Source organism: Oncorhynchus clarkii, chromosome 19 (genome assembly GCF_045791955.1).
Source record: "Oncorhynchus clarkii lewisi isolate Uvic-CL-2024 chromosome 19, UVic_Ocla_1.0, whole genome shotgun sequence".
Taxonomy (NCBI): Eukaryota; Metazoa; Chordata; class Actinopteri; order Salmoniformes; family Salmonidae; genus Oncorhynchus; species Oncorhynchus clarkii.
Genome location: NC_092165.1, coordinates 64263983 through 64408161, shown reverse-complemented (window position 1 = coordinate 64408161; position 144179 = coordinate 64263983). Strand labels below are relative to the sequence as shown.

At 45.5% G+C, this 144179-nt stretch overlaps 1 protein-coding gene across 1 annotated transcript; it reads right to left on the bottom strand.

The window, feature by feature from the left end:
- Nucleotides 1-23436: 23436 nt before the first annotated feature.
- On the bottom strand, nucleotides 23437-86795 carry LOC139374553 (GDNF family receptor alpha-4-like). Its single transcript, XM_071115546.1, has 9 exons — nucleotides 86756-86795; nucleotides 77156-77437; nucleotides 75074-75154; nucleotides 71287-71514; nucleotides 70242-70359; nucleotides 63132-63241; nucleotides 33231-33365; nucleotides 26250-26437; nucleotides 23437-23583 (listed from the first exon to the last, which is right to left on the bottom strand). The coding sequence occupies exons 1-9, from the start codon at nucleotides 86793-86795 to the stop codon at nucleotides 23437-23439; spliced, it is 1329 nt and encodes a 442-aa protein (XP_070971647.1).
- Nucleotides 86796-144179: the final 57384 nt, after the last annotated feature.

Here is a 144179-nt window from a genome sequence, read left to right as displayed (position 1 = left end):
AAAGGCGGTCAAAGGAGGAATAGGCTGGATTGTGTACTACGGGTGGGTGCTGCTATGGTGACCAGTGAGCTGAGATATTGCGGGGCTTTACCTAGCAAAGACTTAGCAAAGACTTATAGATGACCTGGAGCCAGTGGGTTTGGTGACGAGCATGAAGCGAGGGCCAACCAACGAGAACATACAGGTTGCAATGGTGGGTAGTGTATGGGGCTTTGCTGACAAAACGGATGGCACTGTGATAGACTGCATCCAGTTTGTTGAGTAGAGTGTTGGAGGCTATTTTATAGATGACATCACCGAAGTCAAGGATCAGTAGTATAGTCAGTTTTACGAGGGTATGTTTGGCAGCGTGAGTGAAGGATGCTTTGTTGCGAAATAGGAAGCCGATTCTAGATTTAATGTTGGATAGGAGATGCTTAAAGTGAGTCTGGAAGGAGAGTTTACAGTCTAACCAGACACCTAGGTATTTGTAATTGTCCACATATTCTAATTCAGAACCATCCAGAGTAGTGATGCTGGACGGGCAAGTAGGTGCGGGCAGCGATCGGTTGAAGAGCATGCATTTAGTTGTACTTGCATTTAAGAGCAGTTGTAGGCCATGGAAGGAAAGTTGTATGGCATTGAAGCTCGTCTGGAGGTTAGTTAACACAGTGTCCAACGACGGGCCAGAAGTATACAGAATGGTGTCATCTGCGTAGAGGTGGATCAGAGAATCACCAGCAGCAAGACCGACATCATTGATGTATACAGAGAATAGAGTCGGGCCGAGAATTGCACCCTGTGGCACCCCCATAGAGACTGCCAGAGGTCCGGACAACAGGCCCGCCGATTTCACACACTGAACTCTGTCAGAGAAGTAGTTGGTGAACCAGGCAAGGCAATCATTTGAGAAACCAAGGCTGTGGAGTCTACCTATAAGGATGTGGTGATTGACAGAGTCAAAAGCCTTGGCCAGGTCGATGAAGACGGCTGCACAGTATTGTCTTTTATCGATGGCGGTTATGATATCGTTTAGGACCTTGAGCGTGGCTGAGGTACACCCATGACCAGCTTGGAAACCAGATTGCATAGTGGAGAAAGTATGGTGGGATTCGAAATGGTCGGTGATCTGGTCGGGACAGTTAGCTAGCAACTTTGTAAGTTGATTTGTAACAAAAATTCATAGTATTTGCTTGTAAGTTGGCTGAAAATTCATTTCAAACCAGTAGTCATGACGATTTGGTTTAATTGTATCCATTTGAAGTTATATTTTGTTGGAGTTTACGTTATAGGGAATAGGCTGGCTTGATGGGTCCTCTATATTACATCACACCCGGAAAAAAAAATTCTGACATGACTTGGGCATTGTTGGGAATTCCGATGGGTGTTCTGTCGTAACTCCTGTAATAGAAAAGGGAGGGATATTTGCATTGGGACTTTTGATGAGTAAACTAGTGTAAATCATTACATCTTACATTACATTACATGTGGTTATGTTTATGCTAACTACCCTTTAAATAGTTAGCATAGTGGTGGTTAGAGTGTTGGGCCAGTAACCGAAAGGTTCCTAGATCGAATCCCCGAGCTGAGAAGATAAAACATCTGTCGTTCTGCCCCTGAACAAGGCAGTTAACCCACTGTTCCCCGGTAGGCCGTCATTGTAAATAAGAATGTGTTCTTAACTGACTTGCCTATTTAAATAAAGGTTAAATATATATTTTTTTTAAACACTTAAATGCAGCAACACATCCAGACAGAGCTGTTGGAGAGAACAGGCATCATGGACTATGTGTCTTACTAGTTTAGAACAGGACCTTATGGCTGTGCTTTATTCAATCCCAGATCTGTTTATGTTGTCTTGCCAGCTCCCTGTGGTCATTGACATGCCAAACAGATCTGTTTATGTTGTCTTGCCAGCTCCCTGTGGTCATTGACATGCCAAACAGATCTGTTTATGTTGTCTTGCCAGCTCCCTATGGTCATTGACATGCCAAACAGATCTGTTTATGTTGTCTTGCCAGCTCCCTGTGGTCATTGACATGCCAAACAGATCTGTTTATGTTGTCTTGCCAGCTCCCTATGGTCATTGACATGCCAAACAGATCTGTTTATGTTGTCTTGCCAGCTCCCTGTGGTCATTGGCATGCCAAACAGATATGTTTATGTTGTCTTGCCAGCTCCCTGTGGTCATTGACATGCCAAACAGATCTGTTTATGTTGTCTATGCCAGCTCCCTGTGGTCATTGACATGCCAAACAGATCTGTTTATGTTGTCTTGCCAGCTCCCTATGGTCATTGACATGCCAAACAGATCTGGGACCAGGCTAGTCCATGTTTTCTTCCCCTCTTGTGTTTCCTCTGTTGATGTCCTGACTCACTGACACTCCTGAAAACCCCAGTCAGATTGTATAGTTTTAACCGGAGCTACCAACCACATCCTTGTAGGTTAAAGCCACTGGGCTGTGCTGGTTCATTCCTGTACAGGCGCTGTTTTCCCCTCTGTTAATATCCAAAACACACCTCAATAACCCCAGCTCTCTGCCTCCCCTCTTAGCCTGTAAGTCCTCATGGAGCCAGTCAGGCGGTGTAGTTGATAGTTGTCTCCATGTCTCTCTCTCCTAACAGAGATATCACGTCTCTCTCTCCTAACAGAGATATCACGTCTCTCCTTCCTAACAGAGATATCACGTCTCTCTCTCCTAACAGAGATATCACGTCTCTCTCTCCTAACAGAGATATCACGTCTCTCTCTCCTTACAGAGATCTCCATGTCTCTCTCTCCTAACAGAGATATCACGTCACTCTCTCCTAACAGAGATATCATGTCTCTCTCTCCTAACAGAGATCTCCTGTCTCCTCCAGCCTCCTCTCCTCTGAGAGCCTGTAGCCTCCAGTCTCCTCTGAGAGCCTGTAGCCTCCAGTCTCCTGTGAGAGCCTGTAGCCTCCAGTCTCCTGTGAGAGCCTGTAGCCTCCAGTCTCCTGTGAGAGCCTGTAGCCTCCAGTCTCCTGTGAGAGCCTGTAGCCTCCAGTCTCCTGTGAGAGCCTGTAGCCTCCTCTCCTGTGAGAGCCTGTAGCCTCCTCTCCTGTGGGAGCCTGTAGCCTCCTCTCCTGTGAGAGCCTGTAGCCTCCTCTCCTGCGGGAGCCTGTAGCCTCCTCTCCTCTGAGAGCCTGTAGCCTCCTCTCCTGTGAGAGCCTGTAGCCTCCTCTCCTGTGAGAGCCTGTAGCCTCCAGTCTCCTAAATTGAAGATGCATTTCCCGTCATTTTCGCTCGCATTACTCTTCTCATTGTTTAGAATTCTTACGCATTTATGCCAAGGATTATGGGATCTTAGAATCCTCTTGTCCTAACCTGGGCATCTTCAACCTAGTATCTAACAACCTCCAACCCACCTGGCTTCTGAAGGACCTTCTGTGCGGCAATACATTGGTAGGGCTTGGGGAGGGATTTGACCCGTGGATTGTGAAGGCAGTGTAAACTTCCTCTCTTCTCCTCCCATATTCACAGCAGCAGCAGATCTCCCTCTATACCTCACTGGGACAGACAGGCTGGGGGACATTTCAATTTGATTACATTTAGTAATAATCACACAAAGGGGAAAATATTGTTCTCTGTAAATGAATGTAGGCCTATGGCAAGAGAAACTGCAACCTGTATCATGGGATGAGAGTCTCTGTGACCTGTAGACCTCTATCATGGGATGAGTGTCTCTGTGACCTGTAGACCTGTATTATGGGATGAGTGTCTCTGTGACCTGTAGACCTCTATTATGGGATGAGTTTCTCTGTGACCTGTAGACCTCTATCATGGGATGAGTGTCTCTGTGACCTGTAGACCTGTATTATGGGATGAGTGTCTCTGTGACCTGTAGACCTCTATTATGGGATGAGTTTCTCTGTAGACCTGTATTATGGGATGAGTGTCTCTGTGACCCGTAGACCTCTATCATGGGATGAGTGTCTCTGTGACCTGTAGACCTGTATTATGGGATGAGTGTCTGTGACCTGTAGACCTGTATTATGGGATGAGTGTCTCTGTGACCTGTAGACCTCTATTATGGGATGAGTGTCTCTGTGACCTGTAGACCTCTATCATGGGATGAGTGTCTCTGTGACCTGTAGACCTGTATTATGGGATGAGTGTCTCTGTGACCTGTAGACCTGTATTATGGGATGAGTGTCTCTGTGACCTGTAGACCTCTATCATGGGATGAGTGTCTCTGTGACCTGTAGACCTGTATTATGGGATGAGTGTCTCTGTGACCTGTAGACCTCTATTATGGGATGAGTGTCTCTGCAGCCTGTATTATGGGATGAGTGTCTGTGACCTGTAGACCTGTATTATGGGATGAGTGTCTCTGTGACCTGTAGACCTGTATTATGGGATGAGTGTCTCTGTGACCTGTAGACCTCTATTATGGGATGAGTGTCTCTGCAGCCTGTATTATGGGATGAGTGTCTGTGACCTGTAGACCTGTATTATGGGATGAGTGTCTCTGTGACCTGTAGACCTGTATTATGGGATGAGTGTCTCTGTGACCTGTAGACCTCTATCATGGGATGAGTGTCTCTGTGACCTGTAGACCTGTATTATGGGATGAGTGTCTCTGCAGCCTGTATTATGGGATGAGTGTCTCTGTGACCTGTAGACCTCTATTATGGGATGAGTGTCTCTGTGACCTCTATTATGGGATGAGTGTCTCTGTGACCTGTAGACCTCTATTATGGGATGAGTGTCTCTGTGACCTGTAGACCTCTATCATGGGATGAGTGTCTCTGTGACCTGTAGACCTCTATTATGGGATGAGTTTCTCTGTAGACCTGTATTATGGGATGAGTGTCTCTGTGACCCGTAGACTTCTATTATGGGATGAGTGTCTCTGTGACCTGTAGACCTCTATTATGGGATGAGTTTCTCTGTAGACCTGTATTATGGGATGAGTGTCTCTGTGACCCGTAGACTTCTATTATGGGATGAGTGTCTCTGTGACCTGTAGACCTCTATTATGGGATGAGTTTCTCTGTAGACCTGTATTATGGGATGAGTGTCTGTGACCTGTAGACCTCTATTATGGGATGAGTGTCTCTGTGACCTGTAGACCTGTATTATGGGATGAGTGTCTCTGTGACCTGTAGACTTCTATTATGGGATGAGTGTCTCTGTGACCTGTAGACTTCTATTATGGGATGAGTTTCTCTGTGACCTGTAGACCTCTATTATGGGTTGAATGTCTCTGTGAACTCTCTTATGGGATGAGTTTCTCTGTGACCTCTCTTATGGGATGAGTTTCTCTGTGTTCTCATACAGTAAATCCCTCTACAGATAGAGATGCAGGCAGGGGGTCCAATATTTTCAACCAGTCCCCTGTACCCTGTCCTCTACCTGAGGTGGCACCTGTACCCTGTACCCTGTCCTCTACCTGGGGTGGCAGGTAGAGGTGACAAAACCCCTGCTGCCCCTCCTATTCTGTCAACTCATGCTATCACACAACAGCCCCCTAGGAACTGGTCTACGTTAACAGAGATACACAACAACCCCCTAGGAACTGGTCTCCGTTAACAGAGGTACACAACAACCCCCTAGGAACATACATACCCTGGTATCCAACAAAGCCTCAAATTCCTCAGAGTTTTCTGTTTTATCTCTCCCTTTCTCCTCTCTCTCTTCCTCTCTTTGTAAATTGGCATTGTAGATACTTGAGGAAATAGTTTGTTAATATGTATAATTTAGCAGCAATGCTGTTTTTTTTTTTTAAATAATGACAAAGTATTGTGAATGATATATTTGTTGATTGGTTTTGAAAATCAAACTCCTGAGGCTCTTAAAGTACAGTAATGTAAGGCGGCACATGATGTTCAGCAGAACAAAAAGCTCCACTAGAAAAGTGATTAAACTATGTTGAAACTGAGGATTACTAGCTAAGTGATGATATTGTAATTACAAATGTAAATAAAATAATGACATGAATGTTTTATAATTAAATGGTAAAATTCACCTGTTGTTATCTATCTTTTACTGTTGTGTTAGAAACTAAAGCTGTGTTTTTAAGTGAGAACAGGTATTGATCTGAAGCCGGGGAAAAAAATAAGGAAATTCACATGAGCACCACCAATGCCTATTCCACCCATGCTTTACCGAGGTTTTTCCATCACACAACTTCGACCTACTACAGTAGCTATGTTGATATTGTACACCAAACTATGTGTAGGCAGGTTGCTTAGGAAAACAAACCTCAAACATCCTAATTCACACTCTTAGAGGAGGCTGCTTCCACACAATAATGTGATTTGTACCACATACAAGATGACGTATTGGATTCTCCACACACCACAGTAAGACATTATCCCATTACACAGCTTTTTTATTATTAAATAAACGCAAGCTTTGCAAGTCTTGACGGAGCTGTTTTGTCTCGTATAAATGTGGTGCAGGCCTGCCTTTTTAATTCCTTAAACCTGTATTTTAGCAAAACATCAGAATAACATGCTTTGTTGGTCAGTAGGTAAACAGCAGGTGGAGATGTGTTGGACAGCTCAGATAAAGCCTGTCTGCATTCCTGGTTTATGTAACCATTAGTTTATCTGTGGAATATTGACATAAACTCAGGACCGCTTGTGTTTTAAACGTGGTCCTGTTTAATCATGGCTATGCGGATCAATAGACAGTTCATGACCTCTGTGAAAATAATATGTAGCTTAAAGATGTGTGTTTGTACTAGTGTTTCTTTGCGCAATAATGATGGTGACGCAACAATAATACACATTTACAATAGGTCTATATCAACAAATACATACAGCCAAATAATCTACAGTGCATTCAGGAAGTATGCAGATCCATTGACTTTTAACACATTTTGTTTGTTAGGTTACAACCTAATTCTAAAATGGGTTAAATATTAGATTAAAAACAACATCACAACACCACATAATAACAAAGCGAAAAACAGGTTTAAGAATTTTTTGTAAATTTATTTAAAAAAAATAAACAGATACCTTATTTACATAGGTATTCAGACTCTTTGCTATGAGACTCTAAATTGAGTTCAGGTGCATCTTGTTTCCATTGATCATCCTTGAGATGTTTCTACAACTTGGTTCAGTCCACCACATAGTCCCGACACAAATCTAGGGTTGCTACCCAAGCCGGCTGGTCCGGTTGCCAGAGATGCGACCCAGTCGTCTTTCTGTTCTGTATCTATCTAGTCGTTCGTTCTAAATGTTCCATTGCCATACTGGCTGGCAGTTATTATCCCTTGCTAGCTAGCCAACTATGGCTAACTCACGGTCACGTCAAAAAGTGCAACCTGAATAACAATAGTAGCTGCATTTGTGTTTGTTTAAGCTGTTTTCTAGTGACATTTATTTGGATACATCCATGACAATAAGCTAATGAGGCGTAATTTCACCTGGCATAGGAAATGTGCTCTCTCGTCAGGACACTGTTGTTCAGAGGAGCGAGCCAACAACACAGCTAACACAATCACTTCAAACGGAAGCTGGAAAGACTTCAAACTAGTTTCACTTCGTTTGGTTTACCTGTTTTCTATTGATAGTTCTTTGTATATATACAAATGCTGCTGATTCATGATTTTGACTGGCGGAGAAACGCTGCCTGCCTGTCTGTCTTGTCCCGACTCCCGACACATTCATTACTACAGGACAGCTGGAGATCGAATTTGAATATTGAAACAATGTTACAAATGGCTGAGAGACAGACAGCAAGGTTTATACAAATCTCCACTGTTGAAAACTAATTGTTAGTCTAAAAGAAATGTGAGATAATGTCTAGATGCTTTTTATAGTGGAGACCAAGTTTATACATTCCCTGCCTGGGCTGATGAGATGGTGGATTGCACAGTCAGATGGAACAGAGTAAATAGGCATTTTAATGTCATAGATTTAGCCGGCGCTAACTTGTGGAATAGACACCGGCTGGAATGCGCTTTTAACCAATCAGCATTCAGGATTAGACCCACCCGTTGTATAATGAGCAGTGACTACTTTTTGATCATGTCTGTGGTTACATTTCATTCACTTTTCAACATGGTAAATCTCAGAGTAAAGTGTTGGTTACTTTTAAAACATATATGGTAGAGACGTGGTTTGGACAATTGTTTTTCTGACAGACTTTTCTATAAATCTTGAATGAATTAATAATTTTATGGGAAAAGTACCCAATTGTCATACTTGAGTAAAAGTAAAGATATCTTAATAGAAACTCAAGACTCAAGTGAAAGTCACCCACTAAAATACTACTTGAGTAAAAGTATTTGGTATTAAATATACTGAAGTATCAAAAGTAAACGTAATTGCTAAAATATACTTAAGTTTCAAAAGTAAAAGTATAAATAATTTCAAATTTAATTTACTGAGGGGGCACGCTCCAACACTCACATCATTTACAAATGAAGCATTTGTGTTTAGTGTGTCCTCCAGATCAGAAGTTTTCTTGATAAGTGCCTGAATTGGACCATTTTCCTTTCCTGCTAAACATTCAAAATGTAACGAGTACTTTTGGGTGTCAGGGAAAATGTATGGAGTAAAAAGTATATTATTTTCTGTAGGAATGTAGTGAAAGTAAAAGTTGTCAGAAATATAAATAGTAAAGTACAGATACCCCCCAAAACTACTTAAGTAGTACTTTAAAGTATTTTTACTTAAATACTTTACACCACTGCCCATGATGACTAAACAAATATATAGGTAGCTTTCCTCGCTTGTTGGTTAGTGACCTAGCTAACGTTAGCTCTCATATGACAGGTATAAAAAATAAAACCAAATACCTATATTTGCCTGTTAATTAGCTAGCTAGCTTTCAGATGACTGTTGTTAGCTAGCTACAGAGACTAACTGCTGGACTTTGTACAAGCATGCTAACGTTAGCTAGGTAATGTTAGCTAGCTAGCTACCTAGCTAATCAAAATATCTGCTTGCATTTATTCATTAACCTCAGTATAGATACCACCGTATCGCTAGCTATCTACAGTAGCCTAGGTTTGTTAGCATACACTTATTATGACTGGCAGCCAGGTGCAATCAGCTGTGTTGTTGCCCAGCAACACAGCACGGTCAGAAATACTACAAAAAGGAAGCACCTATGAGGATGCATCATAAAAGTAATAAAAACTGTTTAACCTACGAACCTAAAAATGTAAATCCATTTGTCACTTTATGGACGCTATAGTCTCATTTTAATCCGACATCTATAATTTGAGTTTGGTAGCCTGTTGGGAAAATTATGATTAAATGACTGAACAAATCATTTTAAATGGAACTGTAACTAAGTAAACTTATACTCTGTTTTATTATATCTGATTAACAATATGAGTTCATAAGAAGGGATTGTGTGACAGAGACAAGGAGTAATTAAAGTTAATGAACACCATTCCAACTAGGAAGAAAGAAATGGGTGTGGATTAAGTAAACAGATAATGTAGTTAACCTATGGTTGAACAGACGAAACTGAGCTCTGGGGTTTTTAGATAAGGAAGTGAGTGCATTCCTAGGTTTTCTGTTAATTAGAACTGAAAGCTAAGTGGTGATCGATAATGTTGGGAGGTCAAAAGTTAATTCAGTTATGTTGTGTGACCTGTGAGTGTGTTAGTAAGTTAGACTGAACTATTAACCTCACTTTGTCCCGGTCGAGAGGAGGGGATTCTGTTAAGCAATGAAATTACGTCATGTTATTGTATATAAACTGTTGCTCGTGGTAACGTGAGAGTGCGCTCCGAGAATAAATTCTGTTACCTATTATTGAAATGGCTGGTCTCAGTCTATTTTATGCAAACAAGAATCTTACAAATTCTCATGAACCTCCTCCCCCTCCGTAGCCCCGTCCTCCTCTCCCGCAGTAGCCACGTCCTCCTCCCCATCAGTAGCCCCGTCTCCCCCTCAGTAGCCCCGTCCTACTTCCCCTCAGTAGCCCCGTCCTACTCCCCCTCAGTAGCCCCGTCCTCCTCCCCCCTCAGTAGCCCCGTCCTCCTCCCCCCTCAGTAGCCCCGTCCTACTCCCCCTCAGTAGCCCCGTCCTCCTCCCCCCTCAGTAGCCCCGTCCTCCTCCCCCCTCAGTAGCCCCGTCCTCCTCCCCCCTCAGTAGCCCCTTCCTCCTCCCCCCTCAGTAGCCCTGTCCTCCTCCCCCCTCAGTAGCCCCGTCCTCCTCCCCTTCAGTACCCTCCCCCTCCTCCCCCCTCAGTACCCCCGTCCTCCTCCCCCCTTAGTAGCCCCATCCTCCTCCCCCTCAGTACCCTCGTCCTCCTCCCCCCTCAGTACCCTCGTCCTCCTTCCCCTCAGTACCCTCGTCCTCCTCCCCCCTCAGTACCCTCGTCCTCCTCCCCCCTCAGTAGCCCCGTCCTCCTCCCCCTCAGTACCCTCGTCCTCCTCCCCCCTCAGTAGCCCCGTCCTACTCCCACCTCAGTAGCCCCGTCCTACTCCCACCTCAGTAGCCCCGTCCTACTGCCACCTCAGTAGCCCCATCCTACTCCCACCTCAGTAGCCCCGTCTCCCACCTCAGTAGCCCCGTCCTCCTCCCCCTCAGTAGCCCCGTCTCCCACCTCAGTAGCCCCATTCTACTCCCCCTCAGTAGCCCCGTCTCCCCCTCAGTAGCCCCGTCCTCCTCCCCCCTCAGTAGCCCCGTCCTCCTCCCCCTCAGTAGCCCCGTCCTCCTCCCCCCTCAGTAGCCCCGTCCTCCTCCCCCTCAGTAGCCCCGTCCTCCTCCCCCTCAGTAGCCCCGTCCTCCTCCCCCCTCAGTAGCCCCGTCCTCCTCCCCCTCAGTAGCCCCGTCCTCCTCCCCCTTCAGTAGCCCCGTCCTCCTCCCGCCACACTGACTCGGTACCAGTACCCCCTGTATATATAGCCTTTCTGAGATTTCTGGCTCTCACAGACCTGTAACTTCTTCTTTAAGAGGCTCCTCTGTCCTCCACTCGTTACCTGTATTAATGGCACCTGTTTGAACTTGTTATCAGTATAAAAGACACCTGTCCACAACCTCAAACAGTCACACTTCTGCTGTCAAATGACACCAGAAACAAAATTGTAGACCTGCACCAGTCTGGGAAGACTGAATCTGCAATAGGTAAGCAGCTTGGTTTGAAGAAATCAACTGTGGGAGCAATTATTAGGAAATGGAAGACATACACGACCACTGATAATCTCCCTCGATCTGTGGCTCCACGCAAGATCTCACCCCGTGGGGTCAAAATGATCACAAGAACGGTGAGCAGAAATCCCAGAACCACACCGGGGGACCTAGTGAATGACCTGCAGAGAGCTGGGACCAAAGTAACAAAGCCTACCATCAATAACACACTACGCCGCCAGGGACTCAAATCCTGCAGTGCCAGACGTTGTCCCCTGCTTAAGCCAGTACATGTCCAGGCCCATCTGAAGTTTGCTAGAGAGCATTTGGATGATCCAGAAGAAGATTGGGAGAATGTCATATGGTCAGATGAAACCAAAATATAACTTTTTGGTAAAAACTCAACTTGTCGTGTTTGGAGGACAAAGAATGCTGAGTTCCATCCAAAGAACACCATACCTACTGTGAAGCATGGGGGTGGAAACATCATGCTTTGGGGCTGTTTTTCTGCAAAGGGACCAGAACGACTGATCCGTGTAAAGGAAAGAATGAATAGGGCCATGTATCTCAAGATTTTGAGTGAAAACCTCCTTCCATCAGCAAGGGCATTGAAGATGAAATGTGGCTGGGTCTTTCAGCATGACAATGATCCCAAACACACCGCCTGGGCAACGAAGGAGTGGCTTTGTAAGAAGCATTTCAATGTCCTGGAGTGGCCTAGCCAGTCTCCAGATCTCAACCCCATAGAAAATCTTTGGAGTCTTTGAAAGTCCCTGTTGCCCAGCAACAGCCCCAAAACACCACTACTCTAGAGGAGATCTGCATGGAGGAATGGGCCAAAATACCAGCAACAGTGTGTGAAAACCTTGTGAAGACTTACAGAAAACGTTTGATCTCTGCCATTGCCAACAAAGGGTATATAACAAAGTATTGAGATAAACTTTTGTTATTGACCAGATACTTATTTTCCACCATAATTTGCAAATAAATTCATTAAAAATCCTATAATGTGATTTTCTGGATTTTTTTTCTCACTTTGTCTGTCATAGTTGAAGTGTACCTATGATGAAAATTACAGGCCTCTGTCATCTTTTTAAGTGGGAGAACTTGCACAATTGGTGGCTGACTAAATACTTTTTTGCCCCACTGTATAGCCTCCACACTGACTCAGTACCGGTACCCCCTGTATATATAGCCTCTACACTGACTCAGTACCGGTACCCCCTGTATATATAGCCTCCACACTGACTCAGTACCGGTACCCCCTGTATATATAGCCTCCACACTGACTCAGTACCGGTACTCCCTGTATATATAGCCTCCACACTGACTCAGTACCGGTACTCCCTGTATATATAGCCTCCACACTGACTCGGTACCGGTACTCCCTGTAAATATAGCCTCCACACTGACTCAGTACCGGTACTCCCTGTATATATAGCCTCTACACTGACTCAGTACCGGTACTCCCTGTATATATAGCCTCCACACTGACTCAGTACCGGTACTCCCTGTATATATAGCCTCCACACTGACTCAGTACCGGTACTCCCTGTATATATAGCCTCTACACTGACTCAGTACCGGTACTCCCTGTATATATAGCCTCCACACTGACTCAGTACCGGTACTCCCTGTATATATAGCCTCCACACTGACTCGGTACCGGTACTCCCTGTATATATAGCCTCCACACTGACTCAGTACCGGTACTCCCTGTATATATAGCCTCCACACTGACTCAGTTCCGGTACTCCCTGTATATATAGCCTCCACACTGACTCAGTACCGGTACTCCCTGTATATATAGCCTCCACACTGACTCGGTACCGGTACTCCCTGTAAATATAGCCTCCACACTGACTCAGTACCGGTACTCCCTGTATATATAGCCTCCACACTGACTCAGTACCGGTACTCCCTGTATATATAGCCTCCACACTGACTCAGTACCGGTACTCCCTGTATATATAGCCTCCACACTGACTCAGTACCGGTACTCCCTGTATATATAGCCTCCACACTGACTCAGTACCGGTACTCCCTGTATATATAGCCTCCACACTGACTCAGTACCGGTACTCCCTGTATATATAGCCTCCACACTGACTCAGTACCGGTACTCCCTGTATATATAGCCTCCACACTGACTCAGTACCGGTACTCCCTGTATATATAGCCTCCACACTGACTCAGTACCGGTACTCCCTGTATATATAGCCTCCACACTGACTCAGTACCGGTACTCCCTGTATATAGCCTCCACATTGACTCAGTACCGGTACTCCCTGTATATATAGCCTCCACACTGACTCAGTACCGGTACTCCCTGTATATATAGCCTCCACACTGACTCAGTACCGGTACTCCCTGTATATATAGCCTCCACACTGACTCAGTACCGGTACTCCCTGTATATATAGCCTCCACACTGACTCAGTACCGGTACTCCCTGTATATATAGCCTCCACACTGACTCAGTACCGGTACTCCCTGTATATATAGCCTCCACACTGACTCAGTACCGGTACTCCCTGTATATATAGCCTCCACACTGACTCAGTACCGGTACTCCCTGTATATATAGCCTCCACACTGACTCAGTACCGGTACTCCCTGTATATATAGCCTCCACACTGACTCAGTACCGGTACTCCCTGTATATATAGCCTCCACACTGACTCAGTACCGGTACTCCCTGTATATATAGCCTCCACACTGACTCAGTACCGGTACTCCCTGTATATATAGCCTCCACACTGACTCAGTACCGGTACTCCCTGTATATATAGCCTCCACACTGACTCAGTACCGGTACTCCCTGTATATATAGCCTCCACACTGACTCAGTACCGGTACTCCCTGTATATATAGCCTTGTTATTGTTGTTTTATTGTGTTACTATAAATGTTTCTTTCTTTTTTTTTTTACTCTGCATTGATGGTTAAGGGCTTGTAGAGTAAGCATGTCATGGTAAGGTCTACACTTGTTGTATTCAGCGCATGTGACAAATGACATTTTATTTGATGATTTGACAAAGAGACATCGTCATCATGAAGCTAACAACCTAACTCCACCTGGGAGAAGCCGGCGTTCCAGAGAACAGGAACATAGTTGTCCAACTAACTTTGATAAACAGCAAGACACATCTCTTGATTTCCAGGTTGACTAAGAAAACTACATTTGTAGATTAGTTGTTGAGCCAATTTTAAGTCTATGGCCGAGAATCAATCTGGATCGCGGAACATCTGTCTCTCATCACTAGAGTCAATATTTAAAATGATATCATGGCTTTTTAAAGAAATCCTGTTCTGTCCCATGTGGGGCGGTAGGGTAGCCTAGCATTCAAACCCCTGAGCTGACAAGGTACAAATCTGTCGTTCCTCCCCTGAACAGGCAGTTAACAAACTGTTCCTAGGCCGTCATTGAAAATAAGAATTTGTTCTTAACTGACTTGCCTAGTTAAATAAAGGTAAATGTGGGTAGTAGTTCCCTGTGAAAGGTACACTATACAGTGCATTCGGAAAGTTTTCAGACCCCTTGACTTTTTCCACATTTTGTTACGTAACAGCCCTATTCTAAATGAATGTAATAATTTTTTTCCCTGCACCTTTGGCAGCGATTACAGACTTCTTGGGTATGACGCTACAAGCTTGGCACACCTGTGTTTCTCCCATTCTTATCTGTAGATCCTCTAAAGCTCTGTCAGGTTGGATGTGGAGCGTAACTGTACAGCTATGTTCAGGTTTCTCCAGAGATGTTCAATCGGGTTCAAGTCTGGGCTCTGGTTGGGCCACTCAAGGACATTCAGATTTGTCCCGAAGCCACTCCCGTTGTCTTGGCTGTGTGCTTAGAGTCGTTGTCCTGTCTGAGGTACTGAGCATTCTCGAGCAGGTTTCAATCAAGGATCTCTCTGCACTTTGACCCGTTCATCTTTCCCTCGATCCTGACTAGTCTCCCAGTCCCTGTCGCTGAAAAACATCCCCACAGCATGATGCTGCCACCAACATGCTTCACCGTGGGATGGTGCCAGGATTCGTCCAGATGTGAAGCTTGGCATTCAGGCTAAAGAGTTCAATCTTGGTTTCATCAGACCAGAGAATCTTGTTTCTCATGGTCTGAGAGTCTTTAGGTGCCTTTTGACAAACTCCAAGCGGGCTGTCATGTGCCTTTTACTGAGGTGTGGCTTCCGTCTGTCCACTCTACAATAAAGGCCTGATTGGTGGAGTGCTGCAGAGATGGTTGTCCTTCTGGAAGCTTCTCCCATCTCCACTGAGGAACTCTGGAGCTCTGTCAGAGTGACCATCAGGTTCTTGGTCACCTCCCGGACCAAGGCCCTTGTCCCCTGATTGCTCAGTTTGGCTCTAGGAAGAGTCTTGGTGGTTCCAAACTTCTTGCATTTAAGAATGATGAAGGCCACTGTGTTCTTGGGGACCTTCAATGCTGCAGACATGTTTTAGTACCCTTTCCCATATCTGTGCCTCGAAACAATCCTGTCTCCGAGCTTTATGGACAATTCCTTTGACCTCAAGGCTTGGTTTTTGCTCTGACATGCACTGTCAACTGTGGGACCTTATATAGACAGGTGTGTGCCTTTCCAAATCATGTCCAATCAATTGAATTTTTCTACAACCAAGTTGTAGAAACATCTCAAGAATGATCAACGGAAACAGGATGCACCTGAGTTCAATTTAGAATCTCATAGCAAAAGGTCTGAATAATTATGTAAATAAGGTATTTCTGTTTTAAATTATTTGTATACATTTGCAAACATTTCTAAAAACGTGTTTTCGCTTTGTCATTATGGGTTACTACGTATGTGTGGATTGATGAGGAATAATTATTATCCATTTTAGAATAAGGCTGTAAGAAAGTGTGGAAAAAGTCAAGGGGTCTGAATACTTTCCGAATTCACTGTATACACAAAAATGTGGCACCTTCATAGGATGCCACCTTTCCATCAAGTCAGTTCGTCAAATTTCCACCCTTCTTGAGCTGCCCCAGTCAAATGTCAGTGCTGTTATTGTGAAGGGGAAACGTCAACAACGGCTCAGCCGTTAAGTGGTAGGCCACACAAGCTCACATAATGGGACCGCCGAGTGCTGAAGCGCTTAAAAATCGTCTGTCCTCGGGAGCAACACTCACTACCGAGTTCCAAACTGCCTCTGGATGCAACAGCACAAGAACTGTTCGCCGGGAGCTTCATGAAATGGGTTTCCATGGCCGTGCAGCGGCACACAAGCCTAAGATCAGGCCTGTGAGTCAGGTCTAATCGCCCAACATCAGTCCCCGACCTCACTAATGCTCTTGTGGCTGAATGGAAGCAAGTCCCTGCAGCAATGTTCCAACATCTAGTGGAAAGCCTGCCCAGAAGAGTGGAGGCTGTTATAGCAGCGAAGAGGGGACCAACTCCATATTAAAGCCCATGATTTTGTAATGATGATGTTCGACAACCAGGTGTCCACATACTTTTGGTCATGTAGTGTCTGTTCTGTTTGTCCCATATGGTGAGTAGTTCCCTGTGAAAGGTAGGCTGATACGGAACATGTTAACTCTCAGGACGTGTCCCAATTAACTCTCTTCCCTCCTGAAGTCTGCACTTGTACACTTCCCTTCGTGGATTTTAAAGGAAAGGGACATATATATGGAAACTCCCTCTCAAGCCCAAGTCCAACCCGATGCTGTGTGGAGTAGTGAACGAGTGCACACTTCTGGAGGTACAAGAGATCATTGAGATGCAGCCCTCTGACTGTAGAAAGATATGCTGACACATGGAACATAGTGAGATCCATGCCATCTGTCTTGCCCCAGGATCTCCACAATGGTGTGGTGACGTCCAATTACATTAAAATAAATGTACTTCTCTCTTAACATCTTAAACATTTAATTTGAATATCTACATTATTGGGGAATCCCTCCCAGGTACAAGTCCAACCAGAGTTCCAAATGGCCCCCTATTCTCTATGTAGTGCACTACTTTTAGACCAGAGCCCTATTAGAGCCCTATGGGTCCAGGTCACAGTGCCCTATTAGAGCCCTATGGGTCCTGGTCACAGTGCCCTATTAGAGCCCTATGGGTCCTGGTCACAGTGCCCTATTAGAGCCCTATGGGTCCTGGTCACAGTGCCCTATTAGAGCCCTATGGGTCCTGGTCAACAAACCCGATTAGAGCCCTATGGGTCCTGGTCACAGTGCCCTATTAGAGCCCTATGGGTCCTGGTCACAGTGCCCTATTAGAGCCCTATGGGTCCTGGTCAAAGTGCCCTATTAGAGCCCTATGGGTCCTGGTCAATGTGCCCTATTAGAGCCCTATGGGTCCTGGTCACAGTGCCCTATTAGCCCTATGGCTCCTGGTCAAAGTGTCCTATTAGAGCCCTATGGGTCCTGGTCAAAGTGCCATATTAGAGCCCTATGGGTCCTGGTCACAGTGCCCTATTAGAGCCCTATGGGTCCTGGTCACAGTGCCCTATTAGAGCCCTATGGGTCCTGGTCAAAGTGCCATATTAGAGCCCTATGGGTCCTGGTCAATGTGCCCTATTAGAGCCCTATGGGTCCTGGTCAAAGTGCCCTATTAGAGCCCTATAGGTGATGGTATAGGGAATAGGGTGCTATTTGGTCGTTAACCTTCTTCTTCCTCCACTCGCCCTGTAATCGATGTCATGACAACAAAATGTTCTTCAGCAGATGTTTGTAACTTAAACATTACTAAACATTACCATACAATACCAAACAGTTTAGTAAAAGATTAACAGCATGGTGTAACCATTCTCATCCTATGTAGTTGTGCTCAGAGTGTCTGGTAACAAAGTGAACTATGACATAATTTAGTGTTGCTGGTAAAATAGTGAACTATGACATAATTTAGTGTTGCTGGTAATAAAGTGAACTATGACATAATTTAGTGTTGCTGGTAACAAAGTGAACTATGACGTAACTTAAGTAAAAGGGTAAGTTGCTTGAAGACGAAATTTAGTGTACTACTTTTGATGAGAGTCCTATGGGCCCTAGTCAAAAGTAGTGCACTACATAGGGAACAGGGTGACATTTGGGACGCAAGCTAATTCTCTGTTCTGATGTTGTGCTGCTGTGTCTATCAGGCCAGTTTGTATTGGAGAAGGTGGAGTCTTCAGAATGTTCACATTGATATATCAAATGACGCAGGAAAGTTCTGAATGTTCTGAGCCGTTAGAACTCGGTCGGCCCATTTGGACAGAGAGTGCATCTGATCTGAGTGATCCATAGAAAATAGAGGGAAAAAATACTGGTTTGTGAAGGGGGAGAGATGAGAGTGGTTTGTGAAGGAAGGAGGAGTGATGAGCGTGGTTTGTGAAGGAAGGAGGAGAGATGAGCGTGGTTTGTGAAGGAAGGAGGAGAGATGAGAGTGGTTTGTGAAAGGAGGAGGAGAGATGAGTGGTTTGTGAAAGGAGGAGGAGAGATGAGTGGTTTGTGAAGGGGGGACGAAGGGGGAGAGATGAGAGTGGTTTGTGAAAGGAGGAGGAGAGATGAGAGTGGTTTGTGAAGGGGGACAAAGGGGGAGAGATGAGAGTGGTTTGTGAAGGGGGACGAAGGAGGAGAGATAAGAGTGGTTTGTGAAAGAAGGAGGAGAGATGAGAGTGGTTTGTGAAGGGGGACGAAGGGGGAGAGATGAGAGTGGTTTGTGAAGGGGGACGAAGGGGGACAAAGGGGGAGAGATGAGTAGTTTGTGAAAGAAGGGGGAGAGATGAGTGGTTTGTGAAGGAAGGAGGAGAGATGAGAGTGGTTTGTGAAGGAAGGAGGAGAGATGAGAGTGGTTTGTGAAGGGGGGACGAAGGGAGAGAGATGAGACTGGTTTGTGAAGGAAGGAGGAGAGATAAGAGTGGTTTGTGAAGGAAGGGGGAGAGATGAGACTGGTTTGTGAAGGAAGGAGGAGAGATGAGAGTGGTTTGTGAAGGGGGGACGAAGGTGGAGAGATGAGAGTGGTTTGTGAAGGAAGGAGGAGAGATGAGAGTGGTTTGTGAAGGAAGAAGGAGAGATGAGAGTGGTTTGAAGGAAGGAGGAGAGATGAGTGGTTTGTGAAGGGGGGACGAAGGAGGAGAGATGAGAGTGGTTTGTGAAAGAAGGAGGAGAGATGAGTGGTTTGTGAAGGGGGGACGAAGGAGGAGAGATGAGAGTGGTTTGTGAAGGGGGGACGAAGGGAGAGAGATGAGAGTGGTTTGTGTAGGAAGGAGGAGAGATGAGAGTGGTTTGTGAAGGAAGGAGGAGAGATGAGTGGTTTGAAGGAAGGAGGAGAGATGAGTGGTTTGTGAAGGAAGGAGGAAAGATGGAGTGGTTTGTGAAGGAAGGAGGAGAGATGAGTGGTTTGTGAAGGAAGGAGGAGAGATGAGTGGTTTGTGAAGGAAGGAGGAGAGATGAGTGGTTTGTGAAGGAAGGAGGAGAGATGAGTGGTTTGTGAAAGGAGGAGGAGAGATGAGTGGTTTGTGAAGGAAGGAGGAGAGATGAGTGGTTTGTGAAGGAAGGAGGAGAGATGAGTGGTTTGTGAAGGAAGGAGGAGAGATGAGTGGTTTGTGAAAGGAGGAGGAGAGATGAGTGGTTTGTGAAGGAAGGAGGAGAGATGAGTGGTTTGTGAAGGAAGGAGGAGAGATGAGTGGTTTGTGAAGGAAGGAGGACAGATGAGTGGTTTATGAAGGAAGGAGGAGAGATGAGTGGTTTGTGAAGGAAGGAGGAGAGATGAGTGGTTTGTGAAGGAAGGAGGAGAGATGAGTGGTTTGTGAAGGAAGGAGGAGAGATGAGTGGTTTGTGAAGGAAGGAGGAGAGATGAGTGGTTTGTGAAGGAAGGAGGAGAGATGAGTGGTTTGTGAAGGAAGGAGGAGAGATGAGTGGTTTGTGAAGGAAGGAGGAGAGATGAGTGGTTTGTGAAGGAAGGAGGAGAGATGAGTGGTTTATGAAGGAGGGAGGAGAGACAGAACATACCTTCCTTTTCTTTACACATGTACAGTGCCTTCAGAAAGTATTCACACCCCTTGACTTATCCACATGTTGTTGTTACAGCCGGAATTCAAAATGGATGAAAGTTGTTTCACCGAAATACACACAATACCATACCATAATGAAACAATTTTTTTTTTACATTTTTGCAAATGTATTGATAATGAAATACAGAAATATCTTATTTACATACAGTGAGCTCCAGAAGTATTGAGGACAGTGACCATGTCTTGTTGTTGTTTTGCCTCTATACTCCAGAAGTATTGGGACAGTGACCATGTCTTGTTGTTGTTTTGCCTCTATACTCCAGAAGTATTGAGGACAGTGACCATGTCTTGTTGTTGTTTTGCGTCTATACTCCAGAAGTATTGGGACAGTGACCATGTCTTGTTGTTGTTTTGCCTCTATACTCCAGAAGTATTGGGACAGTGACCATGTCTTGTTGTTGTTTTGCCTCTATACTCCAGAAGTATTGGGACAGTGACCATGTCTTGTTGTTGTTTTGCCTCTATACTCCAGAAGTATTGGGACAGTGACCATGTCTTGTTGTTGTTTTGCCTCTATACTCCAGAAGTATTGGGACAGTGACCATGTCTTGTTGTTGTTTTGCCTCTATACTCCAGAAGTATTGGGACAGTGACCATGTCTTGTTGTTGTTTTGCCTCTATACTCCAGAAGTATTGGGACAGTGACCATGTCTTGTTGTTGTTTTGCCTCTATACTCCAGAAGTATTGGGACAGTGACCATGTCTTGTTGTTGTTTTGCCTCTATACTCCAGAAGTATTGGGACAGTGACCATGTCTTGTTGTTGTTTTGCCTCTATACTCCAGAAGTATTGGGACAGTGACCATGTCTTGTTGTTGTTTTGCCTCTATACTCCAGAAGTATTGGGACAGTGACCATGTCTTGTTGTTGTTTTGCCTCTATACTCCAGAAGTATTGGGACAGTGACCATGTCTTGTTGATGTTTTGCCTCTATACTCCAGCACTTTGAATTTGACCTGAGACCTGATACATGACTATTGGGTTAACATGTAGACTGTCAGCTTTAATTTGAGGGTATTTTCATCCATATTAGGTGAATCATTTAGAAATTACAGCACTTCCTGTACCTAATCCTCCCATTTTAGGGGACCAAAGGTAGATGAAGGGGAGGAGACAGGTTAAAGAAGGATTTTGAAGCCTTGCAACAATTGAGACATGGATTGTGTATGTGTGCCAATCAGAGGGTGACTTGGCAAGACAAAAGATGTGTGCCAGGTGCACCGGTTTGTGTCAAAAATTGCAACGCTGCTGGGTTTTTCACACTCAAGCATGGTCCACCACCGAAAGGACATCCAGCCAACTTGACACAACTGTGGGAAGCATTGGAGTCAACATGGGCCAGTATCCCTGTGGAACGCTTTCAACACCTTGTAGAGTCAACATGGACCAGCATCCCTGTGGAACGCTTTCAACACCTTGTAGAGTCAACATGGACCAGCATCCCTGTGGAACGCTTTCAACACCTTGTAGAGTCAACATGGACCAGCATCTCTGTTGGGAAGCATCGGAGTCCACATGGGCCAGCATCCCCGTGGAACGCTTTCAACACCTTGTATAGTCGACATGGACCAGCATCCCTGTGGAACGCTTTAGACACCTTGTAGAGTCCACATGGGCCAGCATCCCTGTGGAACGCTTTCAACACCTTGTATAGTCGACATGGACCAGCATCCCTGTGGAACGCTTTAGACACCCTGTAGAGTCAACATGGACCAGCATCCCTGTGGAACGCTTTCAATACCTTGTATAGTCGACATGGACCAGCATCCCTGTGGAACGCTTTATACACCTTGTAGAGTCGACATGGACCAGCATCCCTGTGGAACGCTTTCAACACCTTGTATAGTCGACATGGGCCAGCATCCCTGTGGAACGCTTTCAACACCTTGTATAGTCGACATGGACCAGCATCCCTGTGGAACGCTTTAGACACCTTGTAGAGTCCACATGGGCCAGCATCCCTGTGGAACGCTTTCAACACCTTGTATAGTCGACATGGACCAGTATCCCTGTGGAACGCTTTAGACACCTTGTAGAGTCCATGTCCCGATGAATTGAGGCTATTCTGAGGGGAAAAGAGGGTGCCACACAATTAGGAAGGTGTTTCTGAACACTTCTATATTAATGTGGATGCTACCATGGTTACGGATAGTCCTGAATGAATCGCGAATAATGATGAGTGAGACTCCATGTTGACTCCAGACGTACAAATATCATGATGTGATGAGGCATATATCTGGTAAAATGTATACCTTAGTTTAGAGTGTTGAACGTTTCCAAGAGCACAGTGGTCTCCATTGAAGCAATTCCTGTGAAAGTCCTTGAGTGGTCTCCATCATTGGGAAATGGAAAAAATATGGAGCTACCCAGACTGGAGTTGGCCGTCTGACCAAACTGAGTTCCCGTGGCAACCAGGCAAGAAGAGCCTTGGTCAGGGAGGTGACCAAGAACCCAATGACCACAGAGTTTTACAGTTCCTTGGCTGAGATGGGAGAACCTTCCAGAAGGATAACAGTCTCTACAGCATGTCACCAGTCTGGGCTTTATGGGAGAGTGGGTAGACAGAAGCCACTCCTGAGAAAAAGGCACATGACAGCACGCCTGGATGTTTGCAAAAAGGCACGTGAAAGACTCTGACATCATAAGGCAAAACATTGTGTGATCTGATGAGATAAAACATTTACACTTTGTCCTGAATGTAAAGCGCTATGTCTGGAGAAAACCAGGCACAGCTCATAACCCATCTAACACCCTCCCTACCACGAAGCATAGTGGTGGCAGCATCCTGCCATGGGGATGCTTTTCAGCGGCAGGGACTAGCAAACTGGTAAGATTAGAGGGAACAATGAATAGAGCCAAATATAGGCAATTCCTTGATGAGAACCTGCTTCAGAGCGCAAACGACCTTAGGACGTACATCTTCACCCCAGTCTAACAGGACAATGACCCCAAGCAAACAGCCAAAGAAATGCTGGAATTGCTTCAAACAAGAAGGTGAAAGTCCTTGAGTGGCCCAGCCAAAGCCCAGACTTGAATCCCATCAACAAAAATTAAGATTGCTGTTCACTGCCTCTTCCCATCTAACGTAACGGAGCTTGAGAAAATCTGCAGGGAAGAATGGTAGAAAATCACCAAATCCAGATGTATTCACTTTGTCATTATGGGGTATTGTGTCAAGATGGGTGAGAATAATTTTTTCAATTCAGGCTGTAACACAAAATGTGGTCGAAGAATATGCATACTTCCTGAAGGCATTGTACATACATCCTCTCTCTCTCTCTCTCTCTCTCTCTCTGTGTTTCTCTCTCTCTCTCTCTTCACCCCCAAGTTTCGATCAGTGTGTAGTGTAGTCTATGGAGCCCCAGGGCCAGGCCAGACTACTGGTAGCACAGCAGCAGGGAGAGACCCAGGGGAATGGTCCAGCCTAGGGCAGACAGGTAGAGGGGAGGGGCTCCATGGTCTAATAGCTCCGGCAGGGTTGAGTCTTCACCGTCATCACCCCACAGTCTATCCTTGTCATTCACCTGCATGGGGAGACACAAACTATGTTAGGAAGTAGCAGTTTAAACTGTATTTCAGTCACCTGGGGAAGAAGGGAATTGTTTGAACAAAAAGACAACACTACACCGCAAGTCTCCTGCACGTAATGCATTTACACAATAAGGATGGACTGAATTAGCGACTGCGATAGACTAGTGTCCTGTCCAGGAGGTGTCCTGTACATCAAGCTGTCTCTCCTGGTTCTCTCCTGTTACCTAATCATGGCTGTTAGAGCAGGTTCTCTCCTGTTACCTCGTCATGGCTGTTACAGCAGGTTCTCTCCTGTTATCTCATCATGGCTGTTACAGCAGGTTCTCTCCTGTTACCTCGTCATGGCTGTTACAGCAGGTTCTCTTCTGTTACCTCATCATGGCTGTTACAGCAGGTTCTCTCCTGTTACCTCGTCATGGCTGTTACAGCAGGTTCTCTCCTGTTACCTCATCATGGCTGTTACAGCAGGTTCTCTCCTGTTACCTCATCATGGCTGTTAGAGCAGGTTCTCTCCTGGTACCTCATCATGGCTGTTACAGCAGGTTCTCTCCTGTTACCTCATCATGGCTGTTAGAGCAGGTTCTCTCCTGGTACCTCATCATGGCTGTTACAGCAGGTTCTCTCCTGTTACCTCATCATGGATGTTACAGCAGGTTCTCTCCTGTTACCTCATCATGGCTGTTACAGCAGGTTCTCTCCTGTTACCTCATCATGGCTGTTAGAGCAGGTTCTCTCCTGTTACCTCATCATGGCTGTTAGAGCAGGTTCTCTCCTGTTACCTCATCATGGCTGTTACAGCAGGTTCTCTCCTGTTACCTCATCTCTCCTGTTACCTCATCATGGCTGTTAGAGCAGGTTCTCTCCTGTTACCTCATCATGGCTGTTACAGCGGGTTCTCTCCTGTTACCTCATCATGGCTGTTACAGCAGGTTCTCTCCTGTTACCTCATCATGGCTGTTAGAGCAGGTTCTCTCCTGGTACCTCATCATGGCTGTTACAGCAGGTTCTCTCCTGTTACCTCATCATGGCTGTTACAGCAGGTTCTCTCCTGTTACCTCATCTCTCCTGTTACCTCATCATGGCTTTTAGAGCAGGTTCTGTCCTGTTACCTCATCATGGCTGTTAGAGCAGGTTCTCTACTGTTACCTCATCATGGCTGTTACAGCGGGTTCGCTCCTGTTACCTCATCATGGCTGTTACAGCAGGTTCTCTCCTGTTACCTCATCATGGTTGTTACCTCATCATGGCTGTTATAGCAGGTTCTCTCCAGTTACCTCATCATGGCTGTTAGAGCAGGTTCTCTACCTGTTACCTCATCATGGCTGTTACAGCAGGTTCTCTCCTGTTACCTCATCATGGCTGTTAGAGCAGGCTCTCTCCTGTTACCTCATCATGGCTGTTAGAGCAGGTTCTCTACTGTTACCTCATCATGGCTGTTACAGCGGGTTCTCTCCTGTTACCTCATCATGGCTGTTACAGCAGGTTCTCTCCTGTTACCTCATCATGGTTGTTACCTCATCATGGCTGTTAAAGCAGGTTCTCTCCTGTTACCTCATCATGGCTGTTACAGCAGGTTCTCTCCTGTTACCTCATCATGGCTGTTACAGCAGGTTCTCTTCTGTTACCTCACCATGGCTGTTACAGCAGGTTCTCTCCTGTTACCTAATCTCTCCTGTTACCTCATCATGGCTGTTACAGCAGGTTCTCTCCTGTTACCTCATCATGGTTGTTACCTCGTCATGGCTGTTACAGCATCTTCTCTCCTGTTACCTCATCATGGCTGTTAGAGCAGGTTCTCTCCTGGTACCTCACCATGGCTGTTACAGCAGGTTCTCTCCTGTTACCTCATCATGGCTGTTACAGCAGGTTCTCTCCTGTTACCTCATCATCGCTGTTACAGCAGGTTCTCTCCTGTTACCTCATCATGGCTGTTACAGCAGGTTCTCTTCTGTTACCTCACCATGGCTGTTACAGCAGGTTCTCTCCTGTTACCTAATCTCTCCTGTTACCTCATCATGGCTGTTACAGCAGGTTCTCTCCTGTTACCTAATTATGGCTGTTAGAGCAGGTTCTCTCCTGTTACCTCATCATGGCTGTTACAGCAGGTTCGCTCCTGGTACCTCATCATGGCTGTTAGAGCAGGTTCTCTCCTGTTAACTCATCATGGCTGTTAGAGCAGGTTCTCTCCTGTTACCTCATCATGGCTGTTACAGCAGGTTCTTTCCTGTTACCTCATCATGGCTGTTACAGCAGGTTATCTCCTGTTACCTCATCATGGCTGTTACAGCAGGTTCTCTCCTGTTACCTCATCATGGCTGTTACAGCAGGTTCTCTCCTGTTACCTCATCGTGGCTGTTACAGCAGGTTCTCTCCTGTTACCTAATTTTGGCTGTTACAGCAGGTTCTCTCCTGTTACCTCATCATGGCTGTTACAGCAGGTTCTCTCCTGTTACCTCATCATGGCTGTTACAGCAGGTTCTCTCCTGTTACCTCATCGTGACTGTTACAGCAGGTTCTCTCCTGTTACCTCATCGTGGCTGTTACAGCAGGTTCTCTCCTGTTACCTAATTTTGGCTGTTAGAGCAGGTTCTCTCCTGTTACCTCATCATGGAACACACATTAGGGCTGTGTTCCAAATGACACCCTATGCACTACTTACCTGAGTGGGCATCTGTGCTCCCAAGACGTTAAGTTCAGTTTCCATAGTGATGCCAGAGACGGTGGTTGCCAGGCGCTGGATGTGGTTGTTGAGGGTAGTGTGAGCTGGGCCGGGCATGTCTGGTTGGCTTGCTGCTCCTGCGGAGAACTGCGTGCCTGTCCCATTCCCAAACGCTAGCATGGCTTGCCCTGTTCAGAATGACAGAGGACAGTCAAGTGAGGTAGGTAGGTAGGTAGGTAGGTAGGTAGGTAGGTAGGTAGGTAGGTAGGTAGGTAGGTGGGTGGGTGGGTGGGTGGGTGGGTAGGTAGGTAGTTGGGTAGGTAGATAGGGGTGTGTGTGTGTGTGTGTGTGTGGAGGCTCTAGTCCATGGGTCTCCAACATTTTCCAGCATGAGAGCTACTTTAAAAAATGAAACATGTCACAAGCTACTCATTTAGTCTTGAGGAGAGTTTACAGTGAAAGAACACCGTGTTTGAGGAGAGTGCACAGTTATGAACTTGAAATTGTATTAATAAACCAACTAGGCACACTTGGTCAGTCTTGAACAGTAACGGAATGGTTCATTAGATTTTCTTTGTATTATCTTTAACCAGATCTAATGTGTTATATTCTCCAATATTAATTTTACATTTCCACAAACTTCAAAGTGTTTACTTTCAAATGGTATCAAGAATATGCATATCCTTGCTTTAGGTCCTGAGCTACAGGCAGTTAGATTTGGGTAGAGGTGGATTCTATAAATCACAATCAGAAGAGTCAATGGCAATGCTTAAATCACATCAGAAGACCATTTTTGAGGTAAAAAAAAATGATAACACATTTAGATTTTTGACTGTAATTCCCCTTTCATTGTGCATCTAGCAAGAGAGGAATGTCAGTATTTCTGTGTTTCTGCTGTTAGGCCTACTGCTACAGCACATCATGGCAGAGTTGGCAAAATAATCGCCACCCAATTGATGCAAATAATTATTATACAGTATAGTTCTGTCAGCCTACTTTGTAGCTAACATGTAATTGAGAAGGTTTTTGGGGAAAGTGTTTCTGTCTCCCCACAAGACCGTTATCATTATTATTATTATTACATAACCCCGCAGGGTATACAGTCAATCACAGATTACAAAAGATAACCTGTCGCGGACATCAACGTCTTGCTCCCAGACACATTAAACAACTTTTTTTCTCGCTTTGAGCACAATACAGTACCACTGACAACGGCCCGCTACCAAAGCCTGTGGGCTCTCCTTCTCCGTGGCCAACGGCATCAAGTTTGCAGACGACACTACAGTGGTAGGCTTGATTACCAACAATGGCGAGACGGCCTACAGGGAAGAGGTGAGGGCCCTCGGAGTGTGTTGTCAGGAAAATAACCTCTTACTCAACGTCAACAAAACAAAGGAGATGATCATGGACTTCAGGAAACAGCAGAGGGAGCAGCCCCCTATCCACATCGACGGGACAGTAGTGGAGAGGGTGGAAAGTTCCTCGGCGTACATATCACTGACAAACTGAAATGTTCCACCCACACAGACAGCGTGGTGAAGAAGGCGGCTGAAGAAATTCGGCTTGTCACCAAAAACACTGCCGGGCTGTATCACCGCCTGGTATGGCAACTGCTCCGCCCACAACCGCAGGGCTCTCCAGAGGGTAGTGAGGTCTGCACAACGCATCACCGGGACCAAACTACCTGCCCTCCAGGACACCTACACCACCCGATGTCACAGGAAGGCCAAAAAGATCATCAAGGACAACAACCACCCGAGCCACTGCCTGTTCACCCCGCTATCATCCAGAAGGCGAGGTCAGTACAGGTGCATCAAAGCTGGGACTGAGAGACTGAAAAACAGCTTCTATCTCAAGGCCATCAGACTGTTAAACAGCCATCACTGACATTGAGTGGCTGCTGCCAACATACTGACTCAACTCCAGCCACTTTAATAATGGAAAAATTGATGTAATAAATGTATCACGAGCCACTTTAAACAATTCCACTTTATATAATGTTTACATACCCTACAATACTCATCTCGTATGTATATACTGTACTCTATACCATCTACTGCATCTTGCCTACGCCGTTTGGCCATCACTCATCCATATATTTATATGTACATATTCTTATCCCTTTACACTTGTGTATTTAAGGTAGTTGTTGTGAAATTGTTAGGTTAGATTACTTGTTAAGATATTACTGCATGGTCGGAACTAGAAGCACAAGCATTTCGCTGCACTCGCATTAACATCTGCTAACCATGTGTACAGTGCCTTGCGAAAGTATTCGGCCCCCTTGAACTTTGCGACCTTTTGCCACATTTCAGGCTTCAAACATAAAGATATAAAACTGTATTTTTTTGTGAAGAATCAACAACAAGTGGGACACAATCATGAAGTGGAACGACATTTATTGGATATTTCAAACTTTTTTAACAAATCAAAAACTGAAAAATTGGGCGTGCAAAATTATTCAGCCCCCTTAAGTTAATACTTTGTAGCGGCACCTTTTGCTGCGATTACAGCTGTAAGTCGCTTGGGGTATGTCTCTATCAGTTTTGCACATCGAGAGACTGACATTTTTTCCCATTCCTCCTTGCAAAACAGTTCTTTCCACAGATTCTCGATTGGATTCAGGTCTGGACTTTGACTTGGCCATTCTAACACCTGGATATGTTTATTTTTGAACCATTCCATTGTAGATTTTGCATTATGTTTTGGATCATTGTCTTGTTGGAAGACAAATCTCCGTCCCAGTCTCAGGTCTTTTGCAGACTCCATCAGGTTTTCTTCCAGAATGGTCCTGTATTTGGCTCCATCCATCTTCCCATCAATTTTAACCATCTTCCCTGTCCCTGCTGAAGAAAAGCAGGCCCAAACCATGATGCTGCCACCACCATGTTTGACAGTGGGGATGGTGTGTTCAGGGTGATGAGCTGTGTTGCTTTTACGCCAAACATAACGTTTTGCATTGTTGCCAAAATGTTTAATTTTGGTTTCATCTGACCAGAGCACCTTCTTCCACATGTTTGGTGTGTCTCCCAGGTGGCTTGTGGCAAACTTTAAACTACACTTTTTTATGGATATCTTTAAGAAATGGCTTTCTTCTTGCCACTCTTCCATAAAGGCCAGATTTGTGCAATATACGACTGATTGTTGTCCTATGGACAGAGTCTCCCACCTCAGCTGTAGATCTCTGCAGTTCATCCAGAGTGATCATGGGCCTCTTGGCTGCATCTCTGATCAGTCTTCTCCTTGTATGAGCTGAAAGTTTAGAGGGACGGCCAGGTCTTGGTAGATTTGCAGTGGTCTGATACTCCTTCCATTTCAATATTATCTCTTGCACAGTGCTCCTTGGGATGTTTAAAGCTTGGGAAATCTTTTTGTATCCAAATCCGGCTTTAAACTTCTTCACAACAGTATCTCGGACCTGCCTGGTGTGTTCCTTGTTCTTCATGATGCTCTCTGCGCTTTTAACGGACCTCTGAGACTATCACAGTGCAGGTGCATTTATACGGAGACTTGATTACACACAGGTGGATTGTATTTATCATCATTAGTCATTTAGGTCAACATTGGATCATTCAGAGATCCTCACTGAACTTCTGGAGAGAGTTTGCTGCACTGAAAGTAAAGGGGCTGAATAATTTTGCACACCCAATTTTTCAGTTTTTGATTTGTTAAAAAAGTTTGAAATATCCAATAAATGTTGTTCCACTTCATGATTGTGTCCCACTTGTTGTTGATTCTTCACAAAACAATACCGTTTTATATCTTTATGTTTGAAGCCTGAAATGTGGCAAAAGGTCGCAAAGTTCAAGGGGGCCGAATACTTTCGCAAGGCACTGTATGTGACAAATAACATTTGATTTGAGTAAAACATTTAAACGTGTTAACCCTCGCAAGGCTGCCGGTCCAGAAGGCATCCCTAGCCGCATCCTCAGAGAATGTGCAGATCAGCTGGCTGGTGTGTTTACGGACATATTCAACCAATCCCTATCCCATTCTGTTGTCCCCACATGCTTCAAGATGGCCACCATTGTTCCTGTACCCAAGAAGGCAAAGATAACTGAACTAAATGACTACCGCCCCGTAGTACTCACTTCCGTCATCATGAAGTGCTTTGAGAGGCTAGTCAAGGATCATATCACCTCCACCCTACCTGACACCCTGGACCCACTCCAATTTGCTTACCGCCCCAATAGGTCCACAAATGACGTAATCTCAACCACACTGCACACTGCCCTAACCCATCTGGACAAGATGAATACCTATGTGAGAATGCTTTTCATCGACTACAGCTCAGCATTTAACACCATAGTACCCTCCAAACTCGTCATCAAGCTCGAGACCCTGGGTCTCGACTCCGCCCTGTGCAACTGGGTACTGTACTTCCTGACGGGCCGCCCCCAGGTGGTGAGGGTAGGTAACAACATCTCCACCCCGCTGATCCACAACACTGGGGCCCCACAAGGGTGCGTTCTGAGCCCTCTCCTGTACTCCCTGTTCACCCATGACTGTGTGGCCATGCATGCCTCCAACTCAATCATCAAGTTTGCAGACGACACTACAGTGGTAGGCTTGATTACCAACAACAACGAGACGGCCTACAGGGAAGAGGTGAGGGCCCTCGGAGTGTGGTGTCAGGAAAATAACCTCTCACTCAATGTCAACAAAACAAAGGAGATGATTGTGGATTTCAGGAAACGGCAGAGGGAGCCCCCCCCATCCACATCGACGAGCAGGGGTGGAGAAGGTGGATCGATTTTAAGTTCCTCGGCGTACACATCACTGACAAACTGAAATCCACCCACACAACCTCAGGAGGCTTAAGAAATGTGGCTTGTCATCTAAAACACTCACAAACTTTGACAGATGCACAATCGAGAGCATCCTGTCGGGCTGTATCACCGCCTGGTATGGCAATTGTACCGCCCTCAACTGCAAGGCTCTCCAGAGAGTGAGGTCTGCACAACGCATCACCGGGGGGAAACTACCTGCCCTCCAGGACTCCTACAGCACCCGATGTCACAGGAAGGCCAAAAAGATCATCAAGGACAACAACCACCCGAGCCACTGCCTGTTCACCCCGCTATCATCCAGACGGCGAGGTCAGTACAGGTGCATCAAAGCTGGGACCGAGAGACTGAAAAACAGCTTCTATCTCAAGGGCATCAGACTGTTAAACAGCCACCACTAACATAGAGAGGCTGTTGCCTACATACAGACTCAACTCTCTGGCCACTTAAGTAAATGGACTTAATAAAGGCATCACTAGTCACTTTATATAACGCCACTTTAATAATGTTTACATATCCTACATTACTCGTCTCATATGTACAGTTGAAGTCTGAAGTTTACATACACCTAAGCCAAGTACATTTAAACTCAGTTTCACAATTCCTGACATTTAATCCTAGTAACAATTCCCTGTTTTAGGTCAGTTAGGATCACCACTTTATTTTAAGAATGTGAAATATCAGAATAATAAGAGATAATTATTTATTTTAGGATTTATTTATTTCATCACATGCACTTTTCACACCAAAGTACGTTCATCTCTAGGAGACAGAATGAGTCTCCTTCCTGAGCGGTATGCCGGCTGCGTGGGCACATCGTGTTTATACTTGCGTACTATTGTTTGTACAGATGAATGTGGTACCTTCAGGCATTTGGAAATTGCTCCCAAGGATGAACCAGACTTGAGGAGGTCTACAATTTTTGTCTGAGGTCTTGGCTGATTTCTATTGAATTTCCCATGATGTGAAGCAAAGAAGCACTGAGTTTGAAGGCAGGCCTTGAAATACATCCACAAGTACACCTCCAATTGGCTCAAATTATGTCAATTAGCCTATCAGAAGCTTCTAATGCCATGATACCATATTCTAGAAACTTCCAAGCTGTTTAAAGGTACAGTCAATTTAGTGTATGTAAACTTCTGACCCACTGAAATGGTGATACAGTGAATTATAAGTGAAATAATCTGTCTGTAAACAATTGTTGGAAAAATGACCTATGTCATGCACAAAGTAGATGTCCTAAACGACTTGCCAAAATATAGTTTGTTAATTGTGGAGTGGTTGAAAAACACTTAGGTTGGAGTCATTAAAACCCGTATGTAAACTTCTGACTTCAACTGTACATGCACCACATAGACAGATGGGCAATATTGCTGGGAAAAAAATGGCTTTTTAAGCCAATAGTGGCTAACCATGGGTGGGAAAAGTAAATCTACCTGTGGGAGAGCCCTGGCTTAACTATCTTAACTAACTTATCTACCTGTTGGAGAGCCCTGGCTTAACTATCTTATCTACCTGTTGGAGAGCCCTGGCTTAACTACCTTAACTAACTTAATTACCTGTTGGAGAGCCCTGGCTTAACTACCTTAACTAACTTATCTACCTGTTGGAGAGCCCTGGCTTAACTACCTTAACTCATGTCTCTATTTGTTGGAGAGCCCTGGCTTTACTACCTTAACTAACTTATCTACATGTTGGAGAGCACTGGCTTAACTACCTTAACTAATTTATCTACCTGTTGGAGAGCACTGGCTTAACTACCTTAACTAATTTATCTACCTGTTGGAGAGCCCTGGCTTAACTACCTTAACTAACTTATCTACATGTTGGAGAGCCCTGGCTTAACTACCTTAACTCACTTATCTACCTGTTGGAGAGCCCTGGCTTAACTACCTTAACTCATTTATCTACCTGTTGGAGAGCCCTGGCTTAACTACCTTAACTGATGAGGAATCTCCAGAGAGGCAGCTGAACTAACACCAGTTTATTGTACAGTATGTTGAGGGGCTGAAACACTTGTCCATAGTGTTAGTGGTGTTATGGCAGACAATGTTGATGGTGTTGCATGAATTTGTCAGTGTTACTACAGTTGGAGTGTTTTGGCGGCAGTGTTACTACATTTATAGTGTGTTGTTGTTGATTGACAGTGTTTCTACGGTTACTATAGTGCACGTTGACTGGTGCTGTCACTCACTCAGGCAGATGTTGTCATGGAAATATTCCAGGAAGTCATCGCACTGCTCCCTGTGGTTCCCGGAGGCAGAGCACGAACACCACGGACCCACATTAGACGTCGAGTTATCCAGGTAGTTAGGCGTTATTGTACTGCCTGGAGAGAGAGAAGGCGGGAGGGTGAGAGAGAGGCAGGGCGGGAGGGTGAGAGAGAGGCAGGGCGGAAGGGTGAGAGAGAGGCAGGGCGGGAGGGTGAGAGAGAGAAGGCGGGAGGGTGAGAGAGAGGCAGGGCGGGAGGGTGAGAGAGAGGCAGGGCGGGAGGGTGAGAGAGAGGCAGGGCGGGAGGGAGGGATAGAAGGTGGGGGGAGAGATGTGAAATGAGACATCTATGCAACATTTAAAATACACAATCAGATGGGGAATCTAATTGTGCAACCCTGTTGGTTGAGGCAGACTGCTCTGACACACATATGTTGTTTGAGGCAGACTGCTCTGACATATGTTGGTTGAGACCGACTGCTCTGACACACATATGTTGTTTGAGGCAGACTGCTCTGACATATGTTGGTTGAGGCAGACTGCTCAGACACACATGTTGGTTGAGGCAGACTGCTCTGACACACACATGTTGGTTGAGGCAGACTGCTCTGACACACATATGTTGTTTGAGGCAGACTGCTCTGACATATGTTGGTTGAGGCAGACTGCTCTGACATATGTTGGTTGAGACAGACTGCACTGACATATGTTGGTTGAGACCGACTGCTCTGACACACATATGTTGGTTGAGACAGACATGTTGTTTGAGGCAGACTGCCCTGACACACATATGTTGTTTGAGGCAGACTGCTCTGACATATGTTGTTTGAGGCAGACTGCCCTGACACACATATGTTGTTTGAGGCAGACTGCTCTGACATATGTTGGTTGAGGCAGACTGCTCTGACACACATATGTTGTTTGAGGCAGACTGCCCTGACACACATATGTTGGTTGAGGCAGACTGCTCTGACATATGTTGGTTGAGGCAGACTGCTCTGACACACACATGTTGGTTGAGGCAGACTGCTCTGACACACACATGTTGGTTGAGGCAGACTGCTCTGACACACATATGTTGTTTGAGGCAGACTGCTCTGACACACATATGTTGGTTGAGACAGACTGCTCTGTGCATATGTTGGTTGAGGCAGACTGCTCAGACATGTTGGTTGAGGCAGACTGCTCAGACACACATGTTGGTTGAGGCAGACTGCTCTGACACACATATGTTGGTTGAGGCAGACTGCTCTGACACACATATGTTGTTTGAGGCAGACTGCCCTGACACACATATGTTGGTTGAGGCAGACTGCTCTGACATATGTTTTTTGAGGCAGACTGCTCTGACACACATATGTTGTTTGAGGCAGACTGCTCTGACACACATATGTTGGTTGAGACAGACTGCTCTGTGCATATGTTGGTTGAGACAGACTGCTCTGACATATGTTGTTTGAGGCAGACTGCTCTGACACACACATGTTGGTTGAGGCAGACTGCTCAGACATGTTGGTTGAGGCAGACTGCTCAGACACACATGTTGGTTGAGGCAGACTGCTCTGACACACATATGTTGGTTGAGGCAGACTGCTCTGACACACATATGTTGTTTGAGGCAGACTGCCCTGACACACATATGTTGGTTGAGGCAGACTGCTCTGACATATGTTGTTTGAGGCAGACTGCTCTGACACACATATGTTGGATGAGACAGACTGCTCTGACACACATATGTTGTTTGAGGCAGACTGCTCTGACACACATATGTTGGTTGAGACAGACTGCTCTGACATATGTTGTTTGAGGCAGACTGCTCTGACACACATATGTTGTTTGAGGCAGACTGCTCTGACACACATATGTTGGTTGAGGCAGACTGCCCTGACACACATATGTTGTTTGAGGCAGACTGCTCTGACATATGTTGTTTGAGGCAGACTGCCCTGACACACATATGTTGTTTGAGGCAGACTGCTCTGACATATGTTGGTTGAGGCAGACTGCTCTGACACACATATGTTGTTTGAGGCAGACTGCCCTGACACACATATGTTGGTTGAGGCAGACTGCTCTGACATATGTTGGTTGAGGTCCGACTGCTCTGACACACATATGTTGGTTGAGACAGACTGCTCTGACACACATATGTTGTTTGAGGCAGACTGCTCTGACACACATATGTTGGTTGAGACAGACTGCTCTGTGCATATGTTGGTTGAGACAGACTGCTCTGACATATGTTGTTTGAGGCAGACTGCTCTGACACACATATGTTGGTTGAGGCAGACTGCTCAGACATGTTGGTTGAGGCAGACTGCTCAGACACACATGTTGGTTGAGGCAGACTGCTCTGACACACATATGTTGGTTGAGGCAGACTGCTCTGACACACATATGTTGTTTGAGGCAGACTGCTCTGACACACATATGTTGGTTGAGACAGACCGCTCTGACATATGTTGGTTGAGACAGACTGCTCTGACATATGTTGTTTGAGGCAGACTGCTCTGACACACATATGTTGGTTGAGGCAGACTGCTCAGAAACACATGTTGGTTGAGGCAGACTGCTCTGACACACATATGTTGGTTGAGGCAGACTGCTCTGACACACATATGTTGGTTGAGGCAGACTGCTCTGACACACATATGTTGTTTGAGGCAGACTGCTCTGACACACATGTTGGTTGAGACAGACTGCTCTGACATATGTTGTTTGAGACAGACTGCTCTGACACACATATGTTGGTTGAGGCAGACTGCTCTGACATATGTTGGTTGAGGCAGACTGCTCAGACACACATGTTGGTTGAGACAGACTGCTCTGACATATGTTGGTTGAGGCAGACTGCTCAGACACACATGTTGGTTGAGGCAGACTGCTCTGACACACATGTGTTAGTTGAGGCAGACTGCTCTGACACATGTTGGTTGAGGCAGACTGCTCTGACACAAATATTCACATGTTGCACTACTGTCACGTTCTGACCTTAGTTATTTTATTATGTCTTTGTTTTAGTATGGTCAGGGCGTGAGTTGGGTGGGTAGTCTATGTTCCGTTTTCTATGTTGTGTTTGCGTTTGGCCTGGTGTGGTTCTCAATCAGAGGCAGGTGTCGTTAGTTGTCTCTGATTGAGAATCATACTTAGGTAGCCTTTTCCCACTTGTGCTTCGTAGGTGTTTATTTTCTGTTCTGTGTTTTATTTCACCGGTCAGTTCATTTGTCGTTTTATTGTTTTTGTTTCAGTGTTCACTATTCGTATTAAAAATCAAGATGAACACTTACCACGCTGCGCTTTGGACCTCTCCTTCATACGATGACCGTTACAACTACTAATAGTCTTAAATATAAATGTTCTGTTTCAAAATAACAATTCCCAGAGCATATTGTTTTCCACAGACTATGAACGGGGAATATTTAATGATAGAAGATGAAAGCCTTGTTGAGTTTTGAGACTAAAGCTTCAGTTGGAGAAGACAGGTGAGCTGTGTTTGTGTGCAGAAACACCCTAACCCACAGTGTCTGTGTGCAGAAACACCCTAACCCACAGTATTTGTTTGTGGGTTGACTGGTTTTCTGGGCTTCATCCCAAATAGCACCCTATCACCTATATAGTATACTTAGGCAAAATAGGGTGCCATTTGGGATGAAGCCCTGGAAAATGTGTTGTGTTTTCTCTCTGTTGAATGGGGGAATGTTTGGAGACAGAGCCTTGCAGCTATCTTGATGATTCTTCAAATGTACCTCCATCCAATTCTCTCTGGCCCCTAGGCACCTAACAGCAAGTATCTCTCAGTCTACTGTTAGTTGAGATTTTCTCCCGGTCTCTAACTCCATCTTGCTTTTAACAGTTGAGGGCTGATGAATACCCTGCATTTGGTTTAACCAGGGCTCTCCAACAGGTAGATAAGGTAGTTAAGCCAGGACTCTCCAACAGGTAGATAAGGTAGTTAAGCCAGGGCTCTCCAACAGGCAGATAGTTAAGCCAGGGCTCTCCAACAGGTAGATAGTTAAGCCAGGGCTCTCCAACAGGTAGATAGTTAAGCCAGGGCTCTCCAACAGGTAGATAGTTAAGCCAGGGCTCTCCAACAGGTAGATAGTTAAGCCAGGGCTCTCCAACAGGTAGAGAAGTTAGTTAAGGTAGTTAAGCCAGGGCTCTCCAACAGGTAGATAGTTAAGCCAGGGCTCTCCAACAGGTAGATAGTTAAGCCAGGGCTCTCCAACAGGTAGATAGTTAAGCCAGGGCTCTCCAACAGGTAGATAGTTAAGCCAGGGCTCTCCAACAGGTAGATAGTTAAGCCAGGGTTCTCCAACAGGTAGATAGTTAAGCCAGGGCTCTCCAACAGGTAGATAGTTAAGCCAGGGCTCTCCAACAGGTAGATAGTTAAGCCAGGGCTCTCCAACTGGTAGATAGTTAAGCCAGGGCTCTCCAGCAGGTAGGTAGTTAAGCCTGGGCTCTCCAACAGGTAGGTAGTTAAGCCTGGGCTCTCCAACAGGTAGATAGTTAAGCCTGGCCTCTCCAACAGGTAGGTAGTTAAGCCTGGCCTCTCCAACAGGTAGGTAGTTAAGCCAGGGCTCTCCAACAGGTAGGTAGTTAAGCCTGGCCTCTCCAACAGGTAGGTAGTTAAGCCAGGGCTCTCCAACAGGTAGATAGTTAAGCCAGGGCTCTCCAACAGGTAGATAGTTAAGCCTGGCCTCTCCAACAGGTAGGTAGTTAAGCCAGGGCTCTCCAACAGGTAGATAGTTAGGCCTGGCCTCTCCAACAGGTAGGTAGTTAAGCCAGGGTTCTCCAACAGGTAGGTAGTTAAGCCAGGGTTCTCCAACAGGTAGATAGTTAAGCCTGGCCTCTCCAACAGGTAGATAGTTAAGCCAGGGCTCTCCAACAGGTATATAGTTAAGCCAGGGCTCTCCAACAGATAGATAGTTAAGCCTGGGCTCTCCAACAGGTAGGTAGTTAAGCTAGGGCTCTCCAACAGGTAGATTGTGAGCCTATGAGTAGCTCGCCAATCAATTCTAAAGGTACATGCATTTTTGACATGTTTTCCATCGCAAACTGTCATAAACATAAAGCTGCCAGCTACTATCCAATTAAAGACATTATCCCACCCCTGGTTAGCCTCTATTGGCTTAAAAAGCCAAACCTAACACAATATCAGCCAATTAATTTCCAGCAATATTGCCAGTCTGTCTGTTTGGTGCGTGCGTCTGTCTATCACTCTGTGTATGTAGCCAGTTGGCGATGCTAATGATAACCGTCTTGTGGGTAGACATTCCCCAAAAACCTTCTCAATTAAATGTTAACCGCAAAGTAGACTTACCTGACAGAACTACAGTATATAATAATTATTTGTGTCAATTGGGTGACGATTGTTTCGCCATCTCTGTCATGATGTACTGCAGCAGTAGGCCTAACAGCAGAAACATCACTAGTCTGACACATTCCTCTATTGCTAGATTAAAGGGGAATTATACACACACAAATAAAAGTGATTTGAGCATTGACATGACTCAGAAAATCCATTGCTATTAATAATTATAATTGAGAGTAATTGAGAGCAAAACCAGGAAACATAAAACAGTATTCAGAAAAATACAGAAATATTAACCCACAGAGAGAATTGAACTTAAAGTACTCCTAGTCTATCACCAAACATTTCGGTAAAAAACAACAACAATTTGTCTGAATATCTCCGCCAGGCGACCAAAAGAACCTGGGGGAGTAGAGGGTAAATGGATACCTGGTAGGGGTTGGGGAGGGTAAATGGATACCCGGTAGGGGGAGTGGAGGGTAAATGGATACCTGGTAGGGGTTGGGGAGGGTAAATGGATACCTGGTAGGGGTTGGGAAGGGTAAATGGATACCCGGTAGGGGGAGTGGAGGGTAAATGGATACCTGGTAGGGGGAGTGGAGGGTAAATGGATACCCGGTAGGGGGAGTGGAGGGTAAATGGATACCTGGTAGGGGTTGGGGAGGGTAAATGGATACCTGGTAGGGGTTGGGAAGGGTAAATGGATACCCGGTAGGGGGAGTGGAGGGTAAATGGATACCTGGTAGGGGGAGTGGAGGGTAAATGGATACCCGGTAGGGGGAGTGGAGGGTAAATGGATACCCGGTAGGGGGAGTGGAGGGTAAATGGATACCTGGTAGGGAGAGTGGAGGGTAAATGGATACCCGGTAGGGTGAGTGGAGGGTAAATGGATACACGGTAAGGGGGAGTGGAGGGTAAATGGATACACAGTAGGGGGAGTGGAGGCTAAATGGATACCCGGTAGGGGGAGTAGAGGGTAAATGGATACCTGGTAGGGGGAGTGGAGTGGAGGCTAAATGGATACCCGGTAGGGGTTGGGGAGTGGAGGCTAAATGGATACCCGGTAGTGGTTGGGGAGTGGAGGCTAAATGGATACCCGGTAGGGGTTGGGGAGTGGAGGCTAAAAGGATACCTGGAATGGGGAGTGGAGGGTAAATGGATACCCGGTAGGGGGAGTGGAGGGTAAATGGATACCTGGTAGGGAGAGTGGAGGGTAAATGGATACCTGGTAGGGAGAGTGGAGGGTAAATGGATACCTGGTATATGGAGTAGAGGGTAAATGGATACCTGGTAGGGGGAGTAGAGGGTAAATGGATACCCAATAGGGGGAGTGGAGGGTAAATGGATACCTGGTATATGGAGTAGAGGGTAAATGGATACCTGGTAGGGGGAGTGGAGAGTAAATGGATACACGGTAGGGGGAGTGGAGGGTAAATGGATACCCGGTAGGGAGAGTAGAGGGTAAATGGATACCCGGTAGGGGGATTAGAGGGTAAATGGATACACGGTAGGGGGAGTTGGAGGGTAAATGGATACACGGTAGGGGGAGTGGAGGGTAAATGGATACCTGGTAGGGGGAGTAGAGGGTAAATGGATACCCGGTAGGGGGAGTAGAGGGTAAATGGATACACGGTAGGGGGAGTGGAGGGTAAATGGATACACGGAAGGGGGAGTGGAGGGTAAATGGATACCTGGTAGGGGGAGTAGAGGGTAAATGGATACCCGGTAGGGGGAGTAGAGGGTAAATGGATACACGGTAGGGGGAGTGGAGGGTAAATGGATACACGGTAGGGGGAGTGGAGGGTAAATGGATACCTGGTATATGGAGTAGAGGGTAAATGGATACCTGTTAGGGGGAGTGGAGAGTAAATGGATACACGGTAGGGGGAGTGGAGGGTAAATGGATACCCCGTAGGGGGAGTAGAGGGTAAATGGATACCTGGTAGGGAGAGTGGAGGGTAAATGGATACCTGGTAGGGAGAGTGGAGGGTAAATGGATACCTGGTATATGGAGTAGAGGGTAAATGGATACCTGGTAGGGGGAGTGGAGAGTAAATGGATACACGGTAGGGGGAGTGGAGGGTAAATGGATACACGGTAGGGGGAGTGGAGGCTAAAAGGATACCTGGTAGGGGGAGTGGAGGGTAAATGGATACCTGGTAGGGAGAGTGGAGGGTAAATGGATACCTGGTAGGGAGAGTGGAGGGTAAATGGATACCTGGTATATGGAGTAGAGGGTAAATGGATACCTGGTAGGGGGAGTGGAGAGTAAATGGATACACGGTAGGGGGAGTGGAGGGTAAATGGATACCCCGTAGGGAGAGTAGAGGGTAAATGGATACCCGGTAGGGGGAGTGGAGGGTAAATGGATACACGGTAGGGGGAGTGGAGGGCAAATGGATAGCTGGTAGGGGGAGTGGAAGGTAAATGGATACCCGGTAGGGGGAGTGGAGGGTAAATGGATACCCGGTAGGGGGAGTGGAGGGTAAATGGATACACGGTAGGGGGAGTGGAGGGCAAATGGATAGCTGGTAGGGGGAGTGGAGGGTAAATGGATACCTGGTAGGGGGAGTAGAGGGTAAATGGATACCCAGTAGGGGGAGTAGAGGGTAAATGGATACACAGTAGGGGGAGTGGAGGGTAAATGGATACACGGTAGGGGGAGTGGAGGGTAAATGGATACCTGGTAGGGGGAGTAGAGGGTAAATGGATACCCGGTAGGGGGAGTGGAGGGTAAATGGATACACGGTAGGGGGAGTGGAGGGTAAATGGATACACGGTAGGGGGAGTGGAGGGTAAATGGATACCTGGTATATGGAGTAGAGGGTAAATGAATACCTGGTAGGGGGAGTGGAGAGTAAATGGATACACGGTAGGTGGAGTGGAGGGTAAATGGATACCCCGTAGGGGGAGTGGAGAGTAAATGGATACACGGTAGGGGGAGTGGAGGGTAAATGGATACCCCGTAGGGGGAGTAGAGGGTAAATGGATGCCCGGTAGGGAGAGTGGAGGGTAAATGGATACACGGTAGGGGGAGTAGAGGGTAAATGGATACCTGGTAGGGGGAGTGGAGGGTAAATGGATACCCGGTAGGGGGAGTAGAGGGTAAATGGATACCCGGTAGGGGGAGTGGAGGGTAAATGGATACACGGTAGGGGGAGTGGAGGGCAAATGGATAGCTGGTAGGGGGAGTGGAGGGTAAATGGATACACGGTAGGGGGAGTGGAGGGTAAATGGATACACGGTAGGGGGAGTGGATGAAAAATGGATAGCTGGTAGGGGGAGTGGAGGGTAAATAAATACACGGTAGGGGGAGTGGAGGGTAAATGGATACACGGTAGGGGGAGTGGAGGGTAAATGGATACCTGGTAGGGGGAGTGGAGGGTAAATGGATACCCGGTAGGAGGAGTAGAGGGTAAATGGATACCCGGTAGGGGGAGTGGAGGGTAAATGGATACGCAGTAGGGGGAGTGGAGGGTAAATGGATACACGGTAGGGGGAGTGGAGGGTAAATGGATACCTGGTAGGGAGAGTGAAGGGTAAATGGATACCTGGTAGGGAGAGTGGAGGGTAAATTGATACCTGGTAGGGGGGGTGGAGGGTAAATGGATACCTGGTAGGGGGAGTGGAGGGTAAATGGATACCCGGTAGGGGGAGTGGAGGGTAAATGGATACACGGTAGGGGGAGTGAAGGGTAAATGGATACCTGGTAGGGGACTGGATCCTAAATGGATACCCGGTAGGGGGAGTGGAGGGTAATGGATACCTGGTAGGGGGAGTGGAGGGTAAATGGATACACGGTAGGGGGAGTAGAGGGTAAATGGATACCTGGTAGTGGGAGTGGAGGGTAAATGGATACCCCGTAGGGGGAGTAGAGGGTAAATGGATACCCGGTAGGGAGAGTGGAGGGTAAATGGATACCTGGTAGGGAGAGTGAAGGGTAAATGGATACCTGGTAGGGAGAGTGGAGGGTAAATGGATACCCGGTAGGGGGAGTGGAGGGTAAATGGATACCTGGTAGGGAGAGTGGAGGGTAAATGGATACCTGGTAGGGAGAGAGGAGGGTAAATGGATACCTGGTATATGGAGTAGAGGGTAAATGGATACCTGGTAGGGGGAGTAGAGGGTAAATGGATACCCAATAGCGGGAGTAGAGGGTAAATGGATACCTGGTATATGGAGTAGAGGGTACATGGATACCTGGTAGGGGGAGTGGAGAGTAAATGGATACACGGTAGGGGGAGTGGAGAGTAAATGGATACCTGGTAGGGGGAGTAGAGGGTAAATGGATACCCGGTAGGGGGAGTAGAGGGTAAATGGATACACGGTAGGGGGAGTGGAGGGTAAATGGATACACGGTAGGGGGAGTGGAGGGTAAATGGATACCTGGTAGGGGGAGTAGAGGGTAAATGGATACCCGGTAGGGGGAGTAGAGGGTAAATGGATACACGGTAGGGGGAGTGGAGGGTAAATGGATACACGGTAGGGGGAGTGGAGGGTAAATGGATACCTGGTATATGGAGTAGAGGGTAAATGGATACCTGGTAGGGGGAGTGGAGAGTAAATGGATACACGGTAGGGGGAGTGGAGGGTAAATGGATACCTGGTAGGGGGAGTGGAGAGTAAATGGATACACGGTAGGGGGAGTGGAGCGTAAATGGATACCCGGTAGGGAGAGTAGAGGGTAAATGGATACCCGGTAGGGGGAGTGGAGGGTAAATGGATACACGGTAGGGGGAGTGGAGGGCAAATGGATAGCTGGTAGGGGGAGTGGAGGGTAAATGGATACCTGGTAGGGGGAGTAGAGGGTAAATGGATACCCGGTAGGGGGAGTAGAGGGTAAATGGATACACGGTAGGGGGAGTGGAGGGTAAATGGATACACGGTAGGGGGAGTGGAGGGTAAATGGATACCGGGTAGGGGGAGTAGAGGGTAAATGGATACCCGGTAGGGGGAGTAGAGGGTAAATGGATACACAGTAGGGGGAGTGGAGGGTAAATGGATACACGGTAGGGGGAGTGGAGGGTAAATGGATACCTGGTATATGGAGTAGAGGGTAAATGGATACCTGGTAGGGGGAGTGGAGAGTAAATGGATACACGGTAGGGGGAGTGGAGGGTAAATGGATACCCCGTAGGGGGAGTAGAGGGTAAATGGATACCCGGTAGGGAGAGTGGAGGGTAAATGGATACACGGTAGGGGGAGTAGAGGGTAAATGGATACCTGGTAGGGGGAGTGGAGGGTAAATGGATACCCGGTAGGGGGAGTAGAGGGTAAATGGATACCCGGTAGGGGGAGTGGAGGGTAAATGGATACACGGTAGGGGGAGTGGAGGGCAAATGGATAGCTGGTAGGGGGAGTGGAGGGTAAATGGATACACGGTAGGGGGAGTGGAGGGTAAATGGATACACGGTAGGGGGAGTGGAGGAAAAATGGATAGCTGGTAGGGGGAGTGGAGGGTAAATGGATACACGGTAGGGGGAGTGGAGGGTAAATGGATACACGGTAGGGGGAGTGGAGGGTAAATGGATACCTGGTAGGGGGAGTGGAGGGTAAATGGATACCCGGTAGGGGGAGTAGAGGGTAAATGGATACCCGGTAGGGGGAGTGGAGGGTAAATGGATACACAGTAGGGGGAGTGGAGGGTAAATGGATACACGGTAGGGGGAGTGGAGGGTAAATGGATACACGGTAGGGGGAGTGGAGGGTAAATGGATACCTGGTAGGGGGAGTGGAAGCTAAATGGATACACGGTAGGGGGAGTGGAGGGTAAATGGATACACGGTAGGGATTGGGGAGTGGAGGGTAAATGGATACCCGGTAGGGGGAGTGGAGGGTAAATGGATACACGGTAAGGGGGAGTGGAGGGTAAATGGATACACAGTAGGGGGAGTGGAGGCTAAATGGATACCCGGTAGGGGGAGTAGAGGGTAAATGGATACACGGTAGGGGGAGTGGAGGGTAAATGGATACCCGGTAGGGGGAGTGGAGGGTAAATGGATACCCGGTAGGGGGAGTAGAGTGTAAATGGATACCCGTTAGGGGGAGTGGAGGGTAAATGGATACACAGTAGGGGGAGTGGAGGGTAAATGGATACACGGTAGGGGGAGTGGAGGGTAAATGGATACACGGTAGGGGGAGTGGAGGATAAATGGATACCTGTTAGGGGGAGTGGAGGGTAAATGGATACCCGGTAGGGGGAGTGGAGGGTAAATGGATACCTGGTAGGGGGAGTGGAGGGTAAATGGATACCCGGTAGGGGGAGTGGAGGGTAAATGGATACAAGGTAGGGATTGGGGAGTGGAGGGTAAATGGATACCCGGTAGGGGGAGTGGAGGGTAAATGGATACACGGTAGGGATTAGGGAGTAGAGGGTAAATGGATACCTGGTAGGGGGAGTGGAGTGGAGGCTAAATGGATACCCAGTAGGGGTTGGGGAGTGGAGGCTAAATGGATACCCGGTAGTGGTTGGGGAGTGGAGGCTAAATGGATACCCGGTAGGGGTTGGGGAGTGGAGGCTAAATGGATACCCGGTAGGGGTTGGGGAGTGGAGGCTAAAAGGATACCTGGTAGGGGGAGTGGAGGGTAAATGGATACCCGGTAGGGGGAGTGGAGGGTAAATGGCTACCTGGTAGGGAGAGTGGAGGGTAAATGGATACCCGGTAGGGGGAGTGGAGGGTAAATGGATACCCGGTAGGGGGAGTGGAGGGTAAATGGATACCTGGTAGGGAGAGTGGAGGGTAAATGGATACCCGGTAGGGTGAGTGGAGGGTAAATGGATACACGGTAAGGGGGAGTGGAGGGTAAATGGATACACAGTAGGGGGAGTGGAGGCTAAATGGATACCCGGTAGGGGGAGTAGAGGGTAAATGGATACCTGGTAGGGGGAGTGGAGTGGAGGCTAAATGGATACCCGGTAGGGGTTGGGGAGTGGAGGCTAAATGGATACCCGGTAGTGGTTGGGGAGTGGAGGCTAAATGGATACCCGGTAGGGGTTGGGGAGTGGAGGCTAAAAGGATACCTGGTAGGGGGAGTGGAGGGTAAATGGATACCCGGTAGGGGGAGTGGAGTGTAAATGGATACCTGGTAGGGAGAGTGGAGGGTAAATGGATACCTGGTAGGGAGAGTGGAGGGTAAATGGATACATGGTATATGGAGTAGAGGGTAAATGGATACCTGGTAGGGGGAGTAGAGGGTAAATGGATACCCAATAGGGGGAGTGGAGGGTAAATGGATACCTGGTATATGGAGTAGAGGGTAAATGGATACCTGGTAGGGGGAGTGGAGAGTAAATGGATACACGGTAGGGGGAGTGGAGGGTAAATGGATACCCGGTAGGGAGAGTAGAGGGTAAATGGATACCCGGTAGGGGGATTAGAGGGTAAATGGATACACGGTAGGGGGAGTTGGAGGGTAAATGGATACACGGTAGGGGGAGTGGAGGGTAAATGGATACCTGGTAGGGGGAGTAGAGGGTAAATGGATACCCGGTAGGGGGAGTAGAGGGTAAATGGATACACGGTAGGGGGAGTGGAGGGTAAATGGATACCTGGTATATGGAGTAGAGGGTAAATGGATACCTGTTAGGGGGAGTGGAGAGTAAATGGATACACGGTAGGGGGAGTGGAGGGTAAATGGATACCCCGTAGGGGGAGTAGAGGGTAAATGGATACCTGGTAGGGAGAGTGGAGGGTAAATGGATACCTGGTAGGGAGAGTGGAGGGTAAATGGATACCTGGTATATGGAGTAGAGGGTAAATGGATACCTGGTAGGGGGAGTGGAGAGTAAATGGATACACGGTAGGGGGAGTGGAGGGTAAATGGATACACGGTAGGGGGAGTGGAGGCTAAAAGGATACCTGGTAGGGGGAGTGGAGGGTAAATGGATACCTGGTAGGGAGAGTGGAGGGTAAATGGATACCTGGTATATGGAGTAGAGGGTAAATGGATACCTGGTAGGGGGAGTGGAGAGTAAATGGATACACGGTAGGGGGAGTGGAGGGTAAATGGATACCCCGTAGGGAGAGTAGAGGGTAAATGGATACCCGGTAGGGGGAGTGGAGGGTAAATGGATACACGGTAGGGGGAGTGGAGGGCAAATGGATAGCTGGTAGGGGGAGTGGAGGGTAAATGGATACCCGGTAGGGGGAGTGGAGGGTAAATGGATACCCGGTAGGGGGAGTGGAGGGTAAATGGATACACGGTAGGGGGAGTGGAGGGCAAATGGATAGCTGGTAGGGGGAGTGGAGGGTAAATGGATACCTGGTAGGGGGAGTAGAGGGTAAATGGATACCCAGTAGGGGGAGTAGAGGGTAAATGGATACACAGTAGGGGGAGTGGAGGGTAAATGGATACACGGTAGGGGGAGTGGAGGGTAAATGGATACCTGGTAGGGGGAGTAGAGGGTAAATGGATACCCGGTAGGGGGAGTAGAGGGTAAATGGATACACGGTAGGGGGAGTGGAGGGTAAATGGATACACGGTAGGGGGAGTGGAGGGTAAATGGATACCTGGTATATGGAGTAGAGGGTAAATGAATACCTGGTAGGGGGAGTGGAGAGTAAATGGATACACGGTAGGGGGAGTGGAGGGTAAATGGATACCCCGTAGGGGGAGTAGAGGGTAAATGGATGCCCGGTAGGGAGAGTGGAGGGTAAATGGATACACGGTAGGGGGAGTAGAGGGTAAATGGATACCTGGTAGGGGGAGTGGAGAGTAAATGGATACACGGTAGGGGGAGTGGAGGGTAAATGGATACCCCGTAGGGGGAGTAGAGGGTAAATGGATGCCCGGTAGGGAGAGTGGAGGGTAAATGGATACACGGTAGGGGGAGTAGAGGGTAAATGGATACCTGGTAGGGGGAGTGGAGGGTAAATGGATACCCGGAAGGGGGAGTAGAGGGTAAATGGATACCCGGTAGGGGGAGTGGAGGGTAAATGGATACACGGTAGGGGGAGTGGAGGGCAAATGGATAGCTGGTAGGGGGAGTGGAGGGTAAATGGATACCTGGTAGGGGGAGTACAGGGTAAATGGATACCCAATAGGGGGAGTAGAGGGTAAATGGATACCTGGTATATGGAGTAGAGGGTAAATGGATACCTGGTAGGGGGAGTGGAGAGTAAATGGATACACGGTAGGGGGAGTGGAGAGTAAATGGATACCCGGTAGGGAGAGTAGAGGGTAAATGGATACCCGGTAGGGGGAGTAGAGGGTAAATGGATACACGGTAGGGGGAGTGGAGGGTAAATGGATACACGGTAGGGGGAGTGGAGGGTAAATGGATACCTGGTAGGGGGAGTAGAGGGTAAATGGATACCCGGTAGGGGGAGTAGAGGGTAAATGGATACACGGTAGGGGGAGTGGAGGGTAAATGGATACACGGTAGGGGGAGTGGAGGGTAAATGGATACCTGGTAGGGGGAGTAGAGGGTAAATGGATACCCGGTAGGGGGAGTAGAGGGTAAATGGATACCCGGTAGGGGGAGTGGAGGGTAAATGGATACACGGTAGGGGGAGTGGAGGGTAAATGAATACCTGGTATATGGAGTAGAGGGTAAATGGATACCTGGTAGGGGGAGTGGAGAGTAAATGGATACACGGTAGGGGGAGTGGAGGGTAAATGGATACCCCGTAGGGGGAGTAGAGGGTAAATGGATACCCGGTAGGGAGAGTGGAGGGTAAATGGATACACGGTAGGGGGAGTAGAGGGTAAATGGATACCTGGTAGGGAGAGTGGAGGGTAAATGGATACCTGGTATATGGAGTAGAGGGTAAATGGATACCTGGTAGGGGGAGTGGAGAGTAAATGGATACACGGTAGGGGGAGTGGAGGGTAAATGGATACACGGTAGGGGGAGTGGAGGCTAAAAGGATACCTGGTAGGGGGAGTGGAGGGTAAATGGATAACCGGTAGGGGGAGTGGAGGGTAAATGGATACCTGGTATATGGAGTAGAGGGTAAATGGATACCTGGTAGGGGGAGTGGAGAGTAAATGGATACACGGTAGGGGGAGTGGAGCGTAAATGGATACCCGGTAGGGAGAGTAGAGGGTAAATGGATACCCGGTAGGGGGAGTGGAGGGTAAATGGATACACGGTAGGGGGAGTGGAGGGCAAATGGATAGCTGGTAGGGGGAGTGGAGGGTAAATGGATACCTGGTAGGGGGAGTAGAGGGTAAATGGATACCCGGTAGGGGGAGTAGAGGGTAAATGGATACACGGTAGGGGGAGTGGAGGGTAAATGGATACACGGTAGGGGGAGTGGAGGGTAAATGGATACCTGGTAGGGGGAGTAGAGGGTAAATGGATACCCGGTAGGGGGAGTAGAGGGTAAATGGATACACGGTAGGGGGAGTGGAGGGTAAATGGATACACGGTAGGGGGAGTGGAGGGTAAATGGATACCTGGTATATGGAGTAGAGGGTAAATAGATACCTGGTAGGGGGAGTGGAGAGTAAATGGATACACGGTAGGGGGAGTGGAGGGTAAATGGATACCCCGTAGGGGGAGTAGAGGGTAAATGGATACCCGGTAGGGAGAGTGGAGGGTAAATGGATACACGGTAGGGGGAGTAGAGGGTAAATGGATACCTGGTAGGGGGAGTGGAGGGTAAATGGATACCCGGTAGGGGGAGTAGAGGGTAAATGGATACCCGGTAGGGGGAGTGGAGGGTAAATGGATACCCGGTAGGGGGAGTGGAGGGTAAATGGATACACGGTAGGGGGAGTGGAGGGCAAATGGATACCCGGTAGGGGGAGTAGAGGGTAAATGGATACCCGGTAGGGGGAGTGGAGGGTAAATGGATACACGGTAGGGGGAGTGGAGGGCAATTGGATAGCTGGTAGGGGGAGTGGAGGGTAAATGGATACACGGTAGGGGGAGTGGAGGGTAAATGGATACACGGTAGGGGGAGTGGAGGAAAAATGGATAGCTGGTAGGGGGAGTGGAGGGTAAATGGATACACGGTAGGGGGAGTGGAGGGTAAATGGATACACGGTAGGGGGAGTGGAGGGTAAATGGATACCTGGTAGGGGGAGTGGAGGGTAAATGGATACCCGGTAGGGGGAGTAGAGGGTAAATGGATACCCGGTAGGGGGAGTGGAGGGTAAATGGATACACATTAGGGGGAGTGGAGGGTAAATGGATACACGGTAGGGGGAGTGGAGGGTAAATGGATACACGGTAGGGGGAGTGGAGGGTAAATGGATACCTGGTAGGGGGAGTGGAAGCTAAATGGATACACGGTAGGGGGAGTGGAGGGTAAATGGATACACGGTAGGGATTGGGGAGTGGAGGGTAAATGGATACCCGGTAGGGGGAGTGGAGGGTAAATGGATACACGGTAAGGGGGAGTGGAGGGTAAATGGATACACAGTAGGGGGAGTGGAGGGTAAATGGATACCCGTTAGGGGGAGTGGAGGGTAAATGGATACACAGTAGGGGGAGTGGAGGGTAAATGGATACACGGTAGGGGGAGTGGAGGGTAAATGGATACACAGTAGGGGGAGTGGAGGATAAATGGATACCTGTTAGGGGGAGTGGAGGGTAAATGGATACCCGGTAGGGGGAGTGGAGGGTAAATGGATACCTGGTAGGGGGAGTGGAGGGTAAATGGATACCCGGTAGGGGGAGTGGAGGGTAAATGGATACAAGGTAGGGATTGGGGAGTGGAGGGTAAATGGATACCCGGTAGGGGGAGTGGAGGGTAAATGGATACACGGTAGGGATTAGGGAGTAGAGGGTAAATGGATACCTGGTAGGGGGAGTGGAGTGGAGGCTAAATGGATACCCAGTAGGGGTTGGGGAGTGGAGGCTAAATGGATACCCGGTAGTGGTTGGGGAGTGGAGGCTAAATGGATACCCGGTAGGGGTTGGGGAGTGGAGGCTAAATGGATACCCGGTAGGGGTTGGGGAGTGGAGGCTAAAAGGATACCTGGTAGGGGGAGTGGAGGGTAAATGGATACCCGGTAGGGGGAGTGGAGGGTAAATGGCTACCTGGTAGGGAGAGTGGAGGGTAAATGGATACCTGGTATATGGAGTAGAGGGTAAATGGATACCTGGTAGGGGGAGTGGAGAGTAAATGGATACCCGGTAGGGGGAGTGGAGGCTAAAAGGATACCTGGTAGGGGGAGTGGAGGGTAAATGGATAACCGGTAGGGGGAGTGGAGGGTAAATGGATACCTGGTAGGGAGAGTGGAGGGTAAATGGATACCCGGTAGGGAGAGTGGAGGGTAAATGGATACCTGGTATATGGAGTAGAGGGTAAATGGATACCTGGTAGGGGGAGTGGAGAGTAAATGGATACACGGTAGGGGGAGTGGAGGGTAAATGGATACCCGGTAGGGAGAGTAGAGGGTAAATGGATACCCGGTAGGGGGAGTGGAGGGTAAATGGATACACGGTAGGGAGAGTGGAGGGCAAATGGATACACGGTAGGGGGAGTGGAGGGTAAATGGATACCTGGTATATGGAGTAGAGGATAAATGGATACCCGGTAGGGGGAGTAGAGGGTAAATGGATACACAGTAGGGGGAGTGGAGGGTAAATGGATACCTGGTATATGGAGTAGAGGGTAAATGGATACCTGGTAGGGGGAGTGGAGGGTAAATGGATACTTGGTATATGGAGTAGAGGGTAAATGGATACCTGGTAGGGGGAGTGGAGGGTAAATGGATACACGGTAGGGAGAATGGAGGGTAAATGGATACACTGTAGATGGGGGTGCAGGGTAAATGGATACCTGGTAGGGGGAGTGGAGGGTAAATGGATACCTGGTATGGGGAGTTGAGGGTAAATGGATACCTGGTAGGGGGAGTGGAGGGTAAATTGATACCTGGTAGGGGGGGTGGAGGGTAAATGGATACCTGGTAGGGAGAGTGGAGGGTAAATGGATACCTGGTAGGGAGAGTGGAGGGTAAATGGATACCTGGTATATGGAGTAGAGGGTAAATGGATACCTGGTAGGGGGAGTGGAGAGTAAATGGATACACGGTAGGGGGAGTGGAGGGTAAATGGATACCTGGTAGGGGGAGTGGAGGGTAAATGGATACCTGGTAGGGGGAGTGGAGGGTAAATGGATACCTGGTAGGGGGAGTGGAGGGTAAATGGATACCTGGTAGGGGGAGTGGAGGGTAAATGGATACACGATAGGGGGAGTGGAGGGCAAATGTATAGCTGGTAGGGGGAGTGGAGGGTAAATGGATACCCGGTAGGGGGAGTAGAGGGTAAATGGATACCCGGTAGGGGGAGTGGAGGGTAAATGGATACACGGTAGGGGGAGTGGAGGGCAAATGGATAGCTGGTAGGGGGAGTGGAGGGTAAATGGATACCTGGTAGGGAGAGTGGAGGGTAAATGGATACCTGGTAGGGAGAGTGGAGGGTAAATGGATACCTGGTATATGGAGTAGAGGGTAAATGGATACCTGGTAGGGGGAGTGGAGAGTAAATGGATACACGGTAGGGGGAGTGGAGGGTAAATGGATACCCGGTAGGGAGAGTAGAGGGTAAATGGATACCCGGTAGGGGGAGTGGAGGGTAAATGGATACACGGTAGGGGGAGTGGAGGGCAAATGGATACCTGGTATATGGAGTAGAGGGTAAATGGATACCTGGTAGGGGGAGTGGAGGGTAAATGGATACCTGGTATATGGAGTAGAGGGTAAATGGATACCTGGTAGGGGGAGTGGAGGGTAAATGGATACACGGTAGGGAGAATGGAGGGTAAATGGATACACTGTAGATGGGGGTGCAGGGTAAATGGATACCTGGTAGGGGGAGTGGAGGGTAAATGGATACCTGGTATGGGGAGTTGAGGGTAAATGGATACCTGGTAGGGGGAGTGGAGGGTAAATTGATACCTGGTAGGGGGGGTGGAGGGTAAATGGATACCTGGTAGGGAGAGTGGAGGGTAAATGGATACCTGGTAGGGAGAGTGGAGGGTAAATGGATACCTGGTATATGGAGTAGAGGGTAAATGGATACCTGGTAGGGGGAGTGGAGAGTAAATGGATACACGGTAGGGGGAGTGGAGGGTAAATGGATACCTGGTAGGGGGAGTGGAGGGTAAATGGATACCTGGTAGGGGGAGTGGAGGGTAAATGGATACCTGGTAGGGGGAGTGGAGGGTAAATGGATACCTGGTAGGGGGAGTGGAGGGTAAATGGATACACGATAGGGGGAGTGGAGGGCAAATGTATAGCTGGTAGGGGGAGTGGAGGGTAAATGGATACCCGGTAGGGGGAGTAGAGGGTAAATGGATACCCGGTAGGGGGAGTGGAGGGTAAATGGATACACGGTAGGGGGAGTGGAGGGCAAATGGATAGCTGGTAGGGGGAGTGGAGGGTAAATGGATACCTGGTAGGGAGAGTGGAGGGTAAATGGATACCTGGTAGGGAGAGTGGAGGGTAAATGGATACCTGGTATATGGAGTAGAGGGTAAATGGATACCTGGTAGGGGGAGTGGAGAGTAAATGGATACACGGTAGGGGGAGTGGAGGGTAAATGGATACCCGGTAGGGAGAGTAGAGGGTAAATGGATACCCGGTAGGGGGAGTGGAGGGTAAATGGATACACGGTAGGGGGAGTGGAGGGCAAATGGATACCTGGTATATGGAGTAGAGGGTAAATGGATACCTGGTAGGGGGAGTGGAGGGTAAATGGATACCTGGTATATGGAGTAGAGGGTAAATGGATACCTGGTAGGGGGAGTGGAGGGTAAATGGATACACGGTAGGGAGAATGGAGGGTAAATGGATACACTGTAGATGGGGGTGCAGGGTAAATGGATACCTGGTAGGGGGAGTGGAGGGTAAATGGATACCTGGTATGGGGAGTTGAGGGTAAATGGATACCTGGTAGGGGGAGTGGAGGGTAAATGGATACCTGGTAGGGGGAGTGGAGGGTAAATGGATACCTGGTAGGGGGAGTGGAGGGTAAATTGATACCTGGTAGGGGGGGTGGAGGGTAAATGGATACCTGGTAGGGAGAGTGGAGGGTAAATGGATACCTGGTAGGGAGAGTGGAGGGTAAATGGATACCTGGTATATGGAGTAGAGGGTAAATGGATACCTGGTAGGGGGAGTGGAGAGTAAATGGATACACGGTAGGGGGAGTGGAGGGTAAATGGATACCTGGTAGGGGGAGTGGAGGGTAAATGGATACCTGGTAGGGGAGTGGAGAATAAATGGATACCTGGTAGGGGGAGTGGAGGGTAAATGGATACCTGGTAGGGGGAGTGGAGGGCAAATGTATAGCTGGTAGGGGGAGTGGAGGGTAAATGGATACCCGGTAGGGGGAGTAGAGGGTAAATGGATACCCGGTAGGGGGAGTGGAGGGTAAATGGATACACGGTAGGGGGAGTGGAGGGCAAATGGATAGCTGGTAGGGGGAGTGGAGGGTAAATGGATACACGGTAGGGATTGGGGAGTGGAGGGTAAATGGATACCCGGTAGGGGGAGTGGAGGGTAAATGGATACATGGTAAGGGGGAGTGGAGGGTAAATGGATACACGGTAGGGGGAGTGGAGGCTAAATGGATACCCGGTAGGGGGAGTAGAGGGTAAATGGATACCCGGTAGGGGTTGGGGAGTTGAGGCTAAATGGATACCTGGTAGGGGTTGGGGAGTGGAGGCTAAAAGGATACCTGGTAGGGGGAGTGGAGGGTAAATGGATACCTGGTAGGGGGAGTGGAGAGTAAATGGATACACGGTAGGGGGAGTGGAGGGTAAATGGATACCTGGTAGGGGGAGTGGAAGGTAAATGGATACACGGTAGGGGGAGTGGAGGGTAAATGGATACACTGTAGATGGGGGTGCAGGGTAAATGGATACCTGGTATGGGGAGTGGAGGGTAAATGGATACCTGGTAGGGGGAGTGGAGGGTAAATGGATACCTGGTAGGGGAGTGGAGGGTAAATGGATACCTGGTAGGGGGAGTGGAGGGTAAATGGATACCTGGTAGGGGGAGTGGAGGGTAAATGGATACACGGTAGGGGGAGTGGAGGGCAAATGTATAGCTGGTAGGGGGAGTGGAGGGTAAATGGATACCCGGTAGGGGGAGTAGAGGGTAAATGGATACCCGGTAGGGGGAGTGGAGGGTAAATGGATACACGGTAGGGGGAGTGGAGGGCAAATGGATAGCTGGTAGGGGGAGTGGAGGGTAAATGGATACACGGTAGGGGGAGTGGAGGGTAAATGGATACACGGTAGGGATTGGGTAGTGGAGGGTAAATGGATACCCGGTAGGGGGCGTGGAGGGTAAATGGATACACGGTAAGGGGGAGTGGAGGGTAAATGGATACACGGTAGGGTGAGTGGAGGCTAAATGGATACCCGGTAGTGGGAGTAGAGGGTAAATGGATACCTGGTAGGGGGAGTGGAGTGGAGGCTAAATGGATACCCGGTAGGGGTTGGGGAGTGGAGGCTAAATGGATACACGGTAGGGGTTGGGGAGTGGAGGCTAAAAGGATACCTGGTAGGGGGAGTGGAGGGTAAATGGATACCTGGTAGGGGTTGGGGAGAGGAGGGTAAATGGATACCTGGTAGGGGGAGTGGAGGGTAAATGGATACACGGTAGGGGGAGTGGAGGGTAAATGGATACACTGTAGATGGGGGTGCAGGGTAAATGGATACCTGGTAGGGGGAGTGGAGGGTAAATGGATACCTGGTAGGGGGAGTGGAGGGTAAATGGATACCTGGTAGGGGGAGTGGAGGGTAAATGGATACCTAGTAGGGGAGTGGAGGGTAAATGGATACCCGGTAGGGGGAGTGGAGTGTAAATGGATACACGGTAGGGAGAGTGGAGGGTAAATGGATACCTGGTAGGGGGAGTGGAGGATAAATGGATACACGGTAGGGAGAGTGGAGGGTAAATGGATACACGGTAGGGAGAGTGGAGGGTAAATGGATACCCGGTAGGGGGAGTGCAGGGTAAATGGATACCCGGTAGGGGGAGTGGAGGGTAAATGGATACCCGGTAGGGGGAGTGGAGGGTAAATGGATACCTGGTAGGGGGAGTGGAGGGTAAATGGATACACGGTAGGAGGAGACGAGGGTAAATGGATACCCGGTAGGGGAGAGGAGGGTAAATGGATACCCGGTAGGGGAGAGGAGGGTAAATGGATACCCGTTTGGGGGGGGTGGAGGGTAAATGAATACCCGGTAGGGGAGAGGAGGTTAAATGGATACCTGGTAGGGGGAGTGGAGGCTAAATGGATACACGGTAGGGGGAGTGGAGGGTAAATGGATACCTGGTAGGGGGAGTGGAGGGTAAATGGATACCTGGTAGGGGGAGTGGAGGGTAAATGGATACCTGGTAGGGGTTGGGGAGAGGAGGGCAAATGGATACACGGTAGGGGTTGGGGAGAGGAGGGTAAATGGATACCTGGTTGGGGGAGTGGAGGGTAAATTAATACCCGGTAGGGGAGAGGAGGGTAAATGGATACCTGGTAGGGGGAGTGGAGGGCAAATGGATACACGGTAGGGGTTGGGGAGAGGAGGGTAAATGGATACACGGTAGGGATAGTGGAGGGTAAATGGATACCTGGTAGGGGGAGTAGAGGGTAAATGGATACCTGGTAGGGGGAGTAGAGGGTAAATGGATACCTGGTAGGGGGAGTGGAGGGTAAATGGATACCCGGTAGGTGGAGTGGAGGGTAAATGGATACCTGGTAGTTGGAGTAGAGGGTAAATGGATACCTGGTAGGGGGAATAAAGCGGAAATGGATACACGGTAGGGGGAGTGGAGGGTAAATGGATACACGGTAGGAGGAGAGGAGGGTAAATGGATACCTGGTAGGGAGAGTGGAGGGTAAATGGATACCTGGTAGGGGGAGTAGAGGGTAAATGGATACCTGGTAGGGGGAGTAGAGGGTAAATGGATACCTGGTAGGGGGGGTAGAGGGTAAATGGATACCTGGTAGGGGTTGGGGTGAGGAGGGTAAATGGATACCTGGTAGGGGGAGTGGAGGGTAAATGGATACACGGTAGGGGGAGTGGAGGGTAAATTGATACCCGGTAGGGGAGAGGAGGGTAAATGGATACCTGGTAGGGGGAGTGGAGGGCAAATGGATACACGGTAGGGGTTGGGGAGAGGAGGGTAAATGGATACACGGTAGGGATAGTGGAGGGTAAATGGATACCTGGTAGGGGGAGTAGAGGGTAAATGGATACCTGGTAGGGGGAGTAGAGGGTAAATGGATACCTGGTAGGGGGAGTGGAGGGTAAATGGATACCCGGTAGGTGGAGTGGAGGGTAAATGGATACCTGGTAGTTGGAGTGGAGGGTAAATGGATACCTGGTAGGGGGAATAAAGCGGAAATGGATACACGGTAGGGGGAGTGGAGGGTAAATGGATACACGGTAGGAGGAGAGGAGGGTAAATGGATACCTGGTAGGGAGAGTGGAGGGTAAATGGATACCTGGTAGGGGGAGTAGAGGGTAAATGGATACCTGGTAAGGGGAGTAGAGGGTAAATGGATACCTGGTAGGGGGGGGTAGAGGGTAAATGGATACCTGGTAGGGGTTGGGGTGAGGAGGGTAAATGGATACCTGGTAGGGGGAGTGGAGGGTAAATGGATACACGGTAGGGGGAGTGGAGGGTAAATTGATACACTGTAGATGGGGGTGCAGGGTAAATGGATACCTTGTAGGGGGAGTGGAGGGTAAATGGATACCTGGTAGGGGAGTGGAGGGTAAATGGATACCTGGTAGGGGGAGTGGAGGGTAAATGGATACCTGGTAGGGGGAGTGGAGGGTAAATGGATACCTGGTAGGGGAGTGGAGGGTAAATGGATACACGGTAGGGAGAGTGGAGGGTAAATGGATACCCGGTAGGGGGAGTGGAGGGTAAATGGATACACGGTAGGGGGAGTGGAGGGTAAATGGATACCCGGTAGGGGGAGTGGAGGGTAAATGGATACCTGGTAGGGGGAGTGGAGGGTAAATGGATACCTGGTAGGGGGAATAAAGCGTAAATGGATACACGGTAGGGGGAGTGGAGGGTAAATGGATACACGGTAGGAAGAGAGGAGGGTAAATGGATACCCGGTAGGGGAGAGGAGGGTAAATGGATACCCGGTAGGGGAGAGGAGGGTAAATGGATACCCGTTTGGGGAGTGGAGGGTAAATGAATACCCGGTAGGGGAGAGGAGGGTAAATGGATACCTGGTAGGGGGAGTGGAGGCTAAATGGATACACGGTAGGGGGAGTGGAGGGTAAATGGATACCTGGTAGGGGTTAGTGGAGAGGAGGGTAAATGGATACACGGTTGGGGAGTGGAGGGCAAATGGATACACGGTAGGGGTTGGGGAGAGGAGGGTAAATGGATACCCGGTTGGGGGAGTGGAGGGTAAATTAATACCCGGTAGGGGAGAGGAGGGTAAATGGATACCTGGTAGGGGGAGTGGAGGCTAAATGGATACACGGTAGGGGTTGGGGAGAGGAGGGTAAATGGATACACGGTTGGGGAGTGGAGGGCAAATGGATACACGGTAGGGGTTGGGGAGAGGAGGGTAAATGGATACACGGTTGGGGGAGTGGAGGGTAAATGGATACCTGGTAGGGGGAGTAGAGGGTAAATGGATACCTGGTAGGGGGAGTAGAGGGTAAATGGATACCTGGTAGGGGTTGGGGAGAGGAGGGTAAATGGATACCTGGTAGGGGTTGGGGAGAGGAGGGTAAATTGATACCCGGTTGGGCAGTGGAGGGTAAATGGATACCTGGTAGGGGGAGTGGAGGTTAAATTGTTTATTCTTCTTCAGCCCCTTTCCTCAGTTTTAATTGGCTGCTGTGATTTTGAAATATGGCTTGTGCTTCTAAAGTTTTAGTTTTTTGTGTTCCTTATTTTGTGTTTTTTTTTTTATCTTTCATTCACATAACCCAACAGTGCTGGGTCACAATAACCCAGTGATGTAATATATTTACCCAGTGATGTAATATATTTACCCAGTGATGTAATATACTTACCCAGTGATGGGAATGTAATATAGTTACCCAAATTGGGTCATTATTGACCCAGCATTTTTTGTGTTAAAATTTGTACAATAATATTAAAAATGAAATACAGAAATATCTAATTTACATTCACACCCCTGAGTCAATACTTTGTAGAAGCACCTCTGTCAGCAATTACAGCTTGTGAGTCATTCTAAGAGTAGACTTGCCCAAACTATAGTTTGTTAGCAAGAAATTTGTGGAGTGGTTGAAACACTTACGTTGGAGTCATTAAAACTTGTTTATGTAAACTTCCAACTTCAACTGTTGGTATTACAGACTCTGTCAGGGACAGGTTGGAAATGTCAGTGAAGACACTTACCAGCTGGTCAGCACATGCTTTGAGTATGCTTCCTGGTAATCCGTCTGGCTCTGCGGCCTTGTGAATGTTAACCTTTTTAAGGTCTTACTCACATCAGCTACGGAGAGCTTGGTCACAGACGTCCGGAACAGCTGGTGTTCTCATGCATGGTTCAGTGTTGCTTGCCTCGACGCGAGCATAGGAGGAATTTAGCTTGTCTGGTAGGCTCACGTCATTGGACAGTTCACAGCTTTGTCTTTCCTTTGTAAACCGTAAAAGTTTGCAAGCCCTGCCACATTACACATAATGTAATTGATATAAACGGATGTGTTCAGGTAATGTAACTGATATAAACTGATGTGTTCAGGTAATGTAACTGATATAAACTGATGTGTTCAGGTAATGTAACTGATATTAACTGATGTGTTCAGGTAATGTAACTGATATAAACTGATGTGTTCATGTAATGTAACTGATATAAACTGATGTGTTCAGGTAATGTAATTGATATTAACTGATTTGTTCAGGTAATGTAACTGATATAAACTGATGTGTTCAGGTAATGTAATTGATATTAACTGATTTGTTCAGGTAATGTAATTGATATTAATAACTGATGTGTTCAGGTAATGTAACTGATATAAACCCTACCTCTTCAAAGAGTACCTTAAATAAACCCAGGTGAAAAGTATTGCATTATATAGGGCTGCCCTTTAGGACTCCCTTCACCCCTCTTTACAATACTGCCATTCTCTGTTGTCATCTATGCATAGTCACTTTAATAACTCTACCTACATGTACATACTACCTCAAATAACTGGTGCCGCCCGCAGATAGCCTAGTGGTTAGAGCGTTGCAAGATCGGTTTCAAGATCGAGTCCCCGAGCTGACAAGGTAAAAATCTGTCGTTCTGCCCCTGAACAAGGCAGTTAACCCACCATTCCTAGACAGTCATTGAAAATAAGAATTTGTTCTTAACTGACTTGCCTAGTTAAGTTAAGGTCAAATTAAAAAAAACATTGACTGTGTATCGGTACCCGTCTGTATATAGTCTCGCTATTGTTATTTTACTGCTGCTCTTTAATTACTTGTAACTCTTATTTCTTATTCTTATCCACATTTTTTTTAAACAAAATTGTTGGTTAGGGGCTCGTAGTAAGCATTTCACTGTAAGGCTGTATTCTGTTGTATTCTGTGCATGTGACTAATACAATTTGATTTGGACCCCAGGAAGAGTAGCTGCTGCCTTGGCAGGAATTAATGGGGATCCATAATAAACCCCGGGAAGATAAGCTGCTGCCTTGGCAGGAACTAATGGGGATCCATAATAAACCCCAGGAAGAGTATCTGCTGCCTTGGCAGGAACTAATGGGGATCCATAATATACCCCAAGAAGAGTAGCTGCTGCCTTGGCAGGAACTAATGGGGATCCTTAATAAACCCCAGGAAGAGTAGCTGCTGTCTTGACAGGAACTAATGGGGATCCATAATAAACCCCGGGAAGTGTAGCTGCTGCCTTGGCAGGAACTAATGGGGATCAATAATAAACCCCAGGAAGAGTAGCTGCTGTCTTGGCAGGAACTAATGGGGATCCTTAATAAACCCCAGGAAGAGTAGCTGCTGTCTTGGCAGGAACTAATGGGGATCCTTAATAAACCCCAGGAAGAGTAGCTGCTGCCTTTGCAGGAACTAATGGGGATCCATAATAAACCCCAGGAAGAGTAGCTGCTGCCTTGGCAGGAACTAATGGGGATCCATAATAAACCCCAGGAAGAGTAGCTGCTGCCTTGGCAGGAACTAATGGGGATCCATAATAAACCCCAGGAAGAGTAGCTGCTGCCTTGGCAGGAACTAATGGGGATCCATAATAAACCCCAGGAAGAGTAGCTGCTGCAGGAACTAATGGGGATCCATAATAAACCCTGGGAAGAGTAGCTGCTGTCTTGGCAGGAACTAATGGGGATCCTTAATAAACCCCAGGAAGAGTAGCTGCTGTCTTGACAGGAACTAATGGGGATCCTTAATAAACCCCAGGAAGAGTAGCTGCTGCCTTGGCAGGAACTTACGGGGATCCATAATAAACCCCAGGAAGAGTAGCTGCTGCAGGAACTAATGGGGATCCATAATAAACCCTGGGAAGAGTAGCTGCTGTCTTGGCAGGAACTAATGGGGATCCTTAATAAACCCCAGGAAGAGTAGCTGCTGTCTTGACAGGAACTAATGGGGATCCTTAATAAACCCCAGGAAGAGTAGCTGCTGCCTTGGCAGGAACTTACGGGGATCAATAATAAACCCCAGGAAGAGTAGCTGCTGCAGGAACTAATGGGGATCCATAACCTTAATAAAGTTGGGAATTGATTGAGATATTTTCTTTGAAAAATATGATCTTATTTTGGAGTATTTCTCACAGTAGAGGAAGAAGTGAATCTCTGTCTCTACCACATAGATGCTCCTCCCACATAGATGCTCCTCCCACATAGATGCTCCATGTCTTTTTGTGTCTCCCTTTTTCAATAATCAATTGCTGGTTGCTGAGGCTGTATTTGGTAAGGATCTGTGTCTGCTTTCTATCTCTGACAGAGTAGAGATATTCTGCCAATTTGTATTCTCTTGAGGGCCAAATAGCAATTTTGTTTGTGTTTTTGTTTCATTTGCCCAAATTGTCAAATAGGAAGTTATCATTTCTTTAACAATTTGATTGCTTTCCCTGTGTTTGGATAATAGGGGACTCTTTTCAGGGTTTAGCTCTTGGGTTTCTAGTGCTTTGAATTGTGAGGATGTTTTGGGGCTTATTTTCAAATGGTGCCAAAATGTTAGTCTTTTTCTTTATATTTACAATTAAAGTGAATCTTCCAAGTTCTGCTCTGCCTTATCTGGTACTTTCTTTTGGATAATAAGGATCATTCTGCACAATTCTGTATGTAGATTTTCTATTGGGGCTTTCTCTCTATGCTTACAATCGTAATTACAGGTTGGACCCCAAACCTCACTTCTACATAGTGCAATTGGTAAAATGACACTATTCAATATTTTGCACGAGATTTGGAGTAAAATGCTTTTCAGGCTTTTTCTTTTAGTGCATTCAATGTCAGACCAAATCCACCAAAGGCACTCCAGAGACTCCAATCTCCCTCTCGCTCTCTCTCTCCAACTCCCTTCATCTCTCTCTCTCTCTCTCCCCAACTCCCTTCATCTCTCTCTCTCCGTCAGCCTCTCTCTCTCCCCAACTCCCTTCATCTCTTTCTCTCTCTCTCCCTTCCCATCTCTCTCCGTCTTTCTGTCTCTCCTTCCTCCCATCTGTCATTCCAGCCTTCCTCCCCGTCTCCCCTGCCTTCCTCCCCCGTCTCCCCAGCCTTCCTCCCCCGTCTCCCCAACCTTCCTCCCCCGTCTCCCCAACCTTCCTCCCCCGTCTCCCCAACCTTCCTCCCCTGTCTCCCCAGCCTTCCTCCCCCGTCTCCCCAGCATTCCTCCCCCTTACTCCTCTGCCTTCCTCCCCCGTCTCCCAGCCTTCCTCCCCCTTACTCCTCTGCCTTCCTCCCCCGTCTCCCAGCCTTCCTCCCCCGTCTCCCAGCCTTCCTCCCCCGTCTCCCCAGCCTTCCTCTCCCGTCTCCCCAGCCTTCCTCCCCCGTCTCCCCTGCCTTCCTCCCCGTCTCCCCTGCCTTCCTCCCCCGTCTCCCCTGCCTTCCTCCCCCTTGCTCCTCTGCCTTCCTCCCCCGTCTTCCAGCCTTCCTCCCCCGTCTCCCCAGCCTTCCTCCCCCGTCTCCCCAGCCTTCCTCCCCCGTCTCCCCAGCCTTCCTCCCCCGTCTCCCCTGCCTTCCTCCCCCGTCTCCCCTGCCTTCCTCTCCCCCTTACTCACCTGCCTTCCTCCCCCCCTTACTCACCTGCCTTCCTCCCGTCTCCCCTGCCTTCCTCCCCCCCTTACTCACCTTCCTTCCTCCCCCCCTTACTCACCTGCCTTCCTCCCGTCTCCCCTGCCTTCCTCCCCCCTTGCTCACCTGCCTCCCCCCCCCCCTTACTCCCCTGCCTTCCTCCCGTCTCCCCTGCCTCCCTCCCCCCTTTACTCACCTGCCTTCCTCCCGTCTCCCCTGCCATCGTCCTCCTTACTCCTCTGCCTTGCTCCCCTGTCTCCCTGCCTTCCTCCCCCTGTCTCACCTGCATTCCTCCACCATCTACCCAGCTTACCCCCAGGTTTCATTTGAATAAACGGGAGCATCTCACGATCTGCAAATTTTATCCGTCCAGTTTTGCAAGCCTATTATTAACAAACCTGTTAGTGTTAGTTCTTACCTATGAGGCCGGTGTAGGCAAGGAGACAGACTGCATAGTTGTCCTGCTTGCAACCGCTGGCAACGTGCTCTGAGGGCTGGCAGTCATACTGGAACTGGGCCCAGCGGGACCTGGGGAGGAGGAGGGAGGAATGCAGAATACAACATCCATCACTTACCACAGAGCCTTACCCACTTGTGGCTACCACAGAGCCTTACCCACACATGGCTACCACAGAGCCTTACCCACACATGGCTACCACAGAGCCTTACCCACACATGGCTACCACAGAGCCTTACCCACACATGGCTACCACAGAGACTTACCCACACATGGCTACCACAGATGCAGAGCCTTACCCACTCATGGCTACCACAGCACCTTACCCACACATGGCTACCACAGAGCCTTACCCACACATGGCTACCGCAGAGACTTACCCACACATGCCTACCGCAGAGACTTACCCACTCATGGCTACCACAGAGCCTTACCCACTCATGGCTACCACAGAGCCTTACCCACACATGGCTACCACAGAGCCTTACCCACACATGGCTACCACAGAGCCATACCCACACATGGCTACCACAGAGCCTTACCCACACATGGCTACCACAGAGCCTTACCCACACATGGCTACCACAGAGCCTTACCCACACATGGCTACCACAGAGCCTTACCCACACATGGCTACCACAGAGCCTTACCCACTCATGGCTACCACAGAGCCTTACCCACTCATGGCTACCACAGAGCCTTACCCACACATGGCTACCACAGAGCCTTACCCACTCATGGCTACCACAGAGCCTTACCCACTCATGGCTACCACAGAGCCTTACCCACACATGGCTACCATAGAGACTTACCCACTCATGGCTACCACAGAGACTTACCCACTCATGGCTACCACAGATGCAGAGCCTTACCCACACATGACTACCACAGAGCCTTACCCACACATGGCTACCACAGAGCCTTACCCACACATGGCTACCACAGATGCAGAGCCTTACCCACACATGGCTACCACAGAGCCTTACCCACACATGGCTACCACATATGCAGAGCCTTACCCACTCATGGCTACCACAGAAGCAGAGCTTTACCCACACATGGCTACCACAGAGACTTACCCACTCATGGCTACCACAGAGCCTTACCCACTCATGGCTACCACAGAAGCAGAGCCTTACCCACACATGGCTACCACAGAGACTTACCCACTCATGGCTACCACAGAGCCTTACCCACTCATGGCTACCACAGAGACTTACCCACTCATGGCTACCACAGATGCAGAGCCTTACCCACACCACACTGTATTACATAAATGCCAAAGTGATGTTAGCTGATGAAGATTATCTCATAGAACAAAATGTATAAGATATCCTGCCTGCTAGACCAAGGGAATTAGACTAATGACTGCTAGACCAAGGGTATTAAACTAATGACTGCTAGACCAAGGGTATTAGACTAATGACTGCTAGACCAAGGGTATTAGACTAATGACTGCTAGACCAAGGGTATTAAACTAATGACTGCTAGACCAAGGGTATTAAACTAATGACTGCTAGACCAAGGGTATTATACTCATATGGATCTGCTATGATATACAGTACCATACCTCATACCCACTAACACCCTCCTGTGTCCCTCATCATCATCATCATATAGAACTCCTTCTCTTCCCTTCTCCTCTCCTCCTCCTCTTCCCTTTCGACCAAGATGGAGGTAAAGGTTACAGAGAGGCCTATGTGGGTTCACGGCAGACATTTTATGACTCCTGGGAGGAGCAGAACAGCACAAAGCAAGAAGTGGCCACAATGCAACTGAAGTATGCAACACCAGCATAGTCCCACGGCGACTTAAATAACAGCCACTCCAGCTCGAGCCAACCGCAGGCTCAGGACGGGAGTCCAGCAAACAATAACCGCCACATTGCTGGAAGAAGCAGGAGGTCGATGCTGAACTCCTGTACTCTGGACAGTGCCAACGTGATGATTGTCCTCTTTGTACAGATGAAGAGTGTACTCCTGTGTAACTGTATAAATGATGATTCCCTGAAGAATGTTTTGCACTATGTGAAGGTAAAAAAACTCAGAGGCTCAAAAGAAGCCATTTACAAAGATAATGTACTAGTGTAAGAAAACCCTCTCCTACAATGTTTTATATTTTTCTTGGTTGAATTTTTGCTTAGATTATGACATAATTGGCTTACATTATGAATTATTACGTACATGCTTACTTGTAATTTAGTATTAGGTTGAAATTAGTCTCAAAAGGGAGGAATATGGTGGGGACAATAACAAACTCTGTTATGCGCACGTGCTGTATAAGCCTTAAACCTGTACATTTCCACTGTATGTTTCTGTCATGTAAGAAGAAGCAGGTATTTTTCCTCTCTTGTCTCAGTGTAACTTAGTCACGTGGCCAAAGACAAAGGGCCGTCTGAGAGTGACCAATTTTTGGTCCATCCTATTCTTTTTGTATCTTTCAAGGGCACAGCTGTGAGGTGATATGAAGATAACATAGGCTAGCTGGAGCAGCATCAGCTAGATAGTAACAAAACTGGCGTCATGACTTGTTTGTACGCTATGTTCCCACCAGGCTCTCACACATCTGTTAAACTGCCACGTAGACAAAGGTTATAAAAGCTGAGACCCAACTCTTGTTCATTGGGCTCTTAACTCTGCACCTTTTGAGTGATTGTTAACCGCTCCAGATTTGCAATTCTTATAATAAAAAGTTGTTGTTTGAAGAATCAACAGTCTTTCTTCCTTTCTGGTTAGAATTTCCATGACAACAGTGCTTTGCATTCAGGCCAAATAGTTAAATGTTGGTCTGATCAGACCACATCATCTTTTGCCTTATGCTTTCAAAGTCTTTCATGTGCCTTTTTGCAAACTGCTGTCATGTGCCTTTTTCTCAGGAGTGGCTTCTATCTGGCCACTCTCCCATAAAACCCAGATTGGTGAAGTGCTATAGAGACTGATGTCATTCAGGTAGGTTCTCCCATCTCAGCCAAGGAACTCTGTGGTTCTGCCAGAGTGGTCATTGGGTTCTTGGTCACCTCCCTGACCAAGGTCCTTCTTGCCTGGTTGCTGTTTGGTTGGACAGCCAGTTCTAGACAGTCTGGGTAGTTCTATATGTTTTGCTAATCCCAATGATGGAGACCACTGTGCTCTTGGAAACTTTCAACACTCTAAAAATATGTTCATACTCTTCCCCAGATACAGTGCTGTGAAAAAGTATTTGCCCCCTTTCTCATATTGCATATTTTTGATACTGAATGTTATCAAATCTTTAACCAAAAACTAATATTAGATCAAATGAACATGAGTGAACAAATAACACAACAAAGTTATGCAACACCTAAAGCACCTGTGTGAAAAATGAATAGCCCCGTTCCACTCAATAACTGGTTGTGCCACCTTTAGTTAGAATGACTCCAACCAAACACTTCCTGAAGTTATTGATCAGTCTCTAACTTCACTGTGGAAGAATTTTGGCCCAATCTTCCATTACGAACTGCTTTAACTCAGTGACATTTGTGGGTTTTCAAACATGAACTGGTCCATGTCCTCCCAAAACATCTTAATTCTGGATTAGGACTGGACTTTGACAAGTATGTAGCATGTTGAACTGGACCCTCTAACAGTGTAGTATGTTGAACTGGACCCTCTAACAGTATAGTATGTTGAACTGGACCCTCCAACAGTGTAGTATGTTGAACTGGACCCTCTAACAGTATAGTATGTTGAACTGGACCCTCCAACAGTGTAGTATGTTGAACTGGACCATCCAACTGTATGTTGAACTGGACCATCCAACAGTATGTTGAACTGGACCATCCAACAGTATAGTATGTTGAACTGGACCCTCCAACAGTATAGTATGTTGAACTGGACCATTCAAAAGTATAGTATGTGAACTGGACCCTCCAACAGTATAGTATGTTGAACTGGACCCTCCAACAGTATAGTATGTTGAACTGGACCATCCAACAGTATAGTATGTTGAACTGGACCATCCAACAGTATAGTATGCTGAACTGGACCCTCCAACAGTATGTTGAACTGGACCCTCCAACAGTGTAGTATGTTGAACTGGACCCTCCAACAGTGTAGTATGTTGAACTGGACCATCCAACAGTGTAGTATGTTGAACTGGACCATCCAACAGTGTAGTATGTTGAACTGGACCATCCAACAGTATAGTATGTTGAACTGGACCATTCAACAGTGTAGTATGTTGAACTGGACCCTCCAACAGTGTAGTATGTTGAACTGGACCATCCAACAGTATAGTATGTTGAACTGGACCATCCAACAGTACAGTATGTTGAACTGGACCATCCAACAGTGTAGTATGTTGAACTGGACCATCCAACAGTATAGTATGTTGAACTGGACCATCCAACAGTGTAGTATGTTGAACTGGATCCTCCAACAGTATAGTATGTTGAACTGGACCATCCAACAGTGTAGTATGTTGAACTGGACCCTCCAACAGTATAGTATGTTGAACTGGACCATCCAACAGTGTAGTATGTTGAACTGGACCATCCAACAGTGTAGTATGTTGAACTGGACCCTCCAACAGTATAGTATGTTGAACTGGACCATCCAACAGTGTAGTATGTTGAACTGGACCATCCAATAGTGTAGTATGTTGAACTGGACCCTCTAACAGTATAGTATGTTGAACTGGACCATCCAACAGTGTAGTATGTTGAACTGGACCATCCAACAGTGTAGTATGTTGAACTGGATCATCCAACAGTATAGTATGTTGAACTGGACCATCCAACAGTATACCATAGTAGTATGTTGAACTGGACCATCCAACAGTGTAGTATGTTGAACTGGACCCTCCAACAGTGTAGTATGTTGAACTGGACCCTCTAACAGTATAGTATGTTGAACTGGACCCTCCAACAGTGTAGTAGGTTGAACTGGACCCTCCAACAGTGTAGTATGTTGAACTGGACCCTCCAACAGTGTAGTATGTTGAACTGGACCATCCAACAGTGTAGTATGTTGAACTGGACCCTCCAACAGTGTAGTATGTTGAACTGGACCCTCCAACAGTATAGTATGTTGAACTGGACCATCCAACAGTGTAGTATGTTGAACTGGACCATCCAACAGTGTAGAATGTTGAACTGGACCATCCAACAGTATAGTATGTTGAACTGGACCATCCAACAGTATACCATAGTAGTATGTTGAACTGGACCATCCAACAGTGTAGTATGTTGAACTGGACCCTCCAACAGTGTAGTATGTTGAACTGGACCCTCCAACAGTATAGTATGTTGAACTGGACCCTCCAACAGTGTAGTAGGTTGAACTGGACCCTCCAACAGTGTAGTATGTTGAACTGGACCCTCCAACAGTGTAGTATGTTGAACTGGACCCTCCAACAGTCTAGTATGTTGAACTGGACCATCCAAAGGTGTAGTATGTTGAACTGGACCATCCAACTGTATGTTGAACTGGACCATCCAACAGTATGTTGAACTGGACCATCCAACTGTATAGTATGTTGAACTGGACCCTCTAACAGTATAGTATGTTGAACTGGACCATCCAACAGTGTAGTATGTTGAACTGGACCATCCAACAGTGTAGTATGTTGAACTGGACCATCCAACAGTATAGTATGTTGAACTGGACCATCCAACAGTATACCATAGTAGTATGTTGAACTGGACCATCCAACAGTGTAGTATGTTGAACTGGACCATCCAACAGTGTAGTATGTTGAACTGGACCCTCCAACAGTGTAGTATGTTGAACTGGACCCTCCAACAGTATAGTATGTTGAACTGGACCCTCCAACAGTGTAGTAGGTTGAACTGGACCCTCCAACAGTGTAGTATGTTGAACTGGACCCTCCAACAGTGTAGTATGTTGAACTGGACCCTCCAACAGTCTAGTATGTTGAACTGGACCATCCAACAGTGTAGTATGTTGAACTGGACCATCCAACTGTATGTTGAACTGGACCATCCAACAGTATGTTGAACTGGACCATCCAACTGTATAGTATGTTGAACTGGACCATCCAACAGTATAGTATGTTGAACTGGACCCTCCCACAGAATACCTCTAGACTCTGTGGAAACGTATGGTCTCAACACACCCAAACAAATATACATGCGAACACACAAAGCTGCACATCCACCCACCCAACCAGCCAACCCACCCAACCCACCCACCCATACACCCACCCACCCACCCACCCACCCATACACCCACCCACCCAACCCTCCCACCCATACACCCACCCAGCCAAACCACCCAGCCAACCCACCCATATACCCACCCACCCATACAAACCCACCCAGCCAACCCACCCACCCACCCACCCACCCATACACCCACCCACCCAGCCAACCCAGCCAACCCACCCAGCCAGCCAACCCACCCATACACCCACCCACCCAGCCAACCCACACACCCAGCCAACCCACCCAGCCAACCCACCCAGCCAACCACCCAGCCAACCCACCCAGCCAACCCACCAAGCCAACCCACCCATACACCCACCCACCCAGCCAACCCAGCCAACCAACCCACCCAGCCAACCCACCCAGCCAACCCACCCAGCCAACCCACCCATACACCCACCCACCCAGCCAACCCACCCAGCCAACCAACCCAGCCAACCCACCCATACACCCACCCACCCAGCCTACCCACCCAGCCTACCCACCCAGCCAACCCACCCATACACCCACCCACCCAGCCAGCCAACCCACCCAGCCAACCAACCCAGCCATACACCCACCCACCCAGCCAACCCACCCAGCCAACCCACCCATACACCCATACATCCACCCAGCCAACCCACCCATACACCCACACACCCAGCCAACCCACCCATACACCCACCCACCCTGTCAACCCACCCAGCCAACCCACCCATACACCCACCCACCCACCCAGCCAACCAACCCAGCCAACCCACCCACCCAGTCTACCAACCCAGCCAACCCACCCATACACCCACCCACCCAGCCAACCAACCCAGCCAACCCACCCACCCAGTCAACCAACCCAGCCAACCCACCCAGCCAACCCACCCATACACCCACCCACCCAGCCAACCCAGCCCTACCTGCATACGTAGTCGTTCCTACAGATGCGCAGTGCAGCCAGACAGTTGGGTTTGTCTTGGTCCTCGTAGGAGCAGGCTGGTATGATGGTCTGTCTCCGTCTCTCAGCGCACGCCATGTCTGGACAGGGTTAGACTGGGTTAGTTACACACTCACCCACCCACTACACTCAAACACACACACTCACCCACACACCACACTTACACTCACACACCCACACACCACACTTACACTCACACACCCACACACTACACTTACACTCACACACCCACACACTACACTTACACTCACACACCCACACACCACACTTACACTCACACACCCATACACTATACACACCCACACACCCACACACCACACTTACACTCACACACCCACACACCACACTTACACTCATACACCCACACACCACACTCACACACCCACACACTACACTTACACTCACACACCCACACACTACACTTACACTCACACACCCACACACTATACACACCCACACACCCACACACTACACTTACACTCACTCACACACCCACACACTACACTTACACTCACACACCCACACACCACACTTACACTCACACACCCACACACTACACTTACACTCACACACCCACACACTACACTTACACTCACTCACACACTACACTTACACTCACACACCCACACACCACACTTACACTCACTCACACACCCACACACTACACTTACACTCACACACCCACACACCACACTTACACTCACACACCCACACACCACACTTACACTCACACACCCACACACCACACTTACACCCACACACTACACTACACTTACACTCACACACCCACACACTACACTTACACTCACACACCCACACACTACACTTACACTCACACACCCACACACTACACTTACACTCACACACCCACACACTACACTTACACTCACACACCCACACACTATACACACCCACACACTACACACACACACACACACTATACACACCCACACACACACACCCACACACTATACACACCCACACTACACACTACCCCCCTCTCCTACCTGTGCAGGGGCAGAACAGCAGCTGGTGGGTGTAGTCAGGCGGGACCCGGTCGAAGAACTTCCTGAGAGCCTTGTTACACCTGGCTCTGTTACAGGGGCCTGAGCGGGCCGAAGGCTGGATGCAGGCCGAGACGTATTCCGTACGGAGCTTCTGACAGGTCTCGTCCACGTTACACGCCTTCGCCGCATCCAGGCAACGGTTCAACGTCGTTATGCCCACCTCATCTACTGGAAACAAAACAAGGCATAGCACTTTGTGACATCGGATTATGTCAAAACAGCTTCATTAATAAATAATAACTATAAATACATTTTAAAAATACATTTGATTGAGTAAATGTTGACTTTAAGTCTGGTCCCTAACCCTGTCCCCTATGTAGTGGTCCCTAACCCTGTCCCCTATGAAGTGGTCCCTAACCCTGTCCCCTATGTAGTGGTCCCTAACCCTGTCCCCTATGTAGTGGTCCCTAACCCTGTCCCCTATGTAGTGGTCCCTAACCCTGACCAGGACCCAAACAGGATGTCCTCTGACCAGGACCAATACAGAGTATATTCTGACCAGGACACATACAGAGTGTCTTCTGACCAGGACCCAAACAGGATGTCTTCTGACCAGGACCCATACAGGATGTCTTCTGACCAGGACCCATACAGGATGTATTCTGACCAGGACCCCAACAGGATGTCTTCTGACCAGGACACATACAGAGTGTCTTCTGACCAGGACCCATACAGAGTGTCTTCTGACCAGGACCCAAACAGGATGTCTTCTGACCAGGACCCAAACAGAGTGTCTTCTGACCAGGACCCAAACAGGATGTCTGTCCCAATGATTAATAAGACTAATTTAAGTTTTTAGTGATAAGCCTCCTGCATCTGGAAATTAAATGAAAAGGATTCATTCTATGTAAATTAAAAAGTAATCTAAAATAAGTCTTATCTGTAGAAGTTACTAAATATAACATGAATCAAGTGTTGGATGTGTCTGTTCTGTCTGGACACTGTCTGAGTTTAATTAGCCCTCATCGTTTAATATCATATTTTGGAGGGTTAATGCAGAGCTGTGTGTGTGTGTGTGTGTGTATGTGTGTGTGTGCGTGTGTGCGTGCGTGTGTGCGTGCGTGCGTGTATATATATATATTGAGGGTGAATGAAGAGCAGAGAGCCAGCTCCTCCATTTCTATCCCTTCACAACACCAAATGAAGCCTTCTGACTAACCCATCTATGTGATTCCTGACTAACCCATCTACGTGATTCCTGACTAACCCATCTATGTGATTCCTGACTAACCCATCTACGTGATTCCGGACTAACCCATCTACGTGATTCCTGACTAACCCATCTATGTGATTCCTGACTAACCCATCTACGTGATTCCTGACTAACCCACCTACGTGATTCCTGACTAACCCATCTATGTGATTCCTGACTAACCCATCTATGTGATTCCTGACTAACCCATCTATGTGATTCCTGACTAACCCATCTACGTGATTCCTGACTAACCCACCTACGTGATTCCTGACTAACCCATCTATGTGATTCCTGACTAACCCATCTATGTGATTCCTGACTAACCCATCTATGTGATTCCTGACTAACCCATCTATGTGATTCCTGACTAACCCATCTACGTGATTCCTAACTAACCCATCTATGTGATTCCTGACTAACCCATCTATGTGATTCCTGACTAACCCATCTACGTGATTCCTGACTAACCCACCTACGGGATTCCTGACTAACCCATCTATGTGATTCCTGACTAACCCATCTATGTGATTCCTGACTAACCCATCTATGTGCAGGAGTACCAGGCAATAACATGGCTATATACAGAGGTACCAGTACTGAGTCAATGTGCAGGAGTACCAGGCAATAACATGGCTATATACACAGGTACCAGTACTGAGTCGATGTGCAGGGCTATGAGGTCATTGAGGTAGATATGTAGACATAACTAGGAATACAGTGACAGATAAACAGTGACAGCAGTGTATGTGATGAGTCAATGCAGGTAGTCTGGGTAGCTATTTGGTTATCTGGTTGACATTAGAACAGATAAATCAGTCATTCTGACTGCTCAGGATTTTTCAGATTTAAAAAAAAAATCTGCCTGACTACGTATTGGATAAGCCTACAAGGCAGGGAGGGATGTGTTTTCTGTTTGTCCAGATTGACATAGTCTATTTATTGTGTTGTTGAAAACACAAACCATGATATTGAAGTGGCCGAAGTCTGTATGCTTTATTTATTGGTTGTGTGTTGCATTCGCACAGAAACCTGTTGCTGAAAAATTAATTGCATGTATTTTATATAATTATATAAATATGGCATCAAAATGTTGAGAATGATCATAGTTTAATGAAACAGGCACGAAGAGTGAGTTTATCTGTGGTGAACCCCTCCAACCCCTAAAGACGAACAATGGGTACATATTGAAGATGTACATGCTCGTCCCCAGAATCTTTTCACATGACGATCTTCAAAGGATAAGCAAGGAAAATTAATTAGCTTTTCACAATTCACAGATAAATTGGTCCACATGGGAAAACTAAAGGCATAGAAACCGCAAATGGTAATAGGAAATACATTTATTTCCATGGCAGAAATATAAAGTAATTTTGGACTGACCAAATACATGCAACTTAAAAGTGACATATCATGAGACAGGTTAGTCTAGTTGGTCCCAGGGTAGACACACAGACAGGTTAGTCTAGTTGGTCCCAGGGTAGACACACAGACAGGTTACGAGAGTTGGTCCTAGGGTAGACACACAGACAGGTTACGAGAGTTGGTCCCAGGGTAGACACACAGACAGGTTACGAGAGTTGGTCCCAGGGTAGACACACAGACAGGTTAGTCTAGTTGGTCCCAGGGTAGACACACAGACAGGTTCGTCTAGTTGGTCCCAGGGTAGACACACAGACAGGTTAGTCTAGTTGGTCCCAGGGTAGACACACAGACAGGTTAGTCTAGTTGGTCCCAGGGTAGACACACAGACAGGTTACGAGAGTTGGTCCCAGGGTAGACACCCAGACAGGTTACGAGAGTTGGTCCCAGGGTAGACACACAGACAGGTTACGAGACTTGTCCGCAGGCCCCATCTATCTACCCCCAGGGTAAACACTCCCCTGCAGTGATAGAGGCACAGGACTATAGCTGCCCCCCTCTATCTATCCCCAGGGTAAACACTCACCTGCAGTGATAGAGGCACAGGACTATAGCTGCCCCCCTCTATCTACCCCCAGGGTAAACACTCCCCTGCAGTGATAGAGGCACAGGACTATAGCTGCCCCCCTCTATCTACCCCCAGGGTAAACAATCACCTGCAGTGATAGAGGCACAGGACTATAGCTGCCCCCCTCTATCTACCCCCAGGGTAAACACTCACCTGCAGTGATAGAGGCACAGGACTATAGCTGCCCCCCTCTATCTACCCCCAGGGTAAACACTCCCCTGCAGTGATAGAGGGACAGGACTATAGCTGGCCCCCTCTATCTACCCCCAGGGTAAACACTCCCCTGCAGTGATAGAGGCACAGGACTATAGCTGCCCCCCTCTATCTACCCCCAGGGTAAACACTCATCTGCAGCCATGTAGGCCAGGACTATAGCTGCCCCCCTCTATCTACCCCCAGGGTAAACACTCACCTGCAGCCATGTAGAACAGGACTATAGCTGCCCCCCTCTATCTACCCCCAGGGTAAACACTCACCTGCAGCCATGTAGGCCAGGCGTACGTAGTCGAAGCCCCTCTCTATCTACCCCCAGGGGAAACACTCACCTGCAGCCATGTAGGCCAGGCGTACGTAATCAAAGCCCCTCTCCTCTGGTTCGTACGGGTAACTCTCCACCAGACTCAGTCCTGCAGACAGACACACGTCAATGTTTTCAGGAATCACACAATAAATGTTTAGTAATTGAAGTAGGTGGACATACAGTCGAGCTGACAAAGTAGTTACAGACTAGGGTTCCTTGACCCCGTGTCTGATCTTTGACCCCTGACATCTTCCATGGCCTTTCCTGTGGTCTCACTATGCAGGCTCCAATAGATACTGAGACAGTTCGTCTCTCCCTGTCCCTCTCTCTCTCTCAACCTGTCCCATTCTCTCCTTGTCCTCTCTCTCTCTCTCCCTGTCCCTCTCTCTCAACCTGTCCCATTCTCTCCTTGTCCTCTCTCTCCCTCGCCCTGTCCTCTCTCTCTCCCTGTCCACTCTCAATCTCCCTGTAACCTCTCTCTTTCAACAGGTCCCATTATTTCCTTGTCTTCTCTCTCCCTCTACCTGTCCTCTCTCTCTCCCTGTCCTCTCTCTCTCTCTCCTTGTCCTCTCTCTCTCCCTTATATAGACTGGTACTATAGATTAGGTCTAGGTGTTATATAGACTGGTACTAGAGATTAGGACTAGGTGTTATATAGACTGGTACTAGAGATTAGGACTAGGTGTTATATAGACTGGTACTAGAGATTAGGGCTAGGTGTTATATAGACTGGTACTAGAGATTAGGGCTAGGTGTTATATAGACTGGTACTATAGATTAGGACTAGGTGTTATATAGACTGGTACTAGAGATTAGGACTAGGTGTTATATAGACTGGTACTAGAGATTAGGGCTAGGTGTTATATAGACTGGTACTATAGATTAGGACTAGGTGTTATATAGACTGGTACTATAGATTAGGACTAGGTGTTATATAGACTGGTACTATAGATTGGGACTAGGTGTTATATAGACTGGTACTAGGGATTAGGACTAGGTGTTATATAGACTGGTACTAGAGATTAGGGCTAGGTGTTATATAGACTGGTACTGTAGATTAGGACTAGGTGTTATATAGACTGGTACTAGAGATTAGGACTAGGTGTTATATAGACTGGTACTAGAGATTAGGGCTAGGTGTTATATAGACTGGTGCTATAGATTAGGACTAGGTGTTATATAGACTGGTACTATAGATTATGGTTAGGTAATATAATCTCACCATATAGGACATACCGGTACTATAAATTAGGGCTAGGTGTTATATAGACTGGTACTATAGATTAGGGCTAGATGTTATAATTCCTCCATGTAGGATAGACTGGTGCTATAGATTAGGACTAGGTGTTATATAGACTTGTACTATAGATTCGGGCTAGGTGTTATAATCCCACCATGTAGGACAGACTGGTGCTATAGATTAGGGCTAGGTGTTATATAGACTGGTACTATAGATTAGGGCTAGGTGTTATATAGACTGGTACTACAGATTAGGACTAGGTGTTATATAGACTGGTACTATAGATTAGAGCTAGGTGTTATATAGACTGGTACTATAGATTAGGACTAGGTGTTATATAGACTGGTAATATAGATTAGGACTAGGTGTTATATAGACTGGTACTATAGATTAGGGCTAGGTGTTATATAGACTGGTACTATAGATTAGGGCTAGGTGTTATAATCTCACCATGTAGGACAGACTGGTACTATAGATTAGGGTTAGGTGTTATATAGACTGATACTATAGATTAGGATTAGGTGTTATATAGACTGGTACTATAGATTAGGACTAGGTGTTATATAGACTGGTACTATAGATTAGGGCTAGGTGTAATATAGACTGGTACTATAGATTAGGGCTAGGTGTTATATAGACTGGTACTATAGATTAGGGTTAGGTTTTATAATCTCACCATGTCGGACAGACCGGTACTATAAATTAGGGCTAGGTGTTATATAGACTGGTACTATAGATTAGGGCTAGGTGTTATATAGACTGGTACTATAGATTAGGGTTAGGTGTTATATAGACTGGCACTATAGATTAGGGCTAGGTGTTATATAGACTGGTACTATAGATTAGGGCTAGGTGTTATTGTCTCACCATGCAGGACAGACTGGTGCAGGCTCCAATAGATACTGAGGCAGTTCTTCTCTCTCTTCATGCCTCGTTTACACTGGCAGCCGTGCAGCGGGGAGGACAACAGGGCCGTGACTGCGTTCTCACACTGGTTCCTGGCCCCAGGGCCCAGCTTCACACTGCCGTCCCCCGCCACACACTGTCTTAACGTCCGCAGACGAGGGCTGCACCCATCATCACTGGAGCAGGTATCCCCAGCCTGTAGACAGTCTCTGTCCCTGACCGCAGACACAAATAGGGGGAGCCCTGGGGAAAATAGAAACAGCAGTGGTTAGAGGTCAGGGGTTAGAGGTCAGGGGTTAGAGTTAGAGGTTAGGGTTAGAGATCAGGGATTATGGTTAGAGATCAGGGATTATGGTTAGAGGTCAGGGGTTAGAGGTAAGGGGTTATGATTAGAGGTAAGGGATTAGAGGTCAGGGGTTAGGGGTCAGGGGTTAGAGCTCAGGGGATAGGGTTAGAGGTAAGGGGTTATAGTTCAGGGGTTAGAGGTTATGGTTAGAGTTCAGGGGTTAGGGTTAGAGGTCAGGGATTAGAGGTAAGGGGTTAGGGATGAGGTGTTAGGGTTAGGGTTAGAGGTCAGGGGTTAGAGGTCAGGGGTCGGGGTTAGAGGTCAGGGGTTATGGTTAGAGTTCAGGGGTTAGAGGTCAGAGGTTAGAGGTCAGGGGTTACTGGTTATGGTTAAAGGTCAGGGTTTAGCTTTAGGACTAGTTTATTATATGTCATCTTTTAGAATGCAGTATAACAGCAGGGGTCAGGAACAGGTCAGTATAACAGCTGGGGTCAGCAACAGGTGAGGATAACAGCAGGGGTCAGGAAAAGGTCAGTATAACAGCAGGGGTCAGGAACAGGTCAGTTTAACAGCTGGGGTCAGGAACAGGTCAGTATAACAGCAGGGGTCAGGAACAGGTCAGGATAACAGCAGGGGTCAGGAAAAGGTCAGTATAACAGCTGGGGTCAGGAAGAGGTCAGTATAACAGCAGGGGTCAGGAACAGGTCAGTTTAACAGCTGTGGTCAGGAACAGGTCAGTATAACAGCTGGGGTCAGGAAGAGGTCAGTATAACAGCAAGGGTCAGGGTATATATTCAGAGTCATATCCCTGTAATGTTTATAGGGGAGGTGTTGTATATATTCAGAGCCATATCCCTGTAATGTTTATAGGGGAGGTGTTGTTGTATATATTCAGAGTCATATCTCTGTAATGTTTATAGGGGAGGTGTTGTATATATTCAGAGCCATATCCCTGTAATGTTTATAGGGGAGGTGTTGTATATATTCAGAGCCATATCCCTGTAATGTTTATAGGGGAGGTGTTGTTGTATATATTCAGAGCCATATCCCTGTAATGTTTATAGGGGAGGTGTTGTTGTATATTCAGAGTCATATCCCTGTAATGTTTATAGTGGAGGTGTTGTTGTATATATTCAGAGCCATATCCCTGTAATGTTTATAGGGGAGGTGTTGCTCTCTATATTCAGAGCCATATCCCTGTAATGTTTATAGGGGAGGTGTTGCTCTCTATATTCAGAGCCATATCCCTGTAATGTTTATAGGGGAGGTGTTGCTCTCTATATTCAGAGCCATATCCCTGTAATGTGTATGGGGGAGGTGTTGTTGTATATATTCAGAGCCATATCCCTGTAATGTTTATAGGGGAGGTGTTGCTCTCTATATTCAGAGCCATATCCCTGTAATGTTTATAGGGGAGGTGTTGCTGTATATTCAGAGCCATATCCCTGTAATGTTTATAGGGGAGGTGTTGCTCTCTATATTCAGAGCCATATCCCTCTAATGTTTATAGGGGAGGTGTTGTTGTATATATTCAGAGCCATATCCCTGTAATGTTTATAGGGGAGGTGTTGTTGTATATATTCAGAGCCATATCCCTGTAATGTTTATAGGGGAGGTGTTGCTCTCTATATTCAGAGCCATATCCCTGTAATGTTTATAGGGGAGGTGTTGTATATAGTCAGAGCCATATCCCTGTAATGTTTATAGGGGAGGTGTTGTTGTATATATTCAGAGTCATATCCCTGTAATGTTTATAGGGGAGGTGTTGTTGTATATATTCAGAGCCATATCCCTGTAATGTTTATAGGGGAGGTGTTGTATATATCCAGAGCCATATCCCTGTAATGTTTATAGGGGAGGTGTTGCTGTATATATTCAGAGCCATATCCCTGTAATGTTTATAGGGGAGGTGTTGTTGTATATATTCAGAGCCATATCCCTGTAATGTTTATAGGGGAGGTGTTGCTCTCTATATTCAGAGCCATATCCCTGTAATGTTTATAGGGGAGGTGTTGTTGTATATATTCAGAGCCATATCCCTGTAATGTGTATGGGGGAGGTGTTGTTGTATATATTCAGAGCCATATCCCTGTAATGTTTATAGGGGAGGTGTTGCTCTCTATATTCAGAGCCATATCCCTGTAATGTTTATAGGGGAGGTGCTGTATATATTCAGAGCCATATCCCTGTAATATTTATAGGGGAGGTGTTGCTGTATATATTCAGAGCCATATCCCTGTAATGTTTATAGGGGAGGTGTTGTATATATTCAGAGCCATATCCCTGTAATGTTTATAGGGGAGGTGTTGTATATATTCAGAGCCATATCCCTGTAATGTTTATAGGGGAGGTGTTGCTGTATATATTCAGAGCCATATCCCTGTAATATTTATAGGGGAGGTGTTGTATATATTCAGAGCCATATCCCTGTAATATTTATAGGGGAGGTGTTGTATATATTCAGAGCCATATCCCTGTAATATTTATAGGGGAGGTGTTGCTGTATATATTCAGAGCCATATCCCTGTAATGTTTATAGGGGAGGTGTTGTTGTATATATTCAGAGCCATATCCCTGTAATGTTTATAGGGGAGGTGTTGCTCTCTATATTCAGAGCCATAACCCTGTAATGTTTATAGGGGAGGTGTTGCTGTATATTCAGAGCCATATCCCTGTAATGTTTATAGGGGAGGTGTTGCTCTCTATATTCAGAGCCATATCCCTCTAATGTTTTTGGGGGAGGTGTTGTTGTATATATTCAGAGCCATATCCCTGTAATGTTTATAGGGGAGGTGTTGTATATATTCAGAGCCATATCCCTGTAATGTTTATAGGGGAGGTGTTGTATATAGTCAGAGCCATATCCCTGTAATGTTTATAGGGGAGGTGTTGTTGTATATATTCAGAGTCATATCCCTGTAATGTTTATAGGGGAGGTGTTGTATATATTCAGAGCCATATCCCTGTAATGTTTATGGGGGAGGTGTTGCTGTATATAGTCAGAGCCATATCCCTGTAATGTTTATAGGGGAGGTGTTGCTGTATATATTCAGAGCCATATCCCTGTAATGTTTATAGGGGAGGTGTTGTTGTATATATTCAGAGCCATATCCCTGTAATGTTTATAGGGGAGGTGTTGCTCTCTATATTCAGAGCCATATCCCTGTAATGTTTATAGGGGAGGTGTTGCTCTCTATATTCAGAGCCATATCCCTGTAATGTTTATAGGGGAGGTGCTGTATATATTCAGAGTCATATCCCTGTAATGTTTATAGGGGAGGTGTTGTATATATTCAGACCCTGTAATGTTTATAGGGGAGGTGTTGTTGTATATTCAGAGCCATATCCCTGTAATGTTTATAGGGGAGGTGTTGTATATATTCAGAGTCACATCCCTGTAATGTTTATAGGGGAGGTGTTGTTGTATATATCCAGAGCCATATCCCTGTAATGTTTATAGGGGAGGTGATGCTGTATATATTCAGAGCCATATCCCTGTAATGTTTATAGTGGAGGTGTTGTTGTATATATTCAGAGCCATATCCCTGTAATGTTTATAGTGGAGGTGTTGTATATATTCAGAGCCATATCCCTGTAATGTTTATAGGGGAGGTGTTGTATATAGTCAGAGCCATATCCCTGTAATGTTTATAGGGGAGGTGTTGTATATATTCAGAGCCATATCCCTGTAATGTTTATAGGGGAGGTGTTGCTCTCTATATTCAGAGCCATATCCCTGTAATGTTTATAGGGGAGGTGTTGCTCTCTATATTCAGAGCCATATCCCTCTAATGTTTATAGGGGAGGTGCTGTATATATTCAGAGCCATATCCCTGTAATGTTTATAGGGGAGGTGTTGTTGTATATATTCAGAGCCATATCCCTGTAATGTTTATAGGGGAGGTGTTGCTCTCTATATTCAGAGCCATATCCCTGTAATGTTTATAGGGGAGGTGTTGTTGTATATATTCAGAGCCATATCCCTGTAATGTGTATGGGGGAGGTGTTGTTGTATATATTCAGAGCCATATCCCTGTAATGTTTATAGGGGAGGTGTTGCTCTCTGTATTCAGAGCCATATCCCTGTAATGTGTATGGGGGAGGTGTTGTTGTATATATTCAGAGCCATATCCCTGTAATGTTTATAGGGGAGGTGTTGCTCTCTATATTCAGAGCCATATCCCTGTAATGTTTATAGGGGAGGTGTTGCTGTATATTCAGAGCCATATCCCTGTAATGTTTATAGGGGAGGTGTTGCTCTCTATATTCAGAGCCATATCCCTGTAATGTTTATAGGGGAGGTGTTGCTCTCTATATTCAGAGCCATATCCCTCTAATGTTTTTGGGGGAGGTGTTGTTGTATATATTCAGAGCCATATCCCTGTAATGTTTATAGGGGAGGTGTTGTATATATTCAGAGCCATATCCCTGTAATGTTTATAGGGGAGGTGTTGTATATAGTCAGAGCCATATCCCTGTAATGTTTATAGGGGAGGTGTTGTTGTATATATTCAGAGTCATATCCCTGTAATGTTTATAGGGGAGGTGTTGTATATATTCAGAGCCATATCCCTGTAATGTTTATGGGGGAGGTGTTGCTGTATATAGTCAGAGCCATATCCCTGTAATGTTTATAGGGGAGGTGTTGCTGTATATATTCAGAGCCATATCCCTGTAATGTTTATAGGGGAGGTGTTGTTGTATATATTCAGAGCCATATCCCTGTAATGTTTATAGGGGAGGTGTTGCTCTCTATATTCAGAGCCATATCCCTGTAATGTTTATAGGGGAGGTGTTGCTCTCTATATTCAGAGCCATATCCCTGTAATGTTTATAGGGGAGGTGCTGTATATATTCAGTCATATCCCTGTAATGTTTATAGGGGAGGTGTTGTATATATTCAGACCCTGTAATGTTTATAGGGGAGGTGTTGTTGTATATTCAGAGCCATATCCCTGTAATGTTTATAGGGGAGGTATTGTATATATTCAGAGTCATATCCCTGTACTGTTTATAGGGGAGGTATTGTATATATTCAGAGCCATATCCCTGTAATGTTTATAGGGGAGGTGTTGTATATATTCAGAGTCATATCCCTGTAATGTTTATAGGGGAGGTGTTGCTCTCTATATTCAGAGCCATATCCCTCTAATGTTTTTGGGGGAGGTGTTGTTGTATATATTCAGAGCCATATCCCTGTAATGTTTATAGGGGAGGTGTTGTATATATTCAGAGCCATATCCCTGTAATGTTTATAGGGGAGGTGTTGTATATAGTCAGAGCCATATCCCTGTAATGTTTATAGGGGAGGTGTTGTTGTATATATTCAGAGTCATATCCCTGTAATGTTTATAGGGGAGGTGTTGTATATATTCAGAGCCATATCCCTGTAATGTTTATGGGGGAGGTGTTGCTGTATATAGTCAGAGCCATATCCCTGTAATGTTTATAGGGGAGGTGTTGCTCTCTATATTCAGAGCCATATCCCTGTAATGTTTATAGGGGAGGTGTTGCTCTCTATATTCAGAGCCATATCCCTGTAATGTTTATAGGGGAGGTGCTGTATATATTCAGTCATATCCCTGTAATGTTTATAGGGGAGGTGTTGTATATATTCAGACCCTGTAATGTTTATAGGGGAGGTGTTGTTGTATATTCAGAGCCATATCCCTGTAATGTTTATAGGGGAGGTATTGTATATATTCAGAGTCATATCCCTGTAATGTTTATAGGGGAGGTATTGTATATATTCAGAGCCATATCCCTGTAATGTTTATAGGGGAGGTATTGTATATATTCAGAGCCATATCCCTGTAATGTTTATAGGGGAGGTGTTGTATATATTCAGAGTCATATCCCTGTAATGTTTATAGGGGAGGTGTTGTTGTATATATTCAGAGCCATATCCCTGTAATGTTTATAGGGGAGGTGTTGCTGTATATATTCAGAGCCATATCCCTGTAATGTTTATAGGGGAGGTGTTGTTGTATATATTCAGAGCCATATCCCTGTAATGTTTATAGGGGAGGTGTTGCTGTATATATTCAGAGCCATATCCCTGTAATGTTTATAGTGGAGGTGTTGTATATATTCAGAGCCATATCCCTGTAATGTTTATAGGGGAGGTGTTGCTGTATATATCCAGAGCCATATCCCTGTAATGTTTATAGGGGAGGTGTTGTTGTATATATTCAGAGCCATAACCCTGTAATGTTTATAGGGGAGGTGTTGTTGTATATATTCAGAGCCATATCCCTGTAATGTTTTGTGGAAGGACCACCAGAGGGCAGGCTGGGCTCATGGATAGTAGCCCAACAAGGCATGGGAGACAAGGTAACCAGAGGCAATTAAGCACAGCTGACGGTACTAATGACATACTCTCCTTCCCCTATAAGAGAGAGAATGAAACCAGCAGAGAGGGGGAAACTATCTCTGGAAGATGGCCACCGAGAGAGAGGAGCTATCCAGGAAGAACCACTAAGACGGTGACAATCCCGTGACTTTTTGTTGTAGTTTAAAGATAATCCTATTATGTTCTTGTTTCATCTGGAGAAGAAGATGTATGTTTTTCCTTGGAAGATTTTCATTGATTATGTTGGAGTGTTTGTGTTGACCCAATGCCCTCAATAGAGAACTGTGTTCAATCAAGAAAACTTCCTCCTGACTCGTTTATTCCACCTTCCCGCTTTAGAGTGACGCCCAATTAGTTGGTCCGCTCACAGTTTATAGTGGAGGTGTTGTTGTATATATTCAGAGCCATATCCCTGTAATGTTTATAGGGCAGGTGTTGCTCTCTATATTCAGAGCCATATCCCTGTAATGTTTGTGGCGAAATCTGCACGGAGCCTTCACCGTGCACTGCCACTTTAAGAGCGCATGAGCAGTAAGGAAGGAGGAAATAAAGAGAGCTCGTTCAGCTCTTTGGGGAGGGGCTCTTTGGGGAGGAGCTCTTTGGGGAGGGGCTCTTTGGGGAGGGGCTCTTTGGGGAGGAGCTCTTAGGGGAGGGGCTCTTAGGGGAGGAGCTCTTTGGGGAGGGGCTCTTTGGGGAGGGGCTCTTTGGGGAGGAGCTCTTTGGGGAGGGGCTCTTTGGGGAGGGGCTCTTTGGGGAGGGGCTCTTTGGGGAGGGGCTCTTTGGGGAGGGGCTCTTTGGGGAGGGGCTCTTTGGTGAGGGGCTCTTTGGGGAGGGGCTCTTTGGGGAGGAGCTCTTTGGGGAGGGGCTCTTTGGGGAGGGGCTCTTTGGGGAGGAGCTCTTTGGGGAGGGGCTCTTTGGTGGCGCGACAGTTTGATTGTGTGTGCTGTGCTGCAGAAGTGTTGTTTGTTTTCAGCGTGTGTAGTTTATAGAGTATTTAACTCAATCCTCGGTGTAATCGCTCTAGGTCGTGGTTGTTTTCAGCGTGTGTAGTTTATAGAGTATTTAACTCAATCCTCGGTGTAATCGCTCTAGGTCGTGGTTGTTTTCGTTTGGGACCGCGCCCGTTATGGATCGCATGGATTAGTAGCAACATTGTTGCGAAGCTTTAACATACAAACCATCGGACAGTCAGACAGTACACCTGCACGCCTGAAGACCACAGCTAAGATCTCTCTTGTTCTCGTTCTCTTTTTCTCTCCCCTCTATCGTTCCAGTGCTTTACCCTTCAACAGACTCTCTATTTTTACAATGCACTTCCCATTGAAGTTCATTAGAGCTGGACTATTATTGCCCTGCCAGAAGTATTTGGACATTTCAGTTAAAAGGGAGGTTGCTTGCAAATTGTGTATTGTTATGTGAACTGTATTGAGATGTACTAATGACATGTGGCCGAGAAGACTGGACATTTTTAAGGCCTTTGTTGTGTCGATGAACACCCCCCACATTCATACCCTCTGCACTCATCCACTAGAAAATAATACAGATTATTGCAAATCCTATGTTGATGACTGGGTTTATTCTTGTATGCAGTTGCTGTTGAATTGCTCTGCCATTATTAGTATTATTGTATGAGGTATTCTTGTTGGGGTTACCCCTGTGCTGTGATGTGGGTTTTATATGGTGTGTATTCTTTTTTCTCTCCACTGGCTATCTGGTAAACAGGCTACACTCTAGGCAGTCTCTTCTGCTGATGTGTGTGGGTCTGGTAGTGGTTCTCTCTATTCTACTCTTTTCCTTTCGGCATGGTTAATAACTGCCTGGCGCCCGAACAAAAGCTTTCTTTACCCCTCTCTAATAAATACCGCTACAGAATTGGCGCCCAAACAGGGACTTGAAGAGAAACACCCATGACACCATCCACACAAGGTTGAATCATGTATTTTGTTGGAACCCCATACTGTGTCAATGTGGACACACCTGATGGTAATCATGTTCGGGATTCTTTCATTCAGGAAGGACTCGATGAACTAATGGAGTTGGATAGCACTGCCCCTAATCCCCAGGCTTCTGGCTCACCTATAACATCTCCACCCTTACCCTCTCCTCAAACCCTTCCGGTTACCCTGTCCAGAAAGACTGGGAGAGGTGTCTCTGTGATCCCTGGACAACTGGAACATCAATGGACACACACCAATCATAGTTTGACAATGCAGGAGAATGCCATTCGCAAACTCAGTGAATGTGTGGAGGCTCATCAGACAGATGCGCAGAGGAGGTTGGATTACCTTCCCTGTCAAATGGAGGAAAACCAACAACAAATTGTTCAGAGACAGAAATATTTACAAGATTCTCTGAAGCAGGATATTCAAGGAAAACTGCACCGGTTCAAAACACAAATGGAAACTAACCATCATCAAGTCATACTCTTTCTTGAGGACGAACAAAAACAGAGAGCAGAGGAGTCAGCCTCTGTTGTGAAGGGAGTGTGTTCTTATCTGAAGGAAGTTATGGAGGACATGAAGAACTCTCTCACAGGGGAACTACGATTTTTGATTGAACAGACTCAAAAGGACACCGTTAATGAGATGGAAAAAGCACAGAAGGCCACAGACCTTCAACTGGAAGGGCTGCACCAGGAGGTAATGCAGTGCTTTTCCCTTCTGGACAAATCTTCTGCACCTCCCTCAGGTTTTACCTCTGCCACTGGCTTGGCCAGTAAGGTAATAGGAACAGGTAGTACTACAAAAACCCCTCTGAAGATACTGTTAAACAACAGAACTCCCGCTGCCACTGTCATGCCTCCTCTAGAGCGCTCCCTCCCTATCAAACTACTTTTCCCCACTTTTGGCAGCCCAGAAGATGATGTTGATCCACTGTTTTTCTTATCTAAGTGTAATGATTTTCTTTCTATCCGGCCCCTTACTGACTTGGAGGTTCTTGCCACCCTCCGCAGTGTTCTCCATGGTACAGCAAGAGACTGGTGGGAGATAGCCCGTGAACATGTGTCAACCTGGGAGGAGTTTCAAAAAATATTCCTCTTAGCCTTCCTCTCAGAGGACTATGGGGATGAACTGGCGGAACGTGTACGTAACAGAGTCCAGGGTGAAGCAGAGCCCATACGGGACTTTGCCTTCTCCTATCGAGTTCTATGTAGGAGATGGAAGGCTGACATTACTGAGCAGGAGATGGTCAAACTCCTTCTTAAGAACATGGTTCCCCGCCTTGCTAGTCAACTTCGAGAACGTGTGCAAAATGTGGATGATCTGGTGCGTCTTGGGACTCAGTTTGAGAAGGACTGGAAGCGCCACCTCCAAACTAAAAACCCGGTTCCCTCATCCCAGTATACCAATAAATCTCCTGGGGCTAAACCGTCTCAGATATTTGTACCCAAGATCCAGGACAAATGTCCAGTTATGTGTTGGAGGTGTAAAGTCCAACATCCTCCAGATTCTTGCCCGCTCTATGTCCAGCGTCAGGATTCAGGAAAAGGTCAGAAAGGACCGAAGACTGAAAGTCTAGAAAGGCGTGGTGGCTTGCATACAATTGGGTCAGCCTTAATGCCCACCATGAAGCCTTTAGACAGCACAGCTAGCGGTCTTATTCCTATTCCGCAACAACTATTGGTTCCTCTGACTGTTAGGAACTGGAGAGGGAAGGCCATAATCGACACAGGGGCATCTTACACCCTGATGCAAGAGGCCCTGTGGCAGAACATGGCATTACCTCATGAGGAGCTACGAACATGGGAGGAGGGACCATTGTACTTGGCCAATTGAGAACCTACCACTCCCTTGGGCTGGATTAGTATAATAATAAAACTGCATGGTGAGACTATTAACCTTCCTGTGGCTATTCTTGCAGATTCAAGCCTTGCATTTGCTGTAGTCCTTGGCTTAGACTTCCTGTTCTTCAGTGGACTGACCATCTCGATGTCCGAACCCTCCTATCGGCTGCACTCTGACTATTCTCAGCCTCATCCATTTCAACCTGGTAATGCACTGATTTCAGGTTGGAGCCTGCTACATTATGCAGAGTCCAGACAAGGTCAAGTCAGAGACAGAGAAAATATAAAGAGACAAAGACAAAAACATGTTCCACCAGTGAAGTCTGAGAACCTAACTATCACCCTGATTACCGCCGTACCCCCCCTTCTATCTGAGAGCAAAAGCGAACCTGATGCTGATTTCTACATCAAACAAGCGGTGGAACAGGCATGTGTGTCGGATGATGAAAGGTGGCAGCTATCCCAGATGTTGGACGTGAACAGTGAGGTCTGTACTCTTACACTCGGCCGTACAACCGTCTTCAAACACAAAATCTATACCCGGCATGAGGTCCCCATTAAGCAGCGTCCCTACAGGCTGTCCCCCGCCAAACTGGCCATTCTCAATGAACAGCTCAAAAGCATGTTGGAGAATGGAATTGTGGAACCTTCTTTTTCCGGATGGGCTTCTCCGGTTGTCCTGATTCCTAAGAAAGATGGTGGATATCGATTCTGTGTGGACTACAGGAAGCCGAATGCCATAACAGAAAGCGATGCCTACCCTCTACCAAACATAAAGGACATACTGGAATCTCTGGCAGGAGCCTCCATCTTTAGTAATCTGGATCTGAACAGTGGCTATTGGCAGGTGTCAATGGATCACGCTAGTCAGGACAAGACTGCCTTTGTCACCCCTGCTGGTTTGTACTCCTTCAAAGTCATGCCTTTTGGTTTGAAGAATGCTCCAGCAACCTTCCAAAGGTTGATGGAGACTGTCCTGGGAGATCTGAGGGGTAGAAATTGTCTTGTGTATCTGGATGACATCATAATCTACTCCTCATCTGTCGCGGATCATCTGCAAGACATTCAGTCCGTCTTCGACAGACTAAAGGCTGCAGGTTTGACCTTGAACTTGAAGAAGTGTCGTTTCTGTCTGCCAGAACTCAAGTTCCTTGGTCATGTGGTTAATGCTGAAGGTATCCATGCAGATCCAGCCAAAGTTGCAGCCGTGCAGGAATTCCCAATTCCCACATCCCTCAAGGCTGTTCAGCGGTTTCTGGGTATGGCTGGATGGTACCACAGGTTTGTGCCTGACTTTTCAAAGGTAGCCGAACCCCTCAATCACCTTAAGAAGAAAGGTGTGAAATTCCAATGGACCCCTGCATGCCAAGGTGCATTTGAAGCACTCAAAAACAGTCTAATTACTCCTCCAGTGCTTGGACATTCTAACCTGAATGCTCATTTCATTGTGTACACGGATGCAAGTCAAACAGGACTTGGAGCAGTCTTGGCTCAACAAACAGGACTTGGAACAGAAGAAGTTCTTGCCTATGCAAGTCGCACCCTTAATTCAGCCGAGAGGAATTATTCAACGACTGAAAGGGAATGCCTCGCTGTGGTCTGGGCTTTGGAGAAATGGAGCTACTACTTGGAGGCAAAGATCTTCACCGTTGTCACAGACCACGCTGCTCTGCAGTGGGTTCTGGCATCAGGCAAGACCAACAGCCGTCTTATTCGCTGGTCTATCAGACTGCAGAAGTTTGACTTCATCATTGAGTACCGCAAAGGAAAACTGAACGTTGTACCAGATGCCCTTTCTCGGATTACAGAGACTGCCAATGTTTGTCCTCCCTTGTGCAGTACTTATACTACCGCTAAATGTCTGGATGATTCCTTTCCTCTGGATGATGAGAGTGTATGGAGAGCACAGCAGAAGGATGCTGCCATCATGGCGATCCACAAGAGTCTGTCTGAAGAAGACTCCAAGAGTCGCTTCAATGATAAGTATAGCATAATTCAGGATAAAGTGTATCGAAAAACTCCAAGAGGAGATGGAATACACAGCACCCATTATCGCGTCTTCATTCCCTCTACATTGTGTGACCAGATAATCCAAGTTTATCATGCCAATCCCATGAGTGGCCATCTTGGAGTTTTTAAAACTTATCGAAGACTACAAGAGGTGGTTTACTGGCCAGGCATGTGGGTTGATACCCGGAAGTTTGTACAGCAGTGTGAAGTCTGCCAGAAATACAAACCAGACATTGGCAGACCTGCCGGGAAAATGCAGCAGACCGTGGTGAACCATCCAAATGAAATGTTGGGAATTGACCTCATGGGACCTTTTCCTCCCAGCCGGGGGACACGGAATGAATTTTTATTGGTGGTAGTGGACTACTACACACACTGGGTGGAGTTGTTTCCCCTCCGCAAAGCCACTGCATCAGCCATTGCTCTAATTCTGAGAAGGGAGGTTTTTACCAGATTCGGAATTCCCGACCAAATCCTCTCTGACCGAGGTCCGCAGTTCATATCAGGAATATACAAAGAGCTCTGTACCTACTGGGGTGTAATTGCCAAGCTGACCACAGCCTACCATCCTCAGACCAACCTGACCGAGAGGGTAAACCGAACCCTGAAGGGGATGATTGCTTCATTCGTGGGGGATCAGCACACAAGGTGGGATCAGCATCTTCCAGAATTTCGCTTTGCACTGAACTCTGCCGTGCAGGAGACTTCTGGGGTCACTCCCGCCGAATATATTTATATATATTTGTTTATAGGGGAGGTGTTGTATATATTCAGAGCCATATCCCTGTAATGTTTATAGGGGAGGTGTTGTTGTATATATCCAGAGCCATATCCCTGTAATGTTTATAGGGGAGGTGTTGTTGTATATATTCAGAGCCATATCCCTGTAATGTTTATAGGGGACGTGTTGTTGTATATATCCAGAGCCATATCCCTGTAATGTTTATAGGGGAGGTGTTGTATATATTCAGAGCCATATCCCTGTAATGTTTATAGGGGAGGTGTTGCTGTATATATTCAGAGCCATATCCCTGTAATGTTTATAGGGGAGGTGTTGTATATATTCAGAGTCATATCCCTGTAATGTTTATAGGGGAGGTGTTGTTGTATATATTCAGAGCCATATCCCTGTAATGTTTATAGGGGAGGTGCTGTATATATTCAGAGTCATATCCCTGTAATGTTTATAGGGGAGGTGTTGCTGTATATATTCAGAGTCATATTCCTGTAATGTTTATAGGGGAGGTGTTGTTGTATATATTCAGAGTCATATCCCTGTAATGTTTATAGGGGAGGTGTTGTATATATTCAGAGCCCTATTCCTGTAATGTTTAGAGAAGATCTTATGTGTTATTGAAGTGTTGTGGTTGCAGGTTCACTTGGCACATCTAAAGCCTTTTCTTTTGGGGTGTTTCTATAGGCCACCAAGTGCTAACAGTGAGTATCTAAATAATATGTGTGAAATGTTTGATAGTCTATGTGATGTAAACAGAGAGGTCTACTTTCTTGGGAACCTGAAAATTGACTGGTTTTCATCAAGCTGTCTGCTCAAGAGGAAGCTTCTCACTGTAACCAGTGTCTGTAATCTGGTTCAGGTTATTAATCAACCTACCAGGGTGTTTACAAACACTACAGGAACAAGATAATCCACATGTGTCGATCACATTTTATTTATTTTTTTTACCCCTTTTTCTCCCCAATTTCGTGGTATCCAATTGTTGTAGTAGCTACTATCTTGTCTCATCGCTACAACTCCCGTACGGGCTCGGGAGAGACGAAGGTTGAAAGTCATGCGTCCTCCGATACACAACCCAACCAAGCCGCACTGCTTCTTAACACAGCACGCATCCAACCCGGAAGCCAGCCGCACCAATGCGCCGGAGGAAACACTGTGCACCTGGCCACCTTGGTTAGCGCACACTGCGCCCAGCCCGCCACAGGAGTCGCTGGTGCGCGATGAGACAAGGACACCCCTACCGACCAAGCCCTCCCTAACCCGGGCGACGCTAGGCCAATTGTGCGGTTGTGTCGATCACATTTTTAATAATACTGTAGAACTTCGTTCTAAAGCTGTATCCATTCCCATTGGATGCAGTGATCACAACAAAATAGTATAAAATAGTATAAGAGATCATACAAAAGATTTAACTGTGACTCTTATGCTCTGATGCTCGTCAGATGTGGCAGGGCTTGAAAACTATTACAGACTACAAAGGGAGATCTAGACGCGAGCTGCCCAGTGACGAGAGCCTACCAGAAGACCTAAATGCCTTTTATGCTCGCTTCGAGGCAAGCAACACTGAAGCATACACGAGAGCGCCAGCTGTTCTGGACGACTGTGTGATAACGCTCTCAGTAGCCAATGTGAGCAAGACCTTTAAACAGGTAAACATCCACAAAGCTGCAGGGCCAAATGGATTACCAGGACGTGTACTGCGAGCATGTGCGGACCCACTGGCAAGTGTCTTCACTGACATTTTCAATGTCTCCCTGACCGAGTCTGTAATACCCACATGTTTCAAGCAGACTACCATAATCCCTGTGCCCAATGAAGTGAAGGTAACCTGTCTAAATAATTACCGCCCCATAGCACTCCCGTCAGTAGCCATGAAGTGTTTTGAAAGGCTGGTCATGGCGCATATCAACAGCATCCTCCCGGATACACCAGAACCACTCCAATTGGCATATTTTTTACTTTAGTTTATTTGGTAAATATTTTCTTAATTCTTCTTGAACTGCACTGTTGGTTAAGGGCTTGTAGTAAGCATTGTATTTGGCGCCGTTACGGTTTTCTTCCGTCGAAGGAGAGGAGGACCAAAATGCAGCATGGTTATTTCAATTCATGTTTAATATAGGATAAACATGAACAATACAAAAACAATAAACGTAACTTGAAAACCTAAACAGACTATTTTTTTTTTTGAAAAAATAATTTATTACATTCAATACCATTCATTCTTTACAACTTTACAATTTTCATTCATACTCCAATAATGATATTTTAATTTAACTAAAAATAAAAAATAAAAAAAAACCTCAGGGGAGCATCTTCCCTCCCCGTCATCCTACAAACTACCTTTCCCTATCTCCCCGTCCTTAATCTATCCCCTTACAAATCTAAATGACACCCAGCCCTAAACACCCCTTCCACCTCTCCCGGGCAGCATGCTTCCCCCACTTCCTCTCCTCCCTCTTCGTCCTCCCCCTCAAATCTCCTTCCACCCTCCTCACTATCCCTTCCACCCCCCAATCTATCCCTGTCTTCACCATGTTCTGCCTGGCTTCCCACAGCCCCCGTTTAAAGAGACTCATGAGAAGCCAGAGCAGAAACCTGTCCCTATCCGTCCCTCTCGCTCTCCCTACACCTCTCTCTAACCTGGCCCACGTCAATGCAAAATCCATGCTTACCAAACCTAACAACACCCGTGCCCTAGCCCATACTACTCCGGCAAAGGCACAGTCCCAAAAGACAAGGCGCACAGTCTTGTCTCCAGTCTCCAGTCGCCACAAGAGGATCTTGGACAGGTGGGGGATTGCGCCAAACTATGCCGGTACATAATGGAACGTACCGGCAAGCACTTGTGGAGGCTCAACCAATTCAGGTCCTTGAGCCTGTTGTCCAGACCCCGCGCCTGCACTCCCTCCCAGACCACTGACGAGATGCCCACTACAGGCGCCGGACTCCCTGCCTGTCTGACCTCCTCGTACAGGTGCCTGTGATCTAAACCTACTCGGGCAACTTCAACCTCAGGGTGCGCACGCAACCACTTGGCAGCATGGCCAAAGTGCCACGGCAGCTGTTCCGCCCGAGGACCCGTGTTAGACCACACCATTACGCTTCTCGCCTGATACGAGAAGAACTCCCGCAGGAGGTAACCGGACGGGTGTATCACTGGATGAGCAAGCTCCGTTAACAAGAAAGAAACAAAAATTGCGTCCAGCTTGAGGGGGAGATGTGGTACCCCCCTACCTCCCTCCCCGATGGGACAGAGCATGCGTGCCCTGGCGACCCACTCGTACCTGCCACCCCACATGAACTGAAACACAAGCCTCACTAGAGACCTCCTCAGACAAGCCGGCAATGGGTAGCTGTACGCCAAATACAAAAGAGACGGCAACACATCCACCTTTAGGACCAGGACCTTGCCCATAAAAGACAAATATCTAGCCTTCCACATCGCTAGCTTCCTCTGTACCACTGCGATACCCATGTTCCAGTTTAGCGTCGCTGAGCCGGAAGTCTCAAAATGGACCCCGAGAATCCTCAGGGCCCCCTCACAGAGCGAGAACCCCCCGTGCACATCCGTCCTTCCACGCCATCTTCCGAAAAACCTAACGGAAGACTTTGCATGGTTCAGAACCGCTCCCGACGCTCGGGTGAAATCCCAATGATGGCAAGGGACCTTGTCAGGCACGAGTCCTTGCACAGCAGCAAGTGTCGTCGGCGTACTGCGTCATCTTAACACGCAGCCCACCACTTCCAGGGATCAACAAGCCTTCCACCCCTGTGTCTGCCCTAATGGCAGCCCCCAGAGGCTCCATATACAGAATGAAGAGGAGAGCCGAGAGTGGGCACCCCTGCCTGACCCCAGACGAGAGGTCAAAAACGTCACCCAAGTGACTATTTACACTAACTCGGCACCCCGCTCCAACATATAATGTACGAATCCATCCTATGAACTTCTCCCCAAATCCTAATCGACCTAACACTCTGAATAGAAAATATCTATTCACGCGATCAAAGGCTTTCGCCTGATCTAGCGCTGCTACTATTAAAGGCAGGCCTCTATCTTCAACCCAAGCGATGGAGTCCCTGATTAACTGTAGGTTCTATCTAATAGAGCGGCCCTCTACCCCGCACGACTGATCCTCATGGACGACGTAGGGAAGGGCTGTGCGCAACCGGTCTGCTAAAACCTTTGCAAGTAGCTTGTAATCTACGCACAGCATGGTCAACGGCCGCCAGTTGCCAATGTCTGTTACTTCCCCCTTCTTATATAAAAGTGACAGCACACCAACAGCCATTGATCCCCCCGGGACCCCCGTCTCAAGGATGGCCTTCAAGACTTCGAGGACCATTGGTCCAAGTATACCCCAAAACTTGAGATAAAACTCAGCCGGCAGCCCATCCATCCCAGGCACCTTCCCTTTTCCCATCCTCCTAAGAGCGCTCTCAACCTCTTCTAGTGAGATCTGGGCCTCCATCACTTCTCTAATGTCCTCCGGCAACCGCCTGGACAAGTGTTCTAAAAACACATTTCCCTGCTCTACATCTATTTCCCTTTCCTTAAATAAACCTTGGAAATTATCAGTTGTCACCCTGACCATTTCCTCTGGTTTTCTAACTATACTACCATTTTCTTCCCTAACGCCATGCATTACCTTCCTACTCTGTCTGGCCCTAACCGACTTAAAGAACATAGCAGAACAAGTCTCATTGTGTTCTAGAAAGCCACTATGCGCACGCTCCAGGAAAGCTCGAGCCTTCCACTCCTGCAACTCCCTGAGCTGCGCCTTTAGGGTTGCGGATCTCTCCCAGTCAAACGACCCGCCGAGGTTGCCTGCCTCGTACTCGAGTTCAATTAACCTTTGGATACGATCCACCTCCCTCCTCTCCATCCACCTCCCTCCTCTCCTCCCTTTTTTTCCTCTTGCAATACCCTATTATAAAAGCCCTAATCCTCACTTTAACGAATTCCCACCACTCTAACACCCCCTCACACATGGACCTGAGGCCTTCAAGCCTCCAAAAGAAACCAAAAAAAACGTCAACAAAAGCCTGCTCCTCCAGCACATCCCGATCTAACTTCCAGTACCCCCTACCAAAGAGGCAGACTGGCGACCCCACCTGCAGGAGCACCCCGTCGTGATCCGAAAAGAAAACAGGCAACAGCCGCCCAGACAACTTACCCAAAGACCTGGGTACAAAAATATAGTTGAGCCTCCGCGCAACCCCCCTGGAGTTGCGCCATGTAGGACCGGCCATTTTCGGAGTAGTGTGCATTCATTCAAACAGTTTTAGAAACTTGAGTGTTTTCTATCCAAATCGACTAATTATATGCATATTCTAGCTTTTATGGAAGAGTAGCAGGACGTTTCATTTGGGCATGCTTTTCATCCAAAATTCCCAATGCTGCCCCTTACCCTAGAGAAGTTAATGAACAGCATTCTCACATAGGTGTTCCTTTTGTCCAGGTGGTAAAGGGCAGTTTGGAGTGCGATTGAGATTGTGTCATCTGTGGATCTGTTGGGGCGGTAAGCAAATTGGAGTGGGTGTTTCTGGCATGATGGTGTTGTGAGCCATGACCAGCCTTTCAAAGTACTTCATGGCTACAGATGTGAGTGCTACGGGGTGGCAATCATTTAGGAAAGTTACCATTCTTGGGTTCAGGGACTATGGTGGTCTGTTTGAAACATGTAGGTATTACAGACTCGGCCAGGGAGAAGCTGAAAATGTCAGTGAAGAAACTTGCCTCTTCTTCTGCATGCTTTGATTGCACGTCCTTGTAATCCGTCTGGCCCTGTGGCTTTGTGAATGTTGACCTGTTTAAACGACTTTCCCACATTGGCTACGGAGAGCCTGATCACACAGTCATCCAGAACAGCTGATGCTCTCATGCATGCTTCAGTGTTGCTTGCCTCGAAGCGAGCATAAAAGGCATTTAGCTCATCTGGTGGGCTCGCGTCACTAGGCAGCTCGTGGCTGGGTTTCCCTTTGTAGTCCGAAATCGTTTTCAAGCCCTGCCACATCCGACGAGCATCAGAGCTGGTGTAGTAAGATTCAGTCTTAGTCCTGTATTGACGCTTTACCTGTTTGATGGTTTGTTTGAGGGCATAGCACGATTTCTTATAAGCGTCCGGATTAGTGTCCCGCTCCTTGAAAGCAGCAGCTCCACTATGGGGTGGCAAAGTCTAATTATGATTTTTTTCATCCACTATGGGGTGGCAAAGTCTATTTATGAATTTATTCATCCACTATGGTGTGGCAGAGTCTATTATGAGGCCCAGTGAAGTCAAACACGCAATTTTCCTGTGTTCATATTTATTTCCACACTATGAGGTTGAATCTTCATGGTACATGAATGGTACAGCCGCATGGATAACAGACATCTATCATGTTTCAGCTACATGGATAACATACATCTATCATGGTACAGCTACATGGATAATATACATCTATCATGTTTCAGCTACATGGATAACAGACATCTATCATGGTACAGCTACATGGATAACAGACATCTATCATGGTACAGCTACATGGATAACATACATCTATCATGGTTCAGCTACATAGATAACAGACAGACATCTAGCATGGTACAGCTACATGGATAACAGACAGACATCTATCATGGTACAGCTACATAGATAACAGACATACATCTATCATGGTACAGTTACATGGATAACAGACATCTATCATGGTAAAGCTACATGGATAACAAATATCTATCATGGTACAGCTACATAGATAATAGACAGACATCTATCATGGTTCAGCTACATGGATAAAAGACAGGCATCTATCATGGTGCAGCTACATGGGTAACAGACATCTATCATGGTACAGCTACATGGATAACAGATATCTATCATGGTACAGCTACATAGATAACAGACAGACATCTATCATGGTTCAGCTACATGGATAACAGACATATATCATGGTTCAGCTACATAGATAACAGACATCTATCATGGTTCAGCTACATGGATAACAGACATCTATCATGGTTCAGCTACATGGATAACAGACAGACATCTATCATGGTACAGCTACATGGATAACAGACAGACATCTATCATGGTTCAGCTACATAGATAACAGACATCTATCATGGTACAGCTACACGGAAAACAGACATCTATCATGGTTCAGCTACATGGATAACATACATCTATCATGGTTCAGCTACATGGATAACAGACATCTATCATGGTACAGCTACATGAATAATAGACAGACATCTATCATGGTTCAGCTACATAGATAACAGACATCTATCATGGTTCAGCTACATGGATAACAGACAGACATCTATCATGGTACAGCTACATAGATAACAGACATCTATCATGGTACATCTACATGGATAACAGACAGACATCTATCATGGTACAGCTACATAGATAACAGACAGACATCTATCATGGTACAGCTACATGGATAACAGACATCTATCATGGTAAAGCTACATAGATAACAGACATCTATCATGGTTCAGCTACATGGATAACAGACATCTATCATGTTTCAGCTACATGGATAACAGACATCTATCATGGTTCAGCTACATGGATAACAGACATCTATCATGGTACAGCTACATGGATAACAGACATCTATCATGGTACAGCTACATAGATAATAGACAGACATCTATCATGGTACAGCTACATGGATAACAGACATCTATCATGGTACAGCTACATAGATAATAGACAGACATCTATCATGGTACAGCTACATGGATAACAGACATCTATCATGGTACAGCTACATGGATAACAGACAGACAAGTCAGAACCATGGACAGCCACATCATATTTATCTTACGTTGACTGAGCTAAATAGCTTTTGGTATATTTTAGTTGTCACTGTATTTAACTAAGCAGAGGTGATTTTATATTGAAATGGTGCTGAAATAGTGGAGGCAGCTCCTGTTTTCTACTTTCTCCATGGTTCTAAATCATTGGTTGTTTTATGTCGGAAACCCCTAACCAGGTAACTAACTATCTGTTACTAGCTGTAGGTCATGTAACTATAGTTATTAGCTGTAGGTCATGTAACTATAGTTACTAGCTGTAGGTCATGTAACTATAGTTACTAGCTGTAGGTCATGTAACTATAGTTACTAGCTGTAGGTCATGTAACTATAGTTACTAGCTGTAGGTCATGTAACTATAGTTACTAGCTGTAGGTCATGTAACTATCTATTACTAGCTGTAGGTCATGTAACTATAGTTACTAGCTGTAGGTCATGTAACTATAGTTACTAGCTGCAGGTCATGTAACTATAGTTACTAGCTGCAGGTCATGTAACTATAGTTACTAGCTGCAGGTCATGTAACTATAGTTACTAGCTGCAGGTCATGTAACTATAGTTACTAGCTGCAGGTCATGTAACTATAGTTACTAGCTGTAGGTCATGTAACTATAGTTACTAGCTGCAGGTCATGTAACTATAGTTACTAGCTGTAGGTCATGTAACTATAGTTACTAGCTGTAGGTCATGTAACTATAGTTACTAGCTGTAGGTCATGTAACTATAGTTACTAGCTGTAGGTCATGTAACTATAGTTACTAGCTGTAGGTCATGTAACTATAGTTACTAGCTGCAGGTCATGTAACTATAGTTACTAGCTGTAGGTCATGTAACTATCTATTACTAGCTGTAGGTCATGTAACTATAGTTACTAGCTGTAGGTCATGTAACTATAGTTACTAGCTGCAGGTCATGTAACTATAGTTACTAGCTGCAGGTCATGTAACTATAGTTACTAGCTGCAGGTCATGTAACTATAGTTACTAGCTGCAGGTCATGTAACTATAGTTACTAGCTGCAGGTCATGTAACTATAGTTACTAGCTGTAGGTCATGTAACTATAGTTACTAGCTGTAGGTCATGTAACTATAGTTACTAGCTGTAGGTCATGTAACTATAGTTACTAGCTGTAGGTCATGTAACTATAGTTACTAGCTGTAGGTCATGTAACTATAGTTACTAGCTGTAGGTCATGTAACTATAGTTACTAGCTGTAGGTCATGTAACTATCTATTACTAGCTGTAGGTCATGTAACTATAGTTACTAGCTGCAGGTCATGTAACTATAGTTACTAGCTGCAGGTCATGTAACTATAGTTACTAGCTGCAGGTCATGTAACTATAGTTACTAGCTGCAGGTCATGTAACTTTAGTTACTAGCTGTAGGTCATGTAACTATCTATTACTAGCTGTAGGTCATGTAACTATAGTTACTAGCTGTAGGTCATGTAACTATAGTTACTAGCTGTAGGTCATGTAACTATAGTTACTAGCTGTAGGTCATGTAACTATAGTTAATAGCTGTAGGTCATGTAACTATAGTTACTAGCTGTAGGTCATGTAACTATAGTTACTAGCTGTAGGTCATGTAACTATCTATTACTAGCTGTAGGTCATGTAACTATAGTTACTAGCTGCAGGTCATGTAACTATAGTTACTAGCTGCAGGTCATGTAACTATAGTTACTAGCTGTAGGTCATGTAACTATAGTTACTAGCTGTAGGTCATGTAACTATAGGTACTAGCTGTAGGTCATGTAACTATAGGTACTAGCTGTAGGTCATGTAACTATAGGTACTAGCTGTAGGTCATGTAACTATCTAGTACTAGCTGTAGGTCATGTAACTATAATTACTAGCTGCAGGTCATGTAACTATAGTTACTAGCTGTAGGTCATGTAACTATAGTTACTAGCTGCAGGTCATGTAACTATAGTTACTAGCTGTAGGTCATGTAACTATCTATTACTAGCTGTAGGTCATGTAACTATAGTTACTAGCTGCAGGTCATGTAACTATAGTTACTAGCTGCAGGTCATGTAACTATAGTTACTAGCTGCAGGTCATGTAACTATAGTTACTAGCTGCAGGTCATGTAACTATAGTTACTAGCTGTAGGTCATGTAACTATAGTTACTAGCTGTAGGTCATGTAACTATAGTTACTAGCTGCAGGTCATGTAACTATAGTTACTAGCTGCAGGTCATGTAACTATAGTTACTAGCTGCAGGTCATGTAACTATAGTTACTAGCTGTAGGTCATGTAACTATAGTTACTAGCTGTAGGTCATGTAACTATAGGTACTAGCTGTAGGTCATGTAACTATCTAGTACTAGCTGTAGGTCATGTAACTATAGTTACTAGCTGCAGGTCATGTAACTATAGTTACTAGCTGCAGGTCATGTAACTATAGTTACTAGCTGCAGGTCATGTAACTATAGTTACTAGCTGCAGGTCATGTAACTATAGTTACTAGCTGCAGGTCATGTAACTATAGTTACTAGCTGCAGGTCATGTAACTATAGTTACTAGCTGCAGGTCATGTAACTATAGTTACTAGCTGCAGGTCATGTAACTTTAGTTACTAGCTGTAGGTCATGTAACTATAGTTACTAGCTGTAGGTCATGTAACTATAGTTACTAGCTGTAGGTCATGTAACTATAGTTACTAGCTGTAGGTCATGTAACTATAGTTAATAGCTGTAGGTCATGTAACTATAGTTACTAGCTGTAGGTCATGTAACTATAGTTACTAGCTGTAGGTCATGTAACTATCTATTACTAGCTGTAGGTCATGTAACTATAGTTACTAGCTGCAGGTCATGTAACTATAGTTACTAGCTGCAGGTCATGTAACTATAGTTACTAGCTGTAGGTCATGTAACTATAGTTACTAGCTGTAGGTCATGTAACTATAGGTACTAGCTGTAGGTCATGTAACTATAGGTACTAGCTGTAGGTCATGTAACTATAGGTACTAGCTGTAGGTCATGTAACTATCTAGTACTAGCTGTAGGTCATGTAACTATAATTACTAGCTGCAGGTCATGTAACTATAGTTACTAGCTGTAGGTCATGTAACTATAGTTACTAGCTGCAGGTCATGTAACTATAGTTACTAGCTGTAGGTCATGTAACTATCTATTACTAGCTGTAGGTCATGTAACTATAGTTACTAGCTGCAGGTCATGTAACTATAGTTACTAGCTGCAGGTCATGTAACTATAGTTACTAGCTGCAGGTCATGTAACTATAGTTACTAGCTGCAGGTCATGTAACTATAGTTACTAGCTGTAGGTCATGTAACTATAGTTACTAGCTGTAGGTCATGTAACTATAGTTACTAGCTGCAGGTCATGTAACTATAGTTACTAGCTGCAGGTCATGTAACTATAGTTACTAGCTGCAGGTCATGTAACTATAGTTACTAGCTGTAGGTCATGTAACTATAGTTACTAGCTGTAGGTCATGTAACTATAGGTACTAGCTGTAGGTCATGTAACTATCTAGTACTAGCTGTAGGTCATGTAACTATAGTTACTAGCTGCAGGTCATGTAACTATAGTTACTAGCTGCAGGTCATGTAACTATAGTTACTAGCTGCAGGTCATGTAACTATAGTTACTAGCTGCAGGTCATGTAACTATAGTTACTAGCTGCAGGTCATGTAACTATAGTTACTAGCTGCAGGTCATGTAACTATAGTTACTAGCTGCAGGTCATGTAACTATAGTTACTAGCTGCAGGTCATGTAACTATAGTTACTAGCTGCAGGTCATGTAACTATAGTTACTAGCTGCAGGTCATGTAACTATAGTTACTAGCTGCAGGTCATGTAACTATAGTTACTAGCTGCAGGTCATGTAACTATAGTTACTAGCTGTAGGTCATGTAACTATAGTTACTAGCTGTAGGTCATCTAACTATAGTTACTAGCTGCAGGTCATGTAACTATAGTTACTAGCTGTAGGTCATGTAACTATAGTTACTAGCTCTAGGTCATGTAACTATAGTTACTAGCTGTAGGTCATGTAACTATAGTTACTAGCTGTAGGTCATGTAACTATAGTTACTAGCTGTAGGTCATGTAACTATAGTTACTAGCTGTAGGTCATCTGTTACTCTACATGGTTGAATTTACCCGTCTTCTTATTGTCTCTGCCTTTAGGCCTCTATATCACAGTCACAAGGCATATGAACCAACAGGTGATAGAGCAAACAATGCAATTATTACAACACATAGAGCTTCCCCAGTGATTTTACCCACACACCGCTACTGCTAACAACTGACAACAAGAACCAAACAGGTTTATAAAATGGGTTCTGAAAGGCATCCATTGGGGTGCCTATTGCCTGGGTGCTGGCCAAGCAAAAATGGAACTGATGACAGCTTTGCACACTCTTGATATTCTCTCAACCATCTTCACCTGGAATGCTTTTCTAACAGTCTTGAAAAAGTTCCCACATATGCTAGGCACTTGTTGGCTGCTTTTCCTTCACTCTGCAGTCCAACTCATGAGGTCGGGTGATTGTGGAGGCCGGGTCATGTGATGCAGCACTTCGTCACTCTCCTTCTTGGTCAAATAGCCCTTACACAGTCTGGAGGTGTGTTGGGTCATTGTCCTATTGAAAAACAAATATGTGGAAACTCCTTCAAAACTCTGGAAAGGCATTCCAGGTGAAGCTGGTTGAGAAAATACCAAGAGTGCGCAAAACTGTCATCTAGGCAAAGGGTGGCTACTTTGGAGAATCTCAAATATAAAATGTTTGAATTTGTTTAACACTTTTCTGGTGAGTATATTATTCTATATGTGTTTTATTTCTTACTTTTGATGTCTTCAGTATTCGTCTACAATGTAGAAAATAGTACAAATAAAGAAACTATTGAATGATTAATTGTGTTCAAACTTCTGACTGGTTCTGTATGTATATAATTAGTTGATTAAAATATTGGATTTGGCCTTTACTACTACAGCCCATAGAAACACGTGTTATTATGTTACTTAGATTGACGCAGCATCAATAAACTATTAAGGATTATTAATGACTGAGGACGGATCAACAACATTGTAGTCACAAGGATTATTAATACTAAGCTAATTGACAGAGCTAAAATAAGGAAGCCTGTACAGAACAAAAAATATTCCAGAACATGCATCCTGTTTGCAATATGGCACTAAAGTAAAACAGCAAAAAATGTGGAGAAGAACTTTCTGTCCTGAATACAAAGTGTGATGTTTATGGCAAATCCAATACAACCACATTGCAGAATCCCAGACTTTATAGGTTTAAGCATAGTGGTGGCTGCATCATGTTCTGGGTATGCTTGTAATCGATAAGGACTAGGGAGTTTTTTACTATACAAATAAAAATGGAATAGAGTTAAGCACAGGCAAAATCCTAGAGGAAAACCTGGTTCAGTCTGCTTTCCAACAGACACTGGGAGACACATTCACCTTTCAGCAGGACAATAACCTAAAACACCAGGCCAAATATATACTGGAGTTGCTTACCAAGAAGACGTAGAATGTTTCTGAGTGGCCTAGTTACAGTTTTCCACTTCTGTAATCGCTGCCAAAGGTGATTCTAACATGTATTTACTCAGGGGTGTGAATACATACAGTGGGCTCCAAAATTACTGGCACCCCTGACTGGCAATGCACAAACAATACTTAAAAATATAAACAATATAATTATAGAGATAAACTCAAAACGTGAGAAATACTGTACTTTATTAATGTTTCAATGGAACCCACCAAAATCATACAATTATTTAATCCCAAATACATTTCACCAAAATCAAGGTTATCATTATTGGCACTCCTCATTTAGTACTTAGTACAACGACCTCTGGCAAGGACAACAGCGTGGAGTCTTTTCCTGTGATGTTTGACAAGGTTAAGGAACACATCTGGAGGGATGTTGGACCATTCCTCTATGCAGATCATTTCAAGATCCTTCACATTCTTGGGTTTACGCTCGTCAACTGCCCTCTTCCACTCAGCCCAAAAGGTTTTCCATTGGATTGAGGTCAGGTGACTGAGAACTGCCCTCTTCCACTCAGCCCACAGGTTTTCAATTGGATTGAGGTCAGGTGACTGAGAACTGCCCTCTTCCACTCAGCCCACAGGGGGTTTTATCAACAGCCCTCTTCCACTCAGCCCACAGGGGGTTTTATCAACAGCCCTCTTCCACTCAGCCCACAGGGGGTTTTATCAACAGCCCTCTTCCACTCAGCCCACAGGGGGTTTTATCAACAGCCCTCTTCCACTCAGCCCACAGGGGGTTTTATCAACAGCCCTCTTCAACTCAGCCCACAGGGGGTTTTATCAACAGCCCTCTTCAACTCAGCCCACAGGGGGTTTTATCAACTGCCCTCTTCCACTAAGCCCACAGGGGGTTTTATCAACAGCCCTCTTCCACTCAGCCCACAGGGGGTTTTATCAACAGCCCTCTTCCACTAAGCCCACAGGGAGGGGGTCTTATCAACAGCCCTCTTCAACTCAGCCCACAGGGGGTCTTATCAACTGCCCTCTTCCACTCAGCCCACAGGGGGTTTTATCAACAGCCCTCTTCAACTCAGCCCACAGGGGGTTTTATCAACAGCCCTCTTCCACTCAGCCCACAGGGGGTTTTATCAACAGCCCTCTTCAACTCAGCCCACAGGGGGTTTTATCAACAGCCCTCTTCAACTCAGCCCACAGAGGGTTTTATCAACTGCCCTCTTCCACTCAGCCCACAGGGGGTCTTATCAACAGCCCTCTTCCACTCAGCCCACAGGGGGTCTTATCAACTGCCCTCTTCCACTCAGCCCACAGGGGGTTTTATCAACAGCCCTCTTCCACTCAGCCCACAGGGAGGGGGTCTTATCAACAGCCCTCTTCAACTCAGCCCACAGGGAGGGGGTTTTATCAACAGCCCTCTTCAACTCAGCCCACAGGGGGTTTTATCAACAGCCCTCTTCCACTCAGCCCACAGGGGGTTTTATCAACAGCCCTCTTCAACTCAGCCCACAGGGGGTTTTATCAACTGCCCTCTTCCACTCAGCCCACAGGGGGTTTTATCAACAGCCCTCTTCCACTCAGCCCACAGGGGGTCTTATCAACAGCCCTCTTCAACTCAGCCCACAGGGAGGGGGTTTTATCAACAGCCCTCTTCCACTCAGCCCACAGGGGGTTTTATCAACAGCCCTCTTCCACTCAGCCCACAGGGGGTCTTATCAACAGCCCTCTTCCACTCAGCCCACAGGGGGTTTTATCAACAGCCCTCTTCCACTCAGCCCACAGGGGGTCTTATCAACAGCCCTCTTCCACTCAGCCCACAGGGGGTTTTATCAACTGCCCTCTTCCACTCAGCCCACAGGTTTTCCATTGGATTGAGGTCAGGTGACTGAGAACTGCCCTCTTCCACTCAGCCCACAGGTTTTCCATTGGATTGAGGTCAGGTGACTGAGAACTGCCCTCTTCCACTCAGCCCAAAAGGTTTTCCATTAAAGGTCTTTCTTCTGGCAACCCTTCCAAAGGGCCTGTGGTTGTGGAGGTGGCGTCTGATGGTGCTTTTTGAAACCTGGTGACCCCAAGACGCCACCAAAGCCTGCAATTCTTTCACAGTGATTCTTGGGGATTTTGTTGCTTCTCTCACCATCATCCTCCCTCTCCTGGGGGGCAAAATGCATTTGCGTCCTCTACCCGTGAGGTTTTCAACTGTTCCTTATCTTTTGAATGTTTTAATAATTGCCCTGACAGGGCTCAGTGGTATATTCAATCGTTTGTGGATCTTCTTGTAGCCATGACCAGATTTATGAAGGTCTACGACCAGCTGTCTCTTTTGAACTGCCAGTTCTTTTCTCCATGGTGCTGGATGACAGAGGGATATTACATGTGTGTTACCTCATTTTTATACCCCAGTGAAACAGGAAGTGATGTAATGGCTCAATATAGTTCCTTAACACGTAGATCAACTTAAATTAGTAAAATGTAATTCCTGGTTTAATTTTGGTGGATGTTATTTACAATAATATGTAAGGGTGCAATGAATTGTGAAACCTTGATTTGGAGGACAGATTTTTAATTAAATCAGTAAATGATTTTAGTGGTTTCCATTGAAACAGTAATAAAGTAGAGTATTTCTCACATGTTGGTATTTTGAGTTTCTCTATAATTATATTGTTTATATTTTTCTGTGTTGAATTTTTCAATACATTTGCAAACATTTCTAAAAACATGTTTTTAGAAATGGGTGAGAAAAAAAAAACAATTTTGAATTGTAACAAGGCTGTAACACAAAATGTTGAATAAGTCAAGGGGTATGAATACTTTCTGATTAAACGTTATCCCCTGACTGCGTGTGAATGACCAGTCCACTCTCTTTCAGTAGATGAATGACCTTCAGTCCTTCCTCTCTCAGTAGGTGAATCACCTTCAGTCCTCTCTCTCTGTAGGTGAATCACCTTCAGTCCTCTCTCTCTGTAGGTGGATCACCTTCAGTCCTCTCTCTCTGTAGGTGAATCACCTTCAGCCCTCTCTCTCTGTAGGTGAATCACCTTCAGTCCTCTCTCAGTAGGTGAATGACCTTCAGACCTCTCTCAGTAGGTGAATGACCTTCAGTCCTCTTCCTATCAGTAGGGGAATGACCTTCAGTCCTTCCTCTCTCAGTAGGGGAATGACCTTCAGTCCTTCCTCTCTCAGTAGGTGAATGACCTTCAGTCCTTCCTCTCTCAGTAGGTGAATGACCTTCAGTCCTTCCTCTCTCAGTAGGTGAATGACCTTCAGTCCTTCCTCTCTCAGTAGGTGAATCACCTTCAGTCCTCTCTCAGTAGGTGAATGACCTTCAGTCCTCTCTCTCTGTAGGTGAATCACCTTCAGTCCTCTCTCAGTAGGTGAATGACCTTCAGACCTCTCTCAGTAGGTGAATGACCTTCAGTCCTCTCTCTGTAGGTGAATGATCTTCAGTCCTCTCTCTGTAGGTGAATCATCTTCAGTCCTCTCTCTCTCTGTAGGTGAATCACCTTCAGTCCTCTCTCTCTCTGTAGGTGAATCACCTTCAGTCCTCTCTCTGTAGGTGAATCACCTTCAGTCCTCTCTCTCTGTAGGTGAATCACCTTCAGTCCTCTCTCAGTAGGTGAATGACCTTCAGTCCTCTCTCAGTAGGTGAATGACCTTCAGTCCTCTCTCTCTGTAGGTGAATCACCTTCAGTCCTCTCTCAGTAGGTGAATCACCTTCAGTCCTCTCTCTCTCGGTAGGTGAATGACCTTCAGTCCTCTCTCTCTCAGTAGATGAGACCTGAAGGTTTTGATGCTGAGTTCTATTCAAAGTTTAATCGCAGCACTAACCTGTCTGTCCTGAGATAGATGATATCCTTGATGTGCTGAAGGAGGAAATGTACCAAGATCTGAATCAGCTGAGCTGAGCTGCGAAGAGTTGATTTGATAAAAACACTGTTCTGGTGTTGCCAAAGTAACTACATGCTTCCTGATTTCATTTGAACACTCAGAGCCTGATAGGCTAAATATATATAACGGACAACGGATATTCATATTCTAGGAAAGTGTTATTGCCCTAAAAAGAACTGGGAATCTTAATCTGCTGCATGAAGAAAACAGTTTAATTAAGAGAGAGGGAGGGCGGGAGAGGTGGAGAGAGAGGGGCTGAGAGAGATGAGGGAGAGAGAGAGGGAGGGAGAGGCATAGGGACCGAGAAAGAGAGAGGTAGAGTGCGAGAGAGAGAGAGAGAGACAGAGAGAGAGAGAGAGACAGAGACAGAAAGAGAGAGAGAGAGAGACAGAGACAAAGACAAAGACAGAGAGAATTGAGAGAGAGGGACCGAGAAAGAGAGGTAGAGTGCGAGAGAGAGACAGAGAGAGAGAGAGAGAGACAGAGAGAGAGAGACAGAGAGAGAGGGGGGGGAGACAGAGAGAGAGAGAGAGAGAGAGGGGGGGGGAGAGACAGAGAGAGAGAATGAGAGAGAGAGAGAGAGAGAGACTACGGTAAAAGAAGGAACAGCATGTCAGAAATCAGATCAATGTAATTGAAGAACAAATAGACTCTAAAAACTTCTGGGAAAACTGGAAAACACTCAACAAACAACACAAAGAGTTATCTTTCCAAAACAGAGATGTATGGGTAAACCACTTCTCCAATCTTATTGGCCCTGTAACAAAGAACAAACAGCAAAAACATAGACATGATCAATTACAAATCTTAGAATCAACTATTAAAGACTGGAGAATCGAGTGGGTTCTGGTAATTACATTGAATGAACTACAGGACAAAATACAAACCCTCCAACCCAAAAAGGCCTGTGGTGTTGATGGTATCTTCAATGAAATGCTAAAATATACAGACCATACATTCCAATTGGCTATACTTAATCTCTTTAACATCATCCTTAGCTCTGGCATCTTCCCCAATATTTGGAACCAAGGGCTGATCACCCCAATCCACAAAAGCGGAGACAAATTTGACCCCCATAACTACCGTGGGATATGCGTCAACAGCAACCTTGGGAAAATCCTCTGCATTATCATTAACAACAGACTTCTACATTTCCCCAGTGAAAACAATGTACTTACAAATGTCAATTGGCTTTTTACCAAATTACCGTACGACAGTCCATGTAGTGGTAGAGATACTCTGAATGATCGGCTATGAAAAGCCAACTCACATTTACTCCTGAGGTGCTGACCTGTTGCACCCTCTACAACCACTGTGATTATTATTATTGGACCATGCTGGTCATCTATGAACATTTGAACATCTTGGTCATGTTCTGTTTAAATCTCCACCTGGCACAGCCAGAAGAGGACTGGCCACCCCACATAGCCTGGTTCCTCTCTAGGTTTCTTCCTTGGTTTTGGCCTTTCTAGAGAGTTTTTCCTAGCCACCGTGCTTCTACACCTGCATTACTTGCTGTTTGGGGTTTTAGGCTGGGTTTCTGGGTTACAGGGTGGGTTACAGGGTTACAGCACTTTGAGATATCAGCTGATGTAAGAAGGGCTTTATAAATACATTTGATTTGATTTGATTTATTCAACCTGCACACCCTAATTGACAAACAAACAAACCAAAACAAAGTCTTCTCATGCTTTGTTGATTTCAAAAAGCCTTTGGCATGATGGTCTGCTATACAAATTGATGGCAAGTGGTGATGGGGGGAAAACATAAGACATTATAAAATTAATGTACGCAGAAATGTCTTTCCACATGCCGTGGGTTGAGACAGGGATGCAGCTTAAGTCTCAACCTCTTCAAAATATATATCAACAAATTGACGAGGGCACTAGAACAGTCTTCAGCACCCAGCCTCACCCTACTAGAATCTGAAGTGAAATGTCACCGTTTGCTGATGATCTGGTGCTTCTGTCCCCAACCAAGGAGGGCCTACAGCAGCACCTAGATCTTCTGCACAGATTGTACAGACCTGGGCCCTGACAGTAAATCTCAGTAAGTCAAAAATAATGGTGTTCCAAAAAAGGTCCGGTCGCCAGGATCACAAATACAAGTTCCATTTAGACACCGTTGCCCAAGAACAGTGGTTCCCAAACCTTTTATAGTCCCTTCAAACATTCAACCTCCAGCTGTACCCCCTCTAGCACCAGGGTCAGCTCACTCTCAAATGTTGTTTTTTGCCATCATTGTAAGCCTGCCACACACACACATTTATTAAACATAAGAATTAGTTTTTTTTTTTTTTTTGTCAGATCCAGGCTCGTGGGAAGTGACAAAGAGCTCTTATAGGACCAGGGCACAAATAATAATATAATAATAATCAATAATTTTGCTCTTTATTTAACCATCTTACATGTAAAACCTTGTTTGTTAATCTAAAATGGTGAATAATTCACCACAGGTTAATGAGAAGGCTGTGCTTGAAACGATGCACATAACTCCATCTTAAATCATTTTTTCACACACAGTCTGTGCCTGTATTTAGTCTTCATGCTAGTGAGGGCCGAGAATCCACTCTCACATAGGCACGTGGTTGCAAAGGGCATCAGTGTCTTAACAGCGTGATCTGCCAGGGCAGAATACTCTGAGTGAAGCCCAATCAAGAAATCTGTCAGTGGCTTCTGATTAAATTCAATTTTCACAGAACCGCTTGTCACAATTTTGATGAGGCTCTCTTGTTCAGATATCAGTAAGTGGACTGGAGGCAGGGCATGAAAGGGATAACGAATCCAGTTGTTTGTGTTGTCCTTTTCGGGAAAGTACTTGCGTAAATGAGCACCCAACTCACTCAGGTGCTTCGCTATATCACATTTGACATTGTTCGTAAGCTTGTTCAACTGAACAGAAAAACTCATACAATGATGGAAAGACCTGTGTGTTGTCCTTGTTAATGCAGACAGAGAAGAGCTCCAACTTATTAATCGTAGCCTCAATTCTGTCCCGCACATTGAATATAGTTGTGGAGAGTCCCTGTAATCCTAGATTCAGATCATTCAGGGGAGAAAAAACATCACCCAGACAGGCCAGTCGTGTGAGAAACTCTTCATCATGCAAGTGGTCACTAAGAAAACTAATCTCGTCTCTCAATTTAAAAAAACGTGTCAATACTTTGCCCCTTGATAACCAGCGCACTTCTGTATGTTGTAAAAGCGTTAGATGGTCGCTGGCCATATCATTGCATTGGATCGTGGAAGCAGAACAACCTGTGTCGTCGACAGGCGCAGTTGTAGTACTGCTGGTAGTAGTTGGTAGTATTTGTCTCTGTGAGGCCTTACTTTTTTTGACCATTTATCAATTTTCGAGAGGAATGAGCAGCAGCTACATTTGGAACATTAGTGGAATTCCTGCATAACGGTTCATTTGACTGGATGTTAATTATGTGACTACCTGTATTCGACTAGATGGTTTAATTGTCTTTTTTGAAACGAGGCGAGAAAAAAACATCACCCTCATGTATTGCCCCGCTGGAAAATCTAAATGGACTGTTTGAAAATGTGAATTTGGCGTACCCCGAAGGCATTGCACGTACCCCAGTTTGGGAATACCTGCCCTAGAACACAAAAAAATTATACATACCTCAGCCTAAACATCAGCGCCACAGGTAACTTCCACAAAGCTGTGAACGAGCTGAGAGACAATGCAAGAAGGGCCTTCTATGCCATCAAAAGGAACATAAAATTCCTCATACCAATTAGGATCTGACCAAAAATACTTTAATCAGTTATATAATCTATTTCCCTTTATGGTTGTGATGTCTGGGGTCCGCTCACCAACCAAGAAATCACAAAATGGGACAAGCACCAAATTGAGACTGCATGCAGAATTCTGCAAAAATATCCTCTGTGTACAACATAAAACACCAAATAATGCAGAGCAGTATTAGGCCGATACCCACTAATTGTCATAATCCAGAAAAGAGACTTTACAATTTACAACCTCCTAAAAGGAAGCGAATTCTCAGAAGGCAGCCCGACCTCTGTCTTCTTTTTCTCCGTCGTCTCTTCACACAAATGACAGGGATTTGGGCCTGTTCCCGGGAAAGCAGTATGGCTTCACGTCGGACTCATTAAAGAAAAAAAAGATGCTGGTGAGAATGTTGTTGAGGAATCGCTGTTCTGATGTCCATAAGTTATTTTCAGTCATAAGAGACAGTAGCAGCAACATGATGTACAGAATAAGTTTAAAAAAAATAAGTTGCAAACAAAGCAAAAAAAAAATTGTTTTGGCAAAATGTTAACATATGTTTCCCAAATCAATACACCAATACATCTAAATCTAAATGGAGCGTGGGACAGGTTGAGTGGCTTAGATTACCTGGGTGGGAGGGAGGGAGGTTGAGTGGCTTAGATTACCTGGGTGGGAGGGAGGGAGGTTGAGTGGCTCAGATTACCTGGGTGGGAGACAGGTCGAGTGGCTCAGATTACCTGGGTGGGAGGGAGGTTGAGTGGCTTAGATTACCTGGGTGGGAGGGAGGGAGGTTGAGTGGCTCAGATTACCTGGGTGGGAGGGAGGGAGGTTGAGTGTCTTAGATTACCTGGGTGGGAGGGAGGGAGGTCGAGTGGCTCAGATTACCTGGGTGGGAGGGAGGTTGAGTGGCTCAGATTGCCTGGGTGGGAGGGAGGGAGGTTGAGTGGCTCAGATTACCTGGGTGGGAGACAGGTCGAGTGGCTCAGATTACCTGGGTGGGAGGGGGGAGGGAGGGAGGTTGAGTGGCTCAGATTGCCTGGGAGGGAGGGGGAGGGAGGGAGGTTGAGTGGCTCAGATTGCCTGCGAGGGAGGGGGAGGGAGGGAGGTTGAGTGGCTCAGATTGCCTGGGAGGGAGGGGGAGGGAGGGAGGTTGAGTGGCTCAGATTGCCTGCGAGGGAGGGGGAGGGAGGTTGAGTGGCTCAGATTGCCTAGGAGTCAGTTACAAAACAACAAAAGGATTTTCTAACAAGAATCTGTCTTTAATTATTTAAAAACAACAAATAAGCTCTCTCTAGTTCCGAGCCCCTTTACAAAGAAGGAACGAGGAGGGACGTTAACATTTTTATTCATGGTGACATCTTGTTTCTACAGACTGGTCCTGTGTAAAGCTTTCATCAGAGAAGAGTTGTTGTGTTGTCTATTCCCTACACCCTATTCCCTACACCCTGGTCCAAACTAATGCGATATGTAGGGAATAGGGTGCCATTTGGGAGACACAGTCTCTGTCCTATGGTCTGTAGATTCTATAAATGACATGTGGCTCTGAGATTCTGCTGGCTTTACAGTCTGAACGGGAGAGGAGATGAGCTGGAGCTGTATCTATTGTTAATTATCTATTGTCTGTCAGCTGTGGAGTCATCAACAACAGTTCCACCTATAGTCACAGATGTACTGAGGCTGTACGGTGGTAACCAACAAGCCTTCACCTTGATCTGCTTTACCGGTCAACTACAGAGAGACTTAGTCCACGTCACCCAGTCAACAAGCTGCTCAGTCCAGTCCCTTTAGAAACACTGGAACATACTGGAACGACACACTTACACAACCAGAGTAGCTATGATGTTTAAATCAGGCTTCAACCAGAGTAGCTATGTTGTTTAAATCAGGCTTAACCCAGAGTAGCTATGTTGTTTAAATCAGGCTTAACCCAGAGTAGGTATGATGTTTAAATCAGGCTTAACCCAGAGTAGCTATGATGTTTAAATCAGGCTTAACCCAGAGTAGCTATGATGTTTAAATCAGGCTTAACCCAGAGTAGCTATGATGTTTAAATCAGGCTTAACCCAGAGTAGCTATGATGTTTAAATCAGGCTTAACCCAGAGTAGCTATGTTGTGTATATCAGGCTTCAACCAGAGGATCTATGTTGTTTATATCAGGCTTCAACCAGAGGATCTATGTTGTGTATATCAGGCTTCACCCAGAGTAGCTATGTTGTTTATATCAGGCTTCAACCAGAGGATCTATGTTGTTTATATCAGGCTTCACCCAGAGGATCTATGTTGTTTATATCAGGCTTCAACCAGAGGATCTATGTTGTGTATATCAGGCTTCACCCAGAGTAGCTATGTTGTTTATATCAGGCTTCAACCAGAGGATCTATGTTGTTTATATCAGGCTTCACCCAGAGGATCTATGTTGTTTATATCAGGCTTCAACCAGAGTAGCTATGATGTGTATATCAGGTTTCAACCAGAGTAGCTATGTTGTTTATATCAGTCTTCTCTTCCTTCTGCTCCACTCGTAGATAAGGTATGTTGTTGTTGTACTGTGGAGGAAGCAGGAGAGAGGAGTGGGACAGTGAGGTATACTGTGGAGGAAGCAGGAGAGAGGAGTGGGACAGTGAGGGGAGTGGGACAGTGAGGTATACTGTGGAGGAAGCAGGAGAGAGGAGTGGGACAGTGAGGTATACTGTGGAGGAAGCAGGAGAGAGGAGTGGGACAGTGAGGTATACTGTGGAGGAAGCAGGAGAGAGGAGTGGGACAGTGAGGTATACTGTGGAGGAAGCAGGAGAGAGGAGTGGGACAGTGAGGTATACTGTGGAGGAAGCAGGAGAGAGGAGTGGGACAGTGAGGTATACTGTGGAGGAAGCAGGAGAGAGGAGTGGGACAGTGAGGTATACTGTGGAGGAAGCAGGAGAGAGGAGTGGGACAGTGAGGTATACTGTGGAGGAAGCAGGAGAGAGGAGTGGGACAGTGAGGTATACTGTGGAGGAAGCAGGAGAGAGGAGTGGGACAGTGAGGTATACTGTGGAGGAAGCAGGAGTGAGGAGTGGGACAGTGAGGTATACTGTGGAGGAAGCAGGAGAGAGGAGTGGGACAGTGAGGTATACTGTGGAGGAAGCAGGAGAGAGGAGTGGGACAGTGAGGTATACTGTGGAGGAAGCAGGAGAGAGGAGTGGGACAGTGAGGTATACTGTGGAGGAAGCAGGAGAGAGGAGTGGGACAGTGAGGTATACTGTGGAGGAAGCAGGAGAGAGGAGTGGGACAGTGAGGTATACTGTGGAGGAAGCAGGAGAGAGGAGTGGGACAGTGAGGTATACTGTGGAGGAAGCAGGAGAGAGGAGTGGGACAGTGAGGTATACTGTGGAGGAAGCAGGAGAGAGGAGTGGGACAGTGAGGTATACTGTGGAGGAAGCAGGAGAGAGGAGTGGGACAGTGAGGTATACTGTGGAGGAAGCAGGAGAGAGGAGTGGGACAGTGAGGTATACTGTGGAGGAAGCACGAGAGAGGAGTGGGACAGTGAGGGGAGTGGGACAGTGAGAAGAGTGGGACAGTGAGAGGAGTGGGACATCAAAGCCAGGTTTCCAGCCACCAAACAGACAGAGTGTACCAAGGGATACATCTGCGGAGTCTATTACCCATGGTGCACTGGGGGCCGGTAATGATGCCGTTACTGTGATGGTAATGAAGTGTTTTACGGTGTTGATTATGAAGTTACCGTGTTGATTATGAGGGTGCTATGGGGATAATTGCAGGAGAGACGATTGTATCTATTGTGTGTGTGTGTGTGTGTGTGTTTTTCAGACACCTCAGAAACCTCTGGAAGCTTTTGCCTGATCCTGATGCATCAGACTCGCAACAATTGTCAAGTTGGTTGAATTTAGAGTAGACTCATTTTGAATAAACTGCACTCATACTGTCGTAGTCAACTCTTAATACTACCATTCGTTGGTATGCGTGTACTGCAGCTAGCCTAAAGCAGCTGCTAACTGCAGCATTAACAGAAACATCATGGTTAGCACAGCCTGATTGCATGTGATATCAGAACGCTATAAGATTGTGATCGAGTTCATATGAATATTTAGCAGATGCCTTTTCGTATCCCTACATGAATTATTAATTGTGTTTATTAATATTATGCAAATGTTGTGTTAATGTTGTGATATGCAAATAATATGTTGTCATGGTTGTCAACAATATTAATGGGAGAGAAAGCAGGCTAAAAGTCAGTTGAAGGACTAAATATGTATGAATCACAACACATTATGTGTGTGTGTGTGTGTGTGTGTGTGTGTGTGTGTGTGTGTCTACGTGATTATGCTTGGTTTTCATTATAGGCTTCATTAGGTTTGGCCTTCCGGGGCTTCAGCCCCAAAGGTTTTTGGTCCAGCCCCAAACCTTTTGATGTTCTAAGAACTTAGAAATTGCAGACTGTTACGTCTGATATGAGTTTCCATCACTGACTTCGGGCAGTAGAGCAGGCACTGCAAGAAACCCCTGGAATTAATCTCAAATCGCAAAGCCTGCTGTGATTGGTTGAGATTTCACAACACACTGGACTGCTCTGGCAATATTCTCTGCTTTTCTGAAACATGGCTTTCCAACTGGATGGATTCTCCATTCACCAAGCAGATTGTGAGGATCGACACTGGAGACAGGAAGCTGGTATAGGGAGAACATGTAATAAATAACGGACAGGAAACAGGACAGGAACAGCATCTGGACAGGGGACAAAGTAACGACATCAATGCAGACACAGAGAATAACGTGAGGAACAGACAGATCATTGATGGAGCTCAGGTGGGTCCAATGAGGAGGCTGGTGAGCGTAACGAAGGGGTGTGACAGGTGTATGTAATGATAGGCAGTATGGCGAGGGAGAGCGGGAGCAGGCATGACACAGACAGGACATTGCATTCAGGTAAATGCAGAGGGGGTGGGGTATGCCTCTTCATCAACAGCCAATGGTGTGCTGACCATTGTTCACTCGTCTTGGAATACCAGATGGTCAAATGCCGACCCTTCTATCCTCCCGAGAGAGTTTTCATCTGTTATCGTGACTGCTGTATATATTCCACCTCGGGACAAGAAAAACAACAAGCTGGCACTTAACAAACTGTACAAGGCTGTAAACAAGCAGGAAAACATAAACCCGGAGGCTGCTTTCCTTTTTAATGCCCAACTTCCATCAACACGTCTCCTTCTCCACTAGGGGGCGATACAGTTCTAGACCACTGTTACTCTACCCACAAGCAAGCATTCAAGGCCCTCCCTCATCCCCCCCGTAGGTAAATTAGATCATGACTCTATACTCCTGCTTCCTGTTTACAAGCAGAAATTCAAAACAGGAAGTACCCATGACGCGATCCGTTGAGAAACAGTCCTCTTTGCTACCAAACTGCTTTGCTAGCGCTGAATGAATAATGTTCTGGGACTCCGTCCGATAGCATCGACGTGCTAACTACCTCTGTCACCAGCTTCATTAATGCCGACGTTGTCCCCACAGTGAAGATTCGCTGCTTCCCTAATCAAAAGCCCTGGAATAACGCAGATGTTGGCGCTAATCTAAAGGACAGGGCTACTGTACAAAGCGCTATCGCAGCCTACAGCTGAAGACACAGACGAAGAAGTCCTTCTACGAGCTCCCATCAAACAAGCAAAAGGACAATATAGGAACAAGGTGGAATCCAGACTCCGAATCCTGCCACATGCTTACAAGGAAAGACCCAGCTATGATCTGCCCAACAATAACTCTCTAAAAGATTAACTCAATGCGTGCTTCGACAAAAACAACACTGATCTGTGCTCAAGGGCCCACGCTGCCCCAGGGGACTGGGTAATCTCCCTTTCCGAGGCCGACATGAGTAAGGTTTTTAATCAGTTCAGCACTGTAAGGCCGAAAGGGCTGGACGGTATTTCCGGGCGCGTTCACAGAGCACCCGCAGACCGGCATTCACGGTCAGAACCATTCAACCTTTCCTCGTCCCAGTCTGTAATCCCCACATCTCAAACTGACCACCATCATTCCTGATCTTAAGAGCTCTAAGACTACCTGCCCTGTAGCACTCACATCTGTCATCATGATGTGCCTTGAGAGGCTAGTTTACCACATCACTAAAGTCCACATCACCACATCACTTTAGTCGACATCACTAAAGACTTAAAATGGTCTAAACACAGAGCACAACAGAATAGACGCATTAAACATGGCTGGTACTGCTGCTGTTGTTGTTGTTGATACCCAAGTTGTGAAACCTATTGTTATTCTTAGATAATTTACTTTGGCCAAATAACTCAAGCATAGATTAGTAACTTTAGATTAGTAACTGGAGACTGGAGCTCCCTGTGGCTCCGGGTAGAGCCGTCATGGCTGTGCCTCAGTGCAGTCTGATGGACAGAGAACATCTCCTGTGTTGACATTTCCCTGAAAAGGTGAAAACTTCTGCAGAAAAACACAATGGACTAGGGGCTCTGCCGTGACGTGTGTCTCCACTGAATGAGGGCTCTGACGTGACGTGTGTGTGTGTGTGAAGGTGTGCTTGCTTGCGCGTGTGTGTGTGCCTGCCTGCCTGCCTGCCTGCTTGCGTGCGTGCGCGTGTGTGTGTCTACCGTGACGAGTAGTTCCACAGCCTTGTTGTGATGGTGGGGGTAGTAATACTGTAGAGAATGGATGGGCTTCAGCCTTGTTGTGATGGTGATGGTAGTAATACTGTAGAGAAAGGACGGGGTTCAGCCTTGTTGTGATGGTGATGGTAGTAATACTGTAGAGAAAGGATGGGGTTCAGCCTTGTTGTGATGGTAGTAATACTGTAGAGAAAGGATGGGGTACAGCCTTGTTGTAATGGTGATAATACTGTAGAGAAAGGATGGGGTTCAGCCTTGTTGTGATGGTGGGGGTAATAATACTGTAGAGAAAGGATGGGTTTCAGCCTTGTTGTGATGGTGATGGTGGTGATACTGCAGAGAAAGGATGGGTTTCAGCCTTGTTGTGATGGTGATACTGCAGAGAAAGGATGGGGTTCAGCCTTGTTGTGATGGTGTGGCCTCCAGGGACCAACTGTCATGTTGTGATGGTGGTGATACTGTAGAGAAAGGATGGGGTTCAGCCTTGTTGTGATGGTGGTAATACTGTAGAGAAAGGACGGGGTTCAGCCTTGTTGTGATGGTGTGGCCTCCAGGGACCAACTGTCATGTTGTGATGGTGGTAATACTGTAGAGAAAGGATGGGGTTCAGCCTTGTTGTGATGGTGGGGGTAATAATACTGTAGAGAAAGGATGGGTTTCAGCCTTGTTGTGATGGTGATGGTGGTGATACTGCAGAGAAAGGATGGGGTTCAGCCTTGTTGTGATGGTGTGGCCTCCAGGGACCAACTGTCATGTTGTGATGGTGATAATACTGTAGAGAAAGGACGGGTTTCAGCCTTGTTGTGATGGTGATAATACTGTAGAGAAAGGACGGGTTTCAGCCTTGTTGTGATAGTGGTAATACTGTAGAGAAAGGACGGGGTTCAGCCTTGTTGTGATGGTGGTAATACTGTAGAGAAAGGACGGGGTTCAGCCTTGTTGTGATGGTGTGGCCTCCAGGGACCAACTGTCATGTTGTGATTTCCTGATGAGGTCAAATGAGAGCTCCAGTGAGGTATGGGGCTGGAAGGGGGTGCATTTACATTATTAGTTTGTATTTATTTAGATTTTATTGGGATCCCATTAGCCGACGCCAACAGGGACAGCTAGTCTTCCTGGGGGCCTCATTAGCTGACACCATTGGGGACAGCTAGTCTTCCTGGGGGCCTCATTAGCTGACACCATTGGGGACAGCTAGTCTTCCTGGGGGCCTCATTAGCTGACACCATTGGGGACAGCTAGTCTTCCTGGGGTCCTCATTAGCCGACGCCAATGAGGACAGCTAGTCTTCCTGGGATCTGACACATTACAGACAAAAATACTTTACAATTGACCTAAAAACATGAACATAGACATTATAACTGCAGTTAAGGAAGTGAAAGGCGTGCTCTCTTTTGAACCAGCTGCAGCTTTGCAAGGTCTTTCTTTACTGCACCTGACCATATCATCAGACAGTAATCAAGATGGGACAAGATCAGAAACACTAGTACAGTTGATCTTCATGTCAAAAACACATAATATATTTTTATAACAGACATTTGTTTTTGTAATTATTAGGGTTCCCCATTAGCTGTTGCCAAGGCAGCATAAACTCTTCCTGGGGTCCAAACACATTAAGGCACTTACATTACAAAATAGAAAACAGTCCATCATATAACATTATTACACCACTACATATCTACAATACAAAAATGTTTAATACCACCATACAACATTATTACAATGTATGGGTGTGTAGAGTGCACCTGCAAGAGCTTGTGTGCGTATGCGTGTGGCATTCCCCTCCCCCTCTTCACAACAAGTGTCACTATGAGGAGCGAAGCAGAGTCCAGTCATGTTGTGATCATGTAGCAGTGGCGTTAGCAGGTCCAACTTGATCCTGTCCTGATGGAGTGCAGGGTCACCCGGTGGTGAAGGTTAGATTTACCTCCCACTGGGCACAGCCGACGTCATTTCAACGTGGATAATTAGGTAATATTTGGTTGAGGCTTTGCTCAATGAGATTCCAACCTTTATTCACCCAGTCAAAAAGACAGCAAGAAGTTAGTTGAATTCCCAATGTGTTATCACTGTGGTTTCAACCATCTAAAATCACAACCAAATTCCCAATTGAAAAACTATGTGTGACTTTTGGTTTAGTTGTCACACAAATGTCTATCACTGTGCTTTCAACCATTTAAAAGCACAGCAAAGGTCAAATGGGAATACAATGTCAGCTATTTTGTTTATTTATACAACTGATTAATGTGATTTATTTAACCTTTATTTTATCAGTTAGTCTACTGAGACCAAGTTCTCTTTACAGATCAGCTCTGAATTACAGAAATGACAGAAAATTCACACAACAAAATATAAAGCCAAAATGCAACCAGAGAGAAAAACACGTTCATTAAAAACAAACATTCATCAGGTCCTCAATCAGCTTTCTGAATTACCATGGAGGCACCACAAGCTCACATTTAAGAACATTTTGAAGATGGTTCCACAAATAAGGAGCAAGAGGCTGATTTATCTCACTTAGCAGAGACCAAAATAATTCCCTGAGTTAACCATCCCTGAGGCTGGGTGTGGTAACTCGCATGTCTAAAGTTTAGTAAAGATGTTAAGTACAGTGGGACTTTTTAAATGAAGGGCTTTATAAATGAAAAAATAGCAATGTATCAACCTACGTGACATCAAAGAGGGCCAACCAACTGTCTGGTAGAGAAGGCAGTGATGAGTACAAAAATTGTGCTATGATAAACTGCATCTAATGACTTTAATGAAGTGGCATCACTGTCCTTCTTCTAATAGCAGAACCAAAAGACCTAGACTGTAGTTGAGATTCCATTTAGAGTAAATGGTACAAGTGATCAAGATGGCTGCCTCGAGTTCTTAGGAAACTTTGCAGTTTTTTAATGTATTATTTCTTCCATTGTTACCCCAGGAAATCTCAAGTGTTATTACATACAGCCGGGAGGAACTATTGGATATCAGAGAGACGTCAACTTACCAGCACTACAACCAGCACTACGACCAAGAATACGAATTTCCTGAAGCGGATCCTTTGTCCGTACCACCCAGGTCATTTGAACTGATTCCAGAGGCCGACCCAAAACAACACTGCCGGAAAAGAGGAAGACGGAGCAGGTTCCTGGTCAGACTTCAGAGGCGTGCACACCACCCACCGCTCCTGAGTATATTACTCGCTAATGTCCCAAGATAACAAGGTCGATGAAATCAGGGCAAGAAATCAGGCCCTGATATCTCTCTTTCCAGAGAGATATCAAGGATTGTAACATACCCTGTTTCACGGAAACATGGCTCTCTCGGGATATGCTGTCGGAGTCGGTACAGCCACCTCAGCTCTCTCAGGGCATCGCGCCGATAGCAATAAACATCTCTCCGGGAAAAATAAGAGCAGGGGTGTAGGTTTCATGTAGAGGTCGACCGATTATGATTTTTTTAACGCCTACCGATACCGATTATTGGAGGATCAAAAAAGCCGATACCGATTAATTGGCCAATTTTTTTATTTATTTGTAATAATGACAATTACAACAATACTGAATGAACACTTATTTTAACTTAATATAATACATCAATAAATCAATTTAGCCTCAATTAAATAATGAAACATGTTCAATTTGGTTTAAATAATGCAAAAACAGTGTTGGAGAAGAAAGTAAAAGTGCAATATGTTCCATGTAAGAAAGCTAACGTTTCAGTTCCTTGCTCAGAACATGAGAACATACGAAAGCTAGTGGTTCCTTTTAACATGAGTCTTCAATATTCCCAGGTAAGAAGTTTTAGGTTGTAGTTATTATAGGAATTATAGAACTATTTCCCTCGAAACCATTTGTATTTCATTAACCTTTGATTATTGATCATTAACCTTTTGACTATTATTGGATGTTCTTATAAGCACTTTAGTATTGCCAGTGAAACAGTATAGCTTCCGTCCCTCTAGTTAGCGCGCGCTAACTAGCTAGCCATTTCACTTCGGTTACACCAGCCTCATCTCGGGAGTTGATAGGCTTGAAGTTATAAACAGCGCAATGCTTGACGCACAACGAAGAGCTGCTGGCAAAAAGCGCGAAAGTGCTGTTTGAATGAAAGTTTACGCGCCTGCTTCTGCCTACCACCGCTCAGTCAGATACTTGTATGCTTGTATGATTATATGCAACGCAGGACACGCTAGATAATATCTAGTAATATCATCAACCATGTGTAGTTAACTAGTGATTATGATTGATTCTTTTTTATAAGATAAGTTTAATGCTAGCTAGCAACTTACCCTTGGCTTACTGCATTTGTGTAACAGGCAGTCTCCTTGTGGAGTGCAACGAGAGAGAGGCAGGTCGTTATTGCGTTGGACTAGTTAACTGTAAAGTTGCAAGATTCAATCCCCCGAGCTGACAAAGTGAAAATCTGTCGTCCTGCCCCTGAACAAGGCAGTTAACCCACCATTCCTAAGCCGTCATTGAAAATAAGAATGTGTTCTTAACTGACTTGCCTAGTTAAAGAAAGGTATAAAAAATATATATAATATATATATATTTTTTTAAATAGGCAAATTGGCGCCCAAAATTACCGATTTCTGATTGTTATGAAAACTTGAAATCGGCTCTGATTAATCGGTCGACCTCTAGTTTCATGATTAACGACTCATGGTGTAACTGTAACAACATACAGGAACTCAAGTCCTTTTGTTCACCTGACCTAGAATTCCTCACAATCAAATGCCGACTATTATCTCCCAAGAGAACTATATTCGGTTATTGTCACAGCTGTGTATATCCCCCCTCAAGCCGATACCACGACAGCCCTCAAGGTACTTCAATTGACTTTATTCAAATTGAAAACCATATATCCTGAGGCTGCATTTATTGTAGCTGGGGATTTAAGCAAAGCAAATTTGACAACAAGGCTACCAAAATTCTATCAGCATATCGACTGTAACACTCGCACTGGAAAAACACTGGACCATTCTAACTTCTGCAAAGCTTACAATTCCCTCCCCCGCCCCTTTTCAGCAAATCTGACCACGACTCAATTTTGCTCCTCCCTTCCTATAGGCAGAAACTCAAACAGGAAGTACCTGTGCTAAGGACTATTCAAAGCTGGTCTGACCAATCGGAATCCCCGCTTCAAGATAGTTTTGATCACGCGGACAGGGACATGTTCCGGGTAGCCTCAGATAATAATATTGACGCATACGCTGATTCGGTGAGTGAGTTTATAAGGAAGTGCATAGAAAATGTTGTACCCACTGTGATTATTAAAACCTACCTTAATCAGAAACCATGGATAGATGGCGGCTTTTGCACAAAACTGAAAGCGCGAACCACCGCAATGAATCTCTCCAGAAACAAGTCTCTCACTGTTGCCGCCTATTATAGACCCCCCTCAGCTCCCAGCTGTGCCCTGGAAACCATATGTGAATTGATTGCCCCATCTATCTTCAGAGCTCGTGCTGCTAGGTGACCTAAACTGGGATATGCTTAACACTCCGGCAGTCCTACAATCTAAGCTAGATGCCATCAATCTCACACAAATCATAAAGGAACACACCAGGTACAACCCTAAATCCGTAAACATGGGCACCATCATAGATATCATCCTGACCAACTTGCCCTCCAAATACACCTCTGCTGTTTTCAATCAGGATCTCAGTGATCACTGCCTCATTGCCTGCATCCGCTATGGGTCTGTGGTCAAACGACCACCCATCATCACTGTCAAGCGCTCCCTAAAACACTTCTGCGAGCAGGCCTTTCTAATCAACCTGGCCAGGGTATCCTGGAAAGGATATTGACCTCATCCCGTCAGTCGAGGATGCCTGGTCATTCTTTAAAAGTAATTTCCTCACCATCTTCAAAAAGCATACCCCTTTCAAAAAGTGTAGAACTAAGAACAGATATAGCCCTTGGTTCACTCCAGACCTGACTGCCCTTGACCAGCACAAAAACATCCTGTGGCGGACTGCAATAGCATCGAATAGTCCCCGCGATATGCAACTGTTCAGGGAAGTCAGGAACCAATACACACAGTCAGTCAGGAAAGCAAAGGCTAGCTTTATCAAACAGAAATTTGCATCCTGTAGCTCAAACTCCAACACTGTAAAGTCCATGGAGAACAAGAGCACCTCCTCCCAGCTGCCCACTGCACTGAGGCTAGGTAACACGGTCACCACCGATAAATCCATGACAATCAAACATTTTAATAAGCATTTCTCTACGGCTGGCCATGCTTTCCTCCTGGCTACCCCAACAGCTCTGCCCACCCGCAGCTACTTGCCCGAGCCTCCCCAGCTTCTCCTTTACCCAAATCCAGATAGCAGATGTTCTGAAAGAGCTGCAAAACCTGGACCAGTACAAATCAGCTGGGCTTGACAATCTAGACCCTCTGTTTCTAAAACTATCCGTCGCCATTGTTGCAACCCTATTACCAGTCTGTTCAACCTCTCTTTCGTATCGTCCGAGATCCTTAAAGATTGGAAAGCTGCCGCGGTCATCCCTCTCTTCAAAGGGGGCGACACTCTAGACCCAAACTGTTATATACCTATATCCATCCTGCCCTGCCTTTCTAAGGTCCTCGAAAGCCAAGTTAATAAACAGATCACTGACCATTTTGAATCGCACCATACCTTCTCCGCTGTGCAATCCGGTTTCCGGGCTGGTGACGGGTGCACCTCAGCCACGCTCAAGGTCCTAAACGACATCATAACCGCCATCGAGAAAAGACGGTACTGTGCAGCCATCTTCATCGACCTGGCCAAGGCTTTCGACTCTGTCAATCACCGTAATCTTATCGGCAGACTAAACAGCCTTGGTTTCTCAACTGACTGCTTCGCCTGGTTCACCAACTACTTTGCAGACAGAGTTCAGTGTGTCAAATCGGAGGGCCTGTTGTCCGGACCTCTGGCAGTCTCTATGGGGGTGCCACAGGGTTCAATTCTCGGGCAGACTCTTTTCTCTATATAGAAATGATGTCGCTCTTGCTGCCAGGGATTCCCTGATCCACCTCTACTCAGACTACACCATTCTGTATACTTCTGGCCCTTCTTTGGACACTGTGTTAACTGACCTCCAAACAACCTTCAATGCCATACAACACTCCTTCCGTGGCCTCCAACTGCTCTTAAACACTAGTAAAACCAAATGCATGCTTTTAAACCGTTCGCTGCCGGCACCTGCACGCCCAACTAGCATCACTACCCTGGACGGTTCTGACCTAGAAAATGTGGACAACTACAAATACCTAGATGTCTGGCTTCCAGACTCATATTAAACATCTCCAATCCAAAATCGAATTCTAGAATCGGCTTTCTATTTCGCAACAAAGCCTCCTTCATTCACGCCGCCAAACATACCCTCATAAAACTGACTATCCTACCGATCCTCGACTTTGTCATCTACAAAATAGCTTCCAATACTCTACTCAGCAAACTGGATTCAGTCTATCACATTGCCATCCGTTTTGTTCCCAAAGCCCCTTATACCACCCACCAATGCGACCTGTATGCTCTAGTCGGCTGGCCCTCAGTACATATTCATCGCCAGACCCACTGGCTCCAGGTCATCTATAAATCCATGCTAGGTAAAGCTCCGCCTTATCTCAGCTCACTGGTCACGATAACAACAGCCACCCGTAGCACCCGCTCCAGCAGGTATATCTCACTGGTCATCCCCAAAGCCAATTCCTCCTTTGGCCGCCTTTCCTTGCAGTTCTCTGCTGCCAGTGACTGGAACGAATTGCAGAAATCGCTGAAGCTGGAAACTTATATTTCCCTCGCCTACTTTAAACATCAGCTATCTGAGCAGCTAACCGATCACTGCAGCTGTACATAGTCCATCTGTAAATAGCCCACTCAATCTACCTATCTCATCCCCATATCGTTTTTATTTACTTTTCTGCTCTTTTGCACACCAGTATCTCTACTTGCACATCATCATCTGCTCATTTATCACTCCAGTGTTAATCTGCTAAATTGTAATTATTTCGCTACTATGGCCCATTTATTGCCTACCTCCTCACGCCATTTGCACACACTGTATATAGACTTTCTTTTTTCTATTGTGTTATTGACTGTATGTTTGTTTATTCCATGTGTAACTCTGTATTGATGTATGTGTTGCACTGCTTTGCTTTATCTTGGCCAGGTCGCAGTTGTAAATGAGAACTTGTTCTCAACTAGCCTATCTGGTTAAATAAAGGTGAAATAAATAAATACAAATATATTTTTGGGGGGGGAAATGCAAACATCTGTCTATATAAGGTCCCACAATTGACAGTGCATGTCAGAGCAGAAACCAAGTCATGAGGTCAAAGGAATTGTCCGTAGAGCACTGAGACAGGATTGTGTCGAGGCACAGATCTGGGCAAGGTTACCCAAACATTTCTGCTGCATCGAAGGTCCCCAAGAACACAGTGGCCTCCATCATTCTTAAATGGAAGAAGTTTTGCACCACCAAGACTCTTCATGAAAATGGTCACCCGGCCAACTGAGCAATCTGGGGAGAAGTACCTTGGTCAGGGAAGTGATCAAGAACTCGATGGTCACTGACAGAGCTCCAGAGTTCCTCTGTGGAGAAGGGAGAACCATCCAGTAGGACAACCTTCTCTGTAGCACTCCACCAATCAGGCCTTTATGGTACAGCAGCCAGACGGAAGCATCGTGGTACAGTGAGAACTACGTTCAGCTCACATCCAAAGTCAGAATTGAGAGCATAAGTTTAGGCAATACACTGTTACCTATTGCAGTGTTACAATGTAACACACTGTAAATGTGTATGTTTGAGAACATGGTGAGATGAGAACATTGTTCACACCAAGGCCCAGTACACTACTTTAATACAGGACTAGTAAAGGACAAGTAAAAGACTAGTAAAGGCCCAGTAACCTACTTTAATACAGGACTAGTAAAGGACTAGTAAATACCCAGTACACTATTTTAATACAGGACTAGTAAAGGACTAGTAAAAGACTAGTAAAGGCCCATTAACCTACTTTAATACAGGACTAGTAAAGGACTAGTAAAAGACTAGTAAATACCCAGTACACTACTTTAATACAGGACTAGTAAAGGACTAGTAAAAGACTAGTAAATACCCAGTACACTACTTTAATACAGGACTAGTAAAGGACTAGTAAAAGGCTAGTAAAGGCCCAGTACACTACTTTAATACAGGACTAGTAAATACCCAGTACACTACTTTAACACAGGACTAGTAAAGACCCAGTACACTACTTTAACACAGGACTAGTAAAGGCCCAGTACACTACTTTAATACATGACTAGTAAAGGACTAGTAAAGGCCCAGTACACTACTTTAATACAGGACTAGTAAAGGCCCAGTACACTACTTTAATACAGGACTTGTAAAGGCCCAGTACACTACTTTAATACAGGACTAGTAAAGGCCCAGTACACTACATTAATACAGGACTAGTAAAAGACTAGTAAAGACCCAGTACACTACTTTATTACAGGACTAGTAAAGGACTAGTAAAAGACTAGTAAAGACCCAGTACACTACTTTATTACAGGACAAGTAAAGGCCCAGTACACTACTTTAATACAGGACTAGTAAAGGCCCAGTACACTACATTAATACAGGACTAGTAAAAGACTAGTAAAGACCCAGTACACTACTTTATTACAGGACTAGTAAAGGACTAGTAAAAGACTAGTAAAGACCCAGTACACTACTTTATTACAGGACAAGTAAAGGCACAGTACACTACTTTATTACAGGACTAGTAAAGACCCAGTACACTACTTTAATACAGGACTAGTAAAGACCCAGTACACTACTTTAATACAGGACTAGTAAAGACCCAGTACACTACTTTAATAAATGACAAGTAAAGGCCCAGTAGACTACTTTAATACATGACAAATAAAGGCCCAGTAGACTACTTTAATACAGGACTAGTAAAAGACTAGTAAAGACCCAGTACACTACTTTATTACAGGACTAGTAAAGGACTAGTAAAGACCCAGTACACCACTTTAATACAGGACTTGTAAATACACAGGACACTACTTTAATACAGGTCTAGTAAAGGACTAGTAAAGACCCAGTACACTACTTTAATACAGGACTAGTAAAGACCCAATACACTACTTTAATACAGGACTAGTAAAAGACTAGTAAAGGCCCAGTACACTACTTTAATACAGGACTAGTAAAGACCCAGTACACTACTTTAATACAGGACTAGTAAAAGACTAGTAAAGGCCCAGTACACTACTTTAATACAGGACTAGTAAAGGACTAGTAAAGGCCCAGTACACTACTTTAATACAGGACTAGTAAATACCCAGTACACTACGTTAATATAGGACTAGTAAAGACCCAGTACACTACTTTAGTAAAGGACTAGTAAAGGACTAATAAAGACCCAGTACACTACTTTAATACATGACTTGTAAAGGACTAGTAAAGACCCAGTACACTACTTTAATACAGGACTAGTAAAGGCCCAGTACACTACTTTAATACAGGACTAGTAAAGACCCAGTACACTACCTTAATACATGACTTGTAAAGGACTAATAAAGACCCAGTACACTACCTTAAAACAGGACTTGTAAAGGACTAGTAAAGGCCCAGTACACTACCTTAATACATGACTTGTAAAGGACTAGTAAAGACCCAGTACACTACTTTAATACAGGACTAGTAAAGGCCCAGTACACTACTTTAATACAGGACTAGTAAAGACCAAGTACACTACTTTAATACAGGACTAGTAAAGACCCAGTACACTACTTTAATACAGGACTAGTAAAGACCCAGTACACTACTTTAAAACAGGACTAGTAAAGGACTAGTAAAGACCCAGTACACTACTTTAATACAGGACTAGTAAAGACCCAGTACACTACTTTAATACAGGACTAGTAAAGACCCAGTACACTACTTTAATACAGGTCTAGTAAAGGACTTGTAAAGACCAGTACACTACTTTAATACAGGACTAGTAAAGACCCAGTACACTACTTTAATACAGGACTAGTAAAGACCCAGTACACTACTTTAATACAGGTCTAGTAAAGGACTAGTAAAGACCCAGTACACTACTTTAGAACAGGACTAGTAAAGACCCAATACACTACTTTAATACAGGACAAGTAAAGACCCAGTACACTACTTTAATACAGAACTAGTAAAGACCCAGTACACTACTTTAATACAGGACTAGTAAAGACCCAGTACACTACTTTAAAACAGGACTAGTAAAGGACTAGTAAAGACCCAGTACACTACTTTAATACAGGACTAGTAAAGACCCAGTACACTACTTTAATACAGGACTAGTAAAGACCCAGTACACTACTTTAATACAGGTCTAGTAAAGGACTTGTAAAGACCAGTACACTACTTTAATACAGGACTAGTAAAGACCCAGTACACTACTTTAATACAGGTCTAGTAAAGGACTAGTAAAGACCCAGTACACTACTTTAGAACAGGACTAGTAAAGACCCAATACACTACTTTAATACAGGACAAGTAAAGACCCAGTACACTACTTTAATACAGGACTAGAAAAGACCCAGTACACTACTTTAATACAGGACTAGTAAAGACCCAGTACACTACTTTAATACAGGACTAGTAAAGACCCAGTACACTACTTTAAAACAGGACTAGTAAAGAACTAGTAAAGACCCAGTACACTACTTTAATACAGGACTAGTAAAGACCCAGTACACTACTTTAAAACAGGACTAGTAAAGACCCAGTACACTACTTTAATACAGGACTAGTAAAGACCCAGTACACTACTTTAATACAGGACTAGTAAAGACCCAGTACACTACTTTAATACAGGACTAGTAAAGACCCAGTACACTACTTTAATACAGGACTAGTAAAGACCCAGTGCACTACGTATGTGATTTTTTTCAAACTAAATCTATTTGAGTGTTTACCAGCATTTGTAACTTGAGTCTGATAATTATCTGTAGAAAACAGTTAATCGGATAATACCTGTGGAATATAAAATACTTGCTTAATATATGTTTTCCAGTACATATTGCTACGTGAAAACTGAAATGGTCTATTCATTCCTTTTCGTAGACAGTCTTACCCAGAGCAACTTACAGTATGAGCAAATTCATTTTCATACTTTTTCATACTGGTCCCCTGTGAGAATCAAATCCACAACATTGCAAGAGCCATGCTCTACCAACTGCCACAATGTTCTTTCTTTAATCCATTAGAGCGACATCACAGAGAAAGAGACAGGGTAGAGCCATGCTCTACCAACTGCCACAATATTCTTTCTTTAATCCATTAGAGTGACATCACAGAGAAAGAGACAGGGTAGAGCCATGCTCTACCAACTGCCACAATGTTCTTTCTTTAATCCATTAGAGTGACATCACAGAGAAAGAGACAGGGTAGAGCCATGCTCTACCAACTGCCACAATGTTCTTTCTTTAATCCATTAGAGTGACATCACAGAGAAAGAGACAGGGTAGAGCCATGCTCTACCAACTGCCACAATATTCTTTCTTTAATCCATTAGAGCGACATCACAGAGAAAGAGACAGGGTAGAGCCATGCTCTACCAACTGCCACAATGTTCTTTCTTTAATCCATTAGAGTGACATCACAGAGAAAGAGACAGGGTAGAGCCATGCTCTACCAACTGCCACAATGTTCTTTCTTTAATCCATTAGAGCGACATCACAGAGAAAGAGACAGGGTAGAGCCATGCTCTACCAACTGCCACAATATTCTTTCTTTAATCCATTAGAGCGACATCACAGAGAAAGAGACAGGGTAGAGCCATGCTCTACCAACTGCCACAATATTCTTTCTTTAATCCATTAGAGCGACATCACAGAGAAAGAGACAGGGTAGAGCCATGCTCTACCAACTGCCACAATGTTCTTTCTTTAATCCATTAGAGTGACATCACAGAGAAAGAGACAGGGTAGAGCCATGCTCTACCAACTGCCACAATGTTCTTTCTTTAATCCATTAGAGCGACATCACAGAGAAAGAGACAGGGTAGAGCCATGCTCTACCAACTGCCACAATGTTCTTTCTTTAATCCATTAGAGCGACATCACAGAGAAAGAGACAGGGTAGAGCCATGCTCTACCAACTGCCACAATATTCTTTCTTTAATCCATTAGAGTGACATCACAGAGAAAGAGACAGGGTAGAGCCATGCTCTACCAACTGCCACAATGTTCTTTCTTTAATCCATTAGAGTGACATCACAGAGAAAGAGACAGGGTAGAGCCATGCTCTACCAACTGCCACAATGTTCTTTCTTTAATCCATTAGAGTGACATCACAGAGAAAGAGACAGGGTAGAGCCATGCTCTACCAACTGCCACAATGTTCTTTCTTTAATCCATTAGAGTGACATCACAGAGAAAGAGACAGGGTAGAGCCATGCTCTACCAACTGCCACAATATTCTTTCTTTAATCCATTAGAGTGACATCACAGAGAAAGAGACAGGGTAGAGCCATGCTCTACCAACTGCCACAATGTTCTTTCTTTAATCCATTAGAGTGACATCACAGAGAAAGAGACAGGGTAGAGCCATGCTCTACCAACTGCCACAATGTTCTTTCTTTAATCCATTAGAGTGACATCACAGAGAAAGAGACAGGGTAGAGCCATGCTCTACCAACTGCCACAATGTTCTTTCTTTAATCCATTAGAGTGACATCACAGAGAAAGAGACAGGGTAGAGCCATGCTCTACCAACTGCCACAATGTTATTTCTTTAATCCATTAGAGCAACATCACAGAGAAAGAGACAGGGTAGAGCCATGCTCTACCAACTGCCACAATATTCTTTCTTTAATCCATTAGAGCAACATCACAGAGAAAGAGACAGGGTAGAGCCATGCTCTACCAACTGCCACAATGTTCTTTCTTTAATCCATTAGAGTGACATCACAGAGAAAGAGACAGGGTAGAGCCATGCTCTACCAACTGCCACAATGTTCTTTCTTTAATCCATTAGAGTGACATCACAGAGAAAGAGACAGGGTAGAGCCATGCTCTACCAACTGCCACAATGTTCTTTCTTTAATCCATTAGAGTGACATCACAGAGAAAGAGACAGGGTAGAGCCATGCTCTACCAACTGCCACAATGTTCTTTCTTTAATCCATTAGAGTGACATCACAGAGAAAGATAAACAACTCTTACAATTACAACTATTGAACCCAGCAAGATACTGCTCTTACTTAAACAAATACCTTTTCTGCCAAAGCGAAGATACTGAAATGTTTTTGCCTGCAATACAGATGTCTACTATTGATATAATATCAGTCTGTTAATACAAATAAGGGCCCACTGCACTACTTTAGTAAAACAAAATGTTTTTTTTCCAAAAATATATTTTTTGGTGTGATTTTTCAGGAGGTGCTGCAGCATCCTCAGCACCACTATTTCTCATGTCTATGGTTCTCTCACACACACACACACACACACACACACACATTGATTCATTCACCCCACTACAGCCAAATGTGCAGGACAGAAACATATTCATAGGCTACTGAAATTAAGCCCAAAACAAATAACATTAAATGAGGGTCTATGAAGTTCGATGGTGTAAAGGTAACTCCAGAATTCTTGCTTCACACTCTGTTCAGCCTGCGACCCTGTAGAACATGGCTTTGGTATATGCAGACTATTACGCATCTACGTCAATTTGCAATAATCCCTCATCCACAAAACAATAAGCAATACTTTACGGTCATTCCATAGAAATAGAGTCAGAACTGTAGTATGTCTGTTTCTTCAGAATAATCTAGATGGATGAGAATATTGTACAGACTGATTCAATTACCCCAGCCAAATACATTTTGCACCCCTCATTAGTCTGACCAGCGCATGGACTTTACAGTCTTTTAATTCAAAATAAAGTCCGACGTGTTGTACTCACCAATAAGGACCATCTGGAGAAAGTAAAGGCATACGAAGTCCATTCTGGAAGGCGACATTAATTTTAACTGTCGGAATCCTGAGTGTAGTTTGATGTACGATGAGATGAATGCCTTCTCGATGTTGAAATTGTCACCGGAGGAAGATATTAAAAACCACGTCTGTTGTTCTGCGGTGATTCTCCCGTTACCGTAGACGCAAGATTCTAAAGCCTGGTTTGAAAAAAATGGAAAAAGAAAAACATCCTTCGAAATAGTCAAACTTTTGCCAGATATAAAATAATACAGGCTACAAACAGTAGCTTAACATACAAAGTCTAGAGCGTTCGTCAAGAAATGTAACGCTATACACAGAAATTGAAATTAGACTAGGCTAATTATATCGTAAATACAATAAAAAAATAAATGGTTATTTTGGTGTCAAACCTTGCGGCTTATGACAGCTTGAAAATGTCCTCTATTTCTATTTGAGCGGCTCTTCCTGTCCTGTAACGGTTGGGATCTCTCCCCATGCTCGCTCGCTAGTCCGGTCGCCGTTCGTCCACCTGCGCACGGAGTGTGAGAAATTTGCGGATGAGTCCAATCCATAGACATTGAAACCAGGGGTCCAATCACAGAAATTGAAACCAGGAGTCCAATCCATAGACATTAAAACTAGGGGTCCAATCACAGACACACGACGCTACGCGCGCTCTCAGCTGCAGCCGTTAACGTGGTATTTTGGTTTGACTTTCGATATTCGTCTGACATTCGGACCTGCCAATAAAATTAGCTCGAGCACGATTTGAGCATCATACCCGATGAAGGAAAACAGGTGTACAACATTCCACAGGTCATAATTTCCTGATTCCAACCTGAGTTTCCTGGCGCACGGTCGTTGCAACGAGTTGGGGAATGTCAACAAAGTGCATGATCACACTATTCAAATCAAATTTACAAATGTCAATAGCTCTTCAACCACGTTACTTAGCAATCTCATATACATTGTGCCCATAGGCGACATTGTTGCCGGTGATGTCTGGTGACGACCTGTCTTACAACAGGCCTACAAGCCCTCAGTCCAGCCTCTCTCAGCCTATTGAGGACAGTCTGAACACTGATGGAGGGATTGTGCGTTCCTGGTGTAACTCGGGCAGGTGTTGTTTCCATTCTGTACCTGTTCCACAAGTGTGATGTTCGGATGTACCGATCCTGTGCAGGTGTTGTTACACGTGGTCAGCCACAGCGAGGATGATCAGCTGTCCGTCCTGTCTCCCTGTAGCGCTGTCTTAGGCGTCTCACAGTACGGACATTGCAATTTATTGCTCTGGCCAGATCTGCAGTCCTCATGCCTCCATGCAGCATGCCTAAGGCACCTTCACGCAGATGAGAAGGGACCCTGGGCATCTTTCTTTTGGTGTTTTTCAGAGTCAGTAGAAAGGCCTCTTTAGTGTCCTACGTTTTCATAACTGTGACCTTAATTGCCTACTGTCTGTAAGCTGTTAGTGTCTTAACGATCGTTCCACAGGTGCATGTTCATTAATTGTTTATGGTTCATTGAACATGCATGGGAAACAGTGTTTAAACCCTTTATAATGAAGATCTGTAAGTTATTTGAATTTTTACGAATTATCTTTGTAAGACAAGATCCTGAAAAAGGGCTGTTTCTTTTTTATTTATTTATTTGTGAAAAATCACTTCCATAGCTCCTTGACCATGTGACCTAGCCACCACAAACCAAGATTGGAATGTTCATGGGGTAGGGACATACATCACACACCCTTTGGATTTTCTTAAAAAGTAATGGCTTTTCTTTTACATGTCACCCATTGAGCATGTTCGGGATGCTCTGGATCAACGTGTAAGACAGCATGTCCCAGTTCCTGAAAATATCCAGCAACTTCTCACAGACATTGAAAAGGAATGGGACAACCTTCCACGGGCCACAATCAACAGCCTGATCAACTCTATGTGAAGGCGATGTCATGCTGCATGAGGCAAATGGTGGTCATTCCAGATAGTGACTGGTTTTCTGATCCAGGCCCTTACCTTTTTTAAGGTATCTGTGACCAATAGATGCATATCCATAGATTATTGAATGAATTGATTTAGATTGACTGATTTCCTTACAGTGGTTCCTCCTTTAAAATGTGCATTATACTGCAGCACACCTTGGGGGCTGCTGTAGAATTCTATGGCACGTTATTTAAATGTCAGACATTTTTACCTTTAATGCTAGTTAGTGCTAGTTTAACCACCAGAGGGCATCTTTGAGAAGCATTTGATAGTCTTCAATATTGGCATTACTAGAGAATTTAAAACCTTTTTTTGTAAGAACATAGTATATGGGATTGATTTAAACATTTTTAGCTTTATTAATTTGATTAATATTATGGTGTTTCAATTCCAAGAAAAACCCTCCGGGTTTCCGTTAGGATGGAACGGAAAATATGGCGCTGTACAACGTGACGGTCGGGAGTAGGCTACAGTACTAAGAGCATACAAGGATTGGAGGATTCTAAATTAATATTTAAGGGGCATTTTTCATTAGGCTCTGTGAGAATATCTAAGGGGCTTTTATATAATTCTAAATTCATTTATTAATATAATAATAATTGCTTTGTTTAAAAAATATGATATTTTGGAAAAGTTTTAATTTAACCTAGAGTGAGCAAGAAAAAGGCCATTCTTGAACATGAGGTGAGACATTCTCACTAATTTGTAAATAAAGCCAGTTCGTTATTTAGAATGATTCATTTCTGTTTTCAGAGGGAGAGAAACTAAAAGCCTAACATCACCTCATGGGTCAACCGGTCGCAGGTATTGAACCAGCATCTGTAGCAATGCAGTGTCTTAGACCACTGTGCCACTTTGACGCTGTACGACATAACCGGTCGGTAGTAGGCTACAATACTACAGTGAGAGCAAAATAATCCTAACATATCCACACCCTAATTGTAGTCTAAATATTATTTTAGAATCAAAACCTTAGTATAACAACAGTTTTAGTAAGTAATGCTGAAGCTTACGAGTAGTAAGAAAAAAAACAAGTGTATTTTTAGAGACACAGTAGCACCCCCAAAAACAATCAGTGCTCTAACTCTACTAAATCTCCTTCTACTGGTCTGGAGCAATGAAGTAGTGATGCAGGGTACCGTACTAAACCATTAAAGACCTTTAAGTCCCGCAGCATAATCGCAAAACTTTTAGTTTTTCCTACCATACCCTTGTCTGTACATTAAGCCTTGAATCTATTCTTCCGCGCCCAGAAATCTGCACCTTTTACTCTCTGTTCAGAATGCACTAGACGACCAGTTCTTAACTGATGTTATGGTATGTTATGCTATATCTATCAAATATAGTGTTCTCCCTCCTCTGGGTCCTTATCTGATGTTATGGTATGTTATGCTACATCTATCAAATATAGTGTTCTCCCTCCTCTGGGTCCTTATCTGATGTTATGGTATGTTATGCTACTTCTCATTGTGCACATTGTCTGAATGCTTTTAACCTTTAACAGACCAACGTTGATCACTTTGTCCTTAATTTCACACCACTGGACACTGAAACTTCCCAACATCTTCACCAAAACCTGGTAAAACTTCTCATTTCCACTCCACCCACTCCACTGCTCACCTACACATCTTTCTGATGTGCTGCACACCTAAATCCCATGTCACTCACATTTAAATATTTATCTAAAAACCAAAGCGATACAAAGTTGATTTGAGGTGTGTATGGTTTGATAGACCTACCTAGTGTACTGTCCCTTTAAGTGTTACTAGATCATCAACGTAACACATGGAAGTATTGTTGCTAATGAACAAAAATATAAACACAACATGCCACAATTCTTTTTAGGTTTCACTGAGTTACAGATCATGTAAGGAAATCAGTCAATTGAAATCAAATGATTAGGCCCTAATCTATGGATATGCGTCTATTGGTCACAGATACAGTTGAAGTCAGAAGTTTACATACACCTTACCCAAATACATTTAAAGTTTTCCACAATTCCTGACATTTAATCCTAGTAAAAAATTATCTGTCTTCGGTCAGTTAGGATCACAACGTTATTTTAAGAATGTGACATGTCAGAATAATAATAGAGAGAATTATTTATTTCAGCTTTGATTTCTTTCACCACATTCCCAGTGGGTCAGAAGTTTACATACACTCAATTAGTATTTGGTTGCATTGCCTTTAAATTTTTTAACTTTGGTCAAACATTTCGGGTAGCCTTCCACAAGCTTCCCACAATAAGTTGGGTGAATATTGGCCCATTCCTCCTGGCAGAGCTGGTGTAACTGAGTCAGATTTGTAGGCCTCCTTGCTCGCACATGCCTTTTCAGTTCTGCCCACATATTTTCTATAGGTTTGAGGTCAGGCTTTGTGATGGCCACTCCAAAACCTTGACTTTGTTGTCCTTAAGCCATTTTGCCACAACTTTGGAAGTATGCTTGGGGTCATTGTCAATTTGGAAGACCCATTTGCGACCAAGCTTTAACTTCCTGACTGATGTCTTAAGATGTTGATTCAATATATCAACATAATTTCCCTACCTCATGATGCCATCTATTTTGTGAAGTGCACCAGTCCCTCCTGCAGCAAAGCACCCCCCCCCCCCCGTGCTTCAAGGTTGGAATGGTGTTCTTGGGCTTGCAAGCCTCCCACTTTTTCAAACCAAACATAACGATGGTCATTATGGCCAAACAGTTATATTTTTGTTTCATCAGACCAGAGGACATATCTCCAAAAAGTATGATCTTTGTCCCCATTTGCATTTGCAAACCGTAGACTGGCTTTTTTTATGGCGGTTTTGGAGCACTGCATTCTTCCTTGCTTCCTTGCTGAACGGCCTTTCAGGGTATGTCGATAATATGACTTGCATTACTGTGGATATAGATACTTTTGTACTTGTTTCCTCCGTCTTCACAAGGTCCTTTGCTGTTGTTCTGGAATTGATTTGCACTTTTCACACAAAAGTACAAAACACGTCTCCTTCCTGAGCGGTATGACGGCTGCGTGGTCCCATGGTGTTTATACTTGTGTACTATTGCTTGTACAGATGAACGTGGTACCTTCAGTTGTTTAGAAATTGCTTCCAAGGATGAACCAGACTTGTGGAGGTCTACAATTTTTTTCTGAGATCTTGGCTGATTTATTTTGATTTTGCCATGACGTCAAGCAAAGATCCACTGAGTTTGAAAGTAGGCTTTGAAATACATACACAGGCACACCTCCAATTGACTAAAATTATGTCAATTAGCCTATCAGAAGTTTCTAAAGCCATGCCATAATTTTCTGGAATTTTCCAAGCTGTTTAAAGGCACAGTCAACTTAGTGTATATAAACTTCTGACCCACTGGAATTGTGGTACAGTGAATTGAATTATAAGTGAAATAATCTGTCTGTAAACAATTGTTGGAAAAAAATTACTTGTGCCATGCACAAAGTAGATGTCCTAAACAACTTGCCCAAACTATAGTTTTTAACAAGACATTTGTGGAGTGGTTGAAAACAAGTTTTAATGACTCCAACCTAAGTGGATGTAAACCTCCAACTTCAACTGTATGACAGGTAAGAGGCTGAAGCAAAAAATACATTAATACTGAAATAAACTATTCCTGTTTAAGAATGATAAATAGCCAGAATCGTGGTGTTTCACTGTGAAGCTAGTATCGCATTGCATTAAGACTGCTGCTGTTTAATTTCCAATGAGCACCTTGCATTGTGATAAATGCATCTTTTAACACACATATGATTAAATGACACTGATGTTCAAGATAGCTTGGTTTTCTATTCACTTTATGCATTGATAACTAATATTGCTAGGCGATATATGATGCAATACAACTAGATTAGAAGGTCTAGACTACTTCATCCGGACGTAACCTAAATTAATTGGATACAAAACTAACACTGGCATATTATAAAGGAGAACATGTCCAATTTAATTATATGAATGAATTGAATATCAAACAGGAAAATATATTAAATGAAATGAATACAGTATTGTAATATTATGCCTGTCTCTCTCCTTGCAGGGGATTAGACAGACTCCCCAGATGATGCCTGTCTCTCTCCTTGCAGGGGATTAGACAGATGAACTGCACTCCCCAGATGATGCCTGTCTCTCTCCTTGCAGGGGATTAGACAGATGAACTGCACTCCCCAGAAGATGACTGTCTCTCTCCTTGCAGGGGATTAGACAGACTCCCCAGATGATGCCTGTCTCTCTCCTTGCAGGGGATTAGACAGATGAACTGCACTCCCCAGAAGATGACTGTCTCTCTCCTTGCAGGGGATTAGACAGACTCTCCAGATGATGGCTGTCTCTCTCCTTGGAGGGGATTAGACAGATGAACTGCACTCCCCAGAAGATGACTGTCCCTCTCCTTGCAGGGGATTAGACAGACTCCCCAGATGATGGCTTTCTCTCTCCTTGGAGGGGATTAGACAGATGAACTGCACTCCCCAGATGATGCCTGTCTCTCTCCTTGCAGGGGATTAGACAGATGAACTGCACTCCCCAGAAGATGACTGTCTCTCTCCTTGCAGGGGATTAGACAGACTCCCCAGATGATGGCTTTCTCTCTCCTTGGAGGGGATTAGACAGATGAACTGCAGCCCCAGATGATGCCTGTCTCTCTCCTTGCAGGGGATTAGACAGATGAACTACACTCCCCAGATGATGCCTGTCTCCCTCCTTGCAGGGGATTAGACAGATTAACTACACTCCCCAGATGATGCCTGTCTCCCTCCTTGCAGGGGATTAGACAGATGAACTGCAGCCCCAGATGATGGCTGTCTCTCTCCTTGCAGGGGATTAGACAGATGAACTGCAGCCCCAGATGATGCCTGTCTCCCTCCTTGCAGGGGATTAGACAGATGAACTACACTCCCCAGATGATGCCTGTCTCCCTCCTTGCAGGGGATTAGACAGATGAACTGCAGCCCCAGATGATGGCTGTCTCTCTCCTTGCAGGGGATTAGACAGATGAACTGCACTCCCCAGATGATGCCTGTCTCTCCCATTAGACAGATGAACTGCAGCTTCAGATGCCCAAGCCTCAAAACCAGAAACATGTGGAGACATCAACACTTGTTGATTAATTAATGAATAAATGATGGGTTGTGCTCCAACCTGGGGAGAACAGAACAGAAACAGAAGGCCAATGGGGGAAGAAAACCTGACTTTCAGTGCTGCTTCAAGTTGCTGAGAACCACAAATACCTTTGTTAATAATGTGCTATAGTTTAGTCAACAGTTTTGCATATTCATAGGCTTGATCAAGTTGTCACCGGTTTAATTTTAATTGAAAATATGCTAAAATTGTCTTTATTTGCAATGGTGAAACACGAAGGGAGGGGAAGTGACAAGAAGAAAGTTAGCTAACGTAAACAGACACTGCATGGATTGACTGATCGTGTAAGAATGCACAAATAACTTGACTGGCTAGCAAGATTGAACGCCACATAGCTAGTTGCATTTCCTAAGTTTTTAATCAGATGTTAAAATGTCTTACCTCCAAACCAGATGTGCACAACTGTTTTGTCCTGCCATTGCCATGGAGTGAAATTAACAAATCAATTTGCCGTCTGTCCCTGAAAACAAAACAAAAACAAATAGAAAAAAACAATTAGCCTCATTTGTAATTAGCTGTCTAGCAAGGAGAACAACAAGTGGCTGCCTAGTCACATGGATTCCTAAATCACTGCGGTGATAAATTATAACAGTTTCTGGTCATTGTTTTCAGGCTGGTTGCAAAATGGACGCATTTTCCCACTAGTGGTGTTTCCACCAAATGAACTTGTTGCAGATTTTAAAAAATGTGCGTGATTATCTAGTGACCTTCGCTTAAATGTTTAATTACCGAATTAACATTCAACGTGTTTCCATCGCATTTCCAACTGTTAGTTTTGTCACAAAAAACGCTGTGTTAATTAGCCTACTCTGGTCTTGGCACGTGTGGTTAAGCACACAGCTAGCAGATACAGTGCGAGTAAGCTAGTCTACATGGATAAGAGCTGGAAGGTTTTTATTTTTCAAGCGGCAGTAATGCATCGATCATCATGTCAGCAGAATAAGACCCTCAATATTTATTGGAAAGGAGCGTCAAGCTCATCACCGTGCACTTTCACCACCCTGTGAAGCTCATCACCGTGCACTTTCACCACCCTGTGAAGCTCATCACCGTGCACTTTCACCACCCTGTGAAGTTCATCTTCACTCATTTCATCTGTAGTCTAATAAACTGCATGGTTTCCTGAGTCGTAGTGGGATGACAACTCACCATATCAACACGTGACTCCAAGTTTACCTCAAAATTATGTGTTTTTTATATCAATATTTGTGCACAAAGCATTTCCACCACTATTTCTTGTATAATTTATTTTACAGATAGAAAAATACCCCACCATTTCGAACAAACAAATGATCTGTCGGCATATATAAAATTGTACCGAAACTTCCTGTTTCCATCGCAGCTGTCGTGAGTTGTTGTTATACGGTATGACTTCACTGCATTAAAACTATGGATGAAACGTGGTTAGTATCAAAGATAGTAGTGTAGAGTAGTGTAGAGTAGAGTAGAGTAGAGTAGAGTATAGTACAGTAGATTAGTGTAGAGCAGAGTAGAGTATTGTACAGTACAGTAGAGTATAGTAGAGTGCTGTAGAGTAGTGTAGAGTAGAGTAGAGTAGTGTAGAGTAGTGTAGAGTATAGTAGAGTAGAGTAGTGTAGAGTAGTGTAGAGTAAAGTAGAGTAGAGTAGAGTAGAGTATAGTAGGGTAGTGTAGAGTAGTGTAGAGTAGAGTAGTGTAGAGTAGAGTAGAGTAGAGTATAGTAGGGTAGTGTAGAGTAGTGTAGAGTAGAGTAGTGTAGAGTAGTGTAGAGTAGTGTAGAGTAGAGTAGGGTAGTGTAGAGTAGAGTAGTGTAGTGTAGTGTAGAGTAGAGTAGAGTAGAGTAGAGTAGAGTATAGTAGGGTAGTGTAGAGTAGAGTACAGTAGAGTAGAGTAGAGTAGTGTAGAGTAGAGTAGAGTAGTGTAGAGTAGAGTATAGTACAGTAGATTAGTGTAGAGCAGAGTAGAGTATTGTACAGTACCGTAGAGTATAGTAGAGTGATGTAGAGTATAGAGAGTATGATGAAGTACAGTACAGTATAGTATAGTAGGGTATAGTAGTGTATAGTAGAGTAGAGTAGTGTAGAGTATAGTACAGTAGAGTAGAGTACGGTAGAGTAGAGTAGAGTGAAGTACAGTACAGTAGAGTATAGCATAGTGTAGAAGAGTAGAGTAGTGTATAGTATAATAGTGTAGAGTAGAGTAGAGTCGTGTAGAGTAGAGTGGTGTACAGTAGATTGGGGTATAGTACAGTACAGTACAGTAGAGTAGAGTAATGCACAGTAGATTGGAGTAGAGTAGAGTAGAGTAGAGTAGTGTAGAGTCGTGTAGAGTACAGTAGAGTAGAGTAGAGTATAGTAGAGCAGACTATAGTAGAGCAGAGTAGAGTAGTGTAGAGTATAGTAGAGCAGGGCAGAGTAGAGTAGTGTACAGTAGAGTATAATGAAATACAGTACAGTAGAGTATAGCATAGTGTAGAAGAGTAGAGTAGAGTACAGTAGAGTAGAGTATTGTAAAGTAGGGTACTGTAGAGTAGAGTATAGTGAAGTACAGTACAGTAGAGTATAGTATAGCATAGTGTAGAAGAGTAGAGTAGAGTAGTGTACAGTAGAGTATAGTGAAGTACAGTACAGTAAAGTATAGCATAGTGTAGAAGAGTAGAGTAGAGTACAGTAGAGTAGAGTATTGTAAAGTAGGGTACTGTAGAGTATAGTGAAGTACAGTACAGTACAGTAAAGTATAGCATAGTGTAGAAGAGTAGAGTAGAGTACAGTAGAGTAGAGTATTGTAAAGTAGGGTACTGTATAGTGAAGTACAGTACAGTAGAGTATAGTATAGCATAGTGTAGTAGAGTAGAGTAGAGTAGAGTGTAGTGAGGTAAATAAGTATGAGAACATGATTCAAACAAATAGAAAGGTCCCCTTCATATAGCTATATCAACAAATATTTTTTACGTCAGCTGATGTCACAAAGTGCTGTACAGAAACCCAGCCTAAAACCCCAAACAGCAAGCAATGCAGATGAAGAAGCACGGTGGCTAGGAAAAACTCCCTAGAAAGGCCAAAACCTAGGAAGAAATCTAGAGAGGAACCAGGCTATGAGGGTTGGCCAGTCCTCTTCTGGCTACGCGGGGTGGAGATTATAACAGAACATGGCCAAGATGTTCAAATGTTTATAGATGACCAGCAGGGTCAAATAATAATAATCACAGTGGTGGTTGTAGAGGGTGCAACAGGTCAGCACCTCAGGAGTAAATGTCAGAAAGAGAGAGAGAGAGAAACAGAGAGAATTAGAGAGAGCATACTTAAATTCACACAGAACACCGGATAAGGCAGGATACAACCCCACCCACTTTGCCGAAGCACAGCCCCCACACCACTAGAGGGATATCTTCAACCACCAACTTACCATCCTGAGACAAGGCTGAGAATAGCCCACAAAGATCTCCCCCACGGCACAAACCCAAGGGGGGCGCCAACCCAGACAGGAAGATCACGTCAGTGACTCAACCCTCTCAAGTGACGCACCCCTCCTAGGGATGGCATGGAAGAGCACCAGTAAGCCAGTGACTCAGCCTCTGTAATAGGGTTAGAGGCAGAGAATCCCAGTGGAAAGGGGGAACCAGCCAGGCAGAGACAGCATTGGCGGTTCGTTGCACCAGTGCCTTTCCATTCACCTTCACACTCCTGGGCCAGACGACACTCAATCATGAGTGAGTCTTCATTAAAAACACAAAGGTCGAGAACGAGTCTGTCTCTCTCACATGGATAGGCAGACCACTACTTCAAATTTGAGCTCTATAGGAGGAGGTTTGGTTTGGCTTTTTCAAGAGAGGCTTTATTACTGCCACTTTTAGTGAGTTTGGTACACATCCGGTGGATAGAGAGACGTTTATTATGTTCAACATAGGAGGGCCAAGCACAGGAAGCAGCTCTTTCAGTAGTTTAGTTTGAATACGGTCCAGTATGCAGCTTGAATGTTTAGAGGCCATGATTATTTTCATCATTGTGTCAAGAGATATAGTATCAAAAAACTTGAGTGTCTCCCTTGATCCTTGGTCCTGGCAGAGTTGTGCAGAACTGAGCTTTGGAGAAACACGCAGATTTAAAGAGGAGTCCTTTCGTTTGCTTTCTAATGATCATGATCTTTTCCTCAAAGAAGTTCATGATTTTAATACTGCTGAAGTGAAAGCCATCCTCTCTTGGAGAATGCTGCTTTTTCGTTAGCT

Coding starts and splice junctions, on each gene's coding strand:
- LOC139374553 (XM_071115546.1), bottom strand. CDS start 86,795: ATGGAGAACACTGCGGAGGGTGGCAAGAACCTCCAAGTCA. Junction 77,438..86,755: donor TGGCAAGAACCTCCAAGTCA/GTAAGGGGCCGG, acceptor TATTTTCCCCAG/GGCTCCCCCTATTTGTGTCT. Junction 71,515..75,073: donor CCTGGCCTACATGGCTGCAG/GTGAGTGTTTCC, acceptor TTTTGTTTCCAG/TAGATGAGGTGGGCATAACG.